The 144179-nt window shown below is 38.4% G+C and overlaps 3 protein-coding genes and 1 long non-coding RNA gene across 8 annotated transcripts; 2 read left to right on the forward strand and 2 right to left on the reverse strand.

Annotated features, from left to right (window-relative positions):
• Positions 1 to 7778: 7778 nt before the first annotated feature.
• On the reverse strand, positions 7779 to 13334 carry LOC148880125 (transcription factor bHLH120-like). Its single transcript, XM_088976138.1, has 4 exons — positions 13267 to 13334; positions 12796 to 13150; positions 12615 to 12666; positions 7779 to 7924 (listed from the first exon to the last, which is right to left on the reverse strand). The coding sequence occupies exons 1-4, from the start codon at positions 13317 to 13319 to the stop codon at positions 7779 to 7781; spliced, it is 606 nt and encodes a 201-aa protein (XP_088832264.1). The 5' UTR covers positions 13320 to 13334.
• A 24742-nt stretch (positions 13335 to 38076) lies between these two features.
• LOC148880126 (YTH family protein) lies at positions 38077 to 109333 on the forward strand. Of its 5 annotated transcripts, none has more exons than XM_088961960.1 (10): positions 38077 to 38374; positions 41565 to 41634; positions 48565 to 48670; positions 74422 to 74651; positions 74734 to 74985; positions 75074 to 75150; positions 75247 to 75601; positions 107726 to 107782; positions 108735 to 108790; positions 108870 to 109333. In XM_088961960.1, the coding sequence occupies exons 2-10, from the start codon at positions 41629 to 41631 to the stop codon at positions 108934 to 108936; spliced, it is 1206 nt and encodes a 401-aa protein (XP_088818086.1). In that variant the 5' UTR covers positions 38077 to 38374; positions 41565 to 41628; the 3' UTR covers positions 108937 to 109333. The 5 variants fall into 5 exon arrangements, 4 of the variants coding, with proteins under 4 accessions (XP_088818086.1, XP_088818087.1, XP_088818088.1 ...); XR_016104480.1 differs by having other exon boundaries at positions 38159 to 38374; positions 106988 to 107782; XM_088961963.1 differs by lacking the exon at positions 41565 to 41634 and having other exon boundaries at positions 38163 to 38374.
• A 1693-nt stretch (positions 109334 to 111026) lies between these two features.
• Positions 111027 to 112011, forward strand: LOC148880127 (uncharacterized). Its single transcript, XR_016104481.1, has 2 exons — positions 111027 to 111693; positions 111843 to 112011. It is a non-coding gene; the product is annotated as an uncharacterized LOC148880127 (long non-coding RNA).
• A 1787-nt stretch (positions 112012 to 113798) lies between these two features.
• On the reverse strand, positions 113799 to 117324 carry LOC148880128 (receptor-like serine/threonine-protein kinase At4g25390). Its single transcript, XM_088961964.1, has one exon. The coding sequence runs from the start codon at positions 116465 to 116467 to the stop codon at positions 114371 to 114373; it is 2097 nt and encodes a 698-aa protein (XP_088818090.1). The 5' UTR covers positions 116468 to 117324; the 3' UTR covers positions 113799 to 114370.
• Between the last annotated feature and the right edge of the window lie 26855 nt (positions 117325 to 144179).

The raw sequence follows: 144179 nt of genomic DNA on the forward strand, positions 1-144179 counted from the left end.
AGATTTACACAAAGAGGGAGAAAATTATTTTTCCACTGTTTTTTGAAACTTGGTTATAATTTGTTGATTTTGTGATTCTCCCTACAAGTGGTATTAGAGCCAGGTTATTATTATTGAATATCTTGTGCTGAGTATGGAAGCTAATTTGAGTAGAATGATTACTTTGAATGGTGCAAATTACCATACTTGGAAAGGAAAAATGGAAGATCTCCTTTATGTTAAACAATTTCATCTACCAGTGTTTGTCACTGAGAAGCCAGAAAATATGTCTGAGGAACAATGGACCTTGTTGCATCGACAAGTTTGTGGGTATATAAGGCAGTGGGTAGATGATAATGTTTTGAATCATATTAGTGGAGAAACACATGCACGAACACTCTGGAATAAACTTGAAGAGTTGTATTCTCGGAAAATGGGAAATAATAAAATGATTCTCATCAAGCAATTGATGACTTTGAGGTATCGAGATGGAACTCCATTGACAGATCACTTGAATACGTTCCAAGGTATAATTAATCAACTAGCTGGAATGGGTATCAAGTTTGATGATGAGATTCAGGGGTTGTGTCTACTGGGTACATTGCCAGACTCTTGGGAGACATTCAGAATGTCATTGAGTAACTCAGCTCCGAATAGTATAATCAATATGGATCTGGGTAAGAGCAGTATTTTAAATGAAGAAACGAGAAAAAAGTCACATGGGTCTTCTCAGCAGTCAGAGATTTTGGTTACAAAAAGAAGAGGGCAAAGTAAGAGCAAAGATTCCAGGAACAAAGATAAAGGAAGAAGTAAGTGCAACAGGTTTGCTAATGTTGAGTGTCATCACTGCGGAATGAAAGGATACATCAAGAAATATTGTAGATAGTTGAAACGGGAGAACAAGAAGAAAGGCAAAGAACAAGAAGGTGGTGATAGCAAGGAAAATGATAGAGTTGCTACCACTTTTACTGAAGACTTTCATGCTGTTTATGATAGTGATATTGTCAACATTGCATGTCATGAGACCAGTTGGGTTATTGATAGCGGAGCCTCCATTCATGCTACATCTCGAAAGGAATTCTTTACATCCTACACGGTAGGTGACTTTGGTACAGTAAAGATGGGCAATGATGGCTTGGCCAAAGTCATTGATATTGGAGATGTGTGCTTGGAGATGAACAATGGCATGAAGCTGCTTCTTAGAGGGGTAAAGCATATTCCTAATATTCGCTTGAATTTAATTCTATAGGTAAACTAGATGATGAAGGATATTGCAACACCTTCAGTAATGGTCAGTGGAAGCTTACTAAAGGTGCTATGATTGTTGCTCGTGGAAACAAACATTCTAACTTGTATATACTACAAGCAGGACTCTCATAAGACGCTATCAATACTGTGAAAGATAAGCTTACATCAGAGTTGTGGCATAAGAGACTTGCTCACATAAGCGAGAAAGTCTTGATAGTATTGGCTAAGAAGAATCTTCTTCCTGGCATGAATGATCCAAATTTGGAAGTGTATTCATTGTTTGGCAAGGAAGCAGAATAGAGTTTCTTTCAGCAGTTCCCTTTCTTCAAGAAAATGCGGTATACTTGATCTAGTACATTCAGATGTGTGTGGTCCTATGAAGACAAGAACTCTAGGTGGTGCCTGTTATTTTGTGACCTTCATAGATGATTGTTCAAGAAAGTTATGGGTGTACACTTTTAAGAGCAAAGATCAAGTGTTAGAGGTAATCAAGTAGTTTTAGGCTCTAGTTGAGCGACAGACTGGGAAAAATTGCGATGCATCAGAACAGATAATGGGGGAGAGTATTTAAGTCCTTTTGATGAGTATTACAGGCATCAAGGCATTCGACATCAAAAGACACCTCCCAAGACTCCTCAGTTGAATGGTTTGGCTGAGAGAATGAACATGACTCTAGTTGAAAGAGTAAGATGTCTTCTTTCGCAGGCTCAGTTGCCAAGATCTTTCTAGGGTGAGGCTTTGAATTCAGTTGTACATGTTCTTAATCTCACACCATGTATTCCTCTTCAGTTTGATGTTCCAAACAGAGTTTGGATTGGCAAAGATGCTTCTTATGATCATCTGCGTGTTTTTGGTTGCAAGGCATTTGTGCACATCCCAAAAGACGAGAGGTCTAAACTTGATGTGAAGACACGACAATGCATCTTTGTTGGTTATGGTCTAGATGAATTTGGGTACAGATTATATGATCTAGTTGAGAAGAAGCTAGTTAGGAGTCGTGATGTTGTGTTTATAAAAGATCAGACTATACAATATGTTGAGAAGACAGAAAAAGCAGTCCATCCATACAGTGATGATTTGATTGACTTGGATCCGATTCCTTTATCAGCACAGGCAGAAAATACCCAGGATGATCATCAAGGTACTGGTGATGTAAATGCTCCTACGCAGGTCGAGATAGATCATCAGACTATTGATCAGTTGCCAGAACCATAAATTCCATTCAGAAGGTCTACCATAGATCGACATCCTTCCACATGGTATAATGCAAATGAGTATGTATTATTGACAGATGAGGGAGAGCCTTAATGTTATGTAGAAGCCATGGAAGATGAAAACAGGGCACATTGGGTTGGTGCTATGGAAGATGAGATGCAATCTTTGTATGACAATCACACGTTTGAGTTGGTAAAGTTGCCTAAGGGTAAGAGAGCTTTGAAGAACAAGTGGGTTTACAGGGTGAAGCAAGAAAAGCATACTTCACAACCACGATACAAAGTCAGATTGGTTTTTAAGGGATTCAGTCAGAGAAAAGGTATTGATTTTAATAAAATTTTCTCTCTTGTTGTGAAAATGTCTTCCATACGTGTTGTTTTAGGCTTAGCAACTAGCCTAGATTTAGAGATTGAGCATATGAATGTGAAAACTGTCTTTCTTCATGGTGAATTAGAGGAAGAGATCTTTATGGAGCAACCAGAGGGTTTTGAGGTAAAAGGAAAAGAGGGCTATGTTTGTCGGTTGAAGAAAAGCATTTACGGTTTGAAACAAGCACCCAGACAATGGTATAAGAAGTTTGAGTCAGTTATGGGGGAGCATTGTTATAAGAAGACTATTTCTGATCACTGTGTTTTTGTGCAAAAATTCTCTGGTGATGATTTTATTATTTTATTACTTTACGTTGATGACATGTTGATTGTTGGCAGAAATTCTTCAAGGATTGAGAATTTGAAGAAGCAATTAAGTAAGTCCTTTGCCATGAAGGACTTGGGACTAGCAAAACAAATTCTTGGCATTTGAATTTGTCGAGACAAGAAAAAGAAAAGTTGTACATGTCACAGGAACGGTACATTAACAACGTATTTGAAAGGTTCCACATGGATAAAGCTAAAGTGATTTCTTCTCCTTTATCTAACCACTTTAAGTTAAGATCAGATCAAGGCCCTTCAACAGATAAAGAGAAGAAAGATATGGAAAAGATTCCATATGCATCAGCAATAGGAAGTTTGATGTATGCAATGGTATGTAGTTGGAGTTGTTAGTCGTTTCCTTTCGAACCCAAGAAGAAAGCATTGGGATGTAGTAAAGTGGATAATGAGATATCTTCGAGGTACTTGCAATTTAACACTTAGTTTCGACAATGGTAAACTAGTGTTAGTTGGATACATTGATTCAGATATGGCAGGAGATGAGGATTCTCGTATGTCTACTTCAGGTTATTTGATTACTTTCTTTGGTGGAGCTGTTTCGTGGCAGTCAGGGTTGCAGAAGTGTATTGCTCTTTCTACAGCAGAGGCAGAGTTTATTGCAGCAACAGAAGCTTGTAAAGAATTGTTATGGATGAAGCAATTCGTGAGAGAGCTTGGTTTCAAGCAACAGAAGTATGTTCTGTTCTGTGATAGTCAAAATACTATTTACTTGGATAAGAACTCAACATTTCATACAAGGTCAAAGCATATCGATGTGAGGTATCATTGGATAAGAGATACTCTAAACAACAAATTACTTGAACTTGAAAAAATTCACACAGATGATAATGGCTCAGATATGTTAACAAAATCATTACCAAGAGAAAAACTTGAGGTTTGTCGCTTGGTCGTCGGGTTGGCGAATCCCTCCACCTAGTCGGGAAAGGGGGAGATTTGTTGGGTTTCCCTCTTATGTGGAGGATGGCCCAAGAAGCCCATGTGGTATTTTTGAGCCCATGGATGAGGGTATTCTTGTTCAAATGAAAATAGGAAAAGGAAATAACCTTTTAGTGGTGTTAGTTGCCAAAAAGATTGGGAGAAGAAGAGAAGAAAAAGGAAGAGAATCCCGTGCAAAAATGGAGAGAGAAAAGGAGTGGATTCTTGAAATTCCAGTCTATGCAGTTTTTCATCTTGTGCTCTGATCGAAGGTCATTTATGGTCTGATTGAGTTGAAACTTTGCAGGCATGTTCGCGACTTAGGTTCTTCAATTTGAATGGTGGAGATCTGGTTTGTATCACTGGTTTGTGAGATCTGAGTCCGCGAATAGTACTTCCATTTTGGGTAAGATTTCTCCATTATCTTGAGATATTTATTAGTTTCCAAGAAACATATTTTCTTGATGATTTGCTGATTGTATGCCTCTAGTTTTATCTAGAGAGAACCCTTGTACAACCACTTTCTTGATAGTGAAAGTTTTTGGGTGAGTGTGGTTTTTCTTTCCCACACCGGGAAGGTTTTTCCATGTAAATTTGGTTGTGTTATTGTGTGCTTGTTCTTTGGTTTAAGCTCTACTAAATTGTTTACTAACAGATTCACACAAAGAGGGAGAAAAATATTTTTTCGCTGTTTTTTGAAACTTTGTTATAATTTGCTTGATTTTGTGATTCTCCCTACATGGTCTGCTACAAGATAAAGCCCGGCGTTTTAAGCAATGGGTATAGATATAATAAATGGATGAGATTCTTAAAATCCAGATTAATTAAAAATAATTGAATCGCATATCAAGCTGCCCATGAGTTAACATTTTATACTGCTTCGAGCTCAAGGGTCCACTCAGTTTTTAACAAAAACTTACCACGGCTCATACAAATGGAAAATGGTGAGCACAAATAAGTGCTTCTGAATCCATGAGTAGATCTCCAAAACATAGGGTATGATGAATTCGAAGTGGAGCTACTAATGACTAGCTATAACTTTATAAGACTCCGTAATAAGTCTAAGGCCATGTTTGGGACTGTTTATTTGTATTTGTGATTATTTTGTCTTTCATTTTCTTTCAAATTTTCAAAATATATCCTTATAAAAGTGTTTTTATTAATTATTTTTATATAAGCATTTTTATGAAAGTAATTTTATGAAGTACATTTATAAAAGCACTTTCATGAAAACATTTTTGTGAAAGCACTTTTATAAAAATACTTTTATAAAAGCACTTTTATAAACCCATTTTAATAAAAGCATTTTTACGAAAGTACTTTTATAAAATTCAATTAGGGATAACTTTATAAGTGGTATTTGAAAATTTAACTATGTATCATTTTGAAAGAAAAAATTGAAGAAGAGCTTTTATATAAACACTTAAAAAATTTAAAATTTGGACTTAAAAAAACCCTTATTTTTAAAATAAGAATTTGTTTCGGACTTATTTCTAAAACACCAATAAATGCTTAATAGTGTGGTCCCAACCCAAATAAACACTTATTTTTAAGTACACCCAAACATGAACTAAGGAAGTCTATGAGCTTACTTCATGCCTTATTGTTTGAAAGATTTATCAGAATATTACAGGCATCCGAGTCAAATGTATTGTTTTATCCATGGTTTTCAAAACTAGACCGGTAACCATTCAGCCCCCCGGGTCCAGTTATACTGTAAATCATTATTTATTAAAAAGCATTGAAGAAGTCAAAAAACCGCTGCCCTAGGTGATCGAACCGCTAAACTGTTCGACTTGGGAAGCGGTTCGCGAGTAGCAAAATTCATTTTCACTCATTTAAAGAAAATGCCATTCATGTCCCCAGTACCCCGATTCCAGCCTTACATTAGGGCCAGAACAAAAATGCACTCATCCTCGCTACTCCTCATTGAATCCCCGCATCATCCTCGTTCGGCATCACATGAAGTCCCCATCTACAAACGTCATCTCTCTTTCGATTCATTTCGTGTCAGAGGAGAAACGACCGGCTGCTACTTTGAAGAAAGAACATGAAGAAAATTGTTGAGATTTAAGAAAGAGGTAGATGAAGTTGAACAGCGGATTTCGAGGAGGGAGATGGTGGATTTGGTTCATATGGATGTGAAGGAGTGGTTGAGAGTGAATGAAACTCTAATGGCTTTGCTTTTTCGGTTGGATTCAGTTTGAGACATTGATTCTAGAATTAGGGAATGCTGAAAGAAGGTTATCAGGAAGGCTATTGCCTTGCAGGAGAAGGTGGATGCCATTATTGCCGGTGATCGGGCTACCATTGTGGTGGATGGTGTTGGCTCTAATGGTCAAACTCTAGGAGGGGATGATGACGTGGATTCTTCTTCAGGTACATCCGAAACTTTGCTAGTGATTGTATTCAATCCCTGGACCTTAGAGAATCAACCGATTCTTCTGACCGATGTGAAGCCCCTGTTTCCCAATTATTTTTCATTTATAGATTTTCATTTATAAATATATATTTTATTTTTAATTTATTTATAATGTCACAGATCAAACCATTCGATCTAGATAGTTGAATTGTGAATTACAGTTTACGCCGGTTAGAGAGGACATCTGTTGATTGAGCTGTATTGACTGAACCACTTCCCAAGTGAATACTTGATATACATGATAGAATGCTATTTATGTGTGAATGGTATGTGTTCTTAATCTCCATTCAAGTTCCTCTATCATGAAGTTCTGTGCAATTTCAAAAAATAACATGGGTTTCTCAAACATTGTGGCCATCTCTAAAACTTTTCTCTAAGGCTCAGTTAAGAAGGAGTGTCAATACAAATATATACAGTATAAATCTATATAAAATAAAAAAAAAAATATAAGGTTTTGCACTTTATATATTTATATTTATACTTCTTCCAAATGGAGCCATGCAGGTTTTGCACTATGCATTTGGTTGCAATGCAATTTTTCATTTATACTGGTGTCAATGCATAGGAGTGCAAATGATGGATCCCGAATAAATCCTGACTATTTATGTTTCAATTTTGACCTTGGTTGTTTAACTTTGTTTTATTTATTTATAAGAAATAAAATGATTATTTGAAATAAAAATGAGACGGTAAGAAGGTTTTTTATTTGGGGAATAAGGTAGGAAACAAATTGAGTGATCTCAACTTTATATGAGTGTTATAAGAAGGACAATTAGGCTATGTTTGGTTTGAAGGAAAAAGCAGGGAAAGGTAGGGAAATCTTTACAAATACCTTTCCCTTCCTTTCCTTGCATTTTCCTTCAAACCAAACATAGCCTTAAAGTAAGAGGAATTGATGCAAATTTTGTATTAAATTTTCAGATATAAAATTTACACTACATATATTATTATAAACAAATAGATGCAGAACTGAATCAGATGCAAAGTTTATATCATTCACATTTGCATTCAAAACAAATGGATGTATAATTAAGATTAACGTCAAAGAGATGTCAACCAGGCCAAATAAAGACCAGAGATACATTCTCAAGAAGAACAAAGCAAATAGATGGGATTGGGAGAATCAGAATAACTTTTGCAACCAAACCACCATAACTGGCGTGCAAGGCGAGTTAACATCACCAACAGAAGTGGACAAGAATATCTCCAAACCACCATAACTGGTGAACAAACTGACTATACCGAAGAACTGTCATCTGTAAAACCACCATAACTGGTGAACAAACTGACTATACCGAAGAACTGTCATCTGTAATTGCCATCCAGTATACCGAAGAACTGTCAACTGCAAGCTGTCTTCCAAAGAAAGCCGAAGAATTGTAGCATCCAACCACAATGTCGGAGAACGGAACGCCATACACAATGCCGAAAAATACTAGAAAACTGCAACTACCATTCAGAAAAGTGGATAACTAAAACTACCATCCATAACATCCGAACACATCACAAGCATATAAGACGCCCATGTAAATTCAAACAAACGTAGCCAACCCACGGAATTTTGAAGACAAAAGCATCGACGACATAAATGCACTTTCAAACGAACGTAGGAGACAGGTCACTGTCGGTCTGCCACCAACATGGCTCCTTTGTGGGGAAAACCTTGATGAGGCTTCAACATTTCTCCAAATTCTTGTCTTAATCACTTATTTTTTTCGAGAGTTGAAGCTTTGATCAATTCAGGATGTCAGTCGGTGGGCCACCTCTCACGTACGTGGGATATATTCAATAACCAAAGCTAAGCAGAGAACCCTCACCTTTTCATATTAAGTGTTCTAATATTAATTTGCTCCATTTAGAAAATCCATCCATTCTGGAGCTAGACTAAAAACATTAAATCCAATCCCCAATCCGTTAAAAGCTAAACATTAATCAACTACTCTCCCATTTACCTACAATTTTGAGAACTATTATCAATTTATAAAGAACCTTACTTTCATAGCATCGTCAAGCTATAGAATAAAGAATTTAATAAGTTGATTAACAAGGCTGTGTTTGGATGACAGGGTAGAAGGGGAAAAGCATGGAATGGATTCAGTGACAGATTCAACTCAGTGGACGACACAGCTAAAAGTTTTCTAACTACTTTCCATGTTTTTCCTTGTTTTTCATACCCAAATGGTGGAGTGAATTCAGGAATGGAAATGGGGCGGGTTCGGGGCGGAGATCATACTCCCCATATCTGACCTCGATTCTGAAATTAACCTCCATTCTCGTTCTTGATTCCCGTTGGGGATAAAATTTGTCCTTCATCTCCGATCCCCAATAGGGATGGGTTTTCTGCGGGGACTCGAATCCCCAAAATTTTTTTAGATAACAGTATTTTTTTTCGAAAAATAAATTTACTTAAAATAAATAAATAATTTTAATTATAAATAATGTTTTAAATATATATATATATAATATATAATATAATATATATATATATAATCGGGGTCAAGGAAGGGCAGGGACCTCAATCCCCATCTCCAACCCCGACCACGATTAGGGATTCCTATTAATCCCCGCCCCACCAAAACAATCCCCATCGCTGACTCCATCAGACCGAGAAAGTTTGGTCCCTGTCGGAGATGGGGAAAATTGTCGTCCCTAAGCAAATCTTGTGAATCCTTTTCCACCATTTGCTTTTGATTCCACTAAACTTAAAACTATTAACAAAGATATAAAAATTCTCGAATTTAAGAAATAACCGAAAAGAGGTTATATAGTGACAGAACTTACATGGTCCTGATTATTCCATACTTGGATGTTAGAAATTGCATCCAATTAATAATTGGATTGGATGCCATTTGATCTGGTTAATTATATATATTGTATAATTAATATAAAGTTTATAATTATTAAGATCAATATCTTATATTTATATCATTTATTATACATATATAAGTTAAAAATAACTTGGTATTCTTTTTTTTTTTTTTTGTATTGTTTTTAACACAATAAGATGGCTTGGAATAAATGCATATCCAATCCAAAATCTGATATGATAATCAAATCCGCATGCAGATGTAGATGATTCATAATGGATGCAGATGCAGATACATCTAGATCCTATCTGAGTCCAATTCATTTACAGCCCTAGGCTGAACCAGAAGTTAAGTACATATAACTAATAATTTGCTAATGAGTTGTTCCAGTCTGCTTGACATAGCTATGCCCACGAAGACCTAAGGCTGCATTTGGATGTGATGTAATTAAGAACCAATGTAAAATTTACATCGGTTCGGTTTTGTAGGTATTTGGAAAGATGGTATAATTATTATCAACGTAAAACTCCACTTCAGTTCAGTTTTGTATGTGTTTGGATGGAATGGAGTTTTACATCGATAATCGATGTAAAACCTGATCACTAGAAAACCTTGCACTCTTCCACCCATTGCTATTTTCAAAAAGCAATGGTCACTTTCATGGTTCAGTGTAAAACATCATCGATATATTTTTTACACCGATGACATTTTACACAGATTCTAAACGCAGCCTAAAGAATGCCAAGTCTTCATCATAAATGATATAATTTATACTGGAAAAACTTATAATTAGGAGGTTTTCATCAAAATTCATCCGGGGGGTTGATTGGTCAAAGCTTTTCCAGTATCATAAATTTACACTAACATATAGATTATAGTATGGGTGCCACTTAGGTTGCATTTGGCATCATTGCTGTTTTGAGTTGATCAATACAAATTGATGAAAGACCTGAAACCTTTTTTCAGAGTTGTATGACAATTTGTATTGATCAACATCAACCAAAACCTTACAGGGTAGAAACAGCATATAGTACCAAATACAACACTAGAAAAATGTGAAAAATAAAAAGTGAATTCATCCATTGAACGAGTGGATCGATTATCAAGAACTTGAAAAGTATTAAGAACTCAAAACAAAATTAGCATTAAGTTTTTGCAGCAATTGATTGACCCAATAAAAGATGGAAATAAGAATTAATGACACGCATATGGAATATACAATAAATCCATTAATTATTGACTAATTTAGTACTGCTGGAGTTTAGTCAATGAGACAGGCAAGAATTGGAACTGATCATATTATTAATCAAGACAAAATCATAGAACCAGAACCATTATAATTAGTTTAGTTGGTTCGAATCTGTGAGATGGACCCGGCCCATTGACAGAATTAATAAAAATTAGTAAAATGAATAATATGATGAAATAGCAAGTATAGGAAGAAGAATTCATCTTAAAATTAACCTCCAAAGAGTTATACCAATTTCTTGATGAAATAATAAAAGCATTCTGGATAATCAAGTGGTTCAACACTTCTTTATATGCCAAAATAAAATAAATCCAATAAAAGTACATTTGAGATCTTGTAATTGCCATGGTTAGCTAAAAGTGAATAGTGCCTTACAAAGCAATCAAATTAATTCTGTGATAGTTCTTATTTACATGATGCTCCTGAAGTCCCACCACTACATAAATTATGAATCAAAAATTAATTTCAGCATATCAATGGATTTTGATGGATTGGGTTAAATGGTAAATTTGTCTTAAGTTGACTGGTTGGGTTAAATGGTAGACCTGACGACCATCTTGTAGTTGGGTTGAGATAAAGCTACAAAAAACCCAACCCATTGCCATTGGCATCACTATAAGTCATTATTTTTTTCTGGTTTAAATACTTTGACAATACTGTGTTATGCTGTTAATCTCTCTTTCTCTCTCTTGTTGTAAAGGAGACTTGAATTTTTTCTTTTAATGATTCACAGATCAAATTTTCTATTGCAAATGACCCTGAATGCATCAAAGAAGTTTCAAATATAACCTTCACTAGAAATAGGGTACCGTTCATGGTCAAGAAAGTTAAGGATTAAAATTATCATAGTTAAAGAAAAATATGAGAAGAAGCTGACAAGAAACTGAATTATATCACCAAAAAGGGAGTGTCACAACATTTTGCCATTTCCCTTACCCTCTCACTTTTCTTCTTGCTACTCATTGCTTTTCTTTATTCTTTCTCTTTCATTGATATGTGATATTATATGTTATTAGTATAAAATCTTTCACAAATTTTGTACTAATAAATATTTTTAAGGTACAACCCCTCCCCAAAAGAGGAAGAAAAGGAAAAAAACGCCTATATTAATCTCATTTTCAAAACTTCTCCCATTCTTGTGAGGGGGCTATGTAATTGCACTAGAAGCTCCATTCAGTTAGAAACTGATGACCGCAGGACGAGATGAGGTATAACTCTAATGCAAGGTGCAGAATTCGCGATAGAATTAACCAGTACTGAGAATGGAGAATGAAATACTACTCAATGATAAGAACTGTTGGATATGGAGTATTTAGGTGGGGGAGCAACCATAAAAAAAAATACAATCCTGAGAAGTAAACTTCCAAGAATTTCTAGAATACTTGGATTATAATTCATATATTGATTTGAGAGGACTAAATGAACAAGGAAGGAGTAATTGAAAATGCTGTAACAAACTGAATGTTAATTACAATTTTCTTTTTCTTGCTAGTTAATTTTGTTGCATGATCACCAGCTTGTTAATAATCATTATACTGAACTAAAGGTGCAGTAAGAAAGGTAGATATATGTAGCTGTTCAGATTTACATGCTGCCCTAATCTAACTTACCAGTGAAGACTGAAGAGCACCACAAACTTAGGCAGCAGCACCTGAAATGCAAACCTAGTTTTTGATGTTTGAGAAGGATCTTATCATTTTCATTTTTCTGTACCGAAAGAGGAAGAAAGAAAGAAAGAACAAACTGCAAGTTTTGAGTGCATGCAGAAATGAGGTGAAAGCATCATGAGCTCATCTCTTTACGGCATGGAAAATGGAAATGGAAGATCAAGACCAAGCACCTGTTGAATTCAAACCCATTTATATATTTTAAATACTGCTTCCAAACTACAACGAAGCAATCTGTTAGCTAGTTCAGTGTCTTGAATGGGAAAGAGAACTAAATATGATATGATATATATACTAGTAAAGAACTCAAATGATGGTTCAATATTCATTCTGATAATCAATAAGATCGTCCGGCCGGTCCAAAGAACAATCAGTTGTGGCTACACGATAATTGGATCATACCCATCAGTTTCTGTTGCAGCCCAGGTAGATCAATTGTTGCCAAATTACAGACCTGTATATGTAGTAGATTTGTAGAAATGAGACGAAGCTGGTGCACTTGCATTTAAAGCAATAAGTTACATAAAATTTGAAACCCTAAAGCTAGAAATTAAATCATGGAAGGATTCAGATTTGATGGTACCTCTAACTGAATAGTGTGAATCGTCCTCTCGTTTACTTTTGCGGAAGCACAGGTAACGATACTAAATCCTTCCGCAACCGGTACTCGAAGCACCCTGGAGAGAGGAACCACTCCATCCATCAAACCACCACTTATGATCACTTCCACTCCAGCCCAACACGGCTGCACGATTACACATTGCGGGGGACTACTACGTGAGCTTCCTCCGGCGACCTCAGCAGCACTTGATGATTTAGAAAACGACAACGACCTTTTCAGATTGTCTCTCCTGTCATTGAGCTCTTGGACCTTCTTCTTCAAGTTTCTTATATAATTCGCAGCCTCGTTCATGTGATCGGAGATTGATCGCTTTCCCAGAAATCATAACCACCATATATATTCATGTAAACAAACAAAACCCAGAACTTAAAATCATACAAATTAAACAAAGAAATTAAACACAGTTGTTTAATAATTTGTTGATCACGTACCTTGATATACTCAAGAGGAAGCAGAGACCGGAGGGACGCGTAAAGGGTAGCCATTTCTTGCCTTCTTTGTCGCTCGATGTCTCTATGTAAAATCTTCTTGGCATTAGCATCGTTACTGGTGTCAGAAGTCGTCGCTGAGAGCTTACGCCGTCGGCTTTTATCCAGATTGTTATTAGTTCCGCTGCCGTCCAAAGGAGGGTCTACTAGAATAAAATCTTGTTGGGTGGAGACGTTGGAGATCGGAAACAACAGCTCATCGCTTTGGTGTAAAGGCGGGAACATTGAAGAGATATAATCCATGCCTTAATTCGGCAGTTTCTGAGTCTCTAGAATATAGAAACTAATGGAGTTAGCTAGAGAAGGAGATATCTTTGTTAGGGCACAATATCTTTGAATCTGATCTCTCTCTCTCCCAGGTGGTGACCTCATCAGCCGCTTTAAAAGCCCGTTGAGCTCTGTCACTGTTACTGTGCGTTTCATACAATTTTGGAACCTCAGCAACATTCACGACCTTTTTTTTTATTTTTTTATTTTTTGCGGCTGATACATGAACTTGATTGGAGAAACGTGTTGCATACATGGCTGTACCTTAATTCTCACCCTTCTTTTGGGGCACGTGTCTCGAAAGTATGATCCTGGGTCGGATTGGTTTTTATAATGGGCCCAAGCCCAAACTTGAGTATGATGTGGTTGAATTGAAATTCTTCAAATCAGGGGATAAGATCGAATTGAATCGCTCTAGACATCAATTCAATTCAACTAAACCTTGACCCAATTATATGGGGCCGGACCATTTAAAAATGGATCCAGAGTTTTTCTTTTATTGTGTGACAACATTTGTAATTAAACAGCTACAGTAGGCCAGATGTGATTTTCCCAGTAAATTTTTAATAGCATTAGTTTCCCCGCAATTTATTCAGAAAAGAGAGGGCAAGAAAGATAGAAAGGGGAGAGCAGTATCCCGACATTATCAAAGGGGAAATCTCTTGGGGATTAGGAATTACCTATTATATAATCACTGCTCGGGTTGGACGAGGAGCTGTTGGGGTATTATTCTAGTGTGAGAAAAGGACACAGGGCTGAGGGCTGGTCGTTTTCTATCATTTGCTTGCCAAATCAAAAGAGGGTTAGAATAATTGGTTTATTTTATGTTAATAATAGTGGTTATGAGCTCATTATTGTGTCAAAGAGAGAGAGATTGAGGAAGAGATTAGGCTGAGACACTTTGTTTAATGGAATATGAAGATTCTGATAAATTTGGTGAGGCCACAGGAGAGTGAAGCCAATTTTTTATGATGATGATATCTTAGGTTAGACCTCTATGTGTCCTCAGGATAGGAGATCTTGAACCCTATATAATGTAAGAGCACAGACTCCGTTTGTTTGTTTTATAAATCTGAATCAGATGAAAATTTTGCATTCCACTCAGTTTTGCGTCTGTTTGTTTATAATTAGAGTCTGTACTTCTTCTTTGTACAAAATTTGTACCTTTTGCCTCATTTACATTCTTTAACGGTGCAAAATTTGCACCATCACTTTATGTACCTCACCCTCAAAAAAAGGTCAAATATAAAAGTAAAATGTAAACTAAAATTTACACTCAACCTATTTGCACTCTTATTACATTTACACCACTTCAAAAAAAATTGCATTGCAAGCAAACTGATATCTAGCAGCTAGAGGCCAAGGAGATAATAATAAATAGGGAAAAAAAGGAAAAATGCTATGACTGAAGCCAGCGTGAATGCACCAAGTATAGTATCACTTTTTTTTTTCTTGTATATTAATTCCTTGTTTCTTCTGTATGCTCTTGACTTATTCTGTGTGCTCCTTGACTGGAGGACAAAGATGGATGAGGGGATAGGTTTCAAGTTTGATCGTTCCGATTTGAGATTTTAAATTAATTAATGACATGAGATCTTCCATAAACATGATGATTAACACAATTAAATTATAAAATTTATTTTATCATGGCATGATTGAGCTGTACTCTTGTATTATATGGGATATGGTGGTATATGGTCGCATCGTAGATGCTTCGCCAAACAGCAGCAGAGAAGAATCAAGTGGATAAAATCTAGCAAATACATCCTCTGGTTGGTATAAACTTTCTGAATTTGAGATGTTCGTAGTTGATAGACACCAGTGGGTTGAAAATAAATCTAACATCATCTTTTCAGGATTAATAGTTAATTACATTGTAGTCTGTGTGTGATTGTAATCTCAATGTAAAATTGTTTCTTTAAAAGAGTGTCAATCTCTCTCAAGATTAACTACAAAATTAATTATTATTTTGATGGATGATATCTTTGCAAGTAATATATTTTCCTGGTCAATGTCTTGCAAGTGAAAAATAAATAAAGGTTTCATTATTCCTTATGGATACATTTATAAATACAATGCTAACCAATTTTATAAAAAAAAGTAAAAACAAAAACAAAAACAAAAACATCATTGTCTTGTGTCCATTGGGAGGTGTAGCTTGTGAGAAGGTAAAGGAAAAAATTGCACTATGATTCCCAATTTATTATTAATTAGTGTAAATAAGTATCAATCATATATAAATTTAATTTTTAGGGTAAAATACAAAAACCTGATGTTTCTGATAATCATAAAAACCTCCTCTATACGTTTTAGCAAAAACCTCCCCTCTATTTTTGAAATAATTCAACAAATACCTCCCTTATGTCGATGAGCATAGATTTAGGGTCCGTTTGGTTCGTGATTGGAATCGAAATTGAATCCTCCAGAATCGGAATCAGAATGGTCTATTATTTCTCATAGTTTGTTTGGTTTCGACAGGAATGAGAATGATAATTGGAATTGGCAGCAATGAAATTTCATTCCCAAGGGATGGGTAGGGAATGACCATTTCCTAATAGGGAAATGCCATTTTAGCAAGAACGGGAATGGGATTTTGATTCCACCCAACCAAACAATTAGAATCGGAATAGTCCAATCCAATTCCAATTTTAGACCTTGATTCGTACGAACCAAACAAGCCTTGGTATACTAGATACATAAGGTTATAATAAATGGAGGCAAGTAGGGCTGTTCATAAGGAGGCCCAACTCGACCAAACCAACCAACCCGGACCAACCCAACTTGAGTCAGTCGGGTTTTCATCAGCACTGGTCAGTTTCGGGTTGTACAAGTTCATAAACCGATGGTTCGAGTCAGTTTCAGTTTTTTGTGTGAAAACCGAAACTGACCCGAACCGAACCGACTTAGTTCCTACTTAACTATTTAAATATAATCTATTTAAATATATATTTCAATTTTAAATTAAATTGACCTAATCTATTTAAATATATTTTATATTTAAAGTTGTTAAATAAAGATATTTCAATTTTACATAAAAACTAAAATATCTGACAACCCAAACTTGCACCACATAGGCACATGGGCCATGGGGGGCATGGATGAACTTAGAACCGAAACTGACCCAAACTGAACCAACCTGATGTTAGACAGTGTATGCCCTTAACTCCAATCAGAATGATGTACCTGATAGTTATAAATATATAACCCTAGCAAGTGCACTAGTTATCAAGTAGTATAAAATATCGTTCCCACGGGGATTTAACAAAATAAGTATTAGAACCACAATCTTCCCTAATTATCTGGACAACCGAATTTCAGAATTGGGCAAAAACTATTGAAAATAAAAATTAGCATAAGAAAATAAAAGCAAAGGTGATCACTAATCGAATCTGCAATGGATGGAATTGCTAGGGCTTTTTGGTCCACCTAACCAATGCAATGAATATTTATGGATTCGATTTACCAAGATTAGTTGTCATTCTCATAAGCTGAAGTCTTTCCAATTTTATTTAATATTCTCTCTCGAGATATACTAAACCTACGCCCATCAGGTAGCCCTTCGATCTCTCGAGTAGAACTCTCAAGATGGGAGTGCATTAAGTCCAAAAAGACCATGAAATTCAGATGAATCATGTATATATATCTCTATATACCATTCAATTCACACTATGAATTATTCAGTCGATTATGTGAATTCTCTCTTAATTCATTCACATAACTCACATCAATTAAGAGGTGGTCAAGCTCTTAATTGCATTAAGCACAATAATTCATAGACTATATGAAAATCACAATCTTGGATAAATCATAAACATAAAAACATATTCATTAACATAATTAGGCTTTCCTCAGCCCTAGCAAGAAACAAGTCGGTTCATGATAGAAGAATTAAAGCAAACAAAGGGAAAGAAAGAACTCTTAGATCGCCCATGATGCTGAGATCTCCTCCTCTTGCTGCCACCTTATTCTTGAATTATTGCTCCTTTCTTGACTGATTGCTCCTTTCTTCTTGATTCAATCCCCAAGATTGAGTGATTGTGTGATGCCTAAAGCTGGTCCGCCCCCTCCTTTATATAGCTTAAAGGGGAGGGGGTGGTCTCCTACTTCCTCTTGAAGTTGATCTTTACAAGACTAGAAAGTCCTATCCTAATTCTAATCTTATCTTTTTATCTAATGAACCCAATCCTCTTATCTCTCTAAGATTACATCAAGAATTTAGATCTGGAGGACTCTTCTCAGTTTCTTGTTCTTGGATTCGTATTAGACCTCCTCTGTGAATTGGGCTTCAGCCAGGCTTTTCTGCAAACTGGGCTTCAGCTGCGGATTGGGCCTTCCTACAAATTTTCCCCGATTTTGGGCCCGAATTTGACTTCGATGTAGGCCAAATCTGCGAAAGCCCAAAACATGAAAGTTGTGGTTTTTTCTCTTATCTTTCCAGTGGATCTTGAATCATCCCATTCGGAGTTCGGATACGCGAGTTAGGCCCAGATTACTGAACAATGTCGAAACTGTGAAAAATCATCTGATTTATCTTTCCTTGCTCCTGATGCCTTCTTTCATGCCCTGAACAGAAATATGAGTCTAATTAGATGCTAATTTGGTATAAAAGATATATTATTCGGGGATAAAAATATGAATAAAGTACATATTTGATTCATGTTATTGTGGTGTTTCTGTGTAATACCCTTAAACTGGACACTTATGAGACTCATGTTAGTTTAGAATGTTCACAGCCATTGAATAAGTCTTGGGAGATTTATCCTGCCAAGGCTGACACTGATGTGCCGCCAAGTGTTAGAGAGTCTGTCTCAACTGCCAGGGTGAGACCCGAGGTACATGTAGTGTAGGTTTACTTGAAACCCTAAATCGGATCAGATTTCCAGTACCGCCCTGGACCTTGGAGATTGATGGGCAAAACTGAAAAGTTACACCTGACCCCTATACTCGATTATGATACTGCACTAGGGGATGCATAGGTAGTGATCATAGTGATAGAATCAGCCCCTTTGTCAAACAAAGGTAATGATCGGGGATGCACTCTCTCTAATGGAAACCAAGACTACCGGCAGCCGATTTCAATCGTTGAAATTTGTTTTGCAAAATATATTTATATACGGAATATATATATATTATGGTTTCAAAATGTTTGCAAAATGCTTTAATTCCCAGGATCCATGTGAGTAGAGAGTGCAACACTATTCCTTGCAGCCAAGGGAGAGGTCTTCTCTTGTCGAACAGTGTTTGATCATTATGGGCTGAGAGGTTAAGTGTAAGACCATTGAGGGTAATACTTGATGGGTTAATCTTGCATTTGCCCACAGTCCCTGGGTTTTTATAAGGTGGCTTGGCCCAAGGACCACTTAGTGTAAGTGTTGGGCCCATTAGGAGTCCATGTGATGGGCTTCAGGGGGTTCGCTATCTTTTCAGTGAATTCGGCCAGGCCTTGTAACAGAGGTTGGGCTGAACTCATGTGGCTGATGTGTAGATCAATGTTTGGGTCACATGCCATACAAAGAAGCCTAACTAGGCAGCAGTTTGGAAGGTTAATGAGCACAAAGAGTTATTGGGCCTAAAGCCCATTTTGAACTGGTTTAGTTAGACTAATTAAAGAGAGGGGCGGATCTGGGATTGGATCAGCAGATAGGATAGGGAGTTATCCCTATCCACTCAAAGAGGCCATATCTGAATTTGGATCTGGAAACCTCCTGATGAGATTAGGAGAGAGTTGATATAATCTGCAGATAAGATAAGGATTTATCCTTATCACTTAAAGAGAGTCCATATTCAAATAAAGATTTGAATCAGGAAACTCCTAATAGGATTAGGAGCTGATCTCTTTAAGTCTATAAAAGGAGGAGGGAGTGAACCATTTAGTTCATCCCATCACATCCCAAAATTTTAGAGGTCAGATCTCAGATCACACAGAGAGAAGACAGCAATAGTGTGGCTGCGTCATCTTCTCCCTGCATTCTCCTCCAGTTGCCACCATAGCCACTTCGATCTCCATTGTTATAGGAGCAATCAAGAAGCATTCTTGATATCAATTTTTAGTGAAAAACTGATTGGGAGTCATGCTCACCTACCCTCCAGCGAATTCTTGGTGAAGGATTTGGTTCTTTGGAAGAGCACTACTGATTCTGCTCCATCTTGCACTATGGAAATCACTCCTAATATTAAATAAAACTGGAAAGACTTCAGCTTATGGAAATGACAAATTATCTTGGATAATCTCATCCATTAATATTCATTAGAATGGTTAGGTGGACCGAAAGCCCTAGCGAATTCAACCAATCGTTACATACTTCAACATTGTTACTTCTGCTCTTGTTTTCCTATTTTTGTTTTTTCATTAGTTCTTATTCTCAAATATGAAATTTGATTGTCCAAATAATTAGGGATGGCTATAGTTCTAATACTTATTTTGTTAAATCCTCGTGGAAACGATATTTTTATACTATTTGATAACTAGTGCACTTGCTAGGGTTATAAATCATAGCTATCAATAGGAGGAGTGTTATTTGTTTGAGAGTGAGGTAGGAAGCAAGATAATGTGATAAAAAGAATTGAAGGAGGAAGATAGTGTGAATCTGCTAGTGAGTGCAAATAAGACAAAAAGTAAATATAGCTAATAGGGATTCAAATCATAGTTACAAATAGAGGTGTAAATCGAGCTGGGCCGCCTATGGCTCGGCACAACACAACGGCTAATGGGTCGTGCCAAGCTCGGCATGGAGGTCTATGTCGTGTTGGGCTGGGGGTTCGAGGCCCATGGGCCGGCACAACACGACAGAACGCTTGCGATACGGTACGAAGCACAGCCCACCAGGCCCATAACAAGCTACACTCGGCCTGCTAGCGAATATAGCCGTTGGGCCCCCCTCCCAAAGGGGCCCAATGGCTAGTTTCAGCTTTTGGAGGGGTTTACAAAAATACCCCCAACAGTTGTAAACAGCCATATTAGGGGGTATTTCTATATTTTGTTTATGGGGGGTTAAAAAAGACATAAATGCCCTCCAATAGCTATATAACAACTAGTTTAGGGGGATTTTGGGTAAAGTTATAAGTAACTTTATAATGACCAAAATACCCCTCCCAACAACTAAATAATATATAGTTTCTTGGGTATTTTGGGCAACTGAATTATGTTCAATTCCTAGAAATAGCCCTATCCTCCACCATTCTCCTCGCACTAATTCAACAATTCTCTTAATTCTCTCTCTCTCTCATACTCATACATTCACAATTATCTGCAATCTGAGAAATTCTAATTAGCTGATTGTCTAATTCTACATTCTCCAATTCTCAAGTCTCAACATTATCGAAGTTTCAACTTTCAACAAGAAGAAGGCTTGCTCAACCAGCTCAAGTATCTCAATTCGGGAGGCTTGGACAATGAAAGGCTTCAACCGTTAAAATCAAGTTGGGATTTTGAACCGGTAATCTGGGTAAGTCGAATTAGATTAGTTTTTATCTTTTTAGAATTAAAAAAAAAAATGGTCGGCCCTTCTCAAAACCGATTCTCCAACATGTTCACCATGGATAACATTCAATCGTATCACGATAGTATTAGTGTTAACACTAATGCCAATTCATTTGATGTTGATGGAAGTGGAACTTTCATCCCTGGTAGTAGTGATACTAGGGGAAAAATGAGGGCTTTTAAGTTGAGTAGCCCAGTTTAGAAAGTTTTCAAAGTAGAGGATATTGAGGGGAAGGAGAAAATGGTCATTTTCCAAAAATATAGGAAAGATTTAGTTATTGTAGCAAGGGTGGTACGGGTCATTTGAGCAGACATCTGCTCACACATGGGCAAGAGAAAGATGAAGGGAGAGAAACAACCCAAATACAGATTGAGAGGGGGACTAGTTTTGGTACTTTTAGATATTCACAAAAAAAAGAGACAAGAACTTGCTAAGTATATTGTACATGCAGAACAACCATTTATGTTAACTAAAGATCCAAAGCTAGAAAAATGGTTGCGTAGTTCTGTAAACCCACAATATAAAAAAGTTTCTAGGAATACTATAAGAACTTATGCTTTAAAATTTTTTTATTCATATAAACAAAATTTAATTTCTTTGTTAGAAAATCTTAATACTAAAGTTGTAATTACTTCGGATGTTTGGACATCCAAATCTAATATTAGTTATATTTGTGTTGCCGGCCATTTTATTGATGAAAATTGGCTTTTGAATAAAAGAATTTTAAGTTTTACTAGGCTTGAATGGCCACATAGTGGCCTACCTATTGCTACAAGTATTTTATATACATTGCATGCTTATGGAATAGAAAACAAATTTTTTTCTATTAGTTTTGATAATGCTAGCAATAATGATTCTGTAATAAATATTTTAAAATCTTAATTAAAATCATGCTTAAATGGTAAATTATTTCATATTAGATGTGCATGTCACATCTTAAACTTATGTATTCAAGATGCCTTGAATGTTATTTCAAATCATATTTCAAAAATTAAAAATTGTATTATATATATATATATATATAAAGTTCAGGGGCAAGAAAACAAGAATTTAAATATTTATGCCAAAATTATGGTTTAAAATATAAACATTTTATATTAGATGTAAAGCATAGGTGGAATTACCTATGCTTTGTTAGAAAGTTGCATATCTCATAAATAAATTCTTTCTGATTTTTATAATTTAAAAATGCCTAATGATATGATATTTAAGGAAGACCAAGATTTATGATGAAACAAATGAATTATCTAGAACTTAGTATCCAACTAGTTGTTATTTACCATATTAATTAATGGTAATTAGTGATTACTTTGCCAAATATAGAAATAATCCACAATTTCAATGTATTGTTGAAATTATGGAAAATAAATTTAAAAAATATTGGGAGAACATTTCTCCCCTTTATTATTTAGCTACAATATTAGACCCTAGGATTAGGAAATATGATTTAGATATTTTACTTGAAACATATTATGAAAATATGAATATTGATATAGGAAATAAAAAAGAAGAAATTAATAATTTATTATTTCAAATGTACAGTTTGTATGAATCTGAATTCATCTTCTTCTTCTTCTCCTTCTAACTTTGAGCCTAGTAGTAGAAGAGAAAAGCTTTTTTATTTATTAAGTAGAAGGCAAAAATCCACTAGTTTTACAACAAGTTCATTTACTGAACTTGATTTTTATTTGCAAGCAAATTTTTCTAATTTAGGTGAAGTATCAAATAATTTTGATATTTTAACCCGGTGGAGTGAACACTCAAAAAATTATCCAGTTCTCGCCGCCATGGCACGTGATCTACTAACCCCTCTAGTGTCTACAGTTCCATCAGAGTCTTGTTTTAGTGCAGGTACCAGGGTGCTGGATGACAAAAGAAGCTGCATGAACAATTTGAGCATAGAGATTTGCATATGCTTTAAGGATTGGCTAGATGCAGAAGATAGATTGCAAGACAAGGGAGGGCATGATACAACATCGGACATTTCACCCGAAGCAGATGATGAAAGTCATGAATGATGATTCATGAATTTGACTACTTGTAGAATTTTTCATTTTTACAAATTATTTGATATTTTTTTTAATTTTTTAACAATGTAATTTTGTATTTTCAATTTATAACCATATTGCATTTTTTATATTTTATTAATTTATTCCATTTTTATATTTCACTCATCCAAGTATGCAATGATCCAATCATTGTATTTGTAATTCACTAATTTGTACCATTCAACTTTAAATGAAATAAAATTCCTATTTTTCTTCCAATTTGTTGTTCTATCATTCTTATTTCAATTTGGTTAAATATTTTTTTTTCATTTATGTATTAAACAACTTAGATTTCTCATTTCTTAAATTTTTAAATAGTTCATAATTCCCAAAGTTCATAGGAAAGTTAAATATTTTAGTTTTACAATTTCACTTAGAAAAGAAATCAAAATTTTCAAAAAAAAAAAAAAAACAAAGCAGTGCAGCCCGGTTCGGCCTAGGCCCAAGGCCCACCCTATGGCCCAGCCCGGCACGGTCCAAGCCCATGGCATGCAGCCCAGCTCGGCCAAGGCCTGTATGCCGGCACGGCACAACATGGGCCCGCTTAGGCCTAGCTGTGGGCCGTGCCGGGCCGACCCCCAAAATTTCCACCGGGGAAGATGGCATGGCCCCCCTTTAGGGCGGGTCGGCCCGGCACAGCCCGGCCCACTTTACACCTCTTGCTACAAACAATAAATAAACCCCGTGCAAAATTTTTCTATCTATTAATTTTAGATTTACAGCACAACCAAACACAGTAACTTTTGTTTTTTTTGTTTTTTTTTTCTACAAACCAACCTGCATAATAGGCTACAAAGGTAAACAGATAAGTTGCTACCTGTACCATATTGGGTTTTGTTGTCTATTGTACGCGTCTTGGTGGTAACAAATCCAGTCCTTTTTCTCCTACATTGTATCAATCTAGTGTACAATAGTACCGGTACACACCATGAAACTATGCAATTAAATTAAAAGGAAAGAAATAAATATTAACCTCATATGATACAATGTTTTGATCTAAATAGACCAAGGCAAGTATTCTCATAATCTCATTACAAACTATAGATTGGAAGTAATATGAAAGAACATATAAGTAGCTCCAATAGGTGATAAAATGAGAAAACGTGGACCCCAAAAAGACTTGAATTGAAGATAGTTAGTAAGAAATGATTTATGCACCTATAATGTGACGGATATGGCACTAAACAAGATTCATGTAGCTGATTGGATGACCCCATATATAATATATATAATTGGGACAAGACTTAGATAATAATGATGATGATGATGTTTAATCAAATTTTAGAAGTAGCGAAAAACAAATTTTGTGCTGTAAAAAGACCAAAAAGTAATAAAATTTTCAATAAAAAAAATTTTACGAATCAGTCTTTGGAAATGACTTGAAATAAATTAAACCACTTTATCTTAGAGCCCATTTGGTTTGCATGAATAGGTCTAGAATCGAAATCCTATTCCAATTCTTACTGGAATGGCCATTCCCTCCCTCTCCCTTGGGAATAAAATCCCATTCCAACTTATTTCGATTTCGATTCTTATTATTATGTGAACCAAATAGATTATGGAGATAAACCCCTCTGATTCCAATTCCGATTCTAACTGCAAACCAAATAAACCCTTAATTTTCATTGGCATTTGAATAATTGAATGCATAAGTTCTAATCATTTGAAGTCATATACCTTAGAATAACAAGGGACCACAAATTGTCTTATAATATAATCTTGATCCCAGTGGAGAATATTTTATAAAAATAAAAATAATAAAAGAAAATAATTCATAAATGAGACTAATTGATATAATGTTATCATCCGTTGAGGAAGATCGTACTTTAGGTCCACTCCCAGCTAGGCCCTGTTCTTCTGAGTATTCAATCTAGAAAATTTTGAGTACCCAGTCCACAAACAATGATTAATGAAACTACGGAACAACTTGGGTGGGGCACATACTATGGGGTGCAGATGTCGATTCGCTTGAAAACCCCTTGTTTTTTGAGGAACCTTGCCATGTGGATGAGAGAAAGTCATTTGAGGTGTAAAGGGTAAGAACATTAATGAGAATCAACACTAAGAATCCGTTTGATTTGATTTGCAAGAATAGGGTTTGAAATTGGAATCTTCCAAATATTTGGTTAGGTGAAATGGGATTTTGAGATTCTCTCATTGGTGAATGGTGGAATGACATTCTCTTATTTGAGGGAATGACCATTAAGGCCTCTCCTTTGGGAATGAGAATCTTATTAGAGTTTATTAAAATAAAACAAATCTATACTATCTATAAAAGAGCAAATGCCCTTTTTTGGAATTTTCATTGGACGTTTTCTACCCCTCTTGTCTAAGTATATAGGAGGTATAAAGAGGGCATATATGTCCTTTATGCTCACTTCGGAAATTGCCCACTTATAACTGTTCAAAAACTACCCATTGAAAAAATGGCTACAAAAGGCACTGTTAAAGGGATTGTTGTCATCACTGCCAGCAACAACGTCAAAGGTTCTATTCAGTTTGTCCAAGAACCCAACCGTCTCTACCTCCCTTCCTTCTGCCACCTCTCTCTCTCTCTCTCTCTCTCTCTCTCTCTTCGCTTTTTTTCTTAGCTTGTAGTGGTTTTTAATTTATAGGAGCTACCCATGTCAAAGGATAGATCACAAGCCTCTCACAAGGTTTCCATGGATTTCATATTCATGCTCTTGGCAATACCACCAAAGGCTGCAATTCTACTGGTGGGTCATTCTTCTATGTGTTTCTATGTTGATTAGGCTCGAATTTTGAATTTTTGATGGCTACCCATTTCAACACTAAATCATTGATGCTTACCTATTTCTTTGTTGGTTCTATTCTTGTGGTTTGGTTAGTAAACATGATTTCTTGTGTCTTTTTTCCATCTTCTTCCCATATTGAAGGCCCTCATTTTTATCCAATAAACAAGGATAATGAACCTTATTTGTTAATTAAGCTTGGATTTTAATATTGTAGGGCCTCATCTGAACCTGGTAAAGAAGGATTGTTGAGCTCCTTCACTGTTTATTAAGTTTTAATTTTTGATGTTTTCAACCCCCTTGTCTAAGCATACAATGGGCAATAAAGAGGACATATATGTCATTTACTCACTTCAGAAACTAGCCACTTATAACATTCAGAAAATGCCCACTTATAATCGTTTAGAAACTACCCATGAATTATAAATAGTTTTTTCTTAGAGATATTGCCATGTGCAAATGTGCATACACGTTTGCTAGTAACTTAAAAGCCCTTTAAAACCCTATTTTTCTTTAATGGACACCAATTGTCTTTTGAATTCATGTATAGAATTTCAATAATTTCAACAAATGGACCTTAATACTATTTAGGGTAAAATATAAAAGGGTAAATTGCAATGACCCCTTATACTATACTATTAGTGACAAAGACTCCCTTATATTTTAATTTGTGACAAAGACCCCCCTAAACTTTTATGTTGCCACAAATATCTCCTTGGCCATTAAATCAATGACGGAAGGCATTAAATTACTGAAGTACCCCACTACACTTACTCTATTTTCTTTTCTTTTTCTTTTTGTCATTCTCTCTTAAAACCTAACTAACCCAAAAACACGTTTGATCATCGCCAGAAAAAATCTCCAACAATGAGAAATCTAACTTTTTCACTAGTAATCATTGCCAAAAAAGGGAAAAGTCACCAACAATTGAGCTCTTATACCAGAACCTGTTTGTTGTTGTTGCTATTGCTACTGCAAACGAGGTGATCTCACTCTAAGGTTACTAAGTGGTCCCACAAGCTCACATCGTCAGTTCATCCCCTAGACAGAAACTTTTTTATCCCTACCAATAGTAATCAACCACGTCTTTTTTTTTTCTAAAGTTCAAAATTAATGGAGTCCCAGGCTTTAACGACACTCTGGACTCCAAAAATTTATCAATTTCGGCTTAACCACCCTTTCGAATCCCACTTTCCAAGTTTCTCTATTTTCCTTCTCCCTCTCCCTCACATCGTCCATTGCAACATCATATCGCACTTCCATTGCAATCGACCCATCATCATATCACACCGCTCACCAAAGACTACTCTTGGGGTTCATCAGCATAATATCTACCAATCTAGATTAATGGAACCAAGTTTTGAGCTTTGATCGATGAGATTTTACTAAATGAGGAGTTTCTTGGGTTGTTTTCCTTTATTTGTATGCTCCTGTAAATTACCGCAAAACAAATATAGACTATGTCAGAAGTGATTTACTGTCAAGACTCAAGAGTGTTAGGTTTCCAGCACCCAAACATAACTAAATTCATTACAACCAAAGATCAAAGATTTAGTTTCCAACATTTTTACATGAAGAGGCATAGTTTTCCATATCTCTAAGGATCTAAGGTTCAATTATAGTACACGATCTAACTCGATTGAAGTACATACCCTATTTTGATATTTGTATGTTCTCTCTAGGACAAAGCAATGCTAATTGGAGCATAGTCATGTTGCTTTGGAATTAGTATTGATTCCCGAACCCCTCCCAATAAAAATGATGAATGAAATAATGTAGCCTCTCCTATATTCACAGTTGACAACTATGTGCTCTCTCTAACAACATCCTCATCATATTTACAATGATAAGACATTGACAAGAATTTTACATTAGAATATGATTGAGAATCGTAGGAGGTTCCACCGTGGTTGAAACTACTTTCACTTAACTGGAAATGAAAAATCATTGCCACTTGTAAGTAGCTCCAAGCATGGAAACCACCTGTAAATAGCATTTGCAACGAGGTTAGTTCATGCATATTTTGCTATTTAACAATTGTTGTTCCTCGCAAGTCGCAATAGAGTATTGAAAATTAAACAAAATGGAGAAACTTGAACATCCATGTTCCACATCCCCCAGATGTCCACGATAAGCAATAATGTGCCCATATTCAATTCTAGTGTCATGGCAATTGAACTATCGAGTTGTAGCACTAACTGTTGGGCACTGACCCGCCCAAGCTCTATGCCATACATTTCTTTGGGCTAAAACCTTGGCGTTGTTATAGGGACTAGGATTGAAATTGGAACATCAATCACCAACACGTCTATTCCATTGATGTCGCACCTGCTAGATGGTGAAAGGTTCATGATGCCATGGACAAGAGCTTGCAGCGCTTTTGCTGCCTCATGCCACAACGAAAGATTGAGTTGGATTGAGATAGAAAGGTGGCTTAGAAGATGGGCTTACCAGACGACCATTGAAGGATCAACATTTTAGATCCCAAATGGCATCGCATGCTACAATAACCAAGACTGAATCCAATTGGCACAACATATAAAGCACATTCAATGAGCACTTTATAAATATTCTAACAAGTGTTAAATGTATTGCCTTTAATCTTTTTCAAGGGTAGGTTGGGGTATTCCAAGGGACAGGTGTAAAAAAAATTTAAATTGCTCATTGAATGTGCTTACAATGCCATGCTCATTAAACTTGTTCCTATTCCCCCTTTTCATTCCTTTTACACCAATGCACAGAAGACACGTCACAATCACACAACCTCTTTTATGATGTCACCCCTTTTCAAAATGCACAGAATGAAAATGGACAAACTTGGAAAGTGGGATCCCAAAGGGCAATTAACCAAAATTGATAAATTTTCACCTTTTGAAGTCTAGACTACTGTTAAGGTCTGGGACTCTGTTAATTTTGAACTTTACAAAAAAAAAAGACAACGTGCTTGATTATTATTGGTAGGGACAAACAATGTGAGCTCGGCCCCAGCTATCTTTCAAGTCTTCTCCAAATGGTAGGGCCCTATTGCAAAAAGTGTGTTGCCTCAATTAGTGGAACTGCATTCACTCTATTAGGGAGCTACGCTCACATAGAAGCAACAACAGGAGCCCTAAAAGGCCGTTTTAGGGTGTGTAATGCAAGCAATAGCTTGCGTCATAATAGGGTGGTACATTAGGATTTTAAACACACCTTTCGATTAAGAGAAAATGCCCGGGTACACCGTTTATTAATAGTTCTATTAAATAGTAGGCCCTTATCCAATTCCCAAATGGGAATTTATGAGAGAAAAAAGGAAGACACAGGACTATTATCAGTAAAGCAAATTAAGACGATTAAAGTTTGGTGTCCATTTAACAAAGAAAGCCAGAGAATGTTTAGTTGATTAGATTGCGTGAGTGCTAATGGCTAAGAGCCTGGTTTGAGTAGAAGTTGGCACTAACATTAGGATTATTTGAGGAGGTCGAGAGGTGCTATTATCCTTTAAAAGTAAAAATAGTCTATAGTGGCATGAGCGTGCCAGCAGAGTAAGATGGTGATGTAATGACGTAGGATGTAGAACCACATCCTCTGTTGCTTCTCCATCGTCATGCACACTGCCTTTCCAATCTCCTTGAAGCCTTGCCTATGCTACTACATCTACTGATCGAAGAGGAAAAGCTCAAGCTTTGGAGATCGCCCATCACGATGTCTACAGCTGAGCTGATGATGGAGTATTGGTTCTGGATCATTCTGTGGATTGCTCTCTATTCTCTTCTCTGTACAGCAATTGTTCATAGCTCTTGGCTTTTAATATAATAAGCGAAGGGACGACTTGGCAAATCCGTGAATTTGTGATTTTCGGTTTCGAATCGGAGTCTAGGATTGGTAAGAATATGAGTAATGATAGGAGGAGACAAAAGACTCAAGTGAAGAGGGCTTTCGGATTAGACCCAAGAGCCCACATGCTTGGTGGTTCTGGGGCATCTCATCATTCATCTTCATCCTCACGATGCCCCGCAGTAGTGGAAAGCAAATCGCATCTTCTTTCCAATTCAATGGCATGGATGGTGGCAAAGAACCTTGTTAAGGGTCGTTGGGACTTTCATGGCTGGAGCCCACACTATGACCCAACCAACTTCCAATTGCACACAACATTGATTGCGGGGAACCACTAACCAGCCAAAGCCCATGTCTTGAAAACCAAGAAACACGCCCAAAATTAGAAGTTCTTAACAATAAAACCATGGAGATGGAAGGATAATTTTGACAGACCTCAATAAGATTTCTACCAAAAAAAGATAATAAGATGATTTTTTAAAAAATAGGTAAATTAATATAAAAAAGGGTAGTTTGGGTATTTTAAAATATAAGCAGTTATATGAGAATTTTTTTCAAAGCTAACTGACAAAATGCTAATGGAAGAGGGTCTTTGTCTAATAGCCAAAGTTCAAGGGGGTCTTTGTTGTAAAAAAAGTGCAAGGTCTTTGTCATTAACCCCATAGTATAGGGGGGACCTTGCAATTTACCCAATATAAAAACCTCCCCTTTAGTTTCATTTTGACAAACTCCTTTGCTCCTCCACTGAACTTTTAGAAAACTCAACAAAACCACCATTCAGTCACAGACCCAAACAACATTAAATTGATGAATCAATTTTTTTTTCTAAATACCCATTATACCCTTTTATAATTTATTTTATATACAATTTTACAAAAATAACTTTCTTTGAAACTTCACAAAAACCTCTCTTCAATCTCTTTATCCTGTTAATTGGTAAGTAATTAGCTGGTTTCTAACACGAAAACACCCAAAATTAATTAGAAATTAACAGAGTGAAATGGACACAAACCGAAAATTGCAATGTAAAATTAGTGATCACTGTCATTTTGCATTACTTGAAACAATTTGGATAACAATGGAAAACCATGTTGTCATCTACCATAATGATAAAAAATTGTTAAAGTTGCCATCAATCAATCAATGGTTTAGGGGAAAAAGATCTCTTATATTTGTATGCTTCTCTAAATGTACCACCCTAAGGTTGTTTTCTAAACAGCCCATCAACGCACCGGTGCCCTCCGCAAAGTTCGAGTCTGCTAGTGATGGTGCCCAGAACAAGCACCATTGGGTATTTCACTATCAACCCCTCTGTTTAAAATTTGATGCCATGTGGATCGGGCAATGACCCATTAAATGCTTCAATTACATACTAAGGGAAAGATGTTGGCATAGAATTATAGAGAAAGAGTAGAAACCACCTAATTGAGCAGATGCAAGCAACTAATCAACCCATGTTAGAGTCGATTAGAGAGGGGTATTTTGGTATTTTCCCCTTTTGTACTGGTTGTATGTCTCCTCATATGCAGGGGCATTTCAGTCTTTTGGAATTTACTTTTCAAGGCTAAGTATATGGTCGACTAGGTTAGACGAACAATCTATCAATTCGACACTTTCTCTTCCTTTCTTCTTCTTCTTCTTCTCTATTCGGCTGAAAACTTACATGGTATCAGAGCATCATTATTAGAAGTCGACTACAACTTTCTCTCTTCTCCTTCTTCTTTATTTCCCATTTTTTCCTAGTGTGGTTGTTGGGTTAGAGAAGAAACCTAGGTCTCTACGACAATCTTCGTGATAGTAGGGTTTCTACGGCAATACCTAAGGTTTCACGACAGTAGGGGTTCTACGACAACTTTCTTTTATGGTGTGAGAAATCTGGGTTAGAGAACTAGGAAGAAACCCAGGTTTCTGGTTCTGGTGACAGTAGACAACTACAACAATTCAAGTGATCAAGAAACCCAAGTTTTTCCTGTGTGTGGACTGTTGTTACTATGTGTGACAGTTGTGGTGGTCAAGTAGGTGTAGTGGTTGTGGTCTGAACCCTCTAATGAGTAGTTTCAAGAGGGATTCTAGGTGTTTTTAAATCAACCTGTTCACAGACCAGTGGTGTTCAAAGTGGCCAAATGCATTCTAGGGCAAACTAGTGGTGACTTTAAGTGTGTTGGTGTGGAAGTTGAACGATGGTAGTGCAATAGCTGAAACTTCTTTTTTTTTCGTGTGTAACGGGTAGAACCAGCTTCGTAGAGTGAAATGGTGTCAACGGGTGATTCAAGTGGTGACCATAAATCAAGTGTGATGATATCCTCTAATTTTTTGTGTCCAAGTGACATCCATCAAACTCAATGGTGAAAACTATGTTCCGTGGGCCAAGTCGGTAAAAATGTTTTTGAAGGCCAAGAAGAAAGTGAAACATGTATGGGAGGAGAAACCAAGTGTTGAATCCCCAGGTTTTATTGATTGGGAGCAAAAGGATGCTTAGATCATGACATGGTTGTGGAATAATATGAAGCCTAAAATCGGTGTTAACTTCATGTTTTTAGATACAACGAGGGATATATGGGAACATGCCAAGAAACTTTATTAAGGACAAGACAACACTACAAGGGTTTATCAGCTTTATCAAGAATACTTCAGTTTGCAGCAGGAAAATCAAACTCTTGAAGAATATTATACCAGCATGAAAAATCTTCAAAATGAACTTAACGTCTATCATCCCTTAACCTCGGACGTTAAAATTCAGCAACAACAAAGGGATCAACTTGATGTAACATGATTCTTGGTGGGACTGAAAGTAGAGTATGAACCTGTCAGAGCATAGATATTTAGAGGATCTACTCTCCCGACTCTAAAAGAAGTATTTGCCCATTTCCATATGATTTCTCTTAGCCCCTCAAAGAGTAACATAACTTCTAAAATATCAGCACTGGTTAGTACTCGAGGTGGTTCTTATGGGCACAGAGGAGGTGGGCGTACGGTTAAAGGGGGCCATGGTAGTCCTATGGGTGGTCATACCAGTGGAGGAGGTCGTGGTAGAGGAAGGGGAAGCACAACAAGGAAGTGCACACACTACAGAAGAGAAGGACACAGTTAACTTTTGTTATGATTTACATGGCCCACCATCCACATAGGCTAATCATGCAGCTGTTGGTGGTAGTGAAGTCAGTGACACTCAACCAGTTGATCCAACATCTTCTACAACCACAACTACTTCTGAAAGGGAGATGGTGAGTATTCCTAGAGAGGAGTATGAGAGATTTCTTCAGCCCACCTCACACCAGAACACTGCCACCCTTGCTCATTCAGGTATAGCTTGCCTAGCATTCAAACCTTCACCTTGGATAATTGACTTTGGAGCCTCTGATCACAATTCGTCAAATGTATACTCATTGACAGAGACTAGCACCTCCACCACCTTCTACTTCGGTAACAGATCTAGCCACTTCCACAATTGAATTGTCTTTTGATCTTGACCTTCCTATTGCATTGCTAAAAGGTAAATGTAGTTGCACATGTCACCCCATAACCAATTATGTTTTTATATCTCACCTTCCTGCTTCCCATCGCCAGTTTATTACTTTGTTGCCATTTGTATCCATTCCTAAGGATGTTCAAGAAGCTCTTACATCGCCAAGGTGGCAAAAAGTTATGAAAGAGGAACTCTTTGCTCTTCATCACAATCAGACATGGGAACTCACCACTCTTCCCCCAAATAAGCATGTTATTGGTTGTAAATGGGTGTATGTTGTTAAGTATTTATCAGATGGAATAGTGGAATGCCTGAAAGCTAGTTTAGTTGCAAAAGGGTATTTTCAACTTTATGGTGTGGACTATGTTGAAACCTTTTCTCCAGTTGCAAAGATTGGCTCCATCCGTGTGTTAATTTTCTTAGTTGTCATGCATGATTGGCCTCTATTTCAACTTGATATTAAAAATGCCTTTCTTCAAGGGAATCTTTAAGATGAGGTGTACATGAAGCAACCACCAGGGCTTGTTGCTCAGGGGGAGGATGGTAAGGTGTGTAAGCTTAAGAAGGCAATTTATAAACTCAAACAATCTCCCCATGCTTGGTTTAGAAAATTTAGTGAGGTAGTGAAGGAGTTTGAAATGAGACAATGTCAAGTTGATCATTCAGTATTTAGCTATGACTCTGTGGCCGAGAAGATCTTGTTGGTAGTTTATGTGAATGGCATTGTTATAACTGACAATGATAAATTTGGGATTGATAAATTGAAAACCTTCCTACAAGATCACTTTCAGACAAAATATCTTGGGAAGTTGAAGAATTTCTTGGGTATAGAAGTTGTTAGATAAAAGCAAGGCATAAACCTTTGTTAGCAGAAATATGTAATTGATCTATTGGAAGAAATAGGGTTAGGTGCTAAACCAACTGAAACACTCGTGGAGTTGAATTAACCATTTAATTAAATATCAATCCTCAGGCCCATTAGTGGGAAAAATTAGGGCTGACTTTCAGCCTCGATTAAACCCTAGAATTGGTCCAAACAGTTTGAACCAATCTTTGATCGAATGGGTCTAGGGTTTGATTTTTAATTAAATCCTTAATTCAAGAAAATAATCTAAAATTAAATAACTGATAAAAGAAAAACAATAATCAGTTAATCAGGGCTGTTCGCACACTCCATCCTGCAAAACAGAGGTTAGATCACAGATTGCAGTTTCTCAAACTACAAATCACAGATAGCGAATCTCCCATCTGCGAAATCTCCTTCTCTGCGCCACCATCTTCGATCCAGAATTAAAAATAAATAGAAATCCTATTTATATTAATTATTACATCAGATCGAATGCCTATACATTGAGTCTAAAATAAAAAAATATTTACAGACCAAATGTAATAAATAAATTCAATAAACTGCAAATCTTGCAATTCTCCCTGCGCAAACCAAGATTTCGATCTCCTCTTGTACGAACAACCCATAAATCAAGAAAATTATAAAGAACTATTCTAAATAATAATCAGATTTATTTAAAATTAATTTCAGATTATTTGCCCATATGTTTTGGGAACAAATTTCCCAAAACCCATATCTGTGCAAATTGGGTAGAATGCCTTCTCCATATTTGCGCAGGTTCAGATCTGAAACATAATGGTTCAAGATTTGAACCTAGCTCTGATATCAGTGAAAGGGATAGGAAATCCATCACATGGACGCTCAAGATTGCGGAATAAAGGGGGCGAATTTCAAAAATTTTTCTTTCCCTTCAGCTGGGAATCGAATTCCCTATTTAGAAAATCATATTTTCAAGAATCATTCTTGAACCATAAACTAAACCAGATATGAACCAAAAGGAGGAGAGAGATAATACCTGATACAGAGAAACAATATCTCTCAATGGAGATGTTCACGCCCAAGGTAGAAACCAAAATTTGCTCCCACTGAAGATGGCGCAGTGCAAGGTGGAGCAGAATCAGTAGTGTCCTTCCTAAGAACTTGATTCTTCCCAAGAATCACCTGGACGGCTAGTGAATACAACTCCTACCAATCTTTTCTGCAAAAGATTAGAATCAAGATCCAATCTTGATTTCTCCAAAGCAATGGAGATCGAACTGCTATGGGCGGAGGCTGTAGGAAGGAGGCGGCTAGAGAGAATTTGGACGGTGCAGAATTCTCTCCTCTGTGACCTCAACTCTGAAGACAAGACTTGAGTCTGTTGGACGTTGTGTCTAAAGTCTGCCGCCCCCTCTTCCTTTTATAGACTTAAAGGGATCAACTCCTAATCCCATTAGAAGTTGCTAACCCAAATCATATCTGGATTAGAAGTCCCTTTAAGATAAGGAATAATCCATATCTTATCTATAGATTAGATCAGCTAGTTCCTAATCTAATTAGGAAGTTTCCAAATCTAAATACCATTTAGATCTTGGACTCTCTGAGTGAATAGGGTGTGGGTCCAATCCTATTAGTTGATCTTATCTCAGAATTCGCCCCTTAAAGACTAATCAAATTAGCCCAGTTCGAAATGGGCTTAAGGCCCACTTAGGGTTATGTATTCATCAAGCCTTCCAAACTGCTGCCCAGTTGGGCTTCCTTGTATGGCGTGGGACCCAAACATTGATCTACACATCAGCCACATGGGTTCAGCCCAGCCTTTGTTACAAGGCCTGGCCGAATACACAGAAACATACCAAGGGAACATGAATCAAATATGCACTTTTATTTATTTATAATAAACTCATAAAGTACATCATTTTGATTGAAGCTAAGGTCATACAAAACTGTCTAACAGGATACACCGGTGCAAACTGGGTTGGATTTGTATTAGACAGAAAATCCACTACAAGTTATTGCACCTTTCTCGGAGGAAATCTTATGACTTTGAAGAGCAAGAAGCAGACAGTGGTAGCAAGGAGTAGTGCAAAGTAGATTACAGCGCCATGGCACACATTGCATGTGAACCAGTGTGGTTGAAGAATCTATTGCAGGAAATTGGGTTCTTAGTAAGCAAACCCATGAAGATATACTGTGACAATCAGGCTACAATTCACATCTCATCCAACCCAGTTTTCCATGAGAGAACTAAACACATAGAGGTAGATTGTCACTTTTTAAGGGAAAATGTCATTAATGGTGTGATAAGGATAGAGTATGTGAGGACAAATCATCAATGGGCAGATCTGTTCATGAAAGGATTGAGTTCAGGGAGAGTTTGTTACATATGTAACAAGCTAGGATTATATGATATATATTCTCCAACTTGAGGAGGAGTGTTAGAGTCAATTAGAGAGGGATATTTTGGTTTTTTCCCTTTATGTATGGTGTTGGCTGTATGTCTCCTCATATGTAGGGGCATTTCAATCTTTTGCAATTTACTTTTCGAGGATATGGTCGACTGGGTCAGACGAACTGTCTATCAATTCAACACTTTCTCTTCCTTTCTTCTTCTTATCTCTTCTTTCTCTCTCTCCTCTGTTAGGCTGAAAACTTACAACCAGCAACAATTATTGATGCAAGACCATTTTCTTCTTTTTCAACTCTACCTTGTTCTTCAAAATCTTATCTGTATCCTTCTTCTCATCTTCGGTGACTTCATATTTTGTTTATTTATGTGTATCCTCGTTATATTTTTTTTTACCTCGTTTTCAGAGGCTTTTCTACACCCCAGTATTGACATATTTGTCTATTTCTTCCTTTCATGTTCTACTTTTGAGTTTTTGATGCCCTACTGTCGATGCTAAACTAGAAGAAGCTTTGACAATTTATGGTAATAGGTGGGGTAAATGGTTTATATAACCTGAACTGTCCTCCTAAATAACTTTGCCTGGTGCACATGATGCTCTCGAAACCTAACCTAATTGGTAATTTTGGTCCTTCGAAGACCAAAACACTGTTTCCTGTTGTAGTGACAACGAAACTACTGGTTAAATCTAGGATGGAGCCATCAAAGCCCATGAAACTAATGAAAGGCTAGGCTTAGGCATGTCTTTTGTGGCAAGCATTCTGCAATTTGTATGGTCATCGTGGATTCCACCATGAGAAACTGGACGATTGAGTTTCAAGGTTCCTCTCATCTTCAAACGATTGAGTTTCAAGTAGGATCCTCCTTAGTTTAGGGATGGGAGATTGAAAGTGAATAAAGAGAATCGAAGGAAGTTTTTGTCGAGTTTCAATCAAGGTTATTTTTGTAAAATAATTTATAAAAGAATATAATGGATATTTGGAAAAAATGCATCAATCTAACGTTTTTGATATAGATCAATGACAGAAGGAAGGGATTTGTCAAGCTTTTAAAAGTTCAGGGAAGCATTTGTTAAAATGAAAATAAAAGAGAGGTTTTTATATTTTACTTACTATTTATTTGGGAAAATTCCCGGTTATTACCCTGTACTTTGGATCTAGTGCCACTTTGGTCCTTTGAACTTTAAAATGCGACAATTTAATACTCGAACTTTCAAAGTGTATCAATCCAATACGACCATTACCTACTGTTAACTAGTTGTTACGTGGCATTTGAAAAAGACATAAATGCCCATCGAGTGTCATTTAATATTCTTTGTCAACCATCCAAGTATTGACAAAAAATTAACCATCCCAAATCCTTGTTTCTTCTATTCAAAAAAGTTGGGATTGCATCTCCGTGGGTATTATGAACCCCAACTTTCTTCAATAAAAGAGGTAAGGATTTAAGACTATTAATTTTTCTCAATGTTTGAATAATTGATAAAAGAATTAAATGATATTCAAGGATCTTTATGTTTTTTCAAATGCTATTTAACAGCTGATTAAGGTACTGGATTAATATATTTTGATAGTTCGGGGTACTAATTGTTGCGTTTTAAAATTTGATTAAGGTACTGGATTAATATATTTTGATAGTTCGGGGTACTAATTGTTGCGTTTTAAAATTCGGGGACGAACAGGGTACGAGAATTTTCCCCATTTATTTAGACGCGAGTGTCCTTACAACTTTTATTTAATTTTTTTAAGGCAATAATAACTGTTAAAGACTTTGAGTGTTAACATACCGTAAAAAGGGTTGAACGTAGAGAAGGAAATGAAAAGATTAAGATTGGGTAGCAGGATGGCAGCGAGGGTGTTAACTGCTTAGCAAGTCAATTGAGGGCTTTTGCGGGAAAACTGAACTAGGGCTTATTCTGGGGAAGTTTGCTCGAATTTATACACCTACAATCAAACATCCATTCAGTTGGTTTCTCCGTTGTCTTTCGGGTATGCTTTTGTCCATGCTGTGTCTCTTCATTTCGTAGTTGGTGCAAATTCAAGGATAACGATTTGGATAACTTTCAAAACAATTTTGTCTCTCGTCTTCTGCCTTCTCCTATCTATTTTGAATTTGTTTCCGTGAAACTATAACTTAAAAGGAATTTTAATTAATATGAAGTTGGTTTACCGTGGGAGATGTGTTTTTTTTTTTCCCTTTAAATTGATAACTGGGATTTCGAAATTAGGAACTATGAACTATGTTTGTCGTGTAATCTGGTATAAATTGCATTTTTAGGAGAGGTATTGATAATCTGGTAATGGCGATGAAGATAACAATGAGCCGATGAGAAATGCTATCTACATTTAGGATCTCAGCTAAAAACCTGATGGGATGGGAATGTAGATTGCAGCATTTGATATGGACAAGTTTCTTTGGGGCCGAGTTGTTGGGATGGTAAAATAGGGTTAAACATTACTGGAATATGTAACTGCAGTATAAAACACATACGAGGTTTTGTAGTTTGAAGGTCTCTTGGCGGTATGATAAACAATGATAAATTCGTAGTTATGTTAATTTTCTATACTGAATAGAGGAAGCACATGCAATGATGAATGCGGAATAAACGTCACTTCAAGGAATTACTCCATGCAGTGGTTTTCATGGGACCCAGTTAAGAATTCATACACCTCAATCAACAATGTCAATAAGAGAGAAGTGGGCCCTTATGGAATCTTCACTCTTTTGGAAAGATTGTCACTGGGACAATCTTGAACCTTGAGTTCTGCTTGGATTGAGGTTGGAGACCAAGATTTTACAAAGGAGCCTTATGATGGTAATTGCTTGAACTGTGCGAATATTGCTTGAGTGTGGGGGGAGGCATGAATCCTAGTTTGCCTTATAAAGATGACTACACTTTCTTTTGGTTTATGCCTTTTTGTAATCCAAGCATAAGTGAACCTGCCCTGGGGCCTGGTCCAACCTGATCTTGTGCAGGATTGGCTTAGGATCAAGTAAACCAAACTCTTGATGGGCTTGGAGCATTGCATTGATTCATGGCCTCTGGGGTTGGATCAGTTGCAGATTCACCTTTCAGTTTTAGTCTTTTAGACTGAGCTTTAGGTTAGCCTCCTAAACCTCTTAAGTTGTACCTCTATATTTTACAGTTGAACAACTTGCATTTGAAGACCCTTATAAATTCAAGCTTAGTTCCCTTGACAGGGATAACCCATGTGAGTTAAATAAATTCTTTGGAAAACAAGGTTTTTCCATCAAATAGTTTTAAACAATTTCAAGTGGATGATGTTACCATTTCTAACCTATCAAATATCCCTTTTCTTTGACCCTTATACCGCAACACTATGTGTTAAAGTTAGCTATTAGCTCTTATTCTATTTAACCATTGTTATTGGTAAATCATCAATTTACCTGTTCTGTTTAAATGTGTCTGATCAATACAACGGTCCACACCATTCAAGTGGTCTGCCAAGATCATCAAAGATTACAGAGCCATACTAGTGTTCAAAGCAAAGTTGATGATTTAGGTTATCTGGTTGGTTTTCCAATCTCAATAAAATGAACTAGGTCATCCAAGACACAGGCTGCTTCTAGTTTTTCAAAGACACTTTTGGCTTTTTCATTAGGGCTATGCCTGATTTATCAAGCATGGAATCAGCCATAGTTACAATTATTTTGGGGAGGCCTCTTGGTGCGGGAGTAGAAGGGTAGATTTCCCATCTATATAGGTTGGCAGCATCTAAAGGAACAATTCTGTGGGAATGTTATGATCATGTTGTTAAGGCATTGCTTCCTAGGCTATAATTCAGCCTTGCCTAGGTGTCTTCACAAGATTTCTTTTTTTTTTAATTTTTTATTTATACTTCCTTTCTCAATTCCTATGAGCAAAGGGAAGCAGTGCTTCTCTTTCCATGTGACATTGACCTGTGAAAACTAATAGATGCATGTAAGAGGTCTCAAGTTCAAATCCGCTTACTCTCATTTTAATGTTTCTAACCATTTAGTGAACCATGTGGGTCATGGAAAACTGGTTGGGTTGTTCAAACCTGGTCGGTTGTCAGCATTTTTCTTGGGTTCTGACTGATTTTCCAGAAAAATGAAAACTGGGAGTTTTAAAACCGGAATGCCTTCTGGTTCCCAGGTTGACAGTCCCACCGTCGGGTCTGGTCTGAGCCTTAAAACATTGGTTTGAACTTGGAAGTGCATAACCTGCTCAAATCATGTGTAAATTCTCCAAATTACATGCTTTTGGGCATATTATTAAATAAGCTTTCAGATGCAAATCAGTCCTCAAATATTAGGTGTAAATTTGAAGATTAGAAGGAAAGGAAGAAGAGAAGTAAGAGCAGCAAAACAAGAGAAGAAAATGGTGAAAAGAGAAGGAAGAAGAAGAAGAAATCGAATCATCTCTCCTTTCTCCTCTAACCCTTTTTTATTAAGAATTAAAGTTAGAGTAATGACAAGTATGCCCTTAAGTCGGCGGCCAGCTAGGCAGTAACATAAAGAGATTAAACAAAAAAGAAATAACAGGCCCATTAGCCAACAATAAAAGAAAAGATATTACAAGAGAAGATACTAGGGCCCATTCGACCTAGTCTCTTTACACTTTCTAATACTAAAAATGGCAACTTGGTTGTGACTTACTCATGTAGGGAAAGATGACTGCAAGTATTTTGAAAAGGTAAACATCTTGAAGGTCTGATAGGTATTCTTTGCTGATCATAAAATCCCATAGTGCTCAATGTTGAGTAGCAGGTTATCATATTTTGGTAAAATCATGTTGAATTTGAGTCTATGTTAGGGTATAAATCATGCCAAAGCAAAACAGAAGATTTGGCAATGAAAGAGAGATCTAGAACTAGGTATTAGGACACAAATGTAAGAGATATCAACTTTTGCAAGAGAACCTCCAAAATGGTGTGGCAAAGGCTGTTGAAAAGTAGATGCTATTTCCCCCTTAAATCTCCAAGAGTAGGTGGAATTAGAAGGGTGGAGATTCTATATTGAACTATCTAAACTGACAAATGTAATGAATGCCCCAGACCACATTAATCCAGACTTCTTTGTTATATTTAGTAGATTTGGTTGAATATCATGAATTAACAATTATTAATATTTTTTTTTTATAAATTTGATATCTTAAAACACTCATCAATTCTGTGGTTTGGATTTTGTTTCAAGGTTTGCTCTTTGGCAAATTTTTTGACGACAAAAGTGCGAAATATTTTCATATTGAGGACTTTCCATGGAGGTATTCCATCAATAATCTTATGTTTTAAGCTTCTTGGCATGTCCTTTGTTCTAAGTGTGATCATGTCTTGTAATTAAAAATTTTAGGTTTGTGCAACCGGTTTCTTTCCTATATGATAAACAACTAATTAACGATCAAAATAAATTAGTAATTAATTGTTCTATGTTGGCATTTTACTAAAGAAAATGTTAAATTTGGCTTTTGATATCCATAAAATGTCAAATATCATCAATATTTTATTGCTCTCATGCTCTCAAGTGGTTTTAAGGATTTTCTCCTCCTCCTCTTCCTTCTGTTGCTGCTGCTGAAGTTGCTACTACTACTAGGAAAAGAGTTTCCAGGTCAACTAGAGAGTATCCTTATAGTACCAAGCTTGTTTCATTCTCCACTCTATTGTGCTTAAAATAAAAAAAGTTTTAAAAACTAATTACTTTTTAACTTGTATGATAAATTTATATAAATAGAAAATATTAGATTTATTAATTATAAATGGTGCAAATGGATAAACAGTTGCCTTTCCAATTGCCATTATTCCATCCTAATCAACGGGGTAGTTACTGATTTTTTCCCAGCTAGTAGGGGTCTAAGACAAGGTGATCCCATGTCACCTTTCCTTTTCACTTTAGTTGCCGATGCTTTTAGTAGACTCCTCTCAGAAGCAGATAGACTATCCAATTTCTAGATGACATAATAATCTTTTGCGAAGGTTGTGATTTGATGGAGGTAAGGAATTTGAAGGATTTAATAATTCACTTTGAGAGGGCCTCAAATTTGAAGGTAAATTTTGAGAAGAACTGTGTTGTGGGAGTTCATTTGAACAGAGAGGAGATGGAGTCTATTAGAATGCACTTGCTCTTAGTGGCCTCTATCCTACTTAGGACTTCCATTAGGTGCAAATTCAAAGGAAAGTAGGTTCTGGAACCCGGTGGTGGAAAAATTCAAAAAAAGATTGGCAGCTTGGAAGAGAAACTATATTTCCGTGGAAGGTAGAGTTACTTTGGTTAAAGCAACTTTAGCCAACTTGCCTTTATACTTCTTGTCAGTCTTTAGAATTCCTAAAAGGGAGGCAAAGAGGTTGGAAAAACTGATGAGGGATTTCTTATGGGAACTTGGAGAAGAGAAAAAAGATCACTTGATTAGGTGGGAGGTGGTGAGTTGGAGCAAAAAAAAGGAGGCCTAGGCTTAGGGAATGTGGTGAGTAAGAATGAGGCTCTTTTAGGTAAGTGGCTTTGGAGGTGGCCCTTGGAGAGGGAGAGGTTGTGGCATGAAGCAATGAAAAGTGTCCATGGCTGTTTTGAATCAGGTTGGGATGCAGGGGTATCTCGAAGGGCTTTGCTCACAACACCTTGGAAGGCTATCTCTAGCATTCTCCCTAAATTCCCCAGTTTTGTAAGGTACGATGCTTGTTCTGAAAATTCTATTATTTTTTGGGAAGATACTTGGGTGAGCACTCAACCCCTAAAAGACCGTTTCCCTTCTCTCTATTCCATCTCCCTCTTTAAAAAGAAACCCATTTCATGGTTCCTTTCCCCTGGTTTCCCTTTGGCTTTAAATTGGGATTTTGAGTTTTGAAGAGGGTTAAGGGATGAAGAATTTCTTTGTGTTTTAGAGCTATTGTTGCTTTTAGATTTGGTGTGTTTGGACCCCACTAACCTGGATAAAAGAGTCTGGGCCCTAACCCTAGGTGGCTTCTTCACTTGTGCATCTTTCAGGTTGTCTCCTTATTTGTGTGCAAGTGGCTCCTTCACTCAACCCCGGGTGGCTCCTTTCAGGTCTTCCTTGCTAAGGAGGTTTGGTCAAGGCCAATACCCCCCAAAATAGCAGTGTTCTGTTGGGAAGCCTATTATAGTAAGATCAATACTGTGGACAACTTGCAAAAGAAGAAATCTTTTATGTGTCTGTCCCCAAATTGGTGCTTTATGTGTAAAGTGAAGGGTGAGGACTGTAACCATTTGCTGATATCGTGCTCCTTTGCTGCCAATATTTGGAACTAGGTTGTCTCCTTATTTGTGTGCAAGTGGAACTTGCCCTTTGAAGTTAAGCTTCTGTTCACTCCGGCTGCTTTTGGGAGATTGACGAAAAGAGGGAAGCTAATGTGGAAATGTATCAGAGCCGCTACATTGTGGATTTTATGGGAGGAGAGAAATGCTAGAACATTTCAAGAAAAGGAAAGAAGTCTTGCTGAAATCAAGGAATGCATATTGACAAGGACAATCTCTTGGTTAAAATCTTCACATTTGTTGGCAGATTTCTCCTTTGATGACTTAAGGAGAAACTGGGCAGCAGTGGCTTCTACAGTCTCCACCAAGAACAAATCACAAGTTGAATGGAAACCCCCACCAGATGGAGTGGTAAAATTGAATTTTGATGGCAGCTGCCAAGGTAACCTAGGGCCATGTGGAATTGGTGGGATTCTGAGAGACAAAGACAACAATATGTGACTCTATTTTCAGGACCAGTCGGTGAAGGTGGTTCTGTAAGGGCAGAGTTACTAGCAGTGGTACAAGGTACACAGATGGCTAGTCAAATTGGAGTGAACAATTTGTTAGTAGAAGGGGATTCCAAGGTAGTAGTGGGCTGGCTGAATAGCCCAGATACAGCTTGTTGGGGCTACAGGGATCTGTTAAAGAAAGTTAAATGGATGACAAGAAATATGACTGTCAGGTTTCAGTGGGTCAGCAGATCAGAAAATGCAATGGCTGATTCTCTGGCCAAGCAAGGGGTGTCAAGGGGAGATCTGTTTTGGGCTACTTTGTAATTTGTGTTTCAGGCTTGGGCATGTTTGGTGTATATGATTCAGTCCTCGGGGGAGGTAACATCTCGTGCCTCCTCCTAGGCTGATTGTATTTTCGTTATTTGAATTAATAAAATTACTCTCATTTATAAAAAAAAAAAACTATATATATTATAAAATTGAGTTGGACTCGGATCTTATTCAGATCAGATGTTGGATCAGGTTTTGAACTTTTAGAATCCATTTACAGACTTTTGTGTGTTCAATCCCATTGTCCAAGTTACCCAATTAACCACCTAGTTTTGCCCTATTCCTCACCTTGTGTTGATGCTTTTCCTGAGTAATGCCCAATTAACAGTGCCTATCATTATTGTTTTCAATGAAATTTAATGATCTTTTTATTTATCAAAAATATGCCAGCTATTAAGATTTATTTTTTTAACAAAATTTTATAACTACCGACTTAAAGGGCTACTTTAGAAGTTGTTTTATTATCAATAATGGATTTTTTTTGATAATAATAACATAAAATTTTGTTTAAGAATATATCATAGAAATAAACAGTTAAGTGCTAACATCCCATGGTAGGTAGATAATCTAGTCTGTCCACCTATTAAACTCATTTTCTGTTTACAAGTATCCACCTTGTGGAACCAGACCCCAATAGGGAAGCTGCTATTCATGGTATTTTTTGGACATACTATTTATAATAACTCTCATTTAAATAAACCCACAATTTACTATTTTTAGTAATTTCTGGTGTCTTTACATCAAGTTAGTTTTAGTTGGATTAGGAAAATATTTTGTTTAAAGATTTGGAGTCCTTATTTAAGTGTCCTTGTGGGTTATGGATTTTTTTTTTTGGTTGTAAAGCAACTAGCAAGTAAGCCCATGCAATGCATGGGGTTAAATAGAAATTTGGTTAGGGTTGGGTTGGAAAATTTGGGCTTTGACATCTGTTTGGGTCCAGGCTAGGGTCCATATTGGTCTTGGGTTGTCCCTTATACTTTATTTGAGAGAACCAAAAGGGGTTGAGAGACTTATGAGGAAATAAGGAATTTAATGAGGGACGGTAGATGTTACAAACATTGCCTATTGGGGGGGGTTGAGAGAGTAATGATAGGTTTTATAGAGAAAATTAAGACCTAGGGGGTTTTTATTTTGAATTTTTATATTTTTAATAAATTTAATTGAAAAATAAGTAACTTCATTTGTGAGAAATGAGAGGATAAAGAGGTCTCTATGAGTATTGGGGTGATTAGACTCTTGGCCTCCCCTTTCTTCTATATAACATAAATATAGATTAGATTCATTAGAAGTGGGCAACTAATGAAGGATTAAATGCAAGATTAGGTTTATGGACAAGTAAATTAGAAATAAGATGTTTTAAAATAAGTACAACTAAAATAGAATATATGCAATGTAAATTTTATACTAAGAGTGCAAAGCAGGATATACTTAAGATTTTTTTTGATAAATACAGGATATACTTAAGATTGGAGAGTGGAGACCAAGAGATAACTCAATGTGACCTCTTCTGTTACCTTGGTTCAATAATTCATAAGAAATGGGAGATTGAGGAAAATATCACTCAAAGAACTAGAGTAGGATGGGCAAAATGGAGGGGTGCATCTGAAGTCTTATGCGATAGGTGAATACTAATTTGGCTAAAGGAAAATTCTTTAATGCAGTTCAAAGGCTGGGTATGTTGTATGGGGTAGAGTTTTCGGCAGTTAAGAAATAGCATGTCCATAAAATGAGTGTGAGAGATGTGTAAAGCTAGAAAGGATAGGATAAAAAATGAAGTCATATGAATGAACCCAGGAATAACTCCAATAGGTGATAAAATGAGATATAAGTAGACGGTGGTGGTTTAGTCACATGCATCAAAGATCATCTATAGCACCTGTTACAAGAAGTGATCCATTAGAAGTTGAAGGGGCTAAAAGAGCTAGGGGCAGACCATAAAGGACTTGGTGGAAGTAGTAAGAAATGATTCAAGCACTGATAATTTGATGATGGATATAGCGCTGAACAAAAGGAAATGGTGAAACAGGATTCTTGTAGCCGACCCCATATAGTTGGGGTCAGTTTCCTAGTCCAAATTGGAGTTTGTAAAGAGACATCCAAGTTCATAAGTTCAGTATATAAATGGAATAAATAAAAGACAAGTTGATTTGATGAAGTAAAGTTTGGTTGTTACCAGACATTTTTTTTCTCTTTTTCCTCCCTCCCTCCCTCTCTCTCTCTCTCTCTCTCTCTCTCTCCCCCCCCCCCCCTATTTCATCTGCTAAGTGATCTATCTCTTTGATGTTTATCCTAACAGCAAGATCTTTTCTTCTAATTTCTTGCTCATTCTTTGGTGAACAGCAAGCTGTCTACTTGCTTTTCTACGCTATTCTTCATTCCTAACCACCTCAAATGCCTCCTTCACAAAACAAACCTCACCACCATATCTGAATTTAGTAGGATCCCTACTCCATCCTACATCACTGTGATAATGTGAAATGACTCTACAATTTCTTGACATTGAGCTATTGAATCGTCCCACTAAAATCTCAATAAAGGGTTTGGGTTCAAGTTCTGATTCTTGTGGGTGATATCTTATCACCTAGGTGTAATTGTTTTTCCTTTTCCTAATAATATTTTCTTTTTTTATTACCTTAAAAAATCATCTTACCATTAACAGAAGATTGTGGCTTTTGTCAATATAAAAGGTTGTGGGAATCAAAAATTTCCTTTTATACATGATTCAAGATTAGGTTGTTGTATTGAACAGGAAAACCAATTGATTGGGTTGAGAAACTTCCAGATTGGGCAGCAAAGCAAAACCTCAACCTTCCCTGCTTGAAAATGATGACTAGGGGAAAAAACTGAGGGGCAAATTATTGATGGAAGGGGGAAAGAGACAATGAGATGGGGTTGAGGAATCCCTAAATCATGATTTGCGGATTTGGGCAGGAGTAATCAAATTCCAAATTTGCTTCTTCTCTGCAAACATAACATGACCTTGAACTTGATGTGATACGGCAGGTTTCATTGTAAGCCCTATTCACACTGTCAAATTGGTGATTGAACCACTAAACTGTGAATTCCAAGTTTAGGGGGATGAGGGTGAGGCTGAGTCAAGGGTTGCAAGCTGCTTAGTTTCCTTGGGTCTTTTGTGTTTATCTTGCATGGAGAAGCAGGGGGATGAAGATGCTCTTGTTTTTTTGTGGGAGCCTTGTGTATCATTTATATTTTGTTTTTCTTTCATTGTTCGTGTATCTGTTTCTTTTTCTTAGATCTTGGATTTTTCGTATAGCTTGCGAACTTTCTTTTTTTTGTTCTAACAATTCTTTCACCACAAAAAAAAAGAAAAAGAAAAAGAAAAAGAAAAAGAAAAGGGTTCCTGCTGGATGCTTCTCTTGCATCATTGCATGAAACTATATTTTGTAGTGCTTGTCATTTTAGGAGTTGGTACACTGGTACATGCTACTTATGTTTAATTTAGCAGTTACACATATACTGTTGTTTCCTTTACTTATAGTTGGGGATCTTCTGATTATTACATTGCTATATATGCTATTTTCTTATTGTTCTTAACAACTTCTCTCTTTTGTATTTAAATTCAGTGATGGAGGTTATGTAATAATTCAATTTCACTTCCATTTCTTTGTATGCTTAGCATGGTATCTTTTGCCCTTTTCGTTTTTTTCCTAGTAGTGCTGCAACTTGGGCAGGTCCAACTCAAGCCTGACCTGGCCCACCTAAACTTGGGTTAGGCTTGGGTAGCTTGAGCCCAACCCAAGCCCGCCTAAACAAATTCATATATATACATGCATTACATTTATATAAAATACCTTTTCTTTTTCTAATTATACGTATATGTGTATATGTATATGTACATTTGTAAATGAAATTTGTACATATTCTCAATCAATTCTACTCTTAAATTGGGCCATAAAGCCCAATAAGATGGCTATTATAAAAATATATTCAATAATTCTTTGAAACCTGACCAACCTGCCCAAGCCTGACTAAGCCTGGCGCAGCCTGAGCTGTATTGGGTTAAGCTTGGGTTGAGCCTGAGTTGACCTTCAACCTAACTCACCCAAATTGCATGCCTACTTCTTTGTGTTCTGCTAAAATATCAGGTTGAATGTTTAATTTGTCCTTATATTGTCTATGCTACTCTTTTTTTTTTTTTTGTGTAGGGCATATTTAAGAATGTGTCTTCTGATACTGGCAAGGAAAATGCATCTGTAGTTGATTCATCTATAACAGAAAGCAAACTTGGCTTGGAGAACTGCAATGATCTTGGTAAAAGATGAATCATGTTTTTTATTTCATTTGTATCTGTGTACTACTATTGGTAAGATATGTTGACTGTGTCTAACTCTCACATTGTTTGCTAGGTTCTTGAATTGAATGCTTATCATTTATCTGACTGACTGCTGTACTGCTTTTACATAAGACAAGGGAATATATGTTTTTTTTGTTTTTTTTTAATGAATAGACAAGTGAGCATATGTTAGTAATTTTGAACCACATTATTCTGCATATCACTCTACTCAACCCAACAGATCCTTCTCCCAGATTTATGTAGTTGGTTATGTGAATCATTTTTCACTAGTCCACTCCATCAAAGGCTATATCCTGTCAAACTGCATCTGCTGAAGTCAATTCAGTGCCTCAACCCATCTCCTTTTCAGATTTTTCCTGGCTCTTGTAGAACCCTCAACTTGCATCAAGTGACTATTTGCTGATGCAATTGCTGGTCTTCCATTATACTTGGACATGCGCCTTGTGCATCCCAATGGTAATCCAGTCAATAATGGATTAATTTTGATTTGTTCTGAGGACTCAATCCCACTGCATAGGGTGTAAACACTAAACATGTGTTATAGGACAAATATACCAAAATAAGGACCATTACCCAATCTTGGTGCTAGCTGTTCAGGGTCTTGGGAGGGGTTGACTGGATATGGACCTAACCTCTGGCATTTTTTACACAAAGTGGTCATGCTCACACTCCAATCCCTGTTCTCATACTTGCCAGCCCAAAATTTTACTGTTGAACCAAGCAATGGCCCTATAGGATAAATATACTATTTATTCTACAATGTATTTTCTTTAGTACTAGAAAAGTGATAAGAAATGTCCAATTTCATCCTTTTGAGAAGCTAGTAGATGTCTATGTATGGTATAGTAGCGCTGAAACAACTACACTGGAAGGAGTATGGAACTGAAGAAGGCGAGAGATATGTGTTATAATGCAAGAGGAATAACAAAGGTTTCTACATAACTCTTCTTGAATACTTTGGGAAGGGCAGAAGACAGATGGTTTGTTTCCCGGAGATGTAAATCAGTCCTCAAATATTAGGTGTAAATTTGAAGATTAGAAGAAAAAGGAAGAAGAGAAGTAACAACACAAGAGAAGAAGATGGTGAAAAGAGAAGGAAGAAGAAGAAGAATCGAATTATCTTCCCTTTCTCCTCTAATTCTTTTTTATTAAGAATTAAAGTTAGAGTAATGACAAGTATGCCCTTAAGTGGGCGGCCAGCTAGGCAGTAACATAAAGAGATTAAACAAAAAGAAATAACAGGCCCATTAAGAGAGGCCCATTAGCCAACAATAAAAGAAAAAATATTACAAGAGAAGATACTAGGATCCATTCGGCCCAGTCTCTTTACACTCCCCTTCAAGCTGAGCATACATGTCAATCATGCCCAGCTTGCTTATATAGTGTGTCATTTTCCCTCTTGGAACTCCCTTGGTCAAGATATCAGCCAATTGCTCGTCTGATGTGATGAATGGCAAACAAACTTCTCCTGAGGAAACTCTTTCCCTTATAAAATGTCTATCAACCTCAATGTGCTTAGTTCTGTCATGTTGAACAGGATTATGTGCAATGTTGATAGCTGCTTGGTTGTCACAGTAGAGCATCATTGGCTTCTCGTAGTCAACCCCCAATTCTTCTAGAAGGGATCGTAGCCACAAAAATTCTGACACACCATGTGCCATTGCCCTGTATTCTGCTTCAGCTGAGGATTTAGCAACTATAGACTGTTTCTTACTCCTCCATGACACAATGTTCCCAGTGACCAGAGCACAATAACCTGAGGTGGATCTCCTATCATCAATACATCCTGCCCAATCAACATCAGTGAAAGCTTCCAGCTTCATGTGTCCATGTTTAGCAAACATAATACCTTTCCTTGAACTACCTTTCAAGTAACATAGAACCCTTTCTGCAACAGCTAAATGAGTATCTTTGGGAGAATGCATAAATTGACTAATAACACTTACTGCATAAGAAATATCTGGCCGAGTCATGCAAAGATATAACAACTTCCCAAGCAGTCTCTGAAACACCCCCTTATCAGATAAAAGCTTACCATCTATAGTAGAAAGTTTATGATTAGGATCTATAGGAGTGGAGATTGGTTTAGCTCCAAGTTTACCAGTCTCAACAAGGAGGTCAAGGACATATTTACACTGAGAAACGAAGATACTATCTTTAGATTTAGCAATTTCAATGCCCAAAAAATACCGAAGATCTCCCAAATCCTTGATCTCAAATTCAGAGTTGAGAAACCTTTTTAGTTTATTGACCTATGGAGTGTCATTACCCATGACCACAATATCATCAACATATACTATCAAGAAGGTCACTAGAGAGCCATTTCTCTTCAAGAACAGGGTATGATCAGATTGAGTTTGTGTGTAGCCAAAGGAGACAAGAGCAACCCTAAACCTCTCAAACCAAGCCCAAGGAGACTGTTTTAGACCATAAACAGATTTATGCAATTTACACACCTTGCCTTGCATTTCCTTCCCATACACCCCTGGAGGCAAAGACATAGAGACCTCTTCATGTAGGTCTCCATTCAAGAAGGCATTTTTTACATCAAACTGGTGTAGGGGCCAGTCAAAAGTAGCGGCTAGAGATAACAAAACCCTGACTGAGGTCATCTTAGCGACAAGAGAAAATCTCTCAAGATAGTCAATGCCATACATTTGAGTGTAGCCCTTAGCAACCATCCTAGCCTTAAACCTCTCAATAGAGCCATCAGAGTGATATTTAATGGTAAACACCCATTTACAACCCACTGGTTTCTTCCCTTCAGGCAAGCCAACAATATCCCAGGTATGGTTCTTATGCAAAGCATCCAGTTCAGCCATCATAGCATCCCTCCATTCAGGTTGAGATAAGGCTTCCGGTACGGACCTGGGTATCACATGGGAAGAAACAGATGCAAGAAAAGAGTAGTAGGAAGGAGAGAGAAGGCTGTAAGATAGGTGTTTGGAGATACAATGGGCTATACACTTCCGCTTGCCCTTGCGGAGAGCAATATGAAGGTCAAGGTCTAGGAAAGCTGTAGATGGGTCAGAAGAAGGCTGACCTGTTACCTTAGTAATGATGGGAGGAGCAAGAAGCTCTTCTGTAGGAGTGGAAACAACCTGCCCATGTTTGAATCTCTGCCTTTGGTACCACCTTTGGAGAACAGGAGGAGGAATCATAGGAGAATGAGGTGGAGGAGGAGGAATAGGAATATCAGAGGTATGTCCAGTTGGAGAAGTAGACACCTCATGATAGGACTCAAGAGGAATGGGAAGAGGAATAGCTGGAGACATAGAAAATGGCTCTTCAAATTTCTCCCCCTCAGGAGGAATGCTAAAGAAAGGAGTCAACTCAGCAAAGGTGACATCCCGAGATACAAAATGGGTGCCACGAACTGGATCAAAGCTGCAATATCCCTTTTGTGTGGAAGCATATCCCAGAAAAACACATCTATGAGCCTTAGGTTCAAACTTGTGCCTTTGATGACTGTGAATATGCACATAGCAAGTGCACCCAAAAACATGAAGAGGAAAAGAAAAGATATCCTCATCCGGGAAGAGAAGGCTAAAGGGGGTTTTAAAGTCAAGGACCCGGGAGGGCATACAGTTGATAAAAAAAGTAGCAGTAAGAACAACATCTCCCAAAAATTTTATAGGAACATGGGATGCAAACAAGAGGGATCTGGCAACTTCAACCACATGTCTATCCTTCCTTTCTGCCACCCCGTTTTGTTGTGGAGTGTAGGAACAAGAACTTTGATGAATAACCCCAAAAGTTTCAAGATAGGTGGAGAGGGTTCTCTCAAAATACTCCTTAGCATTATCAGAACGGAATATTTTGATATGAGTGTTAAACTGGGTGAGGATGAGTTCATGAAATTTTTGTACAATAGTTGGTACTTCATCCCTGGATTTCATGAGATAAATCCAAGTGTAACGAGAGTAGTCATCAATAAAAAGGATAAAGTACCTGTAACCCCCCATAGTTGGCAAATGATATGGCCCCCACACGTCAGAGTGAACAATATGAAAAGGAGAAAGAGATCTTTTATTACTTACTGAATAAGAATGTCTACTATGCTTTGCCAGTTCACACGACTCACAATGAAGACTCGATAAAGACACTCCCTTAAACATATCTGGAAACAAATGACTCAAAGCAGAAAATGACAAATGACCAAACCCCAAACCGAAAGTGACATAACAAGACTTTGTTAACAGACTCTGACAAAACTGACTCTAAGGCAACTCCATGAGGTGGTCCCAAAGCTCGATCTGGTGTGTCCAACAAGTATGTTCCGTTCGCCTCATGGGCACTCCCAATCATCCTCTGAGATTGCAAGTCCTGAAAAACTCAATGAGTGGGAGAAAAGGTTATGCTGCAATTCATGGATTTAGTTAAGCTGCTAACAGATAAAATGTTTGTGTTAAGTTTAGGGACATGAAGGACAGAGGATAAATAAAGGGTGTCAGAGGTCTTTATATCTCTTTTACCAGAGATTGGAGCAAGAGACCCATAAGGAAGGGATATTTTCTCTTTGCTAGAGAGAAGGTGGTATGAGCAGAAGAGATTAGACAGGCTGGTCATATGGTCTGATGCACTGGAATCAATAATCCAAGGGATTTTATGATTACCTGAAACTGAAGCATGATTTGCAGAAGCACGAATACTTGAGTGAGCAAATGCTGATGAAGATGATGTGTTGTTGCTGGAAGAGTGAGATGAAGAAACAGTAGCTTCCAAGTGATTTAGTAGCCTCCCATACTTTTCAAAATCCGCCTTCATTGTTGCCAACTGCTCAATGGTTGATTTCTCTTCACTCTTCTTATTCTATAGCAACATTAGCTGCCTTAGGCTTTCCTAAGGCAAGTGTCCTTTGTATGCCTCTGTTTTTTTCAATATTCACATATCTGCTCCTTTTTCTCAGTAGGACCCTTTGGCTTTATTCCAGCATGTGCAAAGTGTTCTGTAGGTGGACCCTGCAACTGAACCTGTCGCCTACTCTCCTCACTACTTATCATAGCATATGCTTGGGAAAGAGTAACCTCATCTCTGGCTAGGATATTTTGCCTAATGATGTCAAACTCAGGGTTGAGTCCAGTGAGATTCAAACACCCTATTTCTCTCCACCAACTTCCTATACATTTCAGCATCATTCTTACTCTCCCATACAACTGTCTCCATAACATCAATTTCTTGCCATAGGGATTTCAGTATAGAGTAGTAGATTGCTACACTCTTCTCCCCCTATCTTAGGTTCTTCACATCACTTTTCAACTTATAGACTCTGGCTACATTCAACTTCTGTGAATAGGTCTCAGTAACACTATCCCATATCTCCTTAGCCGAAGACATCTAGAGATAATGCTGACTTATATGAGGTTGCATAGAATTGACCAACCATCCTATGATAGTATAGTTCTCTTGCATCCATTTCTCAAATTTAGGGTCTGTCTCTTCGGGTTTCACTTTACTACTTGTGAGATACCCAAGTTTTCCTCTACTACAGACATAAATTCTTATAGACTGTGCCCAAGCAAGATAATTTGTCTCATCTAGCTTGATTGTGGTTACACCAGTTAAAACGGAATCTACCGAGCGAAGGCCTGAAACTGGCACTTGCTTGAACTCACTTCCGTATGGCTCCATTAATCAAACGAAAATCAAAGAACCATAAATTTTGTCTATATAAACTTACTTGAAGTCAAACCAGAACCCAATTGCTTGAAAACTAGGGTTTTACCTCGTCCAGCTGTTGGGGAGGAAGAGAGAAGATGCAGCCGCTCCTACCAGAACTTTCCAATCTCTTCCAAACCTGAACCACCCTCTTTTAGGAGTCACAAGACACCTCCCAAGCACAGAGCGCCACACCCAAAGCTTCACCTTTACCTGTACCTTCGAAAATCTCTAATCGGCTAGGGTTTTGGGCAGCAACAGAACAGCACCGCTTATTGGCAATATCCAGCCAGATTTAAACTCTCCAAACCCTCTACCAACTAGGCCAGAGATCCTCAGAACTATAGAGAATCTATCTTTCCATACACTCTCTTAATCTAAGGGTGTATGGGAAAAGAAGAAGAAAGAAAAAAGGAAGAAATAGACCTGCTCTGATACCAAGATGTAAATCAGTCCTCAAATATTAGGTGTAAATTTGAAGATTAGAAGAAAAAGGAAGAAGAGAAGTAAGAGCAGCAACACAAGAGAAGAAGATGGCGAAAAGAGAAGGAAGAAGAAGAAGAATCAAATTAAGAATTAAAGTTAGAATAATGACAAGTATGCCCTTAAGTGGGCGGCCAGCTAGGCAGTAGCATAAAGAGATTAAACAAAAATAAATAACAAGCCCATTAAGAGAGGCCCATTAGCCAACATTGAAAGAAAAAGATATTACAAGAGAAGATACTAGGACCCATTTGGCCCAATCTCTTTACACCTGGAAGGAAGACGGGCAAGGCTGGAAAGAAGTATGCGGAGTGCTAGAGGACTTCTTATCACGCTTAGGGACCTCAAAAATGGAGATTCTGAGAGAGAAAGAAGAGATTGTCAAAAAAGAAGACAAAGACGATGACAGAAAATAAGAGTTTGTGGCCCTGGCAAAGGGCAATGGACAGGTTAGGCTGATAGCTTGTACAAGAAGGGAAGAATGGGAGAGTAAATATGTAGTCCAAGTAAACAGTCAGACTGTTGATTGGAAAAGCATTATAGACTTATTGATACTACTCCTGAAGTTAAAAGGACTGTTCATTCTAACTCCCTTTGAAAGTTGCAAAGCTGTTTTAGACTTGGTTGAAGACAGATTGGAGTTATCAGCACTTGGTTTTCAATATGATCTTGGGGCAGTTACAATAGGAAAATGGAGCCCATCATCCAATTACAAAGATTTCCTTGTTGAAGATAGAGTACTGGTTCGAATGTTAGGCCTCCCTTTCCATCTTTGGAAGCAAGAGATGGCTGAATCAATCACCCAACTGTGTGGAGGAATTCTTGATGGAGCTTACTGGGGGGGACCTTTGTTATGCAGCCCTCTTATTAAATGGAGTGAGACCAGAAGAGATACCAAGGAAAATAGTGCTCAAAGTGGAGGGATGTCTATACTTAGTATTGTTGGCTTCATCTGTAGAAGCAGGGCTATGGAGAGAGGGCCACAGGGTAGAAGATGAAAGGGTTGAGGAAGAAGCATTACGTGGCAGAAAAGGATTGGTGAGTTCAAATATTGAGAACACTTTCACTAAAATTGGTAAACAAGCTCCAGAGATCTAAAAGGTGTGGGATAGGTGGAAGGTCAAAAGCGTGGAGAACAAGGCATTGGTATGGAGGCTAGTAGATCCTATGTACAAGTGGGAAAAGGTGGCAAAATAGGTTTTCAAAAAGGAGGGAAGGCAGAAGAATTACCGATGAACAAGGGGCTTGAATCGAGGCATGATGAGCTGGAAAATCGAGGCAGAAGAATTACCAATGAACAAGTGATCACGTGCCCACACAGGTCCAATTAAATGAGCTGGAAAATCAATCAAAGCCCAAGACTTCAGTTGGGTCAAGGGTCGAAGAGGCTAAAACGGCCCTAAACTTGTTTATTGGAGCTGACAAAGGAGAGACACATGAGTCACTTAATACTCACGTGCTTGAAGAAAGGAAAGAGCTAATAAATGAGAAAAACAATCCATCATCGTCTTCCTCGATCTCTTTCAGCTTGTAGTTGCAAATCTGGTGTGGGTTCCCACTCCAATAGTTATCTACAGTCGGCTCCTGTTATGAAATCAGGTTTTGTATTGCCAGATAGGTGAAGCCCCAGGAGTGTGAAGCGAAGAGCTTTGGAGCTTTTAGAAGATGGGGTTTAGTCTAATGAAGAAAGTAGTGAAGATTCAGACGGAATTGATATGGTGAGTTTAGGCAGCGTCCATTTGCAAATAAAGGGGAATATGATGGACGAAGCCAGTTTAAATACAAAAATTTTGTTTGTAGAAGAGAAGACTGTTGCCATACAAAGCTATTGGAGTCAAGGAGGGGCAAAGGGTTAAGATAGATGCTTATTATGCTGTGCAAACTACACCCTCCATCATCAAGGGAGCTAACTCAAACGAAGCAGTGCTGTTTAGGGCCTAGTACAGGGGAAATATTTTCTTGTGGTTTGTGAAGGTAGGCTGGAAAGGGAGTTACAGGGACAGGGTCCTCCCATGACGAGTTTAGACAGGGATTTTAATCTAACTGAAACCACCCCGTAGCAATGTTCGCCTAAGGGGGATAATGTGACCCCAGGTGTAATTTCCCAATTCCAAGCTCCAATGTAATTTCCCAATTCCAAGCTCCAAAGAGTCCTCCCTCGTCTTTTGGGTATCCAGGTACAAATGTCCATTTGTTTTTTGGTACTGACCTGTGTGTTGAGCCTTTTGTAGATTCTCCTGCATCTCATTTGGAAGGGGGTGATCTAATGGGGAGGTTTAAGTGTCAATGAGATTTTAAAAGAAAACAGTTAGATCTGAAACTAGTCAGGGATTGGGAGAAGGTAGAAAGAATTTGGGAGTTGATTATGACAGACTTTGAGGAGCTTAGGCAAAAGGAAGGATATGTGGAAGAGAATAATGGGAAGGAGGGATGGACTAAGAGGTGGTAGAGGCTGTTATTGAAGAAGTGGGTAAAGGAAAAGAGTCAACCCCAACAATCGATGGGAGTATTTAAAAGGCTGATATTGATGAGAAGGGAGGAATGAAGATGTACAGTAGGAAAGAATGAGAAAAATAATGAGGAAAAAAAGGAAAATAAAAAGAAAAAAAGAATTGAGGTGGAGAGATTAAATTCTGGCATTGAGGGGACCTAGAGTTTAGTGGAAGGGGAGAGAGGAGGAAGATCTCTAGGTAAGGAGAGGAGACTGGTGAGAATAGGGTCTTTAGAAGAGAAGAAAGAGAAGAAAGAGAAGAGTGATAAAGGATCCACTTAGGAGGGAAAAACCAGACATAGTAATGGTGCAAGTGACAAAATTATCTGAAATATATATATATATAGTAATGGGTCAAAAGTTTTTGGAGATCAAGGGGGGTAAGTTGGTCTTCGGCTCTACCATGGGGGGCCTCAGGAGGGATTGTGATGATTTGGAAGAGGTAGAGGAACCTGTGGAGGAACTGATAGGAAGATTCTCGGTCTCTATCAAATTCAAGAATGTGATGGATGGACTTATTTGGGTGTTGACTAATATGTATAACCCCAATTCATATAGAGAGAGAAATGAAATGTGGGAGGAGTTGTTTGCCCATATAGAGAGAGAAACGAAAGTTGGGGTAACCTGGTTTCAACTTTCAAGAGCCTTCCTAGGGTCACTTCGGACTATTCTAAGATAGGAGCAGAGTCCTTTTTAGCGGCCCCAAACCCTTCATATTTGAAAACATGTGGTTAACACATTCTGAGTTTGAGATTAAAGTGAAGGAATGGTGGAATAAGAAACTGCAGAGGTTGAGATTCAAATTGAAGGAGTGGAATAGAGAGCATTTTGGTAGAGTAGAAGAACAAAAGTTGAACCTAATCACTCAAATTGAAGAGCTGGATGAGAAGGAATCCCGAGAGTTGATGAACGAAAAATTTTGTAGCCAAACTAGAAGTGGAAGGGGAGTTAGTTAGGAGGAAATAGCTAGCACTTTTGTCAATAACTTCAAATCCTTCTATGGAAGACCTTTGAATGAGATAGAGAGATTACCTCTGGAAGGGTTGGAGTGGCCATTTTTGGGAGAGGAAAAAGCTTGCTAGTTTGAAAGAAGCTTTAAAGAAGTTGAGTTTAAAAGGGCAGTCTTTTTTGAGGGATAGATCTAAGGCACCGGGCCCAGACAGGTTTACAATGGCTTTCTATAAAGACTATTGGGATATACTAAAAAATGATTTATGTGAGGTGTTTAAAGAATTTGCAAAAAACAACATAGTGAACCCGAGAGTCGATGCCACTTTCTTGGCCTAAGGACCTTAGGCCAATTATCTTGGTAACTAGTATTTACAAAATCTTATCTAAGGTTCTATCCTCAGGAATTAAAGAAGTGATGCCTTCTTTAATAACCCAAGCCCAAAGAGCCTTTGTACAAGGGATACAAATTATAGACCAGATCTTGATAGCTAATGAGTGTCTTGAGGAAATGAGAAGATCTAAAAAGAAAGGTTTCGTTTGTATGTTCCATCTGGAAAAAGGCCTACGATTTGGTGGACTAGTAGTTCCTTTCACAAGTTTTGAGAAACTGTGGGTTTGGGGATAAGTGGTGTAAGTGGATCGATGGTTGTGTCAGCTCTTGTCATCTCTCTATCTTGGTTAATGGAGTGATTAAAGATTTCTTTCCAGCTTGTATGGGAGTAAAGCAAGGGGATCCTTTCTCACCATTTCTATTCACCATAATAGCTGATGTCCTCAGTAGAATGATCTCAAAGACTGAAAGGGAGACTACAGTAAGTGGGTGGGGAATAGGCAGGGATGGAGTTTCTGTTACCCATCTTCAATTTGCAGATCATATACTAATTCTCTACGAAGGGGGTGATCTTGAGAAGGTGAGAAATATAAAATTATTGATGAAAAGATTTGAAAGGATTACCAATCCAAGAATCCAAGAATCAATCTTGAAAAAAAGTAGTGTAGCAAGTGTAAATTTGGAAAGTGGAGAGGTGGAGGCTATAGTAGAATGTTTAGAATGTTCTATCTCTACTTGGCCTATGACCTACCTGGGACTTCCATTAGGGGTAAACCACAAACCCTAGGGAGAGTAGATTTTGGTGCCCGGTTATTGAGAAGTTTGAAAAGAGATTGGCTTTGTGGAAGAAGAATTACATTTCGTTGGGGGGTAGAATAGATCCACCCTTGCTAATTTACCAAGCTACTTTCTGTCTATCTTCAGGATCCCATATTCCCATCTTGGGAAGCTAAGAAACTGGAGAAATTGATGAGGGATTTCTTGTGGGAATTGAGGGAGAGTTGGGACTTGGAAACATTTAATAAAGTGGAAAGTGGTGTGTAGGAGTAAAGAGGAGGGAGGTTTGGGAATAGGGAATATACTGAAAAAAACACAGCTATATTTGGAAAGTGGTTGTGGAGGTGGCCACTAGAGAGAGACAGATTGTGGCACAAGGTGATAGGAAGTATTCATTGGTCACTCAGAGAACGGATGGGATGCAGGAGTATCTCAGTGGGCAACTTTGGCATCACCTTGAAAGGCAATCCACAATGTTCTCCCTCAGATTTGTAACTTTATTCGGTATGGTGTATGTGGTGGTAATTCAGTCCTTTTTTGGGAGGATACCTGGGTTGGAGTGGCTCCCTTGAAGGAACTCTTCCCATCCTTGTTCACTGTTTCTTAGTACAAAAAAGATCTTGTGTCAAAATTCTTTTACCCTTTGGATTCTCCTTTGGCATCAATTTGGGATTTTGGTTTCCATAGAGGGTTAAGGGATCAAGGTTTAAAATGTCGATGTTGATGGAAATGTCGCTTACCAAAATATAGGACATATGTCAGAAATGTCGGAAATATTGAGGGGAAATATTGTAAAAATTAGAGACATTGTGGAAATATTATGAAATATGTGGAAATATGCAATGATATTTTGTAAAATGATAAAAGAAGCATTAATACATATTTCTAGACTATTATCTTATTCCCAACCATTATATAAAGCTAAGAAACTAAGATCAATAACAAATTAGTAAATGACGATTTGCTGATTTATTATGCATTTTGATGTTTTTACAAGGCTGTCCGATATTTTCTTTTCTTATTTTTAATTCTGATTTGTTATAAATTCTAATATATTTATTTCACACTAGTAAATAGAAATACATTTATTCTGATTTTTTAAATATTGAAGTTATAATACATTATGTTTTATTATAAATTTAATAAACTGATTCTTCTTTTTGTGGTATTAAGATTATGATAAATTCTGATTTCTTATAAAACTTAATGAATCTATTATGATTTTTAATACTAAATTTATAATAAATTATGATTTAGTATAAAATCTAATAAATTTATTCTGATTTTCTATATTAAATTTAGAATATGATTTATTATGAAATTTAATAAACATTTTCTGATTTTAATAAATATTTTAAAAATACTAACTAGTTAATGTTTTATTACTTGAAAAATGCTTTATGTTTTATATTATAAACTAATTAATTTATTCTTTTGTTTTTATTTTTGTTTATTCTTTTTTATAAAAATTTAATTTGAAATATTAAATAGAAATTATTAATGGAATAATTTATATTAATATAATATACTAATATATTATATTATTAATGTACATTAGTCGACATCATGTTGACATAATAGGAAAAACTGTCTTTTTTTTTTGGTTATTTGGACCGATTTGGTCGACATTTCCGAAATATAGGAAATGTTGACTGAAATAATGTAATTTTTGTATTACCATCCATTTTTATGTCGATGAGCCTTGACATCGACATATGTCGGGCGACATTAGCACAGTTATTTAAAAGGCACGCCTAGGCGCACAGGTGAGGCACATTTTAGGGTAGGTGCCTCGCCCAGGTCCTAGGCGCAACCCATTCAAAAGGCGCACCAGCCCTAGGCGTGCGCCTAGTGCGCCTTAGCCCAGGCATGCACCTTTTGAAAACTTGCCACCTTTTCCATTCATTCATCCTAATAAAATATCTTCTTAAAAGCAATTAAAACTATAAAATTATTATTTTTTGTGTGAAAACTAAGAATTTAAGACCCTAACATGGACTTGTTAGGGCTTGCCTCGAGGGGCGTGGCACAAAGGTGGCTCGTAGAATTAGGAATGTAATGTCACATTAGCTACTTGATGCAATTGAGAAAAAAAAGAGATTGTGGGTTTTATATTCTTGAAAATGTTTTATATGTTTGATTTCATTTTTAAATTCTCATTTGAATATGCTTTACATATTATATAGTTTTTTAAAACATTTATTTTAAAGCTTAAGTTTATATTTTTATTAATATTATGTTTTATAATTTTTTGATTTTTTTTTGCATTTTTTTTGAATTTTTATCTTTTGTTTTTTAAATCATGCGCCTTGCCTTGCGGTACTAAACTTACAGAATAACAACCTTTTAACACTCCCCCTCAAGTTGGGACATAGATGTCAATCATGCCCAACTTGTCACATAAATCATAATGTTGCAAGTGATGTAACCCTTTTGTGAAGATGTTTGCAAGTTGGTCTTCAGAACTGACATAGGGAGTACACACTTCCCCTGTGACAACCTTTTCTCTGATAAAATGTTTGTCAACTTTGATATGCTTAGTTCTATCATGCAGCATAGGATTAGCAGCGATGTTTATGGCTGCTTTGTTATCACAGTTTAGAGTCGTGGGTCCATCAACTAGAAAGCCCAACTCACTCAACAATTTTTTAGTCACATAATTTCAGGCACTCCATGAGACATTGCCCGATATTCAGCTTCAACACTAGACCTAGCTACTACATTTTGCTTTTCGCTTCTCCAGGTAACTAGGTTCCCTCCTACAAAGGTACAATAGCCACTGGTTGACTTCCTGTCATTTAATGATCTTGCCCAATCTGCGTTGGTATACACTTCAACTTTCAAATGCCAGTGCTTTTGAAACAACAAGCCTGCACCTGGGAACTTCTTAAGATATCTGAGAACTCTTTCTACTTCTTCAAGGTGGGTAGTCTTAGGGGCATGCATGAATTGGCTAGGAACACCCACTGCATAAGCAATGTCTGGTCGAGTCATTGAAAGATATAACAATCTTCCTACAAGTCTCTGAAACTGTTTTACATCCTTGATGGGTTCACCTTGACAGTCACCTAATTTGTGGTTAGGATCTATAGGGGAATCAACCGGCTTCACTTCCAATTTTCCTGTATCCTAGAGTAGATCTAGGACATACTTTCTTTTGTGAGCGGGCCACTTCAATCCCAAGGAAGTACCTTAGAGGACCTAGATCCTTCACTTTAAAATGGGTAGCAAGAAAACTCTTTAACTTTTGAATTTCATTATAGGACATACTATTAGTGCTGCAATTTTTCCTTCCCCCTCTTTTCATAAACAATGTGTATCAGATTGACACTACTGGTATCCTTTTTGCTGAACTACTAAATGGAACCTGTTGAACCAGGTTCTCGATGATTTTTTCAGGCCATATAATGATTTTTTTAGCCTGCATACTTTCTATTCATTACCTTGAGCCCGGAAACCAGGGGGTTGTACCATGTATACTTCCTCTTCAAGGTCACTATTTAGAAAGGCATTTTTGATGTCAAGTTGATGAAGGTCCCAATCAAGATTAGCAGCTAAGGAGAAAAGGAGTCTAATGGAGTTCATCTTAGCAACAGGTGCAAAGGTTTATCCATAATCCACTCCATACATTTGTGTAAACCCCTTTGCCACTAAACGAGCTTTATACTACTACACCGTTCCATTAGCCCTATGTTTTACTGTGAAAACCCATTTACATCCAACTAGTTCCTTCCCCTAGGAAGATCTACTAGTTCCCATGTGCCATTTTTATGTAAAGCATTGATCTCTTCTTTCATAGCATCTGTCCATTCGGGCATCAAAAGAGTTTCTACCACATTATTAGGAATGGGAACACTGTTAATGGAAGAGAGAAAGGCCCGAAAGGAATGTGAAATGTTCTCACAGGAAACAAAGTGGGGAAATGGGTGTTTAGTGGTGCAAGACCCAACACCTTTCCGGTGAGCAATAGGAAGGTTAAGGTCATCAGCAATAGAGGTATCAATGGCAATAGGTGTTAGATAGTTTTGTATGCCCTTAGCTTCAATCAAAATTGATGTACTTTATGAGTTTATTGTAAATTAATAAAAGTGCATATTTGATTCATGTTCCCTTGGTATGTTTCTGTGTAATACCCTTAAACTGGACACTTATTGAGACTCGTGTTAGTTTAGAATGTTCACAGCCAGTGGATTGGTCTGGGGAGACCTATCCTGACAAGGCTGACAATGTGGTGCCACCAAGTCGGTTGGGGTGGCTTGTCTCAGCTACCGGGGTGAGACCCTAGGCACATACAGTGTGGGATTAATTGAATCTTTGAACTGGACCAAATTTCCAGTATTGCCTTGAACCTTGGAGATTGATGGGCAAAACTGGAAAGTTACACCCGACCCCTAGACTCGATTATGATACTGCACTAGGTGTCGGATCGGGCTGTCTTTGATGTACCAATCAGTGAGATCCTTAGCGGGGGTCAAAACCTGGGTATGTTGGGACAATCCGAGAATTCATCTGAGTGGGTGATCATAGTGACAGGATCAGCCCCTTTGTCGGACAAAGGTAATGATCGGGGATGCGCTCTCACTGTTGGAAACCAAGACTGCCGGCAGCCGATTTCAACCGTTGAGATTTGTTTTGCAAAGTATATTTTATATGAGATATAAAAGTATATATATCATGGTTTCTAAAATGTTTGCAAAAGGTTTTAATTCCCGGGATCCATATAAGTGGAGAGTGCAACACTGTTCCTTGCAGCCGAGGGAGAGGTCCTCTCTTGTCGGGCAGTGTATGATCATTAAGGGCTGAGAGGTTAAGTGTAAGAGCATTGAGGATAATACCTGATGGGCTAATCTTGCATCTGCCCACAGTCCCTGGGTGTTACAAGGTGGCTTGGCCCAGGGACCACTTAGGGTAAGTGTTGGGCCCATAGAGCCCATTCGATGGGTTTCAGGGGGTTCACTGTCTTTAACAGTGTATTCGACCAGGCCTTGTAACAAAGGCTGGGCTGAACCCATATGGCTGATGTGTAGATCAATGCTTGGGTCCCACGCCATACAAGGAAGCCCAACTGGGCAGCAGTTAGGAAGGTTAAGTGAGCACATAAGCTAAATGGGCCTAAAGCCCATTTCGAACTGGGCTATTTATTTAGTTAATTAAAGGGGCGAATTCTGAGATGGATTAGCAGATAGGATAGGGTCTTAATCCTATCCACTCAGAGAGTCCAGATCTGAATGTGATTCAGATCTAGAAACCTCCTAATGGGATTAGGATAAAGCTGATCTAATCTGCCGATAAGATAAGTGTTTATCCTTATCACTAGAAGAGAAGGCTGATCCAAATATGATTTGGATAAGCACTTCCTAATGGGATTAGGAGCTGATCTTTTAAGTTAACAAAAGAAGAAAGGGGGCGGCAGCCTTTAGAGAGATCAAGAAACACATAAGATCTTCTTTAGTGCTGAAATCAAGAAGAGAGAATTCTACACCCTGCGAATACTCTCTTGCCGCCTCACTGCTCTTGTCGCCCTGTTTGCCAGTTCGATCTCCAGCTGTGGGAGAAGTCAAGATTGGATCTTGACATCAGTTCTTTGAGAAAGGATTGTAAAGGAAGCTGTGCTCACGTACCATTCTACTGATTCTTGCGAAGGACAGAGTTCTTGGGAAGAACACTGCTGATTCTGCTCCATCCTGCACTGCGCCATCTTCAGTGGGAGCAGTCTTTGGATCCTTCCTTGGGCGTGAACACCTTCGTTGGGAGATATTACTTCTCCGTATCAGGTATTATTCTCTCCCATTCCTTTGGGTTCAGATCTGGTTTAGTTTAAGGTTCAAGATTTATCCTTGAAAATATGATTTTCTAAATAGGGAATGTGATTCCCAGTTGAAGGGAGAGAAATTTTTTTTGAAATTCGTCCCTTATTCCGCAATCTTTGGGCGTCCATGTGATGGATCTCTCATCCTTTCAATAGGGTTAGGAGCATCAATGGGAACCAAGGTACCTGGTTGGGTGGGATTCACCCCCGATGAGTTTAATGGCATTGGTGGTATAACTTCTAGATGCTCCACAGCTCTTGGACTTGGTTGGCATTTGTGACGTTGAAAGAAAACACGAAAGGGACGAGGATCAGGAAGAGGAGGGAGTTGAACAGGGAGATGAACCATTTTTTTCTCATTCCTACACTCCCCCTAAGGAAAAACAGGGAAGAAAGGCTCATTCTCAAAGAAAGAGACATCCATGGAAACATAATACCTCCAAGAGATGGGATCAAAGCACCGGTATCCCTTTTGAGTGATGGAGTGCCCCAAGAAGGCGCAAGGATTAACACGAGGGTCTAATTTTCCACAGGTGGGTGCCAAATTTTGAACAAAACAACGACAACCAAACACACGAGGAGGAATGGAAAGAAGAGGAGCCTTAGGAAAAAGAAGCTGATGTGGGGCTTTGCACTCTAACTAACGAAAGGGCATACGGTTGATGAGATAGGAGGTACAAAGGACATCCTCAAGCCAAAAACGTTTCGGGACATTCATATGAATGAGTAACCTCCTGGCCACTTCAAGAAGGTGTTGGTTCTTTCTTTCAACAATATCATTTTTTTGTGGTGTTCGGGCACATGAGCTACGGTGAAGTGATCCACGCGAAGCAAAAAACTCCATAAGATCATTATGAAAATACTCTTTGGCATTATTGGATTGGAAAATTTGGATTTCAGTTGGAAATTGGGTGAAGATCATTTGGTGAAAATCTTGGATAATTTTTGGAACTTCATCTCTATTTCGCATTGGATATACCCATGTGTATCTAGAGTAATCATCAATAAAGGTAATAAAATACTTGTAGCCACTCTCGACGGTAAAGTAACAAGGCCCCAAACTTCAGAATGAACAATATGGAAAGGAAATTCAGATTTATTATTCTTTGATGAAAAATGAGTTTTACAATGTTTACTCAATTGACAAGTTTGACATGTAAACTCTGACACTGACACTGACTTAAATAACTTTGGAAACACCAAATTTAGACTCAAAAGACAAATGACCAAGATGACTATGCCGTAAATAGACCTGACTAGTACTAGATTGACTCTTAGACTCTGTGACTGTAAGACCAGCCTTATTCTCCACATGTAGAGTTCATCCACCATACATCCTCTACTAATTGTTTTCCCTGAGGCCAAAACCTGGATCTCACAATAAGAAGGGAAAAAGGTCACTGAGCAGTTTAAAGAATTAGTGATACTACTAACAAAGAACAAATTAATAGGGAATTTTGGAACATGCAAAACATTAGTCAGGGTGTGGCCAAAGGGAAGAGAAATGGTTCATTGACCAGCTATGGTAGAGTATGAACCATCAGCTAGTCTCACCTTGTCTCTTCCAGAGAGGAGGTGGTAGGTCTGGAAATAAATGGTGTGGCCAAAGGGAAGAGAAATGGTTCCTTGACTAGCTATGGTAGAGTATGAACCATCAACTAGTCTCACCTTGTCTCTTCCAGAGAGGAGGTGGTAGGTCTGGAAATAAATGGACTTACCAATCATATGTTCTGATGCTCCAAAATCAATTATCCAAGGAGAGTCAGGGGAATAAGACAATACATGGAAAGCTGTGGCAGAGTTACTTGATGTAGACACAAATGAAGTTGAGGGAGGAGAAGAATCCATATGACGACTTGCTCTACCATAGAGTTCTAAATGGTTGCGGAAGGAATTAATAATATGGTGAACTTCCTTGGACCTTGCTGTCCTGACTTCTTATTTAGATCTGAACCTTGCTGCTTACTCAATTTTTGGGCCTATTTGGGTTTTCCGTGAAGATCCTAGCATGTTTCACGGGTGTGTCGGGGTTTCTAGCAATGGGTGCACCATAGTTTGTCTTTTCCCTCCACCCTTTTTTGAAAGTCTCCCTTCTTAAAAGGATTTCCCCCACCTGTAGTAACATTCCCTTTTGTTGCCAATACAATTGCATCCCCTCCAGAACTGTTCATTAACTTTCTTCTTCTTTCTTCCGACTGTACTAATGCATAAACCTCCTAGACAGATGGAAGATCCTTGCTGCCTAGGATTTGGACTCTGATGTATTCATATACTGGGTTCAAGCCATGGAGAAATGCAAACACTCTTTGTTGGGAAACAAGTTTCTTGTACGCTTTTGCATCTTCATCACACTTCCAGTCTACACTCTGTTAGTGATTTAACTCCTTCCAGACGGAGGTCAAGTTTGAGTAGTACACTGAAAGATTCCTCTCCCCCTGTTTATAAGTGGATGATTCTGCCTGTAGCTGATAGGTTTTTGCATAGTGACGCAGTTCAGAATAGGTCGATTTTGCCTGTTTCCAAATCTCATAAGCCGTTTCAGCCCACATAAAGTTCCTTCTCACCTGAGGTTGGGTAAACACTAATGGCAGGACATAACCATTCTGTTTTCCTGGTTCCATCTGTCATACTCAGCACTCCCGGAATTAGGTTCTTTAATTCTCCCATTTATATACCCTATCTTTCCCCTTGCAGTAATGTATAATTTGATCCCCCTTGACCATTCTAAATAATTTAAGCCTGTTAGTATAGGGGTATTTCTGTCTTTATACTTATGTTGAGGTTGCTGATCTGTAATATTATATTAGAACTAGTGTCCCTCACTTAAATAAGGGCACATGTGTCTTTTCCATTATATTAATAGTATAAAAACATGTTTGGCCGAATGGGAGAGTAACTTTTCCCTAATTCGAACCAGACTTTTCTTCTCTCTTTACCTCTTTCTTCTTGACTGTTATCAGACTAACAGAACTCAAAGGCAGGCCGGATTATAACATGGTATCAGAGTTCAACTAAGCAACTCGGATCTGCCCAGATTTTTGTTCTCTACGCACTCAATCTAGGGTTTTCCCTTGATTTCTCTGCCATCGATTGGAGATAAGGGGAAGGGCTGAAAAGGAGTGGTCGCCTTCTTCCCTTGGAGGTTTCTATGCCTCCAGTTGTGACTTGTGTGGTCGGTTGCTATGGTTTCTAAGAAGCCCTCCCCTAATCGATGAAGAGAAGAGGGCTGATTCGTGTGGTGCAGTGGGTGTCTTGTGTGGACTGATTTTTTTCTCGTGTGATTTGTCTTTCAAGTGATGAGGTAAGAGATTTCTGTGCATATTTTCTGTTATGAATCAAATAGGAATTATGTTTCAGATCGTATGATGAAATTTCAAACTGTAGTGTGCTAGGTTTTATGCTGTTTTTTTTTTTGTGTGATTCGAAGGAGTGGTGCTCATATAGTGGTGAGATTTCAGGTAGTCGTAGGGTAGGGTTTGTGGTGTAAAGAGTACAATCTTCAGCAATAACAAGTGCTGAAACCAGTGTGATTGGTGTGATCAAACAGTGTGCAATGTGCTGAATTCAGTGATAACAGAATTCAGCAATAGGAGATAACAGTGATAGCAAATCTAATGTGATGATACCTACTGACTACCTAAATGTTCAAATGACCTCCATTAAACTGAATGGAGAGAATTATGTACCTTGGGCTAAATCTGTAGAAGTTTTTCTGAAGGCAAAGAAGAAGGTGAAACACATAAGGGAGGAGAAACCCTTCACTGATTCTCATGAATATGAAGACTGGGAACAAGAGGATGCACAGATTATCACGTGGTTATGGAATAGTATGGAACACAAGATTAGTGTAAATTTCATGTTTCTTGACACTGCCAAAGATGTGTGAGACCATGCTAAGATGTTGCATTTTAGTCAAGACAATACAACCAAAGTATATCAGTTGTATCAGGAATACTTTAATCTACAACAGGGCAATCAGAGTCTTGAGGAGTACTATGCTAATATGAGAAACATCCGTAATGAGTTGAATGTTTATCACCCCCTCACTTCTGATGTCAAAATTCAGCAACAACAGAGAGAACAACTTGACGTGACTCGATTTTTGGTGGGGCTGAAATCTAAGTATGAACCAGTACGGGCTCAGATACTAGGAGGGTCAGTTCTCCCTTCTTTAGAAGAGGTATTTGCTCGACTTCGGAGGGCTTCTATTGGATCTACTGAGAACTCTAATATCTTAGATAGATCAGCCTTTGTAGTGTCAAGGGGCTGTGGTGTTAGAGGTGGAGCTCAAGGAGCTTAGTTTGGCCGTGGTGGTAGCAGTGGTCCGGTTTATGGCTGGAGTGGTGGTGGTGGACTTACATATAACCGTGGTGGTGGTCGTACTAGAGGTAGAGATTCAGGTGGAGCCTGTGTTGGAGGACGTGGCTCAGGTCCGAGGAGGTGTACTCATTGTGGTATGGATGGACATACCATTAATTATTGCTATGACTTGCATGGTCCACCCTCAACCTGGGCCAATCATGCCATGACTAGTGACACCAGTTCTAAATTTAGACAAGAGAATCGTTCAGCTGATCAGATGCCTCTTACATTCATAGATGGTTCCGGGAAGGAGATGGTGAGTGTTCCACGTGATGAGTATGAAATGTTTGTCCAATCCACATCTCAACAGAACATGGCTACTTTCGCACTCAGGTATGGCTTGTTTGGCATCCACACCCAATCCCTGGATTATTGACTCTGGAGCCTTTGATCACATGACTGGAACTCCAAGTGTGTTTTCTTCCCTCTCTCATTGTTCAACATCACAATCTGTTACCCTTGCTAATGGTTCCACATCCTCCATTTGTGGTGTTGGTAATGTTGACCTGGACTCTGTATCCCTATCCTCAGTTTTGTATGTCCCTAAATTTTCGTTTAACCTTATGTCTGTTAGTAAGCTGACCAAGTCACTTAATTGTTCCATTACCTTTTACCCTTCTATGTGTGTTTTTCAGGATCTCAAGACGGGGATGAAGATTGGTGGAGGGCATGAAGCTGGTGGATTGTATTATCTTGACGGTGGTGGAAGAACATCAATAGCTCTCCAGTCATCTCTCTCTCCTCTCCAATGGCACTGTCGATTTGGTCATCATTCGCTGAAAATTTTGAAATCTTTGGTTCCTTTGTTGAGTCAACTTTCTGTTTTAGATTGTGAGTCGTGTCAGTTTGGGAAACACCATCGTGTTCCCTTTAGTTCTAGGGTTGATAACCGTGTGTCGAGTCATTTTTCTTTGATTCACTCGGATGTTTAGGGTCCTTATAAAGTGATGTCATACAATGGATATAGATATTTTGTCATTTTTGTTGATGATTTTTCAAGGATGATGTGACACTATTTAATGAAAGAAAGAAGTGAATTGTTTACCATCTTCCAGAAATTCTATGCTGAGATTCGCAATCAATTTGGTGCACATTAAAATTTTTCGTTCTGATAATGGTCGTGAATATTTATCTTCATCATTTCAAGAATACTTGGACCAACATGGCTTTATACGTTATACCTCATGTACCTACACCCCACAACAAAATGGGGTGGCTGAGAGAAAGAATCGTCATCTCTTGGAAACAACACGATCCCTCATGCATCACATGAATGTTCCCAAACCCTTTTGGAGTGATGCGGTGCTTATTTCTTGCTTCTTGATTAATCGGATGCCCACGTCTATCCTTGATGGTCATTCCCCATTTACTACCTTGTTTCCCACCTTGTCTTCGTTTCCTCTTTCTCCCCGGGTATTTGGGTGTGTCCGCTTCGTCCATAATCTGGGCCTGGGAACGACAAGTTAGATGCACGATCCCTTAAGTGCATCTTCCTTGGCTATTCTCAGACCCAGAAAGGGTATAAGTGTTACCATCCTCGTTCTCAACGTTCCTTTGTGTGTGCTGATGTTACCTTCTTTGAGTCTACTTCGTTTTTCTTGGGGTCTGGTGATGCTTCTCCCTCCTCATCACCTCCCCTTCTTCCACTTCCAGTTGCCGATTTTGTTCCCCTTGTTCCAGCTGTGACCAAGGCCTTGCCTCCAGTGCCACTACTTGTTGAACGCCCACCTATCCGTCAAGTGTATACACATCACCCACGTGTACCGATTGCTACTCCTTCAGCTCCATCACCGTCGACAGATCTGGCAGTTGTCTCCACACCAGCTTCGAACCCAATATCTGATCTTGATCTTCCCATTGCCTTGCGGAAAGGTAAACGCACTTGCACCCTTCATCCTATTTCTAATCATGTTTCACTCACTCACCTTTTCGCCTCCCATCGCCAGTTTATATCTTTATTATCCTCAGTTGTTGTTCCTAAGGATGTCCAGGAAGCCCTTGCCTCTCCAGGGTGGTGCCGTGCAATGGAAGAAGAGCTCTCAACTCTACTTCATAATCATACTTGGGACCTCACCGCTCTTCCTCCTGGGAAGCAGGCTGTCAATTGTAAGAGGGTTTATACTGTTAAGTACTTGCTTGATGGTAGTGTTGAGCACCTGAAAGCTCGATTGGTTGCAAAAGGGTACTCCCAAATCTATGGTATTGACTACACAGAGATCTTCTCCCCAGTTGCTAAGATAGGGTCGGTTCGTGTTGTGATCTCTCTTGCAGCTATGTATGATTGACCCCTATATCAGCTTGATATCAAAAATGTCTTTTTGCTTGGTGATTTGCTCGAGGAGGTCTACATGTAGCAACCACCAGGGTTTGTTACTCAGGGGGGGATTGTAAGGTATGTAGACTAAAGAAGGCTATATATGGGTTTAAACAGTCTCCTCGAGCATGGTTTGGTAGGTTCAGTGAGGTGGTAAAGAAATTTGGTATGAATCAGTGCCAAGTTGACTCTCCGGTAGGAAAAATACTATTGGTGGTGTATGTAGATGATATTGTTATTACCGGGAATGATAAAATGGGCATTGACAAGTTGAAGACTTTTCTACAGGAACATTTTCAAACAAAGGACCTTGGTAAATTGAAATATTTCTTGGGGATAGAAGTAGCAAGGTCTAGGCACGGTATTAATTTGTGTCGGAGGAAATATGTGCTTGATTCATTGGAGGAAACAGGTTTGTTAGGTGCTAAACCAGCTGAAACACCTATGGAAACAAATACTAAGCTGAGCAGTGATATGGGTGAAGTGTTTGAAGACCCTGGCAGATACCGACGACTTGTAGGTAAACTAAACTACCTAACCATTACTCGGCCAGATATTTCATTTGCGGTTAGTGTGGTAAGCTAGTTCATGCAGAAACCTCTGGTTCCTCATTGGAATGTGGTTCTAAGAATTGTGAGGTATTTAAAAGGGGCCCTTGGTCGTGGTTTGATATACAAAAGTGGTGGAACACTTGAAATAAAAGGGTATATTGATGCTGACTGGGCTGGTTCTATGTCTGATAGGCGGTCTACCACAAGTTATTGCACTTTTTTGGGGGGTAATCTGGTGACATGGAAAAGTAAGAAGCAGACAGTCTAGGCAAGAAGCAGTGCAAAGGCAGAATATAGAGCTATGGCACATACTGCTTGTGAATTAGTGTGGTTGAGGAACCTTCTACAGGAGATAGGATACAACATTAGTACTCCAATGAAGCTCTATTGTGACAATCAGGCTGCAGTTCATATTTCTTCTAATCCGGTGTTTCATGAAAGAACCAAGCACATAAAGGTTGATTGTCACTTTGTGAGAGAGAAGGTGTTGGGTAGAGTGATAGACACTGCATATGTTAATACAAGAAACCAGTGGGTAGATTTATTTACAAAAGGGTTGAGTCGGGGAAGAGTGGACTACGTATGTAACAAACTGGGATCATATGATATATACTCACCAGCTTGAGGGGGAGTGTTAGTGTAGGGGTATTTCTGTCTTTATACTTGTGTTGAGGTTACTGATTTGTAATATTATATTAGAACTAACAGGTGATCACTGGCTTACAATAAATCAGGTATGGCTGCTGTCGCAGCATATACAGGTCCTCTCTTGACCTACAAATCAAGTTTGGCTGCTGTCGCAGCATATACAGGTCATCCCCTGACCTACAAATCCATCAGAAGGATGCTGTCGCAGCATATAAAGGTCATCACCGACCTACAATCCATCACAGGGATCTGCCGATCCCACAAAAAAGGAAAGGATGAGGTGCTGATCACCTCACTTCAACCAACTGAACCTATTACAGGTTTTGTCCTGGCACACGACCAGAAAAAAATAAAAAGGAGGAAGGGAGAGAGGGTACTTCAGTCCAATGCAGGAAAGAAATCTGGATCTTCAATAAACCACACTGTAGCTGGTGAAGGAAGAAGACATAAAAGAGGTTTGCTCAATCTCTCCTTTCAGATCTGACAGTCCCACTTTGATACCATGCTGTCCAGAAGAGAAGAAGAAAGGAAGAGAGTAGAGGAGAGAAGAGAGAAAAGAGATTGAGTCCCAAAAGAGCTGCTGGTAGTGCCAGCTTTTTAATTTTTTATACTAGGGCGACACAACATAAAATAAAAGGTGGAAAATACCAAAGTACCCCTGCGGTACTAAACTTACAGAATAACAACCTTTTAACAGCAATCACTTCCCCCATTGTGGATGCTTTAGAATCAAATACCCAGTTCTTTCTTTCCAAATGAACCAGCATAAATCAAAAGGAAGCAAATTACAAACGATTTTCTGTCTTGCACTGAAATTGGACACCTTCCACAAAGAAATCAACCTTGGTAGGTCCTTTGGGATTATTCATTGATGCTTAGTTAAGTGTTTGACTGGTCCCTCCATGTTGCCAGACGAGCTGCACTGATTCTCAACATTTGGAACTTCATTGTTGTGAAAGGTTTGCGTTCCCCCTTGGGGGATGGATAGATTTTACTGTGGTTGCTTTGGAATCGAGTACCAAAAGCAAAGGAAGCAAGTTCCAAAGTATTTTACTGTGGATGCTTTAGAATCGAATATCCTGATTATCTGTTAATGCTCGGTTAAGTGTTCAATTGGTTCCTGACAAGCTGCACTGATTCTCAACATTTGGAACTTTGTTAATGTAAAAGGTTTGCATTCCCCTTGGTGAGACGGAAAATTTTGCTTTGTTTTGTGAATATTGCAAAGCATGGTTTCAAGGATTTTTGATGCATTTATTCAATTTTCTGTCTGAAATTACTCTATTATATTTTACATTTATAAATTACTTCTGAGCTAGGATTTTCTTCTCAGGAAGTTCAAGCTACAAAGAAGATGAGGAATTGTTTCCTCCTAGGGCAGAAGAACGACTACAGTCTCCAAGTGGGTTAGGACATGGAGGTGCAATGAAAAATGATAGACAGCCTGCAACAAGATATTTCATCATTAAAAGCTTGAACCATCATAATATCCAACTTTCAATTGAGAGAGGAATTTGGGCCACTCAAGTAATGAATGAACCAATTTTGGAAGAAGCTTTCCATGTAAGCAAACATTTAATCTAATGTTGTGTACTCCATTTTTGAATTTCAGTACTTCATAGAGAAGCTTATCCTTGCCTTGCAGAATTCTGGTAGAGTAATTCTAATTTTTAGTGTCAACATGAGTGGTTTCTTCCAAGGGTATGCCCAAATGATGTCTCCTGTTGGTTGGAGGAGAGACAATGTCTGGAGTGATGCGAGCGGTAGAAGTAATCTTTGGGGCCGCACTTTCAATGTTAAATGGTTGCGATTACATAACTTGCCTTTTCAAAAGACTCTCCATCTGAAGAATCCACTGAATGACTATAAGCCTGTCAAAATTAGCCGTGACTGCCAGGTGTTCCTTGAATTTAAGTGATTTTGCAGTAAAATGTCAAAAGAGTGTGAATTTGAATATATAATTGTGGTTCACTTGCTGTTTCCAGGAGTTATCACAAGAAATTGGTCAAGCTCTTTGTGAGCTCATTGATGGAAGCATCAGTGTAGATGGGGAGTTGAAAAGGTATAGATGTTGTTTCCTTATTCAGCTATTAGTTTCCCCCAACGACTGACTTATAAGCCACCTACTTTTGGTTGGCCTTGGAATGTACAAATGCAGGAATAATCTCCCTAGGAATGAACTCATGAAAAGAACTTGTACTGAATCTTCAGTTCCATTACAAGATGAAGCATACTGTCATGCATATCCTCCATTGCATATGGCTTGGCCTAGGATGCCTGTGGCCAGTAATTTCAATTCGGCACATGGGAGATGTCCTGGGGGATTTCTTCCAGAAAACTCCCCTACCAATTTTGAGGCATTAAGAGGAAAACAGAAGAAGCATTCAAGAATTCATGGAAAACCTTCCAATATGTATGGGGGCAGGGATATTTTCCAATTAGATGGTGGGGGTCTATCTGCAGGAAGAGGCCTTCTCGCTGATTCATTATCTGAGGAAGATTTTCTTGATATGGTATTCAAATCCTGCTTCACCTTCCATAATTTTGTTTTAATTGTACTTTTTTAATGCTTAACTTTGTGGTACTTGATCTATTTTCAAGCAAAATATGGTCATTTGTGTACATAACAGTGTTGCATGGACACAGACAGAGGTATCTGATTCGTGTCTAGGAATCTGATACTGATTAAAATGAATTTCGACTTGGGGAGACAACCCTAAATTAGTATATTTACTATTAAATAGTCTCTCTCTGGTGTTTTTTAGAATCACATACCCCTAGAAAAGGGAATAAGCCTAAAATGTTTATTATTGTCACCTAAGAGCATTCTATGGGAAGGAGATTGTACACATGATTTAAAAATCAGATGTTCCTTCATGTTATATAGCAATGAGACAAAGAAAAATTGATATGTAATAGTGTTCTTCAATTCTCAATGGTCCTTGGGTTATCTGTATTTAAGACATGTCTGAGATTAGACAATTTGCCCATTTAGGAGAATCATACTTAGAGAGCTCTTTTCCTTATCTCTTCCTGGTAATAATTATACTTTTTTAATTGCAACTGAAAAGAATGATTATTTTGCCTCAAGTCTTACTGAAATTTTGGCAAAAAAATGGAATATTTTATGATTATTTTGTTGCCTCTATCTATTCTCTTACATCCATTTTATGCGTTGGAAGGAAATTTTCTTGTTTTTCATTTTGAATATCTTTAAACATCTCAAGCCTCTATTGCTATAGTCATACTTTATTGGATGATCATGTTGAAGATTTCCCACGAAATAATTTCCTTTTAATGGTTGCTTCTCAATAAAATTCTTTTGTTGGACTGATCAGAAATCAGGTCGATCTGTTCTCATGTTGGGGTTATTTGGAGCAACTTAGAGTGGACATCTTTGTTTTACTTTCTTTAGAAAGCATCTTGACGATTGGTAATTTGAAGAGCAGGAATTTCCAGTTGATCAGTCAATGTTTTCTTACCCATTTATAAACAAGAAGAAATGGATGAATCGTCCAACACCCTGATTTTATATTTCCAATCCTATCCCTCCATGATTTTATATTTCCAATCCCATCCTCTCTTAAAATGCAAAGAATGGGACAAGTTTGGGGGTATCCAATCCTACCCCTCCCTGATTTTATATTTCCAATCCTATCCCCTCTTAAAATGCTTGAAGAGAATGGATTCGTCCAACACCCTGGTTCTATATTTCCAATCCTGCCCCCTCCCTGATTTCATATTTCCAATCCTATCCCCTCTTAAAATGCCTGAAGAGGATGGGAGTATGGGACAAGTAGAGTTTGGGGGTTTCCAATCCTACCCCCTCCCTGATTTCATATTTCCAATCCTATACCATCTTAAAATGCTTGAAGAGAATGGGACAAGTAGAGTTTCGGTGAACACCCTAGACTACAAATGTTTGGTTCATTTTTAGAACAGGTCCAGTCCAACCAGATTAGCAAATCAGATAATTAATAAATTACTAATGCATTAATTAATAAATAAGTATATTACAATAATCTATAATTAATATATTAATTAGCGAGGCAATAATTGATAAATTAAAACAATTAAATCATTACTATTATTAATAAATTTATTATTTATAATTACCAATCAATAATATTTATTTAAATTTACAAAAATAATATAATAATTTCTGAAAATAAATAAAAATAATTAATTTATTAATAAATTACTATTATATTTATCAATAAATCATTATCAATAATTTCTAAAAATTTTAGTAATTGATTGTTGGTAAACGATATTGAAATAATTACATTTCTAAAAATTATAATTATGACTCCAGATAATTATAAATTATTAATTAATTTGATTCAAAACTAAAAGATAGTTTGGTGTATTTTTGGAAATTATGGATAATTTATTGATTATTCAATAGATTACTGAAATTATTGAAAATTTATTGATTATTCAACCAATAAATAATTATTGAAACTTAATAAATGATTATTCAGAAAATCAGCGTAATTCTCATTATTACATTTTCAGAAAATTATTGATTAATTTTAATTGAAAATAACAATTAGTGCAATTTTGGAATTTTATGACATTTTTAAAATTTTTGGAGTATTATGGAAAATTATTGTAATTATTGAAAATTTATAATTATGTTATCATAATTTATAATTATTGAAATTTTTATTATTATCAATGTAATTATAATTATTACACTAAAATAATTGTTGGTGTAGTTTGACTAATTCCTTTTTTCATAATCTCAAATAGTATTTCCCATTATCTAATAATTTTTGAAAAATTATTAATAGAAAAAACTGTGAATCTTGATTTAAAATAATGGAAGTTAATAGTAATAATTATTGTTACATAATTAACAATTTTCCATTTTGTATCAATTCCAATAATGTAATTATTAAATTACACAAACTTCCATTATTTAAAAATAATAATTACTACAGAATTATAAATTACAATAAAATCTGTTCTTTTAAATTACTGTAATTACAGTAATTTTGAAATACAGAAATTCCAATAATAATTATTAGTGTAATAACTACAGTTTGTTTCAAAATAATTTTATTACACTAATAAATCTTATTGGAATTTTATTGTAATAATTCAATTACAATAACCATTGTAATGAAAATTTTATTTCTAATTACAGATTTGTTTTTCATATTAACTTTATTACAGAAACAATTATCTTTGAAATTTTAGTGTAAATTATTATTTTAGGAAATTTACAACAATAGTTATTATTTGAATTTTATTGCTGATAATAATTACAGTATTAATTATCATTGGAATTTACATTTTCAGAAATTTATTAACGTATTTTTATTAGTGTAGTAATAATTATTAAGTTACATTTAATTATTATAGTAAAATTTGTTATTTTCAAAATACTGTAATTACAGTAATTTTGAAATAACTGTAATTCCAATAATAATTATTAGTGTACTTAAATTAATTATTTTTTCAAAATAATTATTATTGGAATTTTGGTGTAGTAATTATATAGAGTAATCATTATAATAAATATTTTACTATAGTTACAATTCTTAAAATTAATTTTATTACACTAAAAATTAAATTGTGTTATTTTCCAGAAAAATTACTAGAAATCAATGAATATACAAAATTTTCAACCATTAATTTCTTTATAAATTTCATTTAAAGTTAATTAAAAGTTATAAAATTGAAAAGTAAAGTCAACAATTATATCTCCGGGAAAAATAAAGTCAAAAAAATATCATAATTTTGGAGAAGAAAATAAAAAATATATTAATGTAATTATGGAAAATTTCTTTAAAATGTAGTAAATAATTACTGAAAATTATTGAAATATTTTGGAAATTTGGGAAATTTTATTACATTTGATAGATTTTGGAAAATTATTTAAAAATTGTGTGGTTTACATTTTAAATTATTAAAGATAAATTAGTATTGGTAAAGGAAATTGGTAGTTTGAACCAATAATTGCACAAATTATATCTGTTATGAATATAAATTAGTATAATATTGGAAAATTTTAGAAAAGGAAATTATTAATAAACTTATATTGAAAAATAGAAGATAAATTAGTGTAATTTTGTAAATAATATATTTAAAAAGAAAATAAATTATTTAATATATTTAAAAAATCAATAATTTAGTATATATACTTTTGGAAATTTACCAGCAGCCGGCATTCAATATATCCTATTGATCCTTTTTACCAGCAAATTAGACATTGGGTTTTCCCGTGCATCGCACGGGTCCCCTACTAGTATTCTACAAATGGGAGGATTGTGTTTGGCATTTGTTCTATCAGTACAGAGTTGCAGAGTTTGTTTGTTTCTTTTTTTCTATTTAAATGGCTAGTATCTGGACCTGCCTTCCCTCATAAAGTCTTCTTTTGTCCTCCATTGTGTGGAAGTACCGAGGCCAAAAATTTCTGGAGTACCATTCTCTTGTGGTTTTGGGGGGTTTTTGGTGAGAATTTTTGAAAAGTAAGAACTGTGACAGTAGAGAATGTGTTGAAAAGTAAGTCTTCTTTTGTCCTCCAATGTTTTGCACTGTTTAATGGTTCATCCAGGATTTGAAGACATAAATTTTGGCCCATTTGTGATATTGTTACAGGCAATTTGAAAAGCTGACCTGGAAAAGCAACCATTTTCCTCTCCAATTGGTGGGTCAACGGTTCTATCATCTGGGCTAATGGTTCAACCTGTAATTGCACTACAACTTTTATATTAGGATCATGAATATACTCCCTTAGATTAAGATTTAGTGTTGTAAACCTAGATATGGAAATAAGAGGGAGAGAAAGAGGGAAGGGAAAGAGAGATCAAGATGAAGGAGATTGAAAGATAGAGGGAGGGAGGACGCGAAAGATTTAGCAGCCTAGCAGCCAGGGGAGGAAAACAGGGGAAGGGGGGAGATCTCTGGCAGTTGTATAACAGCAGAGACCGATCTCTGGCAGTGCAGCAACAATGGTGACAATAGATCTACAGTGGCGATAGTTGAATGGCACTATGAGCGGCAGGTTGGTCTGAAATTGTATCTTATATGACTTGTTTTGGTTTGCACGCACATGAACAGTTCATTGGTTTGATGTTTGACTGTTTTTTTTTTCTTTGAAAGAAGGTAAGGTATGATTGTATTAACTGGTCCTGTGTACAATGAGTAACTGTACAAAAAACGACCTCAAAAAAAGGCCACTCTCAGTGGGTGGGTAGAACAGCCAACACCATAGCAGATGGGTTAGCTAAACAAGGGGTATCAAGGGAACAGTTTTTCTGGGCAGCTTTGTAAACTTTTTGTTACTAGTCTCAGGTAGTACATTGTTGCTATTGTGGAGAGGTACCAGCTCGTGCCCCTCCTTTGGGAAGGCTGTATTGTAATATCTTATTGATTTTATTGAATAAAATTCAATCATTTATCAAAAAAAAGGCCACCCTCAAAAAAGTATAATCAGATGTAATATCTTTGAATTCAGCATGTATTGACAATCAGCACCTAATGGCATCTATGGCTGAATTGATGACCTTGGCTTCAGAAATGGATTTGTTTTCAAACAACCTTCTGTTTCTTTCTGAGCACACAGTCCAAAGCACTGCTGGAGGGACAGAAGCCCAGCAAAGTCTCCCTTTTTTGGAAAGTCCAGAAATCTGCCATTCTTTCAAAAGAGCTTTAACTGGTGCTGGCATGCACCAATTCAAATTCAGAGATTTCAAAAAGTGGCTCCGTACTGCAGAACTAAACTTATAATGGAGGAAAAGATGTCCAACAGACTCCACCTCCTCATTGCACAAACAGCATTCTAAGATCTGAAATGTTCATGCCTTTTTTTTATCAACATTTCCTTAGACAAGCACCTCTCCAAAGCTGCAACCCAAACAAAGAACTTAATTTTTGAAGGAGCTAGATTCCCCCAAATGACCCGACTAGGAAAAGGAACTTCAGTCCTCTCCACTAGCTTATAATAGAAGGATTTAACTATGAAGACACCAGTTTTGGTCCCTTTCCAGAATTTTGCATCTTGGGAGTGGAGATTTAGCTGCTGGCTTTTTAACAGAGAGAGAAGATCTGCAACCTGCTGAATTTCCCAGTCATTGAAGCTCCTAAAGGAAGGAGTCCAACCCATTCTATTCTCCTGAAGTCTGAAAGAATCTGCTACTAAGGCTTCCTTGTCTGAGGCGACATTGTATAAGTCAGGAAACAACTCCTTTAGGGGGCTGTCACCAATCCAGTGGTCTGACCAGAATTCTACTTTTCTTCCATCTCCCACTTTAAATCTGATGCAGCCAGAGAACTGTCTAGCTGCCTTACATATTCCTTTCCACACTCTGCAATCGGAGAACTGTTTGAGGGGGTGGTCCAGTATCCCACCTGTAGAGAACAGTGATGTGGGCCCCACATCTGTGGTCCCACTCTGTCCGTAGGGTAGAATGTATCTAGTCACAGCTGTGGTTATTTTTTCTGTTCTGTTATTTCTGGTTTCAGTTTTATATTGTTTATTATTTGTTAGCAGTTATGATGTAAACACCAAAGGCAGATATGTCCTTTCATGTAACTAGCATAACCTATATATATTAACTTAAAGTGGCGGCGGCAGAATATTGACATTCTGTTCTCCTAAAATTCTGTGTTCTATGGCTCTTCCACCACTCTTTCCTCTACATCTTCTTCACATTCTCTTCTCATCGAACCTGAAATCTCTTAGTGATCAAGACTGAATAGCAGTCTTGACAACCTACATGGTATCAGAGCCAAGTTAGGGTTTTTCATGTGAGTCTAATACCAGCCGACCACATGAGAATCTCCTAAGACTGAAAGTTGAAGAGGAGGAGTTCGCAGACTGATTCTTGGAGATCGCCAGAGGTACTAGCAGCTGTTGGAAACTTGCTAGGGTTGCAGAGTGTTGGTGGTCAGGAAGGATCAGAGAAGACTAGGGTTCAGGTAACCCTAGAAGGCAGTGAACTATTTTTCCTTGTAAGTTGTTACTTTTTTAACAGAAGTTCTTTCAGAGAAGATAGGTTGGACCTATCTGGAGGGGAAGGCCGAACCATTCTAGCTCTTTCTCTCTTCGATTTCCTAGGGTTTTACAGCAAACCCTGAACCGAACTATGTTTCTCTCTACTCTAGGGTTTGAAAGTGGTCTGCGGCAAGCCCTAGTGGTTGACTGAACCCTGTGATCTACCTAGAGCTACTCTTAAGTTGATTGGTAGGTCCGTTCAGATTCTAGGGTTTCTTATTACTGCAAGCTCATCTATACAGTTTGGACTGTGCGACTGAATTGCTTCATTTCAAGACTGATTAAAACCCTAACTTTCCCTAGCATATCAGTTTTGTTTTAAAGTTGTTCTCAGAGTTCTAAGGGGGTTAGAGATCTACGGACAACTACTGTTGTGTTGGCTAGTTGGTTTCAGATCAGAATTACTTCGGTTTTGTGCACATACACTGACAATACAGATCAGGCCTATACTGTTTTGATTGTGATTGGTGACTTAAGTACTGTTTTTGAGACTTGACAGAAATGGAGTCTAAGATTCAGGCAGTAGGCAGTCTTAGGAACATCAGTTATGGTGGTGTTTCTGAGATGGGTGGTCAGATTACGACCGTAAAGTTTGACGGATCAAACTATTTGGAATGGGCCCAATCAGCCATGATGGCTATTGGTGGAAGAGGTAAATTAGGGTACCTCCTGGGAAATATGAAAGAACCTTCCAAGGGAGACCCGACATATACCAATGCAAGAAAACTACTTGGTTATGACATGGCTGTGTAATTCTATGCATCCTCATATTAGCCGGAACTATTTGTGGGCAAAGACAGCCAATGAGATATGGGATGTTATGAAAGAAACTTACTCCCGACCCCTTAATGTTGCCAGAGCATATGAATTGAAATGTAAGTGAACACCCTTAAACAAGGAGAGAAACCGGTATCAATCTACTTCTCTACCTTGAAGTCCCTGTGGCATGAGATTGATCACTTAGAGACTCTTGAGTGGGAGAGTCCCAAAGATGCTTAGACCCATAGAAAGCACATCGAGACAAACAGAGTGTTTGAGTTCCTGGCGGGACTGAACCCAGAATATGATATTGTGAGGCAACAGATTTTGACTAGAGACAGTGTGACTCTCTCTCTCAGGCCTACTCATTTGTACACAGTGAAGAAACCAGAAGGAAGGTTATGATGCAACCCGTATCAGCCTTTGTAGTGGCTACACCCAAATCAGGGGGTGATTCAGAGAAGGACAGGAGGAAGGAAGACAAGAAAGATGTAGTATGTGAACATTGTAAAAAACCCAAACATACAAAAGAGACATGTTGGAAACTGCATCCTCACTTGGTTCGTGCGAAGTTAAGAAACAAGAAGGGCACTGCTTATGTAGCCATGAACACTGATTCAGCATCCTCATCTGGCACAAAAGGAACATCTTTGGAGACCTTAGCTACAGTTTGGGCTGCCCTAATACAACTAGAAAAGGAGGTTGGAAATTCAGCTCAGCCACCACAGCCTCCATTAGCCCTTGTCACATCTGCCTTCGCCCATTCAGGTACTCGAGCTTCAGCCTATCATGCCTCAGCTCCAGGTACTACTGAGCCTTGTTGGGTAATAGACTCAGGTGCATCTGATTACATGACTAGCTTGCATTCACTGTTTACTACTTACCATTTGTCTTCTGGTAGATATAAGGTATCTATTGCTGATGGCTCCCTGGTTCCTATTTCTGGGAAGGGTGACATCAAGCTTTCAGATACTATGTCCCTGTCATCTGTTTTGCATGTGCCTAAGCTTGATACTAACCTTCTTTCTGTCAGTAGTATTACCAAGCATATGAACTGCTTAGTAACCTTCTTCCCTGATCGGTGTGTATTTTAGGACTTGGAGACATAGAAGCTGATTGGGACTAGCCGTGAGACGAATGGGATCTATTTGCTCGGGAGCGGTTCCGTCAAGGAGAGTCAGTAGAGAAGTTGTCTTTTGTTTCTCAGAGTGTGAGTCCGGTTATGCTTTGGCATAACCGATTAGGTCATTTGTCTTTTCGATCTTTACAGAGTCTGTTTCCTACTTTATTTGAGTCTATTGAGTTGTCGCAACTACAGTGTGAAAGTTGTGAGTTTGCTAAGCATTGTAGAAAGCCTTATTTATTGAGTAATAAAAAGAGTGATAATTCTTTTGATATTGTGCATACTGACGTTTGGGGGCCTTATCATATCCCTTCCATGGGTGGGTACAGATATTTTTTGTTATTTGTTGATGACCATACCCGTTTTTCTTGGGTTTATCTCATGCGTTCACAAGATGAGGTACCTTCCCTGACCCAAAATTTTCACCAAATGATTCTAACCCAGTTTGATGCCAAGATCAAAGTTCTTCGATCTGATAACGCAAAGGAATACTTTGTCAAATCATTGACATCTTATCTTCTTCATCATGGGGTTATCCACCAGAGCTCTTGCCCTCATACACCTCAGCAGAATGGAGTTGTCGAGAGGAAGAATAGGCACATTTTGGAAGCGGCTAGAAGCCTCATGTTTACTTCCAATGTCCCCATTCGCTTCTGGGGGGATGCTATCCTCACAGCGGTATACCTTATTAATCGGGTCCCTTCCAGGGTCCTTGATATGCGATCTCCTTTTTCGCTTCTACACCCACGTAAGGACTTGTTTTCTATTCCCCTTAAGACATTCGGTTGCACTTGCTTTGTTCAGCTTCTCGGACCCCATCCCTCCAAGTTCAAACCCAAAGCCTCCAAATGCATCTTCCTTGGTTATGCACAAACTCAAAAGGGTTATTGCTGTTATGATCCTGTCTCCGGGAGGAAGTTTGTCTCCATGGATGTCACTTTCTTTGAGGGGACACCCTATTATCCTCGGGTTGCCCCTCAGGGGGAGAGTAGTGAGAGTGGGGGTTTGAGTTCTTGTCTTCACGGGGAGAGCAGTGAGAGTGGGGCAGTTCCTTTACCTATTCCATTGGGTGATGAGAACCGCAATGGTGAGGGTGGTCAGAGGGATTAGGAGTTGAGGGAAAGCTGCAATGGTGAGGGTGGTCAACGGGATCAGGAGTTGAGGGTTTATCATAGGCGGTGCAGGCAGGTTGATCCTGATCATCAACAGTCCAGACTAGCTCCAATCTCATCTGTAGTTCCAGGTCCAGATACTTCAGTCCCAGAGCCCACAGAGACTTCCCCTACAGATGATCTTGACCTTCCAATTGCAGTCCGTAAAGGGAAACAACATTGCAAGCCCACAGAGACTTCCCCAACCCACTATATTTCCCATTTTTTATCCTATGATCGTCTATCTCCTACCTACAGGTCCTACCTTAGTTCCATTTCCAATGTCCCTATTCCAAGAACAGTGCAAGAAGCCCTATCCGTCCCTTAATGGAAAGATGCAATGCATGTTGAGATGGATGCTCTGTTGAAGAACAACATCTGGGAGGTAGTTGATTTGCCAAAAGGAAAGAAACCAGTTGGATGCAGATGGGTATTTACGGTGAAGCATAATGCAGATGGATCTATCCAAAGGTACAAAGCTCGGTTAGTTGCAAGAGGGTTTACATAGACTTATGGCATAGATTACTTGGAGACATTTGCACCGGTAGCCAAGATGACTACTATTCGAGTTCTCTTGTCTCTTGCAGCAAGTCACACTTGGCCTTTATACCAAATGGACGTGAAAAATGCCTTTCTGAATGGAGATCTGTGGGAAGAAGTTTACATGCGTTTGCCTCCTGGATTCTATGATGCAGAAGTAGGTAAGAAGGTTTGCCGGCTCAACAAGGCTTTGTATGGTTTGAAACAGTCACGTAGGGCTTGGTTCGATAGACTCATACTAGCACTTGTGAAGTTTGGATATGTACAGGCCCAGTCAGATCATACCCTATTCATCAAGAGGGTGGAGTCCTCTTTGACACTGTTGGCAGTATATGTTGATGAAATTGTGGTCACAGGGAATGATAGCCATGGGATTGAGTCTCTTAAACAGCTTCTTCACCAAGAATTTGAGGTGAAGGACCTTGGTGTACTTCGGTATTTTTTGGGTATTGAGGTTGCTAGATCCAAACAGGGGATCTTTATATCTCAGAGGAAATATGTCCTAGACCTGTTGGCAGAAACTGGAAAGTTAGGTGTCAAGCCTGCAGATACACCAATTGAACAGAATCATAGGATTAGTGCCGAGAGTGGGGAGCTTCTAGAAGACAAAGTTATGTTCCAACAACTGGTAGGAAAGCTCCTATATCTCTGCCTCACTCGGCCAGATATTACCTATATTGTTAGTGTTGTTAGCCAGTACATGCATTCTCCTAGAACCACACATCTTCTTGCGGCAGAAAGAATCTTAGCTTACTTGAAGAGATGCCCAGGTAGGGGTATACTTTTCAAGAACAACAATCACATGAAGGTGGAGGTTTATACTGATGCAGATTGGGCTGGGAGTGTTGATGACAGAAGGTCTACCTCGGGATATTGTGCCCTTGTGGGAGGAAACCTTGTGTCCTGGAGAAGTAAGAAACAAAGTGTTGTCTCCTGGTCAAGTGCTGAAGCAGAATACAGGTCCATGGCCAATGGAGTGGCTGAAATCCTATGGCTAAGATCTCTACTTGAGGAGTTGGGTATTGAGTATGAGAAGTCCCCGATGCTGTACTGTGATAATCAAGCCGCCATTAATATAGCACATAATCCAGTACAGTATGACAGAACCAAACACATTGAAGTTGACCGCCATTTTGTGCGAGAGAGGGTCTCATCTCAAGAAGTATGCCTCCCTTACATCACATCCATTATGCAACTAGCATTCTTACTAAAGCCGTATCAAGAAAGAAGCTAGAGGCGAATCTATCCAAGTTGGGAATGATGAACATATACTCCCAACTTGAGGGGAGTGTAGAGAACAGTGATGTGGGCCCCACGGCTGTGGTTATTTTTTCTGTTCTGTTATTTCTGGTTTCAGTTTTATATTGTTTGTTATTTGTTAGCAGTTATGATGTAAACACCAAGGGCAGATATGTCCTTTCATGTAACTAGCATAACCTATATATATTAACTTAAAGTGGCGGCGGCAGAATATTGACATTCTATTCTCCTAAAATTCTGTGTTTTATTGCTCTTCCACCACTCTTTCCTCTACATCTTCACATTCTCTTCTCATCGAACCTGAAATCTCTTAGTGATCAAGATTGAATAGCAGTCTTGACAACCTACACCACCCATTGTTCCTTAGGCCATATTTCTCCCCTTATCACTTTCCTCCACAGATTATTTGGTTCAGTTGAGAATATCCACAGCGAATTTCCCAGTAAAGCTAGATTTAATAGCTCTAATTGTCTTATTCCTAGCCCACCTTGTGACTGAGGTTTGCAAATTTGTTCCCAGCTCACTAAATGATACTCGTTAGCCTCTTTCCAACCTTTCCAAAGAAAGCTTCTCATCTTTTTTCTCCATTTCCTTTGCTACCTCAGATGGGATAGGAAAAAGGGTCATAAAATAAGGGCCTGGTCATTTGCTCTGAAGTCTAACATCTGAAAGTGTAATAATTACATTAAGAGGTATATTGGTATTGGTGAACAGTGAACTTTTCTTTCCTCTGAACTCTGAATGCAGAGAATGTTGTTCCGAATTCTGAAAACTATCAAATATCCATTTTGACCCCATATAAGAGAGTTATTGTTTGTATTTTTGGGGGTATCATTGGAAAGCGAAAAGTTGTATGATTGCACTTTAAGAGGAAACGAACAGCCCTAAGTTGGAAGACTAGCTAACACACTTTTGATTAGTGTGACCTTTCCACCTTTAGAGAGATATCTTGACTTCCAAGTTGACAATTTTTTATCCTTTCTTTTTAGAACTGAGCCCCAAATATCTTTAGAAGTACATTTAGCTCCAAGGGGAAAATCCAAGTAATTTGCGGGCAGCCTACCCACTTAGCTAGCAACCCAAAAGCTCAGCCAAGCCTTGAATATTAGGCACTTTCCCCCACAACCATTATTTCACTTTCAGGTTTATAATTTGATCCTATAAAGCATTGCAAAAAAGCAGTGTATCATCTGCATATTGTAAGATGGGAATTTTTGTACCATTGGGGCTTACTTCAAAACCCTCCTGAAACTCCAGATCTGAATCCCTTCCCACCAATTTGCTTAGACCTTCCATCACAATTAGAAAAAGCAAGGGTGATAACGGGTCTCCTTGTCTCAACCCTCTCGAACTTTTGAAGTTTCCTTTTACTAACCCATTTAATAATATTGAAAACCTTGGAGTGGAGATGCAGACTTTAACCCAATTCCTCCATTTTGAACCAAAATGCATCTTATCCAACAAATAATCTAAGAAAGCCCAGTTAACATGATCGTAGGCTTTTTCTAAGTCAATTTTGCAAATCAGACCATTCCTCCCACTTCTTAACCTGGAGTCAATTAATTACATTTGCAATAAGAACATCATGTATTTGTTTATTATGTACAAAAGCACCTTGGTGAGATGGAACCAGAGAATCCATCACAACTCTTAGCCTAGTTGCCAGCACTTTGTCTAAGATTTTGTATACACTGCCAATCAAGCTTATTGGCCTAAAATCTTTCATCTCTTTAGCTCCACTTTTCTTAGGGATTAGAGATAGGAAAGTAGCATTCAGATCATAGTTGTCAAGGTGGCACCTAGGTGACAAGGTGCCCTTGGATGCTCGCCTTGCCCAGTTGCCAAGTAGTTTTGTGCACTATGTTATAAAATACTTTTATATTTTTAATTTTTTGACAATATAATTATAAAATAGGCATTATTAAACTAGAATACTCATTTTATGTGTTTATGTACTAATTACTTTTTATTATTTTCTTATTTGTTAGGGTTTAATCAACACAAACATGGCTAACTGCTGTATTGAACCCAAGGTTCAAAGTATCGATACACCTCTGCGTATCGGAAAAGGTGTATCAGTACTTATAATGGTACTCCCCCTATTTTTTTATTTCTTTGGTTTTCAAATTCATTTTTTAAATATATATATATATATAATATATATATATATATATTATTTTAAAAAATGGGTTCCTGAAAACACCTATAAACATGTGTATTGGGGTGCCAAAGATACAATACAATACACTCGATATGGGGCGTATCGTATCGAAGTTTTGATCTTTGATTGAATCCTCAAAAGATTTCAGAACCTAAACCAATAAGCAAGGGAAGAACTTAAAATTTTGTCTAATCAATACATTTTCTTCTTACAGTTCTTCTTCTTCCACCTTTTCTTTTCTTCTTTACCTATAACGAAAGTAGGGGGTTCAGCCCCTATATTTTTTGAATTTTCTTTCCTTTGTTCCTTTTCTTCTCATAAAATGTTGTTTCTCTAAACTTAAAAGATGAAGTTTATACTTCTCTTATGAAAATTATGGATAATTATTAAGAAAAGATGGTTATGGAACCTAGGGAACTACCCTAGGATATATGGTTTTACTTAAAAAAAAAAATCCATCGCTCAGGCGTTGCCTAGGCGCTCACCTAGGCAACAAGGTGCCCCCCTATCGCCTAGCCTCACCTTGGCGCCTTAAAAACTATGATTCAAACTTCTCCCTAAAGCAGGCGATTCATGAAACTCCTCCAAGACCATTGTTTTGATTGTTGAAGTCAATAGTTTCTTTTACCAAGGTCAATGATTTTCCAGCTTACTAGGTTTGGGGTGAAACAGACCCATCTGGGTGATGGGTCGAATGGTCAACAGGTAGGTCAATGATGGGTTGCAAACACTGGTTACAGGAATGCATGGGATTTTTGTGCATATGGTTTCGTCTTTGTGAGAAGCATTCTTTTAAATTCTCTAAGTTCTTGTCATCAATAGTGTTCTTTCTAGTTTACTATCAAAACATACACACAAGCACCTTTTCCACCCTATCATGTTGAAAACGTTTTTTTTTGGTAAGGATCATGTTGCAAACTTTTGGAGACAATTCTTTTAGATGAAGATTTCTTACTTATGTTCTAATACAAAAGAAAAGATGTCTTTTCATACGTGCATACACATGGGGAGGGAGGTGGTGTTATGGGCCCGAGAATAGGATCTCGTCACGGGTCGGTCCACGGGGAAAACCTCCTGCTTTCCCTTGTTCCTCCCTTTTCTTGAAGAACCTATCTTGCCGCCCTAAAAGGTGATTTGTTCAAGAGATCACCAACTCTCCTTTGCTCTCTTTCTTGACTGAAATTTTCGATACCTTTATTGAATAATATCAGCTCCTTAAATAGGAGATTACAAGAGGTAGAATCCTACTTTTAGGAGGACTCCTTGCTAATCTACTACTCTATCCTATTAAACTGATAAGATAAGACTGAACTGATAAGGTAAGATAAGACTTCCTTAATCTATCCTACTGAACTGATAAGATAAGATAAGAACTGTAATTAGATAAGATAAGACTCCCTACTAATCCATACTACTGAACTGATAAGATAAGAACACTGAATAGATAAAACTCCTACTAATCCCTACTACTGAAAGCAGATAAGGCAAGAATACTGAATAGATAAGATAGGATGAGAACACTAAATTGCTGCTGCTGAGAACACTAAATTACTGCTGCTTCTGCCGGCGTCCACATCAGGCGGTGCCAAACTGGCTTAGTTGCTAAGGTCTCTGGCTGGTTGTAGTGGAGACTTGGGATCAGATCCTACTGTCACCAGGATTGAGGGGTTATGCGTAGGCCCTATGGGGGGATGCTTGTTTTTGTTTCTTGGATGATTCTTCATGACCCCCTAATTGTATTTGTTCTTTTCTATTAATGGAATCTTATTTTTTCTCCATTACCGAAAAAAGGATAGGGGGATGGGCTAACCCCCATTGTTTAGCCCCATGAAACCAAAATAAAAGGAAAAATATGGGGGAGGTGGGGGGAGTAAAACAATGAACTTTCCTAATTGAAATTTGGTGATGCTAATGATTGAACTTTGTATGGTGTGTGTAGTCAATTCAGGGAAAGTGTGGATTGGATATAAATGTCATGTCGAACTGTATTGTACAATAGACATTGGTATTTGGTAACTTAGATGTGCCTTTGATAAGGTACATTGAAGGTATTTGGTAACATAGAACCATTTTGTTGCCTTTGATGTTCAATTGTGGTAGTCCAAATCCAGAGTTTTAAGTTCCTCTCCATTAGAGTGCTTTTAGTGCCCCAATATCTCTAGTAAAAGCTATCTCGCTGGCCCCATGACCCATCCCTCCAAAATTCAAGTCTTCTGTGCCAGGAAGGGGAGCACAAATAGGTAAGTATTTCTGATATACTGAACCAAAAACAGAAAACTTGGGAACTATGTTTGCATGTTTTTATTTTGTATAATTAACAATTCCATTATTTAAATCGAATGGCACCCCTCTCTTTCAAGAGGATTCGCGGCGAGTTGCAGCCTGCAATTATGTGAAGAAGCACAGGAGCTGCTATCTTATCTGAAGAATTTGTTAAAGGAATTCTATCTAAAATCATCTCCAACAGATATTAGAATCGTTGGGATTTGATAGGGAAAGGTTGAGGCATCTCCAACAGAAATGTTGCAAACTCTTGGACCAATTCTAATTGCATTGTGTGGGGGCAGCTCCCTCCAACATGACTGTAAAAGGCTTAAGCCTTGAGGTGTGAGGTATATGCCTTGAGGCAAGGTGCACAGATTGTGTCAAGGTTTAAGCCTTACAACTTTGATTTGAGGCTTAGGCCATATATGAGAGGGGCAGTTTGGTAAATATGGGCCAAAATAAAATGAGTAACATGTATAGCTAATAAGGAAAATCAAGTTCTTAGTTTCTCTTAGTGTTTTTGGAAAGTATTGTAAGGCTTATTTAATTGCTACTTTATAGTCGCTGTTAGTAGGCTGACTTCTTAAGATACTATCAATTAGGTACTTGTTTTTTTTTTTTTTTCCTATTACTTTGGTTCTAGGGTGTGCTGCCAGGGGCATACTTGTAATTTCTATTCTTTTTATTAAGTTAATATAAATAGAGAACTGGCGGCAGCCAGTAGTATTTTTTTTCCTTCTCAATCGTATCTCCCTCTTCTTCTCTTTCTCTCGTCTCCCACTCTCCATGAATGATTGCATGGTATCAGAGTAGATTTTCTGGGCTATAAAAGACCTACGATCCCTCCTGTTTTGAGCAAGGTTTCCTTTTTTAAATTCTTGGGCGTGGAAGACAGAGACACCCTAGTAGGTTTTTTGGCGGAAACCCTAGCAGATTTCTGGCGGCACTTCCTGTGGTTTTTTTTCCTTGGTCGTAATACCAAGGAAACCCTAGTCAGAGAAGGGCGATGCTGATAGAGACTCTCTTCCTTCTCTGTTCGATGCTGTGAAGTTGATTTCAGGTTGGCACCTTCGTACAGGTGTTGGACAAGTATGTTCTTGTTTGTCTTCTTTGGCCAATGGTTTGAAGCTTATTCCTTGGTTATATATACTTGTTTTCAGCAGTGTCTTGTTCTCTTCCTCACATCCTAGAAGTAAATTCCTTGAGGGTTGGTTTTCTGTTTGTGGCTGTTGTGTAGTTGTGTGGTGTTTGAACTGGTTTTCAGCAGTATCCTATGGTGAGTTATGAATCAACCTCATCGGGGGTTACACCAACCCACAGCACAGCTGGTATGGGAGGTGAAAACATGATTTTTCCCATGCCAATTACCCCTTTAAATGGTCTAAACTACCTGGAGTGGGCTAAAAGTGTAAAACACTATGTAACGACAAGGGGTAAAGCTGGTTACATTAATGGAAGGGTGAAAGAACCCAAGGGTGAGATAGCTGAACATGATAGGTGGGACCAAGAAAACAGTATGGTGATGTCTTGGCTCCTCGCGGCCATGGAACCTGATGTGAAGAAGAACTTTATGTGGGCAGACACCGCTAGTGAGGTCTAGGAACAGGCCAAAACTACCTATTATGAGCAAAGGCATTATGCCAAGGTTTACCAGTTGCAAGCTAAATCTTCAACCTGTAAACAGGAAAACCGTAGTTTGTCTTCATATTATTCAGCCCTTACCTCCATATGGAAAGAATTGGATCATTATCAGGCTATAGAGTGGAAACATGATGATGATGCTAAGGCCACAGGAAGCTGGTCTCTCAGCAACGTGTGTTTGCCTTCTTATTGGGACTGAGGGAGAGCAACATGTTGCTTTGGCTGCAATGAAAAATAACTCCACGGGGAAGAAAAGTGACACTAAGAATGATGATAAAGATAAGTTGTTCTGTACCCACTGTTGACACTTGTTGGGACATCCACGGGAAACCCAAGTGGGCAGCGAAGAATCAAGAACAGGGTAAAAGTCAAGGCTAGAAGAAGGTGAACACAACACAGAATGCAACACATGTGGCAACCCAAGAAACTCAGGTTGCCGATAGTACCCGGGACTATTAGACAGTTGCATGCTTTTAGCTCCAATCAGATTGATGTACTTATGACATTTATTGTAAATGAATAAAGTGCATATTTGATTCATGTTCTTATGGTGTGTGTAATACCCTTAAACTGGACACTTAATGAGACTCGTGTTAGTTTAAAATGTTCATAGCTGTTGGATAAGTCTGGGGAGATTTATCATGCTAAGGCTGACACTGGTGTGTTGCCAAATGTTGGGGTGGCCTGTCTTAGCTACCAGGGTGAGACCCGAAGCACATGCAATGTAGGATTACTTGAAACCTTGAACCGAACCAGATATCTAGTATTGCCCTGGACCTTGGAGATTAGTGGGCAAAACTGGAAAGTTACACCTGATCCCTAGACTCGATCTTTGATATGTCAATCAGTGAGATCCTTAGAGGGGGTCAAAACCAGGGTATGTTGGGGCAGTCTGAGAATTCATCTGAGTGGGTGATCATAGTGACAGGATCAGCCCATTTGTCGGACAAAGGTAATGATCGGGGATGCACTCTCTCTAATGGAAACCAAGACTGCCAGTAGCCGATTTCAATCGTTGAAAATTGTTTTGCAAAATATATTTTTTATACGGATATAAATATATATATTATGGTTTCAAATTGTTTGCAAACGGTTTTAATTCCTGGGATCCATGTGAGTAGAGAGTGCGACACTGTTCCTTGCAACCGAGGGAGAGGTCCTCTCTTGTCGGGCAGTGTTTGATCATTATGGGCTGAGAGGATAAGTGTAAGACCATTGAGGGTAATACCTGATGGGCTAATCTTGCATCTGCCCACAGTTCCTGGGTTTTTATAAGGTGGCTTGGTCCAGGGACCACTTAGTGTAAGTGTTGGGCCCATTAGGAGTCCATGTGATGGGCTTCAAGGGGTTCACTGTCTTTTCAGTGAATTTGGCCAGGCCTTGTAACAGAGGCTAGGCTGAACCCATGCGATTGATGTGTAGATCAATGTTTGGGTCCCACGCCATACAAATAAGTCCAACTGGGCAGAAGTTTGGAAGCAGTTTGAGCACTTAGACTTCATGGGCCTAAAAGCCCATTTCAAACTGGGCTGATATGATCAGTTAAATAAAATGGCAGATCTGGGATTAAATCAACATATAGGATAGGGTCTTACCCTATCCACTCAGAGAGTCCAGATCTGAATACAGATTCAGATCTGGAAATCTCCTAATAAGATAAGGAGAGGGCTGATCTAATCTGCAAATTACATAAGGACTTATCCTTATCTCTTAAAGAGAACTCCTAATCCAAATACAGATTTGGATTAGGAAACTCCTAATGAGATTAGGAGCTCTCTTTAAGCCTATAAAAGGAGGGGGTGAACCATTCACTCCATCCCAGAAATCTCAGAGATTCAAGATCTCAGAGCCCAAAGAGAAGCCGAATACAGTGTGACTGCGCCTTCTCCCTGCGTTCTCTTCCTGCCGCCGCCATACTACCAGTTCGATCTCCTTGTAGGAGCGATCAAGAGGTTTCTTGATATCAACCTTTGGAGAAATGCTGATTTGAAGTTGTGCTCACTACCTCCATCGAATTCTTGTGAAGGGTCCGGTTCTTGGGAAGAACATTGCTAATTCTGCTCCACCCTATGTTGTGTCATCTTCAGTGGGAGCAGTCTTTGGAGATTATCTTTGGGCGTGAACACCTTCGTTGGGAGATACTATTTCTTCGTATTAGGTATATCCCTCTCCTGCTTCTGGTTTCAGATCTGGTTCGGTTTTTGGTTCAAGATTAATCCTTGAAAATGTAGATTTTCTAAAACAGGGAATGTGATTCCCAGATGAGGGGAGTTGAAAATGTAGATTCTCTAAAATAGGAAATGTGATTCCCAGATGAGGGGAGAGGAAATTTTTGAAATTTCGCCCAACCTACCTTCAGGGTTCGGCCATCCATATGATGGATCTCTCATCTTTTCAAGGACCACCCTAATAAGTCTGACCCCAAGGAAGAGATAATGAATTCCTTCAGAGAGCACCTGGAATCTTATGGTACGGCCTTGCGACAAATGGACAGCTCAGTCACTGGTACTCCCTCTACTTCATTTGCATCTACTTTAGGTAATACGGCTTCTGCATTCCATGTCACTCCCACGGATTCCCCTTGGATCATTGACTCAGGGGCCTCCAACCACATGACCGGTAAGCCGAACTTGTTTCAGACTTATAGCCTTTTGTTAGGAAGGGATAGAGTGAGACTTGCAGATGGTTTTTTTTCCTCCATTGTAGGCCAAGGATCAATATCTCTTCCACATGGCCTTAACCTGAATTGTGTATTACATGTCCCTCAACTTCTATAAATTTGCTTTCAATTAGTTGCATTACAATCTCTTTAAACTGTAGTGTAACCCTTTTTGCTGACTCATGTGTTTTTCAAGACCTAACTTCTGGGAGGACGATTGGTAGAGGGAGCCTAGTGGATGGTCTCTACATTTTCGACAACAAAGCTGGTTTCTCGGTGTCATCCTCAGAGTCACATAATCAGTCAAATTTTTTTGTGGCATAGTCATTTAGGTCATGTTTCTTTCGAAATAATAAAGTCTTTGTTTCCAGTTTTATTTAAGTCATGTTCAGTGTCAGAGTTCCAGTGTCAAACGTGTCAGTTAAGCAAACAATGTAGAACAACTTTTCACTCAAGTAATAAAAGATCAAATGTTCCTCTTCATGTTGTGTATTCTGATGTATGGGGGCCTACCAATGTAATCTCTGAGGGCGGATATAAGTACTTTATCACATTGATCGATGATTACTCTTGCTATACATGGGTAATTCCTATGCGTAGTAGAGACTGTTGGAATAATGTTAAAATAACTTAGTTGCAGATGTTAGGGCCTGTTTGGCTAATTAAAGTGCTTTTTATTTCATTTTTTTTATTTCTGTTGTGTCTGTTATTGTACTCGGGAGCACAAGGGTCTTTTCCCTTTTTATTTCTGTCGCCCTATATATAGTAAAATAAACACTGGCGCCGCCAATACTATTACATTGCAAACCTTCTCTCTTCTCTCCTCTCTTCTCTTCTCTTCTTCTTCTCTTCTCTTCTCTTCTTCTTCTCTTCTCTTCTCTCCTCTTCCACTTATCCCTGGCCGGCTACACTGTCAAGATGGTATCAAAGCGGGAATGCTGATTAAAAGAGAGCAGATCGATATCGATCAACCCAAAGAACAGATCGAACAGACTAGCAGAAAAGAAATCTGATTCTAGACTACAGAATAGCTACAACTGGTACAGTTCTCCCTATTTTTTCTCTTCTTTACTCTCCTTGGTCATGTGTCGAGTGAAAACCCTATGAATCTGGGGTGGCAGAATGCTGTCGAACCTGTTTAACCCTAGTTTTCTTGGATCGTGTGATCCTGTTCATGTGTTAAGACAACTGTAGGTCAATGTTGACCTGTCTTCTCAATGGTTTGAGTTGACTATAAGTAAGAAGGATCTCTCCTGCTGATTAGTGGATGTTAGACATTCTGGAATTCTGGTAGGTGGGGACTGATAAAACTATACAGGTCTGAAATCTGCCGAATATTACCTCAGTTTTTGTCCGGAATTTGGTACTGTTTGTGCTCAATCTGGTTGGTAAACTCGAGTGTGTGGGTGTGAACTGAGTGGAGCATTGTTTTTGTGGAGTAAGGAGGGGTCCTAAGTCCGGTGTTTGGGACTGATTAACTGCTTGACCATGTCGACTGAGAATTCTGCTACTTCAGAGATCTCAAGGAGCCACAATGGAGTGAGTGGGGGAATGGATATGAGCTTTCCCATGGCTGTCATTCCCTTTGATGGTCTAAGTTACCTTGAGTGGTCTAGGGGGATAAAACTTTACATCATTGCTAGGGGGCGAATAGGATACATCAATGGGAGAGTAAAGGAACCGAAGTATGGAAGTGTCGAGCATGATAGGTGGAACCAAGAGAACAGTATGGTGATGTCTTGGCTCTTGGTTTCAATGCTGCCACGAGTAAGGAAGACTCTTATGTGGGCTGAAACTGCTTGTGAGATATGTGAACAAGCGAAGTCCACTTATTCAGAACAGAGACACTATGCCAAGATATATCAACTACAAGCTGAATCTTCTACTTGCAAGTAGGGGGAGAGAAGTCTCTCAATGTACTATTTTGATTTGACATCAATATGGAAAGAACTTGATCACTATCAGAATGTGAATTGGAAGTGTGATGAAGATGCAAAGGCCTATGAGTCACTTGTATCACAGCAATGCGTGTTTGCTTTCCTCCTAGGGCTGAATTCGTCATATGAGTCCATCAGGGTACAAATCTTGGGTAGTAAAGACTTGCCATCAGTCTAGGAGGTGTATGCCTTGGTGCAGTCAGAAGAAAGCAGAAGAAGTGTGATGAATGGTGTAGAAGGGGAGTTAGTTGCCCTAGTGGTCCGGGGAAATTCAGATACAAATGTCGGAGGTGGCTTTAAAAGGGGTGACACTCAAAAAAAATTAGAAGATAAAAGCAAGCTTTGGTGCACTCACTGCCAGAAGACACGACACACTAAAGATACATGCTGGGATCTCCATGGAAAACCTAAATGGGCATAGGATTTGGGTTAGAAATCAGCACCAGATCAGGGCAAGAAACCAGGCCAGCAGAATCAAAAAAGGTATAACTCAGCTAATATGGCATCGACAGAGACTAGTCCTTCCGTAACTTAGGAGAGACATCCCAGTTCTGACCCTAAGGAAGATATTATCAACTCCTTCCGTGAACATTTGGAATTGTATGGTAGGACTCTCCGCCAGGTGGATTCTGGGCCTACTCCTACCTCATTTGCGTCTACATTAAGTAATGCCACAGCCTTCCATGTGTCATCTCATACTACTGATTCACCTTGGATTATTGACTCCGGAGCCTCAAATCACATGATTGGTAAGTCAAATTTGTTCCAGACATATAACCTTCTCTCTGGGAGAGATAAGGTAAGACTGGCTGATGGTTCTTTTTCTACCATAGCTGGCTGAGGCACCATTATCTCTCCCACTTGGCCTTACTCTTCCTAATGTCCTACATGTTCCGAAATTACCTATTAATTTGTTGTCCATTAGTAGTATTACTCACTCTTTGAACTGCTCAGTCACCTTTTTTCCGTTTTCATGTGTGTTTCAGGATTTGACCTCGGGGAAGACGATTGGTGGAGGAAGCATGGTGGATGGTCTCTACGTGTTGGAGAATAATGATGGTCTAGTGGCGACTGAGTCCACAAGTTCGTCGAGTGAGAGTCAGGCCTATTTATGGCATAGTCGTTTAGGTCATCTTTCTTTTGAGTCGTTAAAAGTTATGTTCCCAAAGTTGTTTGAGTCCTCGTCAGTGAGTCAGTTACAGTATCAAACTTGTCAGTTGAGTAAGCATTGTAGAAGTTCTTTACCATTAAGAAATAAAAGATCTGGATTTCCATTTCATATTGTTTATTCTGATGTTTGGGGCCCTGTTACTCTACCTACTTCGGCTGGCTATAAGTAATTTGTTACTTTGATTGATGATTATTCTCGATACACTTGGGTTTACCCTATGCGATCTCGAGATGAAGTGCCACAAATTGTGAAAGATTTTCAACGCATGGTGTTCACTAAGTTCCAAACGGAAATTCATATTTTTCAGTCGGACAATGCAAAGGAATATTTCCATAGTGATCTCACGAAGTTCTTTGCTTCGAGTGGGTCACTTCAGCGAAGCTCTTGTGCCAGGACACCCCAACAAAATGGTGTGGCTGAACGAAAAAACCGTCACCTTCTCAAAGTTGCTCGTGGCTTGCTGATTCATATGAATGTGCCAAAACAGTTTTGGATGGATGCAGTATTGTGTGCAACATATATCATCAATCGCATGCCCTCTCGGCTACTAGAGTGTAAGGCCCCTCATCAGCTCTTGTTCCCTTAAGCCCTGTTGTCCACCATTCCGATGCGTGTTTTTGGGTGTCGTTTTGTCCACAACCTGTCACCTACTCGTGGTAAACTTGACCCTTGGGCTATTCCTTGTGTTTTTCTTGGTTACCCTTCATCTCAAAAGGGGTATCGTTGCTATGATCCCATTGCCCGCAAATATTATATTTCCATTGATGTCTCATTCTTTGAGAGTCAACCGTTCTTCTCGGTTTCTCCTCAGGGGGAGAGTAGGGTTGAGGAGAAACAGACGACGACTCAGATTCAACTTCCTCCTTTACCCGATCCTCCTCCGTTCTGGGTTTTTCATTGTCGCCATAAGAGCCAACAGAGTTCAAGAGCCGTGGAGCCGGACACTATGCAACCAACATCATTGGATTCACCCGAGGCAGATCCGTCTCATCAACTAGGTACACTTGCTCCCATTGCTCCTTTAAATGTTGATTCACTTATCCCCAATGATCTTAATATTCCTATTGCTAAGAGAAAGGGTGTTAGATCTTGTACCACTAATCATCCTATCTCTAACTTTGTGTCCTATGAGCATGTTTCACCTTCGTACTGTGCCTTTCTCTCTTTTGTGGATAGTGTCCCCATTCCTAAGACCATGGCAGAAGCTTTGTCAAAACCTGAATGGACAGATACAATGCAGGAAGAAATTGATGCCTTACACAAAAATGGTACGTGGGAGTTGGTAGATCTTCCTGAGGGGAAGGAACCGGTGGGGTGCAAGTGGGTGTTCACAGTGAAACACAAAACTGATGGAACTGTTGAAAGGTACAAGGCTAGACTGGTAGCAAGAGGCTTCACACAGGTATATGGAGTGGACTATGCAGAGACTTTTGCTCCAGTAGCAAAGATGAACTCTATACGGGTTCTCCTTTCCTTGGCAGCAAATCTTGACTGGGATCTTCACCAATTGGACATCAAGAATGCCTTCTTGAATGGTGACTTGGAAGAGGAGGTGTACATGACCCAACCCCCAGGGTTCTGTGCCAAAGGCAGTGAACAAAAGGTGTGCAGGTTCAAAAAGTACCTATATGGGTTGAGACAGTCACCTCAGGCTTGGTGTAGTAAGTTCCATTTAGCAGTCCAACAGATGGGATTCAAACAATGCTAGTTAGATCATACCCTGTTTGTAAAAAGAGGTGAAGGTAAAATTGCAGCTCTTATTGTGTATGTTGATGACATAGTGATCACAGGAGATTGGGAGGCTGAAATCCAGAGACTAAAAAAATTCTTAGCCACTAAATTTGAGGTGAAGGATCTAGGCCCCTTAAGATACTTTCTTGGAATTGAAGTTGCTCGCTCTCACAAGGGCATCTTTATTTCCCAATGGAAGTATGTACTAGATCTACTAGAAGATACAGGCAAGTTGGGGGTAAAACCATCTGATTCACCTATTGAACCTAATCACCATCTGGGAAACAGTCAGGGAGAGTTTTTGAAAGATGTAAAGATGTTCCAGAGACTCGTGGGGAGACTTCTGTATTTGTCTATGACCAGGCCTGATATTGCCTATGTGGTGGGTGTCCTTGGTCAATTCATGCACAGCCCGAGGACAACTCACTTTGAGGCTGCAGAGAGGATCTTGAGATATCTCAAGAAGTTTCCTGGAGCTGGTTTGTTGTTCCAGAAACACAGTCACTTAAAAGTGGAAGTATATACTGATGCAGATTGGGCAGGAGCAGTCAATGATCGAAAGTCTACTAGTGGTTATTGTGCCTTTGTAGGAGGAAACCTTGTCACATGGAGAAGCAAAAAGCAAAGTGTGGTGGCTAGATCCAGTGGTTATAGGGCGATGGCTCATGGGGTTGCGGAAATCATGTGGATAAGAAATTTGTTAGGTGAACTGGGTTTCGTAGTAAGCAATCCTACATCACTCTACTGTGACAATAAAGCTACCATCAATATTGCTGCTAATCCAGTTCTGCATGATAGGACGAAACACATTGAAGTGGACAAGCATTTTATCAGAGAGAAACTTGAAAGTGGAGAAGTGTGCACACCAAATCTTTGTGCCGCACATGATGAAGACCTTTGGTGAAGATATCTGCAAGTTGCTCTTCCGAGCTGACATATGGACCATATGTCAGCTCGGAAGAGCAACTTGCAGATATCTTCACCAAAGGTCTTCATCATGTGCGGCACAAAGATTTGTGTGACAAGTTGGGCATGATTGACATCTATGCTCCAACTTGAGGGGGAGTGTTGGAATAATGTTAAAATAACTTAGTTGCAGATGTTCGGGCCTGTTTGGCTAATTAAAGTGCTTTTTTATTTCGTTTTTTTTTATTTCTGTTGTGTCTGTTATTGTACTCAGGGACACAAGGGTCTTTTCCCTTGTTATTTCTATCGCCCTATATATAGTAAAATAAACACTAGCGCCGCCAGTACTGTTACATTGCAAACCTTCTCTCTTCTCTCCTCTCTTCTCTTCTCTCCTCTTCCACTTATCTCTGGCCGGCTACACTGTCAAGAGAGACGAGGTTCCAAAGATTGTGAAAGACTTCCAGAGGATGGTATTTACGCAGCTCCATGTTGAAATACGTATCTTCCAATCCAACAATGCAAAAGAATACTTCCATGGGGAGCTCAATGAGTTCTTTGTCTCCCACGGATTTATTGATAGGAGCTCATGCGCCAGAACACCACAACAAAATGGTGTTACCGAAAGAAAAAATAGACACCTCCTTGAGGTAGCTCGCGGGATGATGCTACGTATGAATGTTCCAAAAAGGTTTTGGGTGGATGCTATACTTGCGGCTGCTTATGTCATCAACCGCATGCCCTCCAAAGTGCTTAACTACATGGCTCCTCATCAGCTATTGTACCCTCAGTCTCCTTTATTTTCCATTCCCATGAGAGTCTTTGGTTGTCGTGCCTTTGTCCATGATTTATCTCCATCTCGAGGTAAGTTAGACCCTCGGTCCTTTCCTTGTGTCTTTCTAGGGTATCCCTCCTCTCAGAAACGGTATCGGTGCTTTGATCCCATTAGTCGTAAGATTTTTGTGTCTGTGGATGTGTCCTTCTTTGAGTCTGAGCCATTCTTCCCTTCTTCTCAGGGGGAGAGTAGTAGTGTGGAAGAGGAGAAGTAGGTTCAGGTATCTCTTCCTTCTATTCCGGACCTTGCTCCCTTTCGTGTCTTCCAACGTACACGCCGTAGAGATCAGCGATGTGATAGAGATGTGGAGCAGCCAAACACTGAGCAACCGACACCGTTAGACTCCCAGGAGGTAAGTCCACTCCCTAACCCTACTCCTACTATGGATGACCTTGACATTCCTATTGCTCAACGAAAGGGAGTCAGGTCATGCACTACCAAACACCCCATTACCCAATTTGTCTCCTATAATCACATTTCCCCCTCATACCGAGCCTTCCTATCTGCAGTTGATTGCATCCTTGTTCCCAGAAATGTTGCAGAAGCCTTAAAATACCCTGAATGGACACATGCCATGAAGGAGGAGATTAATGCTCTTCACAAAAATCAAGCTTGGGAATTGGTGGATCTTCCAAAGGGGAAAGACCCCGTGGGGTGTAAATGGGTGTTCACAGTTAAGCACAAGGCAGACGGAACAGTTGAAAGGTACAAAGCAAGATTAGTAGCTAAAGGGTACACACAAGTATATGGGATTGACTATGATGAGACTTTTGCTCCAGTAGCTAAGATGAACTCAATTAGGGTTCTCCTGTCCTTAGCTGCTAATTTTGACTGGGAAGTGCATCAACTGGACATAAAGAATGCTTTTCTAAATGGTGACTTAGAGGAGGAAGTATACATGGTTCAACCCCCTGGATTTTCTGCCAAGGGAAGTGAAGATAAGTTGTGCAAGCTGCGAAAGTCTCTTTATGGCTTAAAACAGTCTCCCAGAGCCTGGTTCAGTAAGTTTCACATGGCAGTTCAACAGATGGGCTTCAAACAGTGTCAGTCTGATCATACACTCTTTGTGAAGAGATGTCAGGAACAAGTTGTTGTATTGATAGCGTATGTGGATGGTATCATCATTAGGGAAGTTGGAGCTCAGAGATACAAAAATTGAAACAATTCCTTGCATCTAAATTTGAAGTGAAAGATCTAGGTCCCCTGAAGTACTTCATTGGGATTGAAGTTGCCTGCTCAGAAAAGGGTATCTTTATCTCTCAAAGGAAATACACCTTTGATCTATTACAGGATACTGGCAAATTAGGTGCAAGGCTGGTAGATACTCCCATGGATGTTGACCACAAGTTAGGTGACTATGTTGGTGAACCTCTGAAAGATGTGAAACAATTCCAAAGGTTAGTGGGAAAGCTGATTTATTTGTCCATGACCCGTCCAGACATTGCCTATTCCGTTGGGGTCCTAAGCCAGTTCATGCACTCTCCTAAGAAACCACACATGGAGGCAACGGAGAGAGTTCTTAGATACTTGAAGAAATATTTTGGAATAGGTCTACTATTCAGTAAACACAATCACCTAAAGGTGGAAGTCTTTACAGATGCTGATTGGGCAGGAGCTATGGATGACAGAAAGTCCACAAGTGGGTATTGCACATTTGTGGGAGGAAATCTAGTGACCTAGAAGAGCAAGAAACAAAGTGTGGTAGTGAGGTCAAGTGCTGAAGGTGAATATAGAGCTATGGCACATGGGGTGGCTGAAGTCTTTTGGCTAAAGAATCTTCTAGGGGAGCTTGGAGTTGTTATTCATAGTCCTATGTCTCTTTACTGTGACAACAAGGCTGCAATAAACATCGCCAGCAACCTTGTCCTACATGAGAGGACCAAACACATTGAGGTGGACAAACACTTCATAAGGGAAAATTTGGAAAAAAGGGAAATTTGCATCCCTCAATGTCAACTCCAAGGAACAACTTGTTGATGTCCTCACAAAGGGGCTTTTATACTCGCGGCACAATGAGTTATGTGACAAGCTGGGCATAATAGACATATTTAGCCCAACTTGAGGGGGAGTGTTGTAAGGCTTATTTAATTGCTACTTTATAGTTATTGTTAGTAGGCTGACTTCTTAAGATACTGTTAGTTAGGTACTTGTTTTTTTTTTTTTTCTTATTAGTTTGGTTCTAGGTTGTTCCGCCAGGGGCATACTTGTAATTTTTATTCTTTTTATTAAGTTAATATAAATAGAGAACTGGCGGCAGCCAGTAGTACTTTTTTTCCTTCTCAATCGTATCTCCCTCTTCTTCTCTCTCTCTCTCTCTTTCTCTCGTCTCCCACTCTCCATGAATGATTACAGAAAGCTCAATGCAACAAAGGCCAATAAGAACCTTCACACATCTCTATTTGATTCTTGGTTAAATCAAGTTGGATTTTCTCTTATTACTATACACTTTTGGGTGACTAGAAATCTAGCATCTCTAGTTTTTTTTTTTTTTTTATTTCTCCTCCTAATCGATTTTTTTTGGTGTTTTTGTAGATTAATCAACTAATTTGTTTCCTTTATTGTGATTGGCTGAAAAATGAATACAAAAATCATGTAGTGATAACAGAACATATGTGAGTCTTCAACAGTATGAAGCAACCTTCTCGTGCTATATGTGACGGTTGCTATGTTACTCTGTCACTTAAATAGGGGAACCTGGACTAGGTTTCGTACTTGACCTCTATGTACAAAATGCCTGCCTTACCTAGGTAACATACAAGGCAACAAGGGGTAGTTGTACATGATTGCTATGATCAAGTAGCTTGGAGGCCTCAAGTGAAAGCCCAGATGAGTAGAAGGAATGCTGTAATTATCCTCTTTTTACTTTTTTAATGGACCTGAGGCCTTAAGGGGCACTCACCCACCCAACCACTTAGAAATCCTTGTCCTAATTAAGGTAGCTTTCTTGTTGTAGATAGCATATTTGGATAAAATCATATAATACTTGATAATGCTTCACTCTGCATAAAGCTAATGCATAGTTGGTGATCTATTGCCTTTTTTCGCACTGTAACTTCTTTTATTCATTGTGGAAAATTTTCTTTAAATAATTTTGCATAGACTGGAGAAGTTTCCAAGGTAAGTATCACCGGATTGAATAGCCAATCAGATCCGCTGTTGGGAGATTGAGCTCCCGGGCTTCAGCTACAGGAGACCTTGCTCAACAGCCAATCTTTGATTATTTGCATTCTGTAAACCTGTGCTGTATCTGTATTGTAGTGGGCTTTGTTGAGGCTGGGTTCAGTTGGCTGAACCTGCCCTTCTTTTAGAATTCTGGTACATGTTATCTGTCACTTCATGCTGGAGCATTTTTGTAATTAAGGGAATTCCTAGATCTTTGACGACAGGGCCCCAAGTTTTGAAGGCTGTACAGATAAAGATCGTATTCAACTTGCTGCTATGTCTGTGGCCTTTGGTCCTAAAAGATGCATTAATTTTGTTCTCAGCTGGGATCTGTTAATACAAAATGCTGTTAATTTACTCTTCCCACCTAGCTATCTATGTTCCTTTTATAGCATATTTGTAATTTCAGTATGATTTTTTTCTGAATTAAATTCTTACCTTATCTACTGGAGAAAGAAAAATAAAAGTGGACTTTATGAAACTTAAAACCATATAGTTAAGCTACTGAAAAGAAAACAGCCCAACTTTAACAAAATAAATCAAATACCTGTAGTAATCTTAATGGTGAATATTGGAAACCGGAATGGTAGAATATTGTAGTTATTATGTGAGAAAATGATTTTGGCTTATTGAATCACATTAGATCTTGGAAAGACATTTGCAATGTATCCTGACTGCCATAATTGACATCCATAGGGGATCTTTTCTGCTCTACTGCATCACCTAATAAATTGGAAAAAGAAAACAAAATAGGTCAGTAGATGAATAATTTGCGTTTGCTCCGCCAGGTGGGCATGGAATGTGAACTGTTTTTGTGTAGATGAAAGATTAAGTGTACTTTCTATGAGACCATGCAAAAAATCCAAATATCCCTACATAGAATGGAGAACCAAGATGAAGAAGTAATTCTCATGTTCTGTGATGGATACAAGTCAGACCATCATAGACATCAGTGTCCACTACTATAGGGGCAGTGGGCATTTTCAATAGAACAGATAAAATGCATAGAGATCAGAAAGAACACCATAATTGAGCATTCTGCTGGGCCAACTTCAACCAAGACATGAAAATGGTGTATAGCTGTGAAGAATGGATGACACTAGGTACTGTGCATATTGATTTATATGGTTCTCTAGCTGACATGCTAATTTTCATGCCTGCTGGTCTTGCAAGAAAAGAAATAAATGGGGCTTCAACAGGTGGCATAACATATGGTTTAATCCATTGCAAAGGAACCTTACTAGGATTTGGCATGCTAATACTCCTCCTGGAAGATAGGAGTTCCTATGAAAATGCACAAATAATTGGAGCACGCTATTTTTAATGCAGACATTGGGAATTAAGAGCCTTACAAGGTGGTGGAGCATATAAATTTAATCCAAAGAGAAGCAGAGAACCTTACTGCATACAGGTTTTGACATGCTGACAACTCTTCTTAAAGAGAGTTCCTTTTTAAAAATGCACATGTAGATGGAGCATGGCTTTTGTTAATGCATGTCATCAAGTGTTGGCTTTTGTTCTTAAACTGTTGAAACTATAGTGTGGAAGGTGGAAAAATGGGTTAAAACTGAAATATTTTTATTCATTTCAGAAGATGACATTTTGAAGGGCTGGCAACAAATGGCAGAAACTTATCTCACTAGATCAATCATCATAAAGGAATGAACTCCACCATCTGCTTACCAATGGAAGCTTAACTTTGACGGATGTAGCATTGGAAACCAAGGACCATCAGGAATTGGGGGATTATAAGAAACTCTTTTGGGAATTTCTTGGCTAATATATTCAGGTCGAATGGGGAAGGGGACTCTGCAACAGTGGAATTGAGAGCTTTTGCTACAAGGATATCAGCTTTGCAAGGGGAATTTGCAACAACAGACTACACAATTGTTGCCTATATGGTCCATAGTAATTATGGCTTTAGTTAGTCTTCATTGTTGTGCAAATCGGGGTGGTTGGGGTTAAAGGTGCCAGCTGGTTGCTGGTATCGACTCTTGGTGGGTGTAGTGGCGACATGGAATCAAATCCTGCCTTCATCAGGGTCTGGAGATACCTGCCCCCCAATTGTGCAGCCCATTTGCCTAGTTGGGTTCTGAAGCTGTTAGATTTTATAGTGTTTCAATTGATTTTCCATTGAACCCATGTGCTATCAGCAGATATATGGACACAAATCTTACCAAAACATGGCCAGTTTACTAACCATGTAGCTGTTATATGATGAAGTTAAAAATGAGCTATTTCATTGATCAGATATGAGGCGTTTCCTTACCATGCAATCAAAGGGTCTCTATGTGTGATAAGCTTATTCTTAGTTTTCTCAATGTTACAGACATATGAAGAATACCTTCAGATTCATGGCAGAAGCAGTGAAGCATCTCACCTTCGGGTTAGTATCATACATTTTTTGTCTTGTAGTGTGAATATGTTCAAGACATATATGGGTGTTAGTGTTTATTCGTTATACTATATTGCGTATAATACTTTGGGTCCCCTGACCGTTGCAAGTTTTCCCATTTAAAGTATCATAAAGACCATATTCTTTTGATCCAGTTGTGTTCTTTCTGTGGCCAAAACACGGTAAAACAAATTGTCTGCATACTCTGCTTTATTGAAAAGTGAATGTTGATGTCAAAATTCCTTGCCCGGTCAGCCAGCGTAAAGAATGGCAACCAGCTGAGCTGTAAGAAGACTGACAAACTATGATAGCTGGATACCTGTACAAAGGTGCCATGTTATTCAATTTTCAGTCTAAATTTTGTATCCAATGCCATATTCATTTCTGCTATTGCTGTATCTGGGTATATCATAGCTGAAAAACCTAGATATAATATCTGGAGTCTTATCAGATATTTCTTGTCAGAAACATGGTTCAAAGTATTGATACTCTTTTCAACCATAAATACTCTTGTTTATTTTTTATTTTTTTCACTTTGACAATTCAACCATAGATATATTAAGATGAATATTAATGTTTAAACCTATTAAAAGAACCTAAATCGAAGTATTTGGCATTTCGGTGATCCTGAAAACCAATACATATTGATATTTTGAACCTTGATCGGAAAGTATGTTTCCACATGGACATACAAAGGATGCAGAAATTGATGAATTTATAAAATGGTTCCTGCCTAATAGAAGGGCAGACATCATAGTCAGACTACCTCAACAACTTTGACTTGTTCAGAGTCTTCAGTCTCAGAGATATGTACTTTGTGTAGTTCCCATAATGGTGAGATTAAACATCAATCTCCTTGGCAAGGTCTGTTAGTCCTCTTGATTACCATGTTTATGACAGTTATGGCTTCCTGGTTCTAAACAATCTATAATCACTCTGACAGGCTGGCCCATCGTGGAGCATACAGGGTCCGCCAAGTATAGAGCATCCTGATGATCGGTTAGTGACAGTTGACACACTGTTGAAATGTTGCTCATTGTCACTGTGGTTGTTGAATCTAACAGTTATTATTGTGCAGATACTCCCGATATCTCTCTGATTGGTATAAATCTCAAAAGAGGTTTTGTCATCCATCGCATGAATGACTGCTAGGTCTCTTACTGAATTGTCTCTATGGTGTAATGCAATGCCTAATATCCCGGACAAAATGGATTGAGGTTTTTAATTTTCTGCAAGAATTACCTGTTTTGTAAAGTAATAGTCCGTCCTGTAATAGCTCAGGATTGATTGATTTTGCCCAGGGATGGGGAGTAACCTGTACAGAAATCAAGCTCTTAATACTGCGGAAATCCCCCACCCCCATCCCCCAAAGAAAAAGAAAAAACAGAACAACAATAACATTCTTTTTTGTATTGGTTAATGTAATGTCATTGTAACAAATTTATTTTTCTTAGAGATGATGTGTGAAACCACCGAACCACCATTCATTACCTTGGATAGCAAAAATGAAGATAAAATGAAGCAAGTTCTTTTTGTTTCTCATTTTTTTAGTGAATAAACTTTGCATATGCATTGGCAAACAGAAGTTGAAGGCCTAATTTATTCGTCTCGTTGAAGAAACCATCATCACATGTAGTATGCAAATTCCTGCCAACAAGCTCATTAATTCAGTCCAAAGTTCAAAACATCGTCATGTATTGGCCCGTATTGGCTGATAGGCCTGATATGTATCGTATCAGAGAGTGGTTCAGGGGGTAGACTGGCCTTAGACCAGCCCCTCTGAACCAGATTCGGAAATTAAAAAAAAACGGTACTGATACAGGCTGATATTCCCTACCGGCGTATCGCCCTGTATCAATATTTTGAACCTTGACTCAGTCTGCTCAAGCTTAGCTACCTGGAACGAGAAGCATTGGGGCATCCTTCAAACCAAAAACAGCCTTAGACAAATTTACCAATAATTACTAGAAATTAGTATAAATAATCTAAAGATAAATTAACCCGAGTTACCAAAAATTCCAACAATTACGAAAATTACCATAAGTTAACAAAAAAACGTGTACCCAATGATACAAAACCAGTAATTATCATACAAATTACCATTAATTAGAGGTTAGCAAAAAATTACCAGTAATTTCCTTAAAAATATGATATATTTCAGATTTTGTTGTCATAATTCTTTGATTGATACCAATAAAAGCTTATGTTTCAACGTCATTTTCACCACAGCATTTAATCCTTCTTAACTTCGAATCTCCTTTTTATTATAACAATTGGAGTATCTCAGATGCTTTGTGAACAAAATATGAATTAAAGCCCACAGAAACATTAGTTATAGATTAGATAAAAAAATTAGCTCTAAGAATGATTGTAGTAGAAACAATCAGGATGGTTTAATATCATTTTAATCTTTAAAGCTCAATTAACTTTAATTTTTATTGATGTTAGTGAACAACAACAAATTTAATTCCATAAATCATGCTATTGATGACTTTTTTTGTTATATTATATTAATTTTATTAGGTGTTTGATTTGATTTTTCTATTATTTCATTTTCACTTAACAAAACCCTCGCATTCCTACTAGTTCCCATATATAATAAAACACCTCCAGTGTCGGTGTGAACTCCATACAGTACTGAAAGCATGGATTATAGACCAGCGTGTCACTTTGAGAGAGCGTCAGGACAACAGAAGCTGTCCGACGTGAACAACCAAAGTTTTCTCCAACTCCCAGATATTAACCAATTCCTTTAACCTTAATACTGTTTCTTTTAAGGGCTAGTTACAATAGAGTAGCGGAGAGTGGGTAGCTTGACACGGATCAACCCAAACCCGATCGCCCCATGCCTCAATCCAATATTATAGGTTGGGCTGGGTTGGGATTTTTAACAAATCAGGTTGGCAAATTTTGGATTCGACCCAAACCCAATTATATATAGGTCGAATTAACGATAAGGCCTGAGGGCTGAGGCAACGCAAAGTTGCAAACCTGAAGCAGATATTTTCAAAGCAAGGCTATAATGGCTGTTCGAACTGACTTTGCAGTGACTGAATTCAGTTTCCTTATAAATATCTTTAAGTCTCATTAAATATTAAATGTTCAGACAATTTGATGAGACGTCTGTGCATCAGTTAAATAGATTGGCAGGGGAGCTTTTGTATGATCTTATTAGTTTTCTAAGGTTTAAATATAAAAACCTCTCCTAGAATTTTTAAGGGATTATATCCGAGAAGAGCAACTTTTGAGGTATATTATCAATAAAAATAACCTTTTTAAAATAAAGTAATTTTTTTTTAAATATATCAAAAAAAGGGTAAAAAAACTGTTCATCTCCTTTCCTCCTTACACCACCGAACAAAATCTCCCCACCTTCGTATCTGCAGCATACCAAGGTCATCCTGACACTTTATTGCCTCCACATTTACTTCCTCCTGAAAATCATTCTCGCCGTTGTTGCATACTGGCTCGTGCCCTGCTTGGTCTGGAGCTGGAAGGACAGTTCGAGATCCCTACCTCTCCACCTCGCTACAGGACTTCTGGGGACGAAGACGGAAGACGGAACATCATGGCATCCAATTTCCTGCGCTCCACTGTATACGACCGTACGTGAAGCCTCGCCGCACTACCAGCCATACTGGCGACGTTCGTGGTGTCGGGGCTGATACACGAACTCATCATCTTTTATTTGGGGCGTTTAGAACCCACATGGGAGATCACGTGGTTCTTCATCTTCCATAGGTTCTGCTTAGCATTGGAGATCCCAGCAACAAACGCTTTGGCCAACTGGTGGCGGTTACATCGGACTGTTTCGGGCACCAGCTTCAGGCTCTTCTTTCTGCAATTCCTGAGGTGCGGTGCCGACGTTAGAGCGCTGGGGGAATACGCTACCGTGCGAGGAGGTGATGGCAATTTCTGGCGATTCAAGTTTTTATTTTGTAACAAATTATAATTTTGTTGTTTTTTTTTTTCGCTTTCTGCCCCTCCTGCGCCGGTTTACTTTCTGGGAAGTTTCATGATTTTTTGTTATTACTTGGCCGGAGAAATACAGAGGCAAAGAGGAAGACGAGCTACAGTGTTGATGATTGGCCCACAACATCCACAACATCCCCTTCGCCATTTTGTTGATGATTGGCCCAAGAACTACTCTAATTGCTCTGGCATTCCCAGGCCTGAGGTGGAAGAAATCCAATCAGATCAGATACAATTCTTTATTTCAATCCTTGTGGCTTTCTTAGAGTTTTCGTCATCCTCATCTTCACCCATCCATGATAAAGGGGTATTAGATCTTTTGAGCACCACCAGAGAAAGGGCCGAGTCTTCCATTAATCATCTATACACAATTCACATTTTACTTCAGAATGAAGAAAAAGCTTATGTGCAATGGGTTATTTTAGTGAAAATGTATATAAACTAATTTATAAAACGGTAAAATGGGTATTTAAAAAAATATGCATCAGTCTAACGTTTTCTATCTGGGTCAGTGATAAAAAGGAGGTCTTTGTTGAGTTCTTTGAAAGTTCAGGGGAGGTTTTTGTTTAACTGAAACTAAAACAGAGGTTTTTATGATTGTCAGAAACTCTATGAGAGGTTTTTGTATCTTATCCATTTTCTAAATAGAAACTTTCATCGTTGTGAAAGAAAATGGCAAAAAAAATATAGAAGAGAGATGCTGCAATTTAGCCAAGGATTGTTAAGACACATCGACCAATCAGAAATCCACGGGGTGTATAAGCACACATGGCATGAAGGAAACCAATCGCGAGCAAAGGGTTTGACGATGAAAGAGAATTTCATTGGAATCCAAATTATATTGTATGTATTTAATATAGCTTCCATTTATTAAATAAATATTTGTAATTGATTTGTTTTCAAAACCAAGAATAAGATCTTGGGATAGATTACAAATATTTTTATTCTTTTTTCTTTTAACTGATGAACCTTCGAATTTCGTAAATCACATAGTTCACATGTCCATCTAATTTGAACAACAGCAAATCCAAGGCTTTTCTTTTGGCTGTTGACACAGGAGAAAACCACTGCAATTTGTTATTAGATTTTCTCAAATTATAGTTATTATATAAGGCTTTCAATGACTAGAATTGAACATCTTTTTTCAATACCTGTAGTAATTACACATGTTAGAATCACATTCTTTTACAATGGTTGTAAAAAAGATCATACAACCATTGTAGAGTTGGTAACAACACAAAACAAGTGCCTGCACAAAATCACACGTGATTTTGCATTAAAAAGCAAGGGAAAATTTATACTCACTAATTTGGCTCAAGTGACAATTTGGTCCCAAACCTTAAAATGTGATAATTCAATATTCGAACTTTTAAAATGTGATCATCCAGTAATTGTAGTTAACCAGTATCAGTCATTAAGTGGCATTTGAAAAGTCAAAATTACCCTTCAAATGCCATCTAATTCTCTTAATCAACCCATCCAAACATTGACAAAAAACTGAACAGTCCCAAATCCTAGCCTCTTCTATTCAAAAAAGTTGGTGATTGTTTAAAAGAATCTAGAATTTGAGAATGTTCATTTTATTGTCAATGTTTGGATGGTTGATAAAGAGAATTACATGACATTCTTAGGGAATTTTTGACTTTTCAAATATCATTTAACGGCTGATTAATGGACTGGTTAATGACAAGTACTGAATTATGACATTTTAAAAATTCAGATACTGGATTATCACATTTTGAAAGTTCGAATACTGAATTATTACATTTTAAAATTTAGAAACTAAATTGACACTTGACTCCAGCCAAAGTACAGAATACTGATAAGGAATTTTCCGAAAAGGCAACATCCAGTTCATCCACTTAAGCCATATCAAACAGCCCCTAAGAGTCTGGTGATGGTTAAGCACAGGAAGTAATAAATATATAGAAGGGTGTATAAAAGGGGTTGAATTTTCACCTTCATGTGCTTTTTGTCTTCCAATTGGTGGACTGATGCAAGTAAGCATATTAAGGATGTTTAAGAATTCAGATACTTGTCTAACACAATAATTGCAGCTTACTTTTCTAGAAATTTGGAGCCTTTACAAGAGTGTAAATGAATATTCAAAAAGGAAGAAGGACAGCATTAACCAGCTTTACAAATGTTCCTCACTTTTCTGAGCAAGTGTGATCAACAGTTTACAAGAGATTTTGTATGTCCACAAAGCAAAAGGAAACCAACTCAGGTTTTTTTTTTTTTTTCCTTGTAAGATAATGAAAACTTTGGGCGACAATTCACACCCTGTTTTAAAAGTTGTGCAGGAAAGAGGAAAAAGTCCCCTGGCCCACTACAAATTAAATCGTAGGAGAAAAGAAGGCGAACTGGGGGGCTCTTGCCTCTTGCTGCCTTTTGATCGGATTTTTCTTTCTCATCCCTTTGAGGCCTTAATCATGATTTCATCGAAAGCTTTATACTGAATTGGGATTTGTAGGACAGAGACTACATATCTCCATGGAATATGTATCATCCATGAAAGATGATAGAATGGAGATTACCAACAACAAACAGTACATCCTGTGGAAAAGCCTTCCGCCTTGGATCATTAATTAATTAATTAACTCAAACTCACCGAGGCTTCTTCCGTGACTTGAATGGGAAATTGGAAGGTGGCGAGGGGGAGAATTCGAAGGGAAAGTGGGGAGGCTCAGACTCACCGGAAAGCATGCCCACAACTTCTTTCATCGTGGGTCGACGGGAAGGTAATCTTTGCAGGCAGAGGAGTGCAACATTGATGCAGAGGAGTGCTTGCTCTCGATCCATACACCGAATAGATGGGTCTACAAGATCTAGCAGCTTGCCGGTGTGAGCAAGGTGGCGAGCCCACGAAATGAGGTTGGCACGCTCGAACTCCGACATGGGAGAAGCTGTCACCTGGAGGGGCCGCCGGCCAGATATCAGAACCAACAGCACAACTCCATAACTATAGACATCACACTTCTCCGAGAGCTTCCCAGCACCACCATACTCAGGAGCGGCGTAGCAGACAGTGCCCCTCATGCTAGGGGTGCTGCTGACACCACCACTCTTGACTATCTCTCCACTTGCCCAATCCTGACTGTTGCGACGACCATTCCGTAGCTCCCCACTTAGCCCGTCCAACCACCAATCAACGCTGCTCCGACTGCTTCTTCTGCTTTTCTTCTTTCTCTGCGCTCCAACATCATCGTCCCTTTGCAACCAATGCTCTCCTCCACCAACAGCGCAGTTCTTGACTCCCCTTTTCTTCTTCTTCCTAGTAAGCTCCTCGCAGAACTCCTCCCGCCACCACTCCCTTGGCAGTCTGCACTTCTTCTGAATCTTCTCCTCATCCAACGACGTCCACCACTCTAAACGCCTCTGCAGTTTCTTCCGCTCCGATTTCCCACTAGGCCTACCATTTTCAACAGAAGCCGAAGCCGCAATCCAGTCACTCTTGGGCCTCTCCTTCTTTATCTCAGTCCCAATCCACTCCATTACATAGTCCTTCACCTCCCCAGACTCGGAACCTACTCCCCCATTATCCTGACGCCACCACCAGTCCTTCCGATTTCCAGTAATGCTATTTTTCCTTGCACCCTTCCGATTTCCACCACCAACGTAGTCTTTCCCACTGTCCACGCTGAGTTTATCGAAATACCCCTCCGACACACTCGTCTTGTCCAACATTTCTGATGGCGACGGCTCCGCGATAACTGCTTCCGGTGATGCCTCAATATCCGGAACCCTCAAGTAACTCTCCGGCGACTGATCCACACCAATATGCGCCTCTTCGTAACCCGTCGCCACGCTCTCCGTCTCTCCAAGTACAGATCCATTGTCCTCCCCTCCACCGGCACCTCCACCGCTAATCTCCGATCCCTCTTTCTTCTTCCCCTTGAAATCATTAGTCATCTTGGCTGCAGGACAGTCAGCTACATCCAGCGAGGCTTCGCAAGCATCGTCAGTCTTCAACCGAGCGAGCCCAAAATCTGCAATCTTCGCTGAGAAATAGCAATCCAAGAGAATGTTACTGGGCTTGATATCGCCGTGAATTACAGGCGGATTGCATACAGTGTGAAGGAACTCGAGTCCTTTAGCAATGTCAAACGCAATAGAGAACCGTTTACTCCAGTCCATCAGCTCCGGGCATTTGCGGTCGAGCAACGCATCCTGCAAGCTCCGGTTGTGCATCAACTCATACACGAGTAGCATCCGCCGACGCTTGCGGTCGCAGGAGAAGCCAAGAAGCGCCACCACTCGATCGCAGACGATCTTCCCAGCGAGGGCGAGCTCGTTCTGGAACTCACGTTCACCCTGTAGGGAGCCGGAATCCATGAGCTTGACGGCGATTTCTAGACCGGAGGGAAGGGAGCCCCGGTATACGGAGCCAAAACCGCCTTGGCCCAGGCGGTTATCTGGAGAGAATGATGCCGTGGCATGGCGGAGGACGGAGTAGGAGAAGCGGTGTGGGGGTTTCAAATCGGACGGGGCCGTCCTCTTCCGGGAGAGCTTCCGGTAGAGCACAGCGAAGAAGACGAATAGGGAAAAAGCAATGACCCCACCGGCGATGAGAGTAATGAGATGAGAGTTGGTCGGGCGGTTGCGGGGGCGGTGGTTAGGTGGTTCAGTGATGGGAATAGTCTGAGGTGGGTATGCTTCCACCGGAAAGATCAACGGCGGCGGTGGTGTCGGGCGTGATGGCATGGTGGAACCGAAACCAGAAAATCAATCAACATAAAACCACGACCGTAACTAACTTGGAACGTCGTGAAGAAGAAGAAGAAGAAGAAAGAAGTTCTGACTGGATCTGGAATGACTTCTCTTTCAGACTCTCTGTTCTCTGCTAATCTTTGTTGGTTTCGAGTCTTTTCAGTTTTCACTCCGATTATCTGCAAAAAAGCTCTCTACTTCCCCACAATACAAACAAACACCCATCATCTGAGCTTGCTCTCAGCTTCTTCTACTGGCTTCGAGTGTGTGAGTTTGTGTTTGACCATTTATCTAAACCCATTACAATGACGTAAGTGCCACGAATGTCGGATCGTTTTACTGAAGACGTTGTGGCTAATTCAGTAATTTCGACGAATCTCGTTTTGACTTCCATTGCCCACACTCTCCATCCATCCATTCATCCATCCCTATTCTATCTATCCATGCCTATACAAAAAAGACCGAAGAAAAAATCAGTAGTTCAGTACCTTTACGCCGGGACGGACGGAGGTCAATGGTCACTGGTCGATAGCTCGTGACTCGGATTTCCGAGATTAGTCTTCTGAAACACAAGAATAATATTATTTTAATCATGGAGATTACCGGGAAACCGAAAAGCGAAGGCTCCCATCAGAAAGTTGTTAACACGCAACGATGAGATGACTCGATCTCGATGTGTCATCCAGCCCTGTCACGTGACTTTGGACGGTTTTGTTTGATTTTCCCTTCTAGTCTAAGTGGGGCCAACCTGTTGGAAAACTTTCGAATTTCGATTCCTCCCGTCCCGGGTTGATTGCTGATTGTTGTTTATACGGCTTATATGGAATCATCAAATCATCCAATGCCCCATGCCGCCACGCCATGCGGAACTTTCCGTTATGTTTGGAATGGAGGAGGATTATTAATGACTGTTTTCCATGTTTCGTACCTAGCACTGTGTTCTTGCATTGCTCTCGTCCTCGACCTCGATAAATTTTCAAAACCGTTGGATCCGAATATGTTAGATGGAGGGTGCCTAGCGAAGCAGCAGGAAACCAGCGACGTGGGTCTACACTTCCGAAAATCGACAAGATACCACCGGGCGATTTCATTTACGTTGTCCTCCATGTGTTACTACTGTGTTATCCTTTTCCATTGATGCATTGACCAAAATGCCCCCACATGAGTACCGCTACCCCGGGTCGGGTCGACCCGGTTCCAACCAATATTTAATTAATAAGATTAACATGCAGAAGTACGGACTTGGACTACACACACATGAGTTGAAGTCTTGAAGATATGCATATCCCTTGACTCTTTTTGTGCATTTATGTCTTCCTTTCCATTTGCAGCGTGGTTTCTGTTTATGGTGCAATTGTTCGAAACGTATTGTAACGGCTACTTTTTTGGGTTCCTCCGTCGGCATTATATCGTGTGGAGGGAGTAGGATGTAGGAACCAGGGAGTTTCCATTTCAGATGGGGGAAGGTTGCTTTTGATGATTGCCTAGAAATGTGGCTCATATATGATTGATTCTTCACGTGTGTGCCTGATTTCAAATTTTCTCTACTTATTACGCCAATGCTTTCTCTCTACTGCTACCTCTTTAACTAATTTTTGAAAGCCACGTGGCAAAAAAAATCATATTTTCCAGCGTTACGAATAAACAAAAAGATGGTGAGCAAAATTAATTCGTCTCTGTATTCGGATTTGAATCAAATATTATCCCTGGGATTTATATTGGATTAGTATCAAATTCTGATTGCAATCACATAGTGAATAAAATTAATAGAATAAATTCGGAAAGATCAAATTATTATATATTATAAATAAAATATACTAAAAATAACATGTTTTAAACTTGAACTTGTAATTCTCTATTAAAATCGCAATATTCAAACTAACTTTTCTAATATATAATACTTTTTTTAACATATAATAATTTCTTGACTATATAATGTCAATATTTGTCTTGACTTCACGTCCAGAGTCCAGACTACTGTACAAGCCACCTAATCCATTTATTTTTCTCTCTCCCACATTTTATTATCTCTTTCTCTCTCCTCTTGCATATGTATTTTTTGTCATCAGATAGGATTGGGTAGGGTGGATTCATACTCCAATTATAAGATGGATGGATTCGGTTCACCATTAACCAAAGCGAATTCGAATTTAAATTCGAACAAACAGTTCGGATGGGTTAGACCCATATTTATGAAATGCATTGCATGAAATTTTTTGAAAAGAAAAATAGTTATTGTTTGCAGTATCGAATAACCATTTAGTATCAACATTAGCATCTGAGCGTCTGTTGTTTCCTAAGTGGAAAGTCGTACGTTAGGCTCTTGGCCCGTTTAATTGACTTTGTTTACTATTAATTATAATTTAAAAAAATTACAAACAGTAGATTAGAGTATGAACCAAACTGTCATATAAACCAAACCCAAAATCCAACTTATTAGACCAGACCGGACTGAAATCACTACCTTGTAAAGAAATTAAGAACACAGTACCCGCGGAAACCCAAGGTTGCAATTTGCAAACCCGGTTTATTTGGTTGGACCGTTGAGTAGAGGGCTATGGCAACCCCACCTACACACCTGAGATCACATCTTTGCCCCACAACGCTCTACAGCACATCTCCATTGTGGGAACATCTCCCGATCTGATATTATCATCGGAAGATGTTCTCAATACAGGGTAGGGATGTGCTATGGGGTGTAAACTCTATACACGTCCATGTGGCTTCTGGACAAGAGTGGCGGTAGTTAATGTGTAAACAAACATGGACAACATGTCACTTGGTTTACATGGGATTCTCTGAACCCATGAGAGCTGTCATCTCCTGTCTATAACAGATAGTGCAGCGAAAGAAGCAGCTGAACTGTCTACTTTGCCACGTGGGTAAATATCCTTGAGTTCCAAGTAACAATTGATGGAGGTAGGCCAGAATCCGGATCTCCCACCCACAGTACATCACAGCTGTACATTTCCCATGAATAATATGTAAATAATGTATCATAGGTAAGTGTGGGTTGGAGATCCAAGCTAAAGCTCGGACAAAATCATTTTATTGACATTTTATATCCCTCACGCTAAATACAATTTTTTATTTATCACTAGAAAATTTTCGATAAAAATGGCTTCTTAAGTTAACAGACTCACCAAATCTATGCAAGCGTCCTTCCAACTTTCACGTTGGCTGGCATTTATGTAACAAACAAGATGGTACAGCAATAATTTATAACAGAAGTAGGGATGGATTGGAAACTGAATCGGGCTGAATTTTAGCATGTTTCAACTCAGTTTAATTAAAATATTCCTATATTTAAATTTGAATTTAAGTCTGATTCGAATTATATTTTTTAATTTGAATTTGGGTTTTATTAATATTTGATAAATTTGAATTTGGTTTGAAAGTTCAGTTTGGAAGGAGTACAAGTACAAATACATACAAAATAATACAAAATATAACTTTTTACACTCTACATATTTGTATTTGTACTCCTTCCAAACTAAGCTGAAAGATCAAAAATAAATTTGGAAAGGAAAAAATCTTTATGTTTTTTTTTTTTCTTTTTGTCCTGGCTGTGTTTGGTGCGGGGTAAACTTATTTGCACCAATACAAATGCATGGGAGTGTAAATGTAAAAAATGCAAATTCTTGTTTAATTTAATTTTATTATGTTTCATGTCTTAATTTAATTCATTTATACTACAATTAAATAAAATAAGCTAAAATTAAAAAAAATGTCAGAATTTACACTCAAATCATTTGCACTGTCATGGTTTTGCATCAGTGCAAATTTATTTGCATTGCACCTAAACATAGCCTGAAGAACTCAAATAGACCTTCATAAAAGGGAAAAGAACTCATCCTTCTACTAAATAATCCATTTGGCCACATCCACATGTAAAAATAAGAGAACAAAATTTTAGACCTTCCAACATCCACTTATACATAAATAGGCCTGACAACTATCCAAGTTGACCCAACAGAATTGAACCAACCCAATCCTATTACATAGGGTTTGAAATTGCATAACGGTATACCTGGAAAAGAATGCACCCAAATTTTGATCAGAAAGAATAGAGACCCGAAGATATGTGTAAGGTATTGGTGCCAGCTTAGAATTAATGTTAATTTATGGGCTGACATTGATGTATAGAGTAGGGGTTTTGGCATTTTAAATATTTATAACTCTACAGTAGAATTCAGAAATCTGCATTGAACTTATCCGTACATTTTCAAAAAATTAAGGGAAAAATGCACTATAGAATTCTAAATTTCATTATATATTTACAATAATTCAAAATATCAAATACCCGCATGATATTATAGCGGGCTAAGAATTCTGAAACTAAGCTGAACCTCAAAAATTAACCCTAATGTCTAAATGTTGATCATGACTGCATATAATGCACCACCACTTTGACATTGATATGTCTCATACTCGACAATTAGTCACTTCAAAGAGACACGCTCATAATTTTTTTTGGGGGTTTTTACTGTTCAGTCCACCCCTAGGTGGAGCTACTAGTAGATTAGGGGTGGACTAAATCCTATCCATGGATTGATGCTAAACTCATAGGCATGATGCCATTTATAAGAAAGGGAATTGCAGTCCAAAAATCTCTATTTTTTTCGGAGACATTTGATGGGGATTCATGGGAAGAGGTACGATCTTAGGCCCGTTCATTTTTTGGTAAGTTATTCACCTAGGTAAATGTACTTACTCGGGTAAATGTTTCATATGAAAGACTTATTTGGGTAAGTGTATTTATCCATGTTCTTTTATTTCCTATGTAAATAAGGTAATGACCATTTTAGCCATAAAAATCTATTATTAAAATGGATATTTTTTTCCCATTCAAGTGTTGGCAATTTCCCCCTAAGTGGAAAAGTTAATTACCCACCTAGGAGATGGGTATCATTCCCAGGAAAATAGATTTTCCCTAATCCCAACATAAATCTGAAAAAAAAAACATGAGATTCTTGGTTGATAGAAATCAAAATCCCATTGACCAACTTTCCCCCATCTCAAAACCCAGAAAAAAATGCCCCCTTAAATCTTTAAACCCCTATCAAAAAAAAAAAAAAGTCAGGGAAAGCCTTTAAATATTGTCAATAATGTGAGGGAGGTGTTAGATAACTTCCTAAAAAATATAAAACAAAAAAAAATTAAATAAATTTGAACCCCAAATCCCATTTAATTGCAGAGAATTTCAATTCTGAAAATAGATTTAATTCCCTTGACGAAGGAAGCGTCGACCATTGCATAAAAACAAGCAGGAGGTGGGTGGCAGCGGCAGGCTTCACCTCTTGCTGTCATCAAATACAAGACAATCACTCGTTAGAGATTCGCTGAAAACGCATACGAGGGGTCCAGCTCCAGCATTGAGCGACGACAGAAATTCCGTTTTCCTAGCAACTACGTCTGCATCCACGTCGCGTTTTCTCATCTCAGGCCAATAAATATATATCTGGCCCTATACGCTCCACCTCTCCTCCGGCTCCTAACTCATGGTCCGTTTGGAAAGGCCGTTGAAGCTTTGGTTCAGCTGTTATGGGAAAGTACTAAAAGAAGTTTTATGAAAAAATCTGTGTTTCTTACTAAACAATACTTATCCAAATAGGACCCCACTTTACAAAACCAAAAGCCGCAGCCTACAAACTAAAAACCCTCCCAAACATATCCATGAAAGACAAAGAAATACGGAAAAAAAAACAAAATTGGTTATCATCAAGAAAAGCCAACTCGAGTGTGACAATCGAACAGCGATGCAGACGTGACTTACCAAGGGGAAGTTCAATAGTGAATGGAGGAAGACGGTCAATGGTCACCAGAGTGGTCCACTCCACGTCCAAAGCCTTTCCTCCGGTAAGGCTAGGGGTGCAACTTGGGCGGGCCCAGCCCGAGCCCAAACTGGCCCAAATCGGAATTTTACACGGGTTGGGCTTGGATTTTCAGTCTTTAGGTTCGCCTTGGGCCTAGCCCTTAGGTAGCTTGAACTCGGCCCGAGTCTTGCCCTATTATATACATTTATACATATATATGTGCATATATATAAATGTTGCACACATATTTATATATATATATATATATTCATACATATTTGTATATATAACATTTGTATAGATATTTTACATACATATTTACGTAAGTACATATATATATATATATATATAAATACATTTAAATATGTATAATTTTAGAGTGGCTTGATTGATCAACCCGAACCCGATTCGGGCCCAAACCCAACCCAAGTGCATCAAATTACATTATGCCCAAATTTTAGGGTCGGGCCTGGGTTGACCATAAACTTGGCCCAACTCACCCGACTTGCACCCCTAAGTAAGGCTATGTTTAAAAGTGCGTAAAAATAAGTAGATATTTGAATAAGGATAAATTTCTTAAACTACCCCTAAGTTTTAGGAAATTGACCAATTATATCCTTTTGTTTTAGTAATGTGTTAAAGTACTCTTACTGTTTCTCACAATTGACTAAAAAGGCTATTTTTCCCATCATTTTTCTTTAAATTTTCAAAATGAAAATTTTGATACTTTATTGAAAGTGAAACAATGTCGGAGATACTATTGGACATTGTCTGTATATGTAGTGAAGTTTTGGTCATCATTGTCTACAAGAAAACTGACAATCAAGGGTATTGGTTGTTGTTGTTCTCGTGGGAAAGACGAACACCCTTACTTTGCTTCCAGTTAACTCCAAAAAGAAATCTGATCAATAATCATGTTGTAGAGAATCCTCCAGGGAATAATTCAACTAAGGGACCATCTCTTCCTCTTCCTCTGAAGCCAATCCCATATTACCCGAAGGTCCAGCCGATGTGAAATCATTCAAGACGAGCTCTTCAGTTCCCGACCTTCCAATTTTTGGATTAGTGGCATCCCCTCCATCTTTATCTTGAACCTTGGAAGCGCAAACTTTGATTCCCAGTTATTTCTCACCATTTCCTCAGATCTATTTTATCCTCCCCACACTTACATTAGTTCAACATTTAGGTTCTTAAATCATCTGGCCCCCTACTCTTGGTCTTTACTGCATCATAGTAACAACTACTGCTTAGATTTAGGGCTGTTTGGCAAGTCTTTTTTGAAAGATCTTCTGAAAGCTTTGATAGTCAAAAGACGATGTAAGCTTTTGCATCAAGACCTTAACAGTTTGAAAACCATTTGGTTAAGGTGCGTTTGTCCACACGTCTTTCCTTGCGAATATGGGTTGAAAAAAAGGCGAAAAGCTCCATTTGGAGCTTCCTGAAAATACCCTGAAATGGACTTTTCACGTCTTTTTAGGGTTGTGTCTTTCGGTAGTTAGATCTTTTCCCAACCAAACAGGAAAAAACCAAAATATGGTCTACCAGGCTTCTAAAAAGCCGACAGCCCACGTGAAAAGACGCGCCAAACAAGGTCTTCTATTCTCAATCCCAAGCGAAACGAGCACCTAGACAGTTGATCTTTTCTTTCTTAAAGAATTCTGCATTGCTTCTTACTGTCTTAGAAAAGATGAAGCAATTAAATGGTAATTCCTCAACTAATCACAAGGCAATCCCAAGGCATCCCATGCACTTAATCCCAGTTTCTGGGTTTGTTGCCTTCATTTTACAACTAGTTGCTCGACCTCAACCAAGCCTAGTATGCAGTTAATGCCACCGCCTGGTGGAACTGGCACCAGCCTGAGTTCATTGGCAGCCCTGCTATCGGGACCTATTCCAGAGTTGATGTATACCAATTTCACTATTCAGATGGTGTTCCCCATCACACCAATGCACTACACCTCCAAATCAATTCAACAACAGAATGCGGAGGTGTTGGAAGACAAAGAGAAGGTTTTGAAAGACAGAATCAATGATACACAAGACGGCTCCAACTTCTAATACACAAATACATGAGTGAGATTTAGTTGAACAACAACACCATGTCCGTAGTCTGTGAAGTTCAATCAAATCTCACTCACCTCATAGTGGACAGGGCGTCATAATTTGAGAAATAATGCATGTTTCAAGCCTTGGACTCTCCATGGTTGACTCGTTCTACTTCCACATTTTCCTGCTTGCAGGTAGACTTGTTCATGGGTCGGGTAGCCCAATACTCTAGCTCGTTATTTTTTGGGTTTGGACAAAATTTCAGGCCTGCGGGCTCAGGCTTGGGCTTTAAATACCAGGCCCGGTCATTTTTTTGGGCCAGGCTTGGGCTTTCTCAAATTAGCCTGGCTCGGGCTTGAGCCCAACCCAATACTATTATATATAATAAAAAAGCATTTATGTTATATATAATAAATATATAATATATATTTATTTTTTAAATTATTAATAAATATTAATTTACTATTAGAAAATACAAATTAGTTTATTAATTCATTAAAATATTACTAAATCAATATAATATTAGTTTATAAAAGTACATTGAAAATAAGACATTTTGTGTACAAGTCGGGCTTCGGGCTTTATATAAGGGTCGAGCTCGAGCACAGGCCTGCACATTTTTTGTTGATAAAGAGGCAAAGCTCGGCCCGGCTTGGCCCATGAATAGGTCTACTTGCAGGTGGACAACTCTACAAGTGATCTTGAACGCCACTTGCCATTGGTCGTGAAGGGGGTAGCAAGCGAAGCCTTTTCAGCTACTCAGAAAGCTCTGATGGTGGCTCAAGCCATGGCTTCAAAGGTGTTGTGCACTAGTGTGGTGGAGACCACCACTAGAATAACAACATCGGTCCTGCAAATTCTTCCAAAACTTCTCTTTTTAGACAACAACCTTTTAGACTTGGAAGTAGTGTCACGATTTGAGTTAAGGTTTTAGGTTGGCTTAGAAGTTGCTGAAGTCATGAAGGGAGGGAGAGGATTTTGGATAAAATTGGGGTTTTGAGGAGAAGAGGTGAAGATTAAGCAGTTCTAGGTAGGACCAAGATCAATGTTAGGGTTTGGTGGGGAGAAGAAGGAATGAGAAGTAGGATTAGGGTTTAAGGCCCCGAAGAAAGTGAAGAAGGGTTGTCAGCGTAGAAGAACCCTTGAGAGTGGTATATCTAGCGAAGAAGTTCCCCTTGAATTGGAGCAAGATCTCCTTCTCCATCTCCAAAGAGACCATAGATCTCAGTATTGTCTTAAAGTACACAACACCCAATGACGGTGGATCTAAATCTCTGAGATCTCAAATCTAGGTTCCTTGTAGATTTGAGAGATACTTAGTGTAGGGGATAGAATATCCATCACATGGACGCCCAAATCTTGTGGAATGGACTGGGCGAATTTCAAAATTTTCTCCCATCTTTGCAGGGAATCGAATTCCCTATATTAGAAAAACATATTTTTCAAGGATCAATCTTGAACCATTAACCAAACCAAATCTGAACCAAAAGGAGTAAGAGGGAGGATGTACCTGATACAGAGAAACAGTATCTCCCAATGGAGGTGTTCACACCCAAAGAATGATAAAAAATCTGCTCCCACTAAAGATGACGCAGTGTAGGATGGAGCAGAATCAGCAAAGTTCTTCCAAAAGAACTTGACCTTTCGCAATAATCAACAGGATGGCTTGTGAATACAGCTCCAATCAATCTTTTCCCCAAAATATTGGTATCAAGGTCAAATCTTGATTACTCCTGTAGGAGGTCGAACTACTGGAGGTGGCAGCTGCAGGAAGGAGGCGGCAAGAGAGTATTCGTAGGGTGCAGAATTCTCTCTTCTTGTGATTTCAACTCTGAAGACAAGAGTTTTTGGGTTGCATGTCTAAAGGCTACTGCCCCCTCCTCCTTTTATAACCTTAAAGGGATCAGTTCCTAATCCCATTAGGAGTTGGTGATCCAAATCATATTTGGATTAAAGTCCCTTTAAGTGATAAGGGATAACCCTTATCTTATCTATAGATCAGATCAGCCATCTGCTTATCTAATTAGGAGGTTTTTAGATCTAAATCTTATTTAGATCTTGGACACTCTAAGTGGATAGGGTTTAGGCCTAATCCTATCAGCTGATCCATCTCAGAATTTGCCCCTTTTAATTGACTGATCAAATCAGCCCAGTTCGAAATGGGCTTAAGGCCCATTTAAGGTTATGTACTCACTTAGCCTTCCAAACTGCTGCCCAGTTGAGATTTCTTGTATGACGTGGGACCCAAACATTGATCTACACATCAGCCACATAGGTTCAGCCCAGCCTTTGTTGCAAGGCCTGGCCGAATACACAGTTATGGACAGTGCACCCCCGAAACCCATCTTATGGGCTCTATGGGCCCAACACTTACCCTAAGTGGTCCCTGGGCCAAGCCACCTTGTAACACCCAATGACTGTGGGCAGATGCAAGATTAGCCCATCAGGTATTATCCTTAATGGTCTTACACTTAACCTCTCAACCCATAATGATCACACACTGGCCGACAAGAGAGGACTTATCCCTTGGTTGCAAGGAACAGTGTTGCACTCTCTATTTATATGGATCCTGAGAATTAAAACCTTTTTGCAAACCTTTTAGAAACCATTTATATATATATATAACTTTATATCTCATAAAAAATATATTTTGCAAAACAAATCTCAACGATTGAAATCGGCTGCCGGCAGTCTTGGTTTCCATCAGTGAGAGTGCATCCCCGATCATTACCTTTGTCCGACAAAAAAGCTGATCCTGTCACTATGATCACCCACTCAGATGAATTCTCAAACTGTCCCAACATACCCAGGTGTTGACCCTCGCTAAGGATCTCACTGATTGGTATATCAAAGATAACCCAATCCGACACCTAGTGCAATATCATAATCGAGTCTAGGGGTCGGGTGTAACTTTCCAGTTTTGCCCATCAATCTCCAAGGTCCAGGGCAATACTGAAAATCTGGTCAAGTTCAAAGATTCAATTAATCCTACACTGTATGTGCCTAGGGTCTCACCCTGGCAGCTAAGACAGGCCACCCCAACCGATTTGGTGGCACCACAGTGTCAGCCTTGTCAGGATAGGTCTCCCCAAATCGACCCACTAGCTGTGAACATTCTAAACTAACACGAGTCTCATTAAGTGTCTGGTGTAAGGGTATTACACAGAAACATACCAAGGGAACATGAATCAAATATGCACTTTTATTCATTTATAATAAACTCATAAAGTACATCATCTTGATTGAAGATAAGGGCATACAAAACTGTCTAACAGCTCCCACTTGCACTTAGGTCCAATTAGGCACAAGCCAGAGTCCCATGCTTTTCACGTGCTTCTCAAACACTTTCTGTGATAGTGGCTTCGTCAATGGGTCTGCTACATTTTCCGTTGACGCTACCTTTTGAATCAAGACATCCCTTCTACCAACAATCTTCCACAGTACGTGGTACTACCTATCGATGTGCTTCGACTTCGAGTGGGCTTGTGGCTCCTTAGCCTAAGCAATGGCTCCATTATTGTCACACAACAATGGGATGGGTGATGTGCATGACGGAACTACTCCCAACTCGTGAACGAACTTTTTCATCCACACGGCTTCTTTGGTAGCCTCACTTGCGGCAATGTACTCGGCCTCGGTCGTGGAGTCTGCACTGGACCCCTGTTTGCTGCTTTTCCAGCAAACAGCATACGATCCTATCATGAAAACATATCCAGATGTAGACTTTCTATCATCTAGATCCGACTGGAAATCGACGTCTGTATACCCTTGGATCTATAGTGAGCTACCATCGAATACTAGACAAGACTTTTTTGTCCTTCGAAGGTACTTAAGTATGTTTTTCATAGCAGTCCAGTGCTCCTACCTTGGGTTGGCCTGAAATTTGCTTACTACACTCACTGCCTAAGCAATGTCAGGACGAGTGCATAGCATGTCATACATGATGCTTCCTACGGCAGAGGCATAGGGAACGTCTTTCATGCCATCAATCTCCTCAGAGGTCTTGGGAGACATCTTCTTGGAGAGAGTGACTCTGTGCCTGAAAGGAACATTTCCTTTCTTGGAGTTTTCCTTGCTGTATCTTTTGACTATTTTGCCAATTTAAGCAGATTGGGATAATCTTATTATCTGCTTTGATCTATCTCTATAGAGTCGAAGACCTAGAATACAGGAGGCTTCTCCAAGATCTTTCATGGAGAATTGCTATGAAAGCCATACTTTCACCGTAGTTAACATTCATACATCATTCCCAATGAGTAGAATGTCATCTACATACAAAACCAAGAAGGTAACCTTATTTCCACTGTACTTCCTATAGACACAGGGTTCATCTGGATTCTGCTCGAAATCAAACGATTTGACAGCAGAGTCAAAACGGATGTTACAACTTCTAGAAACTTGCTTTAGTCCATAAATGGATCTATTAAGTTTACATACCATGTTTTCCTGACCTGCAGCAATGAAGCCTTGCAGCTGCTGCATATAGATATCTTCAGTAAGATCTCCATTCAGGAATGCGGTTTTGACATCCATCTGCCAAATCTCATAATCATGGTATGCTGCTACAGTTTGCGGGATCCTAATGGATTTAAGCATGGCCACAAGCGAAAAGGTTTCCTCATAATCGATGCCCTCTTTCTGAGTGTACCCTTTCGCCACCAGACGAGCTTTGAAGGTCTCAACCCTACCATCGGGGCTCTTCTTCCTCTTGTAAATCCATTTGCAACCGATTGCTTTTACCCCGGAGGGTGGATCTACTAGAGTCCAGACTCCATTGATCTCCATTGAGTCCATCTCTGCTCTCATGACCTCCACCCACTTCTGGGAATCTATGTCCAACATAGCTTCTACGTAAGTCATGGGATCCTCCTCACTAGTCAAGGTTTCCACCAGGTAACTATCCTGGTCATAACCATAACGGACTGGTGGCTTGGATACCCGAGTGGATCTTCTAGGTTGGTCACTACCTGGAACTTGTGGGACATCTCCCACTGCTCCTGAGCTCTCCTCATTAAGAACAACTTCCTAACAAAGGGTGTCCAGGATAAAATCGGTTTCCAAGAATTGTGCATTTCGACTGCAGAACACTTTTTGCTCACTTGGGTCATAGAATAGGTAACCTACAGAGCCTTTTGGGTAGCCTACAAATAGGCAACAACTGGTCTTGGATTCCAACTTGTCTGCACTCGTTCTTTTAACGTGTGCTAGACAACCACAAATCTTCAAGTGTCTGACACTTGGTTTTTTTCCTGTCCAAAGTTCATATGGAGTGTTCGGAACTGATTTGGTTGGAACCCAATTCAGCAGTAAATCGCAGTGTCTAATGCGTATCCCCAAAAGGGTGTGGGTAACTCTTAGTGTATGAGAAGCGACCGGACCATATCCAATAAGGTTCTATTCTTTCTCTCTGAAACACCGTTAAGTTGTGGTGTAGCAGGAGGAGATAATTGTGATACTATTCCATTGTCCTTTAAGTAGTCCCTGAATTCTTCAAAGAGATACTCGCCACCTCGATCTGATCGAAGGGCTTTAATTTCTCTCCCTAACTGTTTCTCGACCTCTTGCCTAAACTCTTTGAAATTTCAAATGATTTAGACTTGTGTCTCATTAGGTACACGTGACCATATCGTGAAAAATCATCTGTAAAGGTGATGAAATACACATGTTGATTCCATGTCCTAACACTCAGGGGACCACATACATCAGTATGTATTAGGTCAAGTGTGCTCGTACATCTTTCAGGCTTACCGTTAAATGGCCGTTTCGTCATCTTGCCTTATAAGCAAGGCTCACAGGTGGGAAGATCTTATACAATTAGAAAATCCAAAGGACCATCCTTTACCAACCTTGTGATTCGGTCAACATCGATGTGGCCAAGTCGGTAATGCCACAGACACGTGAGATTAACTGTATCACGGGCTCTCTTCTTGGGGATTTCAGCCAACGTAGTTTCGGTTACGTTAGTTTCTAGAGAAGGATGTAGAACATAGATACCATTCTCCAGTTCCCTCTATGCGATGAATCTGTTATTTCTTTTAATAGTAATCGTATTACTAAAGAAGACAAAATAACCATCTACACACAGTTTTGAGACAGAAATCAAATTTCTCTTTAAATTTTGTACATAAAGACAATCTTTCAGTACAATTGTTCCTTTCTAAACAATAATTCCACGATTCCTATGGCCGCAGCTGCAACAGTTGTCGTAGTCCCCAAGTAGAGTGTGGCTTCTCCTTTACTCAGCCTTCTGCTTACTTTGAACCCCTGCAATGAGTTACACGCATGAATTGAAGCCCCAGAGTCAATACACCAGGACACAGAAGCTACCAACAGATTGGTTTTATAACACATGTGTCAAAATTAACTTTCTTGGATTCCAGGTAGGCAAGACAGTTCCTTTTCCAGTGGTTGGTCTTCTTATAGAAGTGACAGGCATTCAATGCTTTGTTTTTCTTTTGCTTCTTACCCTTAGTGGCTTTCTTCTGAGGCTTCTTTGCCTTCCTCTTTCTCTTGCCTATCTTGCCAGTTTCAACAAGCATAGCTACAGACTCATCCTTTCTAATCAGTTCTTCGGCTCTTTGCAACATATTGCTGAGCTCTTGCAAGCTGACATTCAGCTTGTTCATATTATAGTTCATTATGAACGAATTAAAGGAAGGAAGCAAAGAATTAAGGATAGCATCTATCTGGGTCGCAAGGTCCAGCCCGGATCCAAGAGCCTCCAATTCATTGATGTATCCCATCATCCAAAGACAATGGTCATGAACTTGTTGGCCCTTGGTCATTTGTGCAGTCATGAACTGTTTCAAAACCTTTTGTCGAGTAGAACGATTCTGTTCTTCATACATCATCCTGAGACTGTCCAATATGTCATTGGCTAGTTCGATCTGATCGAACTATCTTTGTATTGGGTTGTCCAATGAGACAATGATGTAACACCAGGCAAGGGAGTTTTTCTCCTCCCATTCCTGATAGTCTCTCCTTCAGGCCTCAGAAGCCTTATCGCCCGGATGCTCTGGGGTAGGATTCTTTGCCACTTTGTCTAGCTTTTTAGAAGCTAGGACCATCATAAGGTTCTTGTACTAGTCGGCATAGTTTGGGCCCTTAAGCTTGTTGTCGTCAAGAAGCTTTGCAAATGATCTGTTTGCCATTTTCTGATAAAAGAGCAAACATCAGTCCACAACCTAATTTGATTCATGTTCATTACATAGATATGGATTTTAATCTACGATCCATTTCCATTTATTCATCTCTGAGATTTCCCTCCTTTCTCAGTGACGGAGACTACGGGTTGTCTCTGGAAATGTGGGAAATCACATAGGGTGCATGGAGCCAACTGTTTCACCTACATAACCCCACCACCTTTCTGTGAAGGATCATATCCACTCATCATATGAGTTTTCCCTTTGGCCTCTGTCAGACAAGGTTCAGAGCCGTTTTTAGTTAAACCTTTCTATCCAGTGAGTGCTTACCCGTCATATTCGTGAACGCCAAGGTACTGTGAGAGAGTTCCCATTTTCTGGTGAAGCCCCTCCCACATCGGTCTATGACGCCCCTATCATCTTATGAAACACTCAGACAAGCCCAATAGCAAATGGATAGCCCATTTTCTTGTGTGTTTCCTCATTACTGAATGACCAATCCTCATGCTAATGATGGAAGGCCTTTAGTAAGTTCATCATATGAATCTCCCTATCACATGCACTCATATCAACTGGAGGGAACATTTATTATGCCCTAGTTTGATTTCGGTCAAACCAAAGTGGCTCCCACTGACTTTCATAAAGTCAAATTTTGATGGGCCTTAATCGGCTAGGGTTCCATACGTAACCTCTTGATGAGATATGGGGCCCCCCACTAAGGGAGGTCATCCAATGACCAAAAGGGACACCATGGCAATGATGTGCATTCAGCCATGGTGTGCGCAAGAGCCACTGTCGATTGAGCAGGGGCCAAGCACTTATGGCCCATGTACGTAGCACATCACATATCCATACATCTCATGCAGGGATAAATTGATCCAATCAATTAATCATCTGTAAGGCCCATTGGAAGCCCGTTTTAAATCCATAATATTAACCATTAATATTATCTAGGTAATTGGGGCTGAATTAGGGTTACCCAGTTTGGCCCATATAGCTTTATCCTTTGAAGTGGGCTTTTGGCAGTTTTAACTATTTAAAACTGGGCTTTTACAGGTTGGGCCGAATTAACTATTTAATTAAATATCAATCCTCAGGCCCATTAATGGAAAAATTAGGGCTGACTTTCAACCTTGATTAAACCCTAGATTTGGTCCAAACAGTTTGAACCAATCTTGGTTCGAATGGATCTAGGGTTTGATCTTTAATTAAATCTTTAATTAAAGAAAATAATATGAAATTAAAGAACTGATAAAACAAAATCAAGAATTAGTCAAATAGGGTTGTTCGCACAATCCATCCTGCAAAACAGAGGTTAGATCACAGATTGCAGTTTCACAAACTGCAAATCGCAGGTAGGGAATGTCCCATCTGTGAAATCTCCTTCCATGCACCGCCATCTTCGATCCAAAATAAATAGAAATAGAAAACCTAATTTCTATTATAATTACATCAGATCGAATGCCTAATACATTGAGTCTAAAAATAAATTAATTATTTACAGACCAAATGTAATAAATAAATCAAGAAACTGTAAATCTTGCAGGTTTCCTACGCAAACCAAGAAATCGATCTCCTCTTGTACGAACAACCCATAAATCAAGAAAATCATAAAGAACAGTTCTAAATAATAATCAGATTTATATAAAATTAATTTCAGATTATTCGCTCATTAATTTTGGGAACAAGTTTCCCAAAAACCCATATCTGCGCAAATCGGGTAGAACGCCTTCTGCCCATTTGCACAGGTTCAGATCTGAAACAAATTGGTTCAAGATTTGAACCATGGCTCTGATACCACTGTAGGGGATAGGATATCCATCACATGGACGCCCAAATCTTGCGGAATGAACTGGGCAAATTTCAAAAATTTCTTCCATCTTTGTAGGGAATCGAATTCCCTATATTAGAAAAACATATTTTTCAAGGATCAATCTTGAACCATTAACCAAACCAGATTTGAACCAAAAGGAATAAGAGGGAGGATGTACTTGATACAGAGAAACAGTATCTCCCAATGGAGGTGTTCACGCCCAAGGAAGGATCCAATATCTACTCCCACTGAAGATGATGCAGTGTAGGATGGAGCTGAATCAATGTTCTTCCAAAAGAACTTAACCCTTCGCAAGAATCAACAGGATGGTTTGTGAATACAACTCCAATCAATCTTTTCCCCAAAAGACTGGTATCAAGATCAAATCTTGATTACTCTTGTAGGAGGTCGAACTACTGGAGGTGGCGGCTGCAGAAAGGAGGCGGCAAGAGAGTATTCGCAGGGTGCGTAATTCACTCTTCTTGTGATTTCAGCTCTGAAGACAAGAGTTTTTGGGTTGCATGTCTAAAGGCTGCCGCCCCCTCCTCCTTTTATAACCTTAAAGGGATCAGTTCCTAATCCCATTAGGAGTTGGTGATCCAAATCATATTTGGATTAAAATCCCTTTAAGTGATAAGGGATAACCCTTATCTTATCTATAGATCAGATCTACCATCTCCTTATCTAATTAGGAGGCTTTTAGATCTAAATCTTATTTAGATCTTGGACACTCTAAGTGGATAGGGTTTAGGCCCAATCCTATCAGCTGATCCATATTAGAATTCGCCCCTTTTAATTGAATGATCAAATCAGCCCAGTTCGAAATGGGCTTAAGGCCCATTTAAGGTTATGTACTCACTTAGCCTTCCAAACTGCTGCCCAGTTGAGCTTTCTTGTATGGCGTGGGACCCAAGCATTGATCTACACATCAGCCACATGGGTTCATCCCAGCCTTTGTTGCAAGGCCTGGCCGAATACACAGTTATGGATAGTGCACCCCCTAAAGCCCATCTTATGGGCTCTATGGGCTCAACACTTACCCTAAGTGGTCCCTGGGCCAAGCCACCTTATAACACCCAAGGACTGTGGGCAGATGCAAGATTAGCCCATCAGGTATTATTCTCAATGGTCTTACACTTAACCTCTCAGCCCATAATGATCACACACTGCACGACAAGAGAGGACCTCTCCCTCGGCTAGAAGGAACATTGTTGCACTCTCTACTTATATGGATCCTGGGAATTAAAACCTTTTTGCAAATCTTTTAGAAACCATTATATATATAATTTTATATCTCATAAAAAATATATTTTGCAAAACAAATCTCAACGATTGAAATAGGTTGCCGGTAGTCTTTGTTTCCATCAGTGAGAGTGCATCCCCGATCATTACCTTTGTCCGACAAAGGGGCTGATCCTGTCACTATAATCACCCACTCAGATGAATTTTCAGACTATCCTAACATACCCAAGTGTTGACCCCCGCTAAGGATCTCACTGATTGGTATATCAAAGATAACCCAATTCGACACCTAGTGCAGTATCATAATCGAGTTTAGGGGTCGGGTGTAACTTTCCAATTTTGCCCATCAATCTCCAAGGTCCAGAGCAATTCTGGAAATCTGGTCCAGTTCAAAGATTCAATTAATCCTACACTGTATGTGCCTAGGGTCTTGCCCTGGCAGCTGAGATAGGCCACCCCAACCGACTTGGTGGCACCACAGTGTCAGCTTTGTTAGGATAGGTCTCCCCAGACCGACCCACTGGCTGTAAACATTCTAAATTAACACGAGTCTCATTAAATGTCTAGTTTAAGGGTATTATACAGAAACATACCAAGGGAACATGAATCAAATATGCACTTTTATTCATTTACAATAAACTCATAAAGTACATCATCTTGATTGAAGCTAAGGCCATTCAAAACTGTCTAACACTTAGCAGATCTGATCTAAGACGAGTTGGAGAAGAGGAAGAAGGGGAGAGAGAGAGAGTGAGAGAAAGAGAGTGAAGGGTAAAATTAGATTTTAGAAAAAATTATACATCACATAGTGTCACATGTGTATAAAATTTGACAGAATATTAACGGATGATAATGGTAAGGGTAAAGCTAGTTAATTGTTAGAAACAATAGGGGTACTTTAAGACAAAACTGAAATAGTAAGGGCATAGTTAATAAATTTCCTAAACCTTAGTGATAGTTTAAGAAATTTTCCCTTTGAATAATTACTTATTTAATTTGGTTAGGACCACATTAATAAGCATTGATTTGCATTTGGGAAATAATAAGGAAATAAATGCTTACTCCAAAAGCACAAAATTTGGGCTTATTTTTAAATGAATAAGTATTTATTTCCTTTTTTGGACTGTCTTGGCCCACCATGTCATTTTGAAAATACTTGTACTATCCCTACTTAAAATAATTGCTTCTTCACCAAATGTTCATGAGTGTTTACCTGAATAAGCACTTATTTTCCAAATAAGTTTTGTGGAGACTACAATCAAATCAAAACATACTGATTGAATCAGGATTATCTTATGCCCATCCAAATAAAATGGGCACACTTCAGCAATCAAGTAGGTGTTTGGCATCGGTGATGTGTATGTCTTAGTTGTGCTTATTTTTTGTTTGGAAATAGTGCTGCCACATAGGTTATCTTTTGGGAAAACAACACTGGTTTTGTTTGATACTTGTGCTGTAGAACCATTTTCAGCATTGGTCTATATTATCAAACATTCAAGATGGTGCCACATCATTGCACTATTGGTAGCAACGGGTTATTTTCTAAGAAAATATTGAATTTGGCATTTCTTCAGATAATACTTTCTTGATTTCCAAGGCATGGTTTGGAGCAACATTTTTTTCTAAAAAACGGTACCAAACAAGATACCTTTTTATGAAGCACCGCTTTTTCTAATGTGGCATCGTTTTCTCAAAAAACGACATCGATGCCAAACACTGACCAAGCAAACGGACAGAAATGTTAGGGGGTGTTTGTCAAAAAATACTTAATATGCATGATTCAGTTTTTTGAAAATAAAACCAATAGCCACAATAACTAAAATAATGTTGTTTTTTCAGTAATAAAAGTTGTAGCTAGATTTTCAGTTGTAATATTTGAATTATCTTTCTGCCTCTTTTATGGAAAAATCTAGTGGTAGAAACAAATTAAGTTTTTCACAAGCTATTCAAGTTTAGCTCATGAAAAACTTGATTCGGCTTGGTTTAAACCGAGCTTCGAACTGAACTCAAGCCTAATACATAGGCTTGTTTTCTAATCGAACCGAACTTGAGCCTAATCTAACTCGGTTTGTAAGGCTCACGAGCCTAATCGAGCTTTTTTATATATATATATATATATATAATATAAATATTTTACATATAAAAAATAATATATACATAAATATATATAAATAAAAAATAAAAACATTATATATATAATATTTTTAGTTTTTATATGTATCATACTAATTAGTTTTTATAAGTAAAATGAAATAATATTTTTTATATTTATAATTTTTAATTTTATAAAAAGCTTGGCTCATAATCGAGTTTAAGCTTACAAGCTTTTAAGTCAAGCCGAACTTGAACTCAAATATTTAGCTTGAACTGACTTTGAAATTAAACTAAAGCCTCATGATTTTCCGACGAACCAAGCTTGAATAGCCAAATATTCCACGCTAACTCGGCTCAAATCCACCCCTAAAAGAATCCACCTGTCTAAAAAGTATTTCCTACTTAAGGTCAACAAGTGAGTTTTTTGACACTAATGCATCGATATGGATTGGATTTTAGTCAAAGATCTCTTATCTCTAAAAGAATAAGGAAATTTACACGTGGCAAGAAAGAGTCCGCATGTCCTCTCAACTTTCTATCCATGGAAGAAATTAACTTCAAGTGATCAGTTTGAAAGTATTGAAACATTGAGCAAGTGATCATTTGAGAAAATGTTAGTAAAAAGATGGTGCGGGTACTTGGGTGACTGACTTTGAAGTTTGAACGATGGGATTGAACAGTGTAGAGGATCTCTTGTCCAATCAATGTTTAAAAGCACCCCACCATCCCTCCATATTTTAGCCTATCTGCCACGTTAAGGCAGGGATATAGTAAGACGCCCTAAAGCCTAAAGTGAATCAAATATATCCAATTAAAAAACTTGTTTGATGTATATTATCTTTTAACTATGGATTTCTTTAGTAATCCACCCCCCAAACCCAATACTAGTGGCAAAGGGATTTCGATTTGTTGTCGGTAAAATAAAGTTATTGCCTCTGCTTAAAGTAGGCCCACGTCAATCAAGTAAATCAATAATATAAAGGGATCGATGTGAAAATTTTCATTTACTTTTCTGGGCATAGTGGATGGGCCCCGTGGTTTTTTGGTAACGACAATAAGGAAAAGAAACCATGGGATATTGGAATTGATAAAAAAAAAAAAAAAACCATGAAGTTTGAAAATGTGGGATATAAAATTAGGGAACATTATAATGCCGGAAAGGCATCGTCCAATCACAACCCCTTGTGAATTTAATGAAAATTCGTTATTACTTTTATGATATTGATTGATTAGTTGTAAGTTATTCAGGTATTATGTTTTTTTGGCATCATAGTTGAATTCATATGATTATAAATATGAAGGAACAAATCATAAAAAATTAAAAATGATTAAGTTTGTGTTTGGTATCATTGCCATTTCTATTTGTAATGTTTTAGGTTGGTCATTACAAATTTTATGAGAATATAATTTTTTTTTTCTATTATAAATGCTTTGAGTTATCAAATATAACATTGGATACCATTGCTGTTTTTTTAAATGTCAAATTTGATGTTCTTACTATAAATGTCAAATTTAATTCATCAGCTAATGCACTGCTTTTTTTTTTTTTTATTTTGATGGTATTCTTGAAGAAGAGGAGAATGTACTTATTACTCTTAGACTGGAAATATGATCATTGTTATATATCAAGGCTTAAAAAATCGTTATGTATCGACTCATATTGGCTGATACATATCATATCGGGAACACCCTATATGTGTATTGGGGTTTTGACAGGTTCAGGGGGTTTATCGGAAACACCCTGATATGTCCCTACTGACGTATCAGACATATCAATATTTAGAACCTTGCTATATATATTAACATGACTGTGTTAATGCTGAAAGGCAAATTTGTGGGGGTGGAACAATTGTTGTTTTTTGGTAGGTAACTAAGATTACTTATCGGGAGCACCCTGATATGCCCAATCAAAAGAAGTGAGGAGACCACCTTAAAAGAGAGAATGTCTCCAGCTCCATTTCGCACACTATGATTTCAAGAAAGTAAGTTGAGAGACCACCTTTTTTGGTTTGATTTTTCAAGGCATTAAAACCTAATATGTTTCAAACTAATTTAATTTTGAGAGAATGAAGTTCCACCTGATTCCAATTTTAATTCCGATTCCAATTCCAATTCCCTTTTGAACTTAAAAGGTGGGAGGAATAGACCACTATGATTTTGATTCCAGCGAATTTCTGAAATGGGCCCTTAGATTCATCATGAAGCTACTTTGATGCAAATAATTTATTTATATGAGCTTTAGCAATGAAACATTCATTTGTAGAGTTTTGGTAATATATGAATGATCTAACATTCATATATGATAAAATCATAAAATATATGGCTGTTTTTTTTTTGTAAATTTGAAAAAAAAAATTGATAGAAAAACAATGTTAAATCATTGTGTTTTGTATAACCTGAAATTTGAATTCAGATGAAGAAATGAAGAAAACAGGTTCAATTAGACCTTTTTTCATCATTTAACTAGGTCTATTTTCATCGTCATGCATGCCTTAATACCTCAAAGTATAGTAGGGGTATCAATTGGACCGGATTATGAGCCCATTACAGATGAACCAGGTCCAATCCAATCCAATGAATACTTTAGACCATTTTGGACCGATCCAATTCAACATTTAGACAATTGAATCTGTTCAAATTGGTTCCAACCTAAACCTGGTCCATTGGCATCTGTATTTTCAACTTCGACAAATGGGCTGGATATTGGTTCAATCTAATCCAATCCAACATAAATCCATTACAGATGGAGTAGGTCCAATTGACACCCCTACCTCATAGTACCATATACTATACGGGAACTGCATGCCATGTACTATGAGTATGGTATTTTCCATAAATTAATGAATATTTAACATTTTTGAAAATTTTAATGATTAAAAATAAAAATTAAATAAATTTTTCTATAATGTAATAATAATGTTAATTATATAAATTTATTATTCTTAAAATTAATTATTTGTAATGTAATAATATTATTAATTATTATTAATAACTCTTTTACAACTCTCTTGAAAGGATTTATTATAATAGTAAAATACAATTTTATCAATAACTTCTTTCTTCCATTTAAAACTAAGAAAAATAACAAAACCAATGCATTTCAAATAATAATTATGAAAATAAAATTAACATCCAATTCAATTCAATTTTTAATTTACTTTTTAGTTAATCAAATGCTTTATCTATTATAAGGTTCCTTTTTTCCTCAATTTCCCTTAGCAATGGCATTATCAATTGCGAATTCATCGTGAAGTGTTATTTTTGGTTTGAACATGAAAAACTTTGGTATGCTATAGCAGTCTTTTGACAATCTTATTAATAAAGCATTTGTGTCGCATGTATATAACCCAAAAAATCAGTCTTCAATTAGTTTAAAATGGCTTAGCCCATTATGATTGCACAATATCTCCTTTTACCTCAAGTTCTTTCAACAAATCCTGTGCATTTCACGAGTCCCGACTAGTATATATTAAAAAAAAAAGATGGCCACTCCCCATCTAAAGCCTCCTCTTAAAATATCTCCTAATCTCGTCTCTTCTCTCCCCTTATATTTCTACTAGCAGGGACCTATGCAAAGCACGGGCTTTATTAAGCGAAATCTAAACAATAGAAACACATAAGAGCATACAATTTTTTATATTTGAACTTTTTAAATAATTAATAACTATTTATATTTTATATATTATTTTTAATAATTTTCTTGCAATACAAAATAATAATTAATTTTAGCTAGGGTTGTTCATAAAACTAATGAAACCAACCAACACGACCCAATTAAATCCGAGTATTTTGATCGGTTTCTAGTATTTCCGATCAGCTTTGGTTCAACAATTTCCCAACCCAACTAGGTTGTATTAGTTTTTATTTTTTTAATAATATAATTATAATTTTTTAAATTTAAATTTAACTTTTAATTTTATATCTTTTGAACCAATCGACCAAATTGAAAGTCGACCCAAACCAATTCAACTCAAGTTCGCCAATTTTCACTAATGGTCAGTCAGTTTCAAGTGACCAACTCCCCAACCTAACCAAGTCGATTTGGTTGGTCAAACAGCCTATAACTGAACCAAACCGAATCAACCTATTAACACTCCTAATTTCAACTAAATTACTAGTCTAATATCTAATAAATAACAATAGTTTAATCTCCAATAATTATTAAAAATTTATTGCAAAAATATACAATTATTGAAAATAAATTTATAGTAAAAATACAATAAAGAACTAATAAAAATACAATAAATGCAATAATTACAAAAGTATAATAAATACTGAAACTATATTAAATAATTAAATAAATAGTGTAATCTCAAATAATAGTTTCATCTCTAAAAAATATAAATCAATAAATTATAACAAAAATACATAATAAATAAAAATAAATTTATAACAAAAATACAATAAGTATAATAAATTAAATTTTAAAAGTTAAATAGCAATAGGTTAATCCCCAATAATTATTGAAAATATATTTTATCACAAGTAACAATACAATAGTTGCTAAAAATACAAAACATATTAACTTTAGTATATATGGATACATAATAAATATAGATTTTGATTTTAAAATTATTATTGATAAATATTAATTTTTTGAAAGTTATTTTCTAGAATTATTAATTGATATAAGTGAAATTAGTTTACAATATTATTAAGTTCTTTAAATAATATCATTATTTAAAATTTTAAAATATTAATTAATTATTTAATATAATAATTCATAAAATTATAATTTATACTAGTATTACATAATTTTGTTATCAACTTTGTAAAATTTTAAATTATTATTAGTTTGAATGTTATGAAATCTATTGTAATAGCATAATTTCATTATTTTAACTATTTAAAATTTTGTTATGTTAACTATTTCGTCATTTAAAATATTTATTTATTGAAAACTTTTGTTATTTAAATAATATGTAAAATATTTAAAGTGACTAAATAATGTTAAACATTTTGTTATATAATTATTTTTCTATTTTTAAGATTTTCTTATTTAATATATTTAGTTACTGAAGTATTTAAATAATATTTTATTTTTTTAATGCTATATTTTTATCATTTAAATTGAATAATCAGTAAGTTGTAATTTATATTGTTAGTACATAATTTGGTGCTGAATTTTGTAAATATATAAAATTATTAATAATATGAATATTGTTAAGTCTATTTAATTTTTTTTTGAGTTTTTAATAGATATTTTAAAGTTATTGTGTAATTTCATTATAATATTTAAATAATTCATAAATTTTTTAATTCAAACTTTCTTTAGATAGATATAGATAAAAAGTGGGGGAGAGAATAAATAGGAATTAGACATAATTTAGGAGAAAGTGGAGGATAGTGGTGCCACTTGGCTACATATTGGAAAAAGCAAATCCCTCTTCTTTATCTATTGGTTGTAGAGATAATTTAACCTATTAATGCTGCTCGATCCGAGGTAGTGCAAGAGCCGATGTCATAATCAGATAGTCCCCGTCAACCGGGCGGAGCCGAGGTGGAAGGACGGAGCCGCGCAACGAGATCTGAAACCAAGAAAAGGTCAGAGGCTCAAGGAGTTATCCCCTGTCGGACCGAGTAGTTAGAGAGCAGTGTTGGTCTGAGCAGAGTAACAGTATGGGAGTCAGAAGTTGGATTCTTTACCTTGAGTGGGAGGTACCTTTTTATAGCCGAAGATCTATGTCTTGGTCAGATGAGGCTTCCAGGGTCATCGGGATGAGGTTAACTACTGAAGTCTTTAGATAATACCCAATCCCCAGTGTGGTTGTCCCCATCTGTTCTCCTGTCTTGGTCATTCTTATCCACATGACGTGGAGTCATCGTGGTTAAAAAGGTAGAGTGGGGCCACAAAGATGATGCAGTGCTAACGTGGCTGAGGAGATAAGGTGGGTCACAGATATGGCGTGGTGCTGATGTGGCCGAGGAGATGAGGTAGCCACATAGGTGCCATGTGGCATCTAGAGCCACCTCAACCATAACTCGAACACCACTCCCCCAATTTTGAAGTCGAGGAGTAAAGTGCTCAGCCAAGGTGTAGCATGGAAGAGAGCTTTAGTCCTCGGTTGAGGAACTCAAAGTTGAAGTCTGGTTCGCATGGCCCGAGGTTGGACCAGTTCATCTGGGTTGATCCAGCTAGGTCGATGACCGCACTGTCTCCGAAGCAGGTTGTTAGAAGCGTCGCTTTGCTTCCCGAGGTTATGCGTGTGCGAAGGGCAGAGGTGCCTATTGGTCTTCTCGGGTTTGTTAGAGCGGCGTTTGATCTCCGCCATCGATCTTGCTTTGATCCAAACCATTGGGAGTCCTATAAATAGGGAGAGAAGAGCATTTCTCCTTTGTCATTTGCGAGAGAAACCACTTAGAGAGCTTGGCGATGAGTAGCTTGTAGTGATTGGTGTTTGCTTTAGTTCCACGGTCCAAAACTTGGTAAGATGTCTTCCTCATCCTTCTATTCCTCCTCTTCCTCTAATTCTTCTTCTAGTTTTAGTGCTTCCCCTTATGCGTCCGAGCCGAGGTCTTTCACCGAGGCTACTGCATTCTCTGTTCTTGAGGCAGGGGGTCAGGGGACCATGGCCGAAGACTTTGAGGGGGTAGATTCTGGGAGAGTCGCCAAGGTCGAGGAGGTTGAGGCTGGGTCGTCAAGCGTGGAGGTAGAGCTTCCTGTGTAGGTTGGCTACTGATTCGAGAGCACCCCTTGTTGTTCGAATCCCGGGGATATGGCTCGGATCCGAGCTTTGTACTGCATTCCTGATGAATAAGGGCTAAGGTGTCCATGGGCTAGTGAGAGGCCTAGAGATGCTCGGTCGGGCAAGCTCTATGTCTATGAAAATGGTCTAGAGTCTGGGCTAAGGTTCTCTCTACACAAGGGAGTAGTCAGGGTGTTCAAATGGTATCGGGTACTATCAGTGAAGTTGATGCCAAACTCTTTTAGGTTTTTTATCGACCTTTATGTCGTACTACTTTATCCACGATGTTAAGCTTACCCTGGGGATGGTGAGCTATTTCCTTCAACTAAAGCATCACCAATAGGGCTACTACTATTTCTTGGCTAGGCAATTCATCAAGGTGCTGGTCAGGGCCCCATCCTCGGTAAAGCACTAGAAGAAGGGGCTCTTCTTTGTGCCTTGCCCCAAGGGTTCACCCCTTCCGACCACGCTCCAGGAGTTGAGGACTAAGGTGCCACAGCCCAAGTGGTCCCAACTTACTGGGGAGAAGAGGGCGGCCATAACTATGATTGAAGAGATCAACATAATGACCTATACGTCCTTCTTGATGTTGATCTATTCCAGGCTAATGAACGAGGAGGCCGGTCTGTTTCGTCACTTCAGTTCACTTGTTGATCTTTTCTTTTCTGAGCTTACAACTTGTCCTGACTAAGTTCTCACTTTTGGTGCAGGTGTTGAGACGACGAATGAGGAAGAGGTCCTTTGCAGGATGAGGGCTGGGCATGAGAGACTTGGTCGAGGTGCTCAAAGGGCGTAGACCCAGCCCAAGGTAGTGCTACTGAGGTCTACTGAGAGGGCTCCTCAGCAGAACTGGAGAGTTAGGTAGTG

The sequence above is a fragment of the Nelumbo lutea genome, chromosome 1, assembly GCF_056320005.1.
Source record: "Nelumbo lutea isolate HS-2025 chromosome 1, American lotus-T2T, whole genome shotgun sequence".
NCBI lineage: Eukaryota > Viridiplantae > Streptophyta > Magnoliopsida > Proteales > Nelumbonaceae > Nelumbo > Nelumbo lutea.

Bases quoted from the DNA above. Each gene is read 5' to 3' on its own strand.
- LOC148880126 (XM_088961960.1), top strand. The intron at 74,652-74,733 runs GTAAGCAAACAT...CTTGCCTTGCAG, and splicing joins TTTTGGAAGAAGCTTTCCAT to AATTCTGGTAGAGTAATTCT. The intron at 75,151-75,246 runs GTATAGATGTTG...GTACAAATGCAG, and splicing joins GTAGATGGGGAGTTGAAAAG to GAATAATCTCCCTAGGAATG.
- LOC148880125 (XM_088976138.1), bottom strand. From the start codon at position 13,319: ATGGCTACCCTTTACGCGTCCCTCCGGTCTCTGCTTCCTCTTGAGTAT. The intron at 12,667-12,795 runs GTACCATCAAAT...CTACATATACAG, and splicing joins TTCACACTATTCAGTTAGAG to GTCTGTAATTTGGCAACAAT. The intron at 7,925-12,614 runs GTATGATCCAAT...GCAGTTTTCTAG, and splicing joins GCTGCAACAGAAACTGATGG to TATTTTTCGGCATTGTGTAT.
- LOC148880128 (XM_088961964.1), bottom strand. From the start codon at position 116,467: ATGCCATCACGCCCGACACCACCGCCGCCGTTGATCTTTCCGGTGGAA.